This window comes from Lagenorhynchus albirostris, chromosome 7 (genome assembly GCF_949774975.1).
Source record: "Lagenorhynchus albirostris chromosome 7, mLagAlb1.1, whole genome shotgun sequence".
NCBI classification, from domain to species: domain Eukaryota; kingdom Metazoa; phylum Chordata; class Mammalia; order Artiodactyla; family Delphinidae; genus Lagenorhynchus; species Lagenorhynchus albirostris.
This window is the reverse complement of record NC_083101.1, coordinates 93,559,382-93,703,560: the sequence shown is the minus strand read 5'-3', so window position 1 is coordinate 93,703,560 and position 144,179 is coordinate 93,559,382. Positions and strand designations below refer to the sequence as shown.

The window sequence follows — 144,179 nt, the reverse complement described above, 5'->3', positions numbered from 1 at the left end:
GAAAATACGATGACCCAAAACCTATGGATGCAGCAAAAGCAGTTCTAAGAGGGAAGTTTATAGCAATACAATCCTACCTCAAGAAACAATAAACATCTCAAATAAACAACCTAACATTACAACTAAAGCAATTAGAGAAAGAAGAACAATAAACCCAAAGTTTGCAAAGGAAAGAAATCATAAAGATCAGATCAGAAATAAATGAAAAAGAAATGAAGGAAACAATAGCAAAAATCAGTAATACTAAAAGTTGGTTCTTTGAGAAGATAAAAAAATTCATAAACCATTAGCCAGACACATCAAGAAAAAAAGGGAGAAGACTCAAATCAATAGAATTAGAAATGAAAAAGAAGTAACAACTGACACTGCAGAAATACAAAGGATCATGAGAGATTACTACAAGCAACTATATGCCAATAAAATGGACAACCTGGAAGAAATGGACAAATTCTTAGAAAAGCACAACCTTCCAAGACTGAACCAGGAAGAAATAGAAAATATAAACAGACCAATCACAAGCACTGAAATTGAGACTCTGATTGATTAAAAAATCTTCCAACAAACAAAAGCTCAGGACCAGATGGTTTCACCGGTGAATTCTATCAAACATTTAGAGAAGAGCTAACACCTATCTTCTCAAACTCTTCCAAAACATAATGGAGGGAGGAACACTCTTAAATTCTTTCTATGAGGCTACCATCACCCTGATACTAAAACCAGACAAATATGTCACAAAGAAAGAAAACTACAGGCCAATATCACTGATGAATATAGATGCAAAAATCCTCAACAAAATACTAGCAAACAGAATCCAAGAGCACATTAAAAGATCATACACCATGATCAATTGGGGTTTATCCCAGGAATGCAAGGATTCTTCAGTATACACAAATCAATCAGTATGATACACCATATTAAAAAATTGAGGGAGAAAACCATATGATCATCTCAATACATGCAGAAAGAGCTTTTGACAAAATTCAACACCCATTTATGATAAAAACCCACCAGAAAGTAGACATAGGGAACTTACCTTAACATAATAAAGGTCATATATGACAAACCCTCAGCCAATATCATTCTCAATGGTGAAAAATTGATACCATTTCCTCTAATATAAGGAATGAGACAAGGTTGTCCACTCTCACCACTATTATTCAACATAGTTTTGGAAGTTTTAGCCACAGCAATCAGAGAAGAAAGAGAAATAAATGGAATCCAAAACGGAAAAGAAAAAGTAAAGTTGTCACTGTTTGCAGATGACATGATACTATACATAGAGGATCCTAAAGATGCTACCAGAAAACTACTAGCGCTAATCAACAAATCTGGTAAAGTATCAGGATACAATATTAATGCACAGAAATCTCTTGCATGCTTATACACTAATGATGATAAATCTGAAAGTGAAATTAAGGAAACACTCCCATTTACCATTGCAACAAAAATAATAAAATACCTAGGAATAAACCTACCTAAGGAGACAAAAGACCTGTATGCAGAAAACTATAAAACACTGATGAAAGAAATTAAAGATGATACAAACAGATGGAGAGATATACCATGTTCTTGGATTGGAAGAATCAACATTGTGAAAACGACTATACTATGCAAAGCAATCTACAGGTTCCATGCAATCCCTATCAAACTACCAATGGCATTTTTCACAGAACTACAACGAAAAATTTTACAATTTGTATGGAAACATAAAAGACCCTGAATAGCCAAAGCAGTCTTGAGAAAGAAAAATGGACTTGGAGGAATCAGGCTCCCAGACTTCAGACTATACTACAAAGCTGTAATCAAGACAGTATACTCCAGGCACAAAAACAGAAGTATAGATCAATGGAACAGGATAGAAAGCCCACAGATAAACCCACGTACATATGGTCACCTTGTTTTTGATAAAGGAGGCAATAATATACAGTGGAGAAAAGGCAGCCTCTTCAATAAGTGGTGCTGGGAATACTGGACAGCTACATGTAAAAGAATGAAATTAGAGCACTTCCTAACACCATACACAAAAATAAACTCAAAATGGATTAAAGACCTAAATCTAAGGCCAGACACTGTAAAAGTCTTAGAGGAAAATATAGGCAGAACACTCTATGACATAAATCACAGCAAGATCCTTTTGACTCACTTCCTAGAGAAATGGAAATAAAAACAAAAATAAACAAACGGGACCTAATGAAACTTAAAAGCTTTTGCACAGCAAAGGAAAGACAACCCTCACAATGGGAGAAAATATTTGCAAACGAAGCAACTGACAAAGGATTAATCTCCAAAATATACAAGCAGCTCATGCAGCTCAATATCAAAAAAACCAAACAACCCATTCCAAAATTGGGTAGAAGACCTAAATAGACATTTCTCCAAAGAAGATATACAGATTGCCAACAAACACATGAAAGAATGCTCAACATCACTAATCATCAGAGAAATGCAAATCAAAGCTACAATGAGGTATCACCTCACACCAGTCAGAATGGCCATCATCAAAATATCTACAAACAGTTAATGCTGGAGAGGGTGTGGAGAAAAGGGAACCCTCCTTCACTGTTGGTGGGAATATAAATTGTTACAGCCACTATGGAGAACAATATGGAGGTCCCAAAAAAAACTAAAAATAGAACTACCATACACCCCAGCAATCCCACTACAGGGAATATACCCTTTTAAAAGCATAATTCAAAGAGAGTCATGTACCACAATGTTCATTGCAGCTCTATTTACAATAGCCGGGACATGCAAGCAACCTAAGTGTCCATTGACAGATGAATGGATAAAGAAGATGTGGCACATATATACAATTGTATATTACTCGGCCATAAAAAGAAACAAAATTGAGTTACTTGTAGTGAGATGGATGGACCTAGGGTCTGTCATACAGAGTCAAGTAAGTCAGAAAGAGAAAAACAAACACTGTATGCTAACACATATATATGGAATCTAAAATATATAAATATACATATATATATATATATATATATATATATATATGGTTCTGAAGAACCTAGGGACAGGACGGGAATAAAGATGCAGACCTACTAGAGAATGGACTTGAGGATATGGGGAGGGGGAAGCATAAGCTGGGCCAAAGTGAGAGAATGGCATGGACATATATACACTACTAAATGTAAAACAGATAGCTAGTTGGAAGCAGTCACATAGCACAGCGAGATCAGCTCGGTGCTTTGTGACCACCTAGAGGGGTGGGATACGGAGGGTGGAAGGGAGACGCAAGAAAGAGGAATTATGGGGATATATGTACATGTATAGCTAATTCACTCTGTTGTAAAGCAGAAACTAACACACCATTGTAAAGCAATCATACTCCAATGAAGATGTTAAAATAAATAAAACAATCTAATGTTAAAAAATAATACATTTTTTTCAATCTAATATTTTCAAAATATTATCATTTAATATATAATCAACATAACTTACTGATGAGATTGTTTTCATTTTTTTTCTTACTAAATCTTCAAAATCAGTATGTGTTTTAAAATTACAGCACATGTCAATTAGGACTAGGCACATTTCAAAGCTAAATAGCCACATGCAGTTAGTGGTAACTTATTGGTCATCACAGTCTAGAATATTAAACAGTTGTAAATACTAAAGCAAGTTGCTACAGCACCTATGTGAGTTTTGAAAGTGATGTAGCCATCATGCTAGCCCATTTTTCACCTCTAGGGTCTAAGAGATGTAAAAGGCTGGCAGGGAAGGAGTAACTTATCAGAAAATTGTCACTCTGCTGCTCTACACTTGCCATGAGGGTGGGGAGGGTTGTCCCCATTCACCCTTCACTTCAAACAAGGTGAAAGGGGCTTCAAGAGAGAGATTGAACTGCCCCTCCTGGAACTTGAGAGTCACAAGACCTGCTTTCTGAGCCTCATCTGCAAAAAGCCTAAAGGTGAGAGATTGTGTTGATACTGTCCTGCCTCATGGAAGGATAAAAATACAACTTTTGGGGCTTCCCTGGTGGCGCAGTGGTTGGGAGTCCGCCTGCCGATGCAGGGGATGCAGGTTCGTTCCCCGGCCCGGGAAGATCCCATATGCCGTGGAGCAGCTGGGCCGCTGAGCCTGCACGTCTGGAGCCTGTGCTCCGCAACGGGAGAGGCCGCCAACAGTGAGAGGCCCGCGTATCGCAAAAAAAAAAAAAAAAAAAAAAAAAAATACAACTTTTGGAAGCAAGTTGCTGTTTCACTGATTTGAAGACTGACCAGTCAGGAGGAGGTAGTACAAAAACAAGATGTTCCACTCACACCTGTCCCAACTCCCTGCAATTTCCTAGTCTGAAATAATCCAAGGGTGTCAAAGAAGATAATTTTTAAATGTAATGATAGTTGAAGTTTTGATTATTACATTGGGCTGACCAATAGAAGTACTGGGATGAGATTGTTCTTATGAATAAAATGTGCCAGAAAGCCATGACACTTGTTCATCCAAGAAACTGGCTACCTGAAGGGAGTTTCACTTCTTGTCCCTCTGCCCATTTTTAAATCAGATCATTTCTTCTTTTGTTACTGAGTTGTGTGAGTTCTTTATATATTTTAGACTTGAACCCATTATCATATATATCATTTGCAAATATGCTGTCATTCAGTAGGTTGCCTTTACATATCCTTGATCATTTCCTTCACTGTGCAAAAGCCTTTTAGTTTGATGAACTCCCATTTGTTTATTTTTGTTTTTGTTGCCCTAGCCCGAGGAGACAGATCCAAAAAATATTGTCATGACCAATGTCAGAGTGTACCACCTACATATTCTTCTAGAAATTTTATGGTTTCAGGCCTGACATTTAAGTCTTTGAAATATTTTGAGTTTATTTTTGTATATAGTGCAAGGAAGTGGTCCAGTTTCATTCTTTCCCATGTAACTGTCCAGTTTTCTCAACACCATTTATTGAAGAGACTGTATTTTCCCCAGTATACTCTTGGCTCCTTTGTAACAAATTGACCATATAAGTGTGGGTTTATTTCTGGGCTTTCTATTCAGTTTCATTGCTCTATGTGTCTGTTTTTCTTCCAGTTCAATACAGTTTTGATTACTATACCTTTGCAGTATAGTTTGAAATCAGGGAGCACAATACCTTCTCTTTTTTTTCTTAAGATTACTTTGGCTATTCAGGGCATTTTGTTGTTCTATACAAATTTTAGGATTATTTGTTCACATTCTGTGAAAAATGCCCTTAGTATTTTGATAGAGATTACACTGAAATGGTAGATTGCTTTGGGCAGTACGGTCATTTTAAAATACTAATTCTTATTCATAAGCACAACATATCTTTTAATTTATTTGTGACATCTTCAATTTCTTTAATCAATGTCTAATAATTTTCAATATAAAGATCTTTCATCTTCTGGTTAAATTTATTCTAGGTATTTTTTTCTTTTAGATGCAATTGTAAATGGGATTGTTTTCTTAATTTCCTTTTCCCAAAGTTTGTTATTAGTGTAGAGAAATGCAAAATATTTCTTTTTGTTGATTTTGTATCTTGCAACTTTGCTGAATTTATATTAGCTCTAATTTTGGTGGAGTCTTTAGTGTTTTCTATATATGTAGTATCACGTCATCCTCAAACAGTGACAATTTTACTTCTTCCTTTCCAGTTTGTATTTTTTAAATCTCTTTTTCTTGTCTGATTGCTGTAGCTGAATATTATACTATGCTGAATAAAAGTAGCAATAGGGGGTAAGCTTTTCTTTTTCCTGGTCTTAGAGGAAATGTTTTCAGCTTTCACCATTATAAGTATGACGTTAGCTGTGTTTTTTGTCATATATAGCCTTTATTATGTTTAGTTATGTTCCCTCTATCCCCTCTTTGTTGAGAGTTTTATCATAAATTGATGTTGAATTTTGTCAGATGTTTTTTCTTCATTTATTGAGATAATATAGTTTTTTTTTAATTACTATATTTTTTAAAATTATTATTATTATTATTTTTATTTTGGCTGTGCTGGGTCTTCGTTTCTGTGCGAGGGCTTTCTCTAGTTGTGGCAAGCGGGGGCCACTCTTCATCGCGATGCGCGGGCCTCTCACTATCGCGGCCTCTCTTGTTGCGGAGCACAGGCTCCAGACGCGCAGGCTCAGTAGTTGTGGCTCACGGGCTTAGTTGCTCCGCGGCATGTGGGATCCTCCCAGACCAGGGCTCGAACCCGTGTCCCCTGCATTAGCAGGCAGATTCTCTGCCACTGAGCCACCAGGGAAGCCCGAGATAATATAGTTTTTATCCTTTGTTTTGTTAATATGGAGTATCATGCATTTGTGAATATTTAACCATCTTTACATTACCTGGAATAAATCTCACTTAATCATGGTGTATGATCCTTTTAATGTATTGTGAAATTTGGTTTGCTAATATTTTCTTGAGAATTTTTGCATTTATGTTCATGAGAGATATTATCCTGTAATTTTCTTTTCCTGTAATGTCTTCAGCTGGTTTTGGTAACAGGATAATGCTAACCTTGTAGAATGATTTTCAAAGCAGTCCATCCCCTTCCATTTTTTGGAATAGTTTGAGAAGAATAGGTGTTAACCCTTCTTTAAATGTTTGGTAAAGTTTACCTGTGAAGCTGTTGAGTCCTGGACTTTTGTTTGTTGGAAATTTTTGATTACTGATTCAATTTCATTGCTCTGTTCAGGTTTTCTATTTCTTCTTGATTCAGTGTTGAAAGATTGTGTGTTCCTAGGAATTTATACTTTTCTTAGGTTGTCCAGTTTTTAGTGTATACATATTTGAAGTGATCTCTTGTGATTCCTGGTATTTCTGTGCATCAGTTTTAGTTTCTTCTCTTTTATTTCTGACTTGATTAATTTGAGCTTTCCTTTTTCTTGATGAGTCTGGCTAAATTTTTATCAATTTTGACATTTTTATTTTGTGTATTGCTTAACTAAATATTTTTGAGATATATGGTTTGACTACTTTGTCTCATAACCTTTATACTAGATTTATAGGTGGTTGATACACTACCTTTACTATGTGTTTGCCTTTATGAGTGAGTTTTTTCTTTCATAATTTCCTTGTTTCTAGTTATGACCTTTTCTTTTCCATTAAAACAAGTTCCTTTAACATTTCTTGTAAGGCTGTTTTAGTGGTGATGAACTGTTTAGTTTTTACTTGTCTGAGGAAACTTTTTATTTCTCCTTCAAATCTGAATGATAACCTTGCTAGGCAGAGTATTCTTGGTTGCAAAGTTGTTTTTTTTTTTGTTTTTTTTTTTTTTCCTTTCAGCACTTTGAAAACATCATGTCAGCCACTTCTGGTCTGTAAACTTTCTGCTGAAAAATCAGCAGTAGTCTTCTGGGGACTCTCATGTGGTTAACTAGCTTTTTTTTTTTTCTTCTTGCTGCTTTTAAGATTCTATCTTTACATTTTTAAAATTAATTTTTATTGGAGTATAGTTGATTTACAATGTTGTGTTAGTTTCTCCTGCACAGCAAAGTGAATCAGATATACATATGCATATATCCATTCTTTTTTAGATTCTATTCCTGTATAGGTCATTACAGAGTATTGAGTAGGCTTCCCTGTGCTATACGATAGGTTTTTATTAGTTATCTATTTTATATATAGTGTGTGTATATGTCATTTTCAATCTCCCAATTTATTCCTCCCCCCTTCCCCCTTGGTAACCAAAAATTTGTTTTCTAAATCTGTAAGTCTATTTCTGTTTTGCAAATAGGTTCATTTATACCATTTTCCTTAGATTCCACATATTAGTGATTTATGATATTTGTCTTTCTCTGTCTGACTTACTTCACTCAGTATGACAATATCTAGGTCCATCCATGTTGCTGCAAATGGCATTATTTTTTATGGCTGGGTAATATTCCATTGTATATATATACCACATCTTCTTTATCCATTCCTCTGTCGATGGACATTTAGGTTGCTTCCATGTCTGGGCTATTGTAAGTAGTTCTGCAATGAACATTGGGGTACATGCATCTTTTCAAATTATGGTTTTCTCTGGGTACATGCCCAGGAGTGGGATTGCAGGATCATATGTTAGCTCTATTTGTAGTTTTTTAAGGAACCTCCATACTGTTCTCCATAGCGGCTGTACCAATTTACATTCCCACTAACAGTGTAGTAGTGTTCCCTTTTCTCCATACTATCTCCAGCATTTATTGCTGGTAGGTTTATTTTTTTTAATGATGGCCATTCTGACAAGTGTGAGGTGATACTTCATTGTAGTTTTTATTTGCATTTCTCTAATAATGGGCAATATCAAGCATCTTTTCATCTGCCTCTTATTCATCTGTGTATCTGTATGTCTTCTTTGGAGAAATGTCTATTTATATCTTCCACCCATTTTTTGATTGGGTTATTTGTTTTTTTTTTTTATATTGAGCTGCATGAACAGCTTGTATATTTTTGGAGATTAAGCCCTTGTCAGTTGCATCTTTTGCAAATATTTTCTCCCATTCTGTAGGTTGTCTTTTCATTTTGTTTATGGTTTCCTTTGCTGTGCAAAAGCTTGTAAGTTCCTGATCTTAGAGGAAATGTTTTCAGTTTTTCACCATTGAGAATAATGTTTGCTATGGGTTTGTTGTATATGACCTTTATTATGTTGAGGTATACTCCCTCTATGCCCACTTTCTGCAGAGGTTTTATCATAAATGGTGCTGAATTTTATTAAAAGCTTTTTCTGAATCTATTGAGATTATCATATGGCTTTTATTCTTCAATTTGTTAATGTGGTGTATCACACTGATTGATTTACATATCTTGAATCCTTGTACCCCTGGGATAAATCTCACTTGATCATGGTGTATGATCTTTTTAAAGTGTTGTTGCATTCGGTTTGCTAGTATTTTTTGAGCATTTTTATGTCTATGTTCATCAGTGATATTGGCCTGTAATATTCTTTTATTGTGATATCTTTGTCTGGTTTTGGTGTCAGGGCGATGGTAGCCTCATAGAATGATTTTGGGAGTGTTTCTTCCTCTGCAATTTTTTGGAATGGTTTGAGAAGGATAGATGTTGACTATTCTCAAAATATTTGATAGAATTCTCCTGTGAAGCCATTTAGTCCTGGATTTTTGTTTGTTGGAAGTTTTTTAATCACAGTTTCAATTTCAGTATTTGTGATTGGTCTGTTCATATTTTCTATTTCTTCCTACTTCAACCTTGGAAGGTTGTGCCTTTCTAAGAATTTGTCCATTTCTTCTAAGATGTCCATTTTATTAGCATATAGTTGCTTGTAGTCGTCTCTTACAATCTTTGGTTTTTCTGTGGTGTCAGTTGTAACTTCTCCTTTTTCATTTCTGATTTTATTGATTTAAGTCCTCTCCCTTTTTTTCTTGATGAATCTGGCTAAAGGTTTATTAATTTTGTTTATCTTCTCAAAGAACCAGCTTTTAGTTTCATTGATCTTTGCTATTGTTTTCTTCTCTATTTCATTTATTTCTGCTCTGATCTTTATGATTTCTTTCCTTCTACTAACTTTAGGTTCTGTTTATTTTTATTTCTCTATTTGCTTTTAGAGTAAGGTTAGGTTATTTATTCTATCTTTATCTTTAACTCCTAAGATTTTAATTATAATGTGTCTCAGTGTGGGTCTCTTTGGGTTTATCTTATTTGGTACTCTGTGCCTTCTGGACTTGAATGTCTCTTTCCTTAGGTTAGGGAAATTTTCAGCCATTATCTCTTCAAAAAGAGTTTCTGTCCCTTTCTCTCTCTCTTTTCCTTCTCAGACCCCTATAACGTGAATATTATTATGCTTGATGTTTCCCCAGAGAGCCCTTAAGCTATCCTCATTTTTTATATTCTTTTTTTCTTTTCTGCTTGGGTGATTTTTAATACCCTGTGTTCCAGATTGCTGTTCCCATCTTCTGTAATCTGCTGTTGATTCCCTTTAGCATATTTTTCATTTCAGTTATTGGGTTCTTCAGTTACGATTACTTCTTTTTATATTTTCTGTCTCCTTGTCAAAGTTCTCATTGAATTATTTATTCTTTTCCTGAGTTGAGCATCTTTATGACTATTGAAGTCTTTATCTGGTAAATTGCTTATTTCTGTTTCATTTAGGTTTTTTTTTTGCAGGGTTTGATCTTGTTTTTTTTCATTTGGAAGGTGTTCCTTTGTTGCCTCATTTTGCCTAATTCTCTGCATATGTTTCTGTGTATTAGGTATATCAGCTATATCTTCTGATCTTGAAAGAGTGACCTATGTAGGTGTCCTGTGGGGCCCAGTGAAAAAATCACTCCTTGTCAATAGTGTTTTAGGGGTATCCCTTGTGTGGGCTGCCTGTGCCTTCCTGCTGTACTTGGATTGCAATTGCTGCAGGCACACTAGTGGGTGGAGCTGGCTGCTGGTGGGAAGACACCCTAGTGGGAAGGGCTGGTTCCCAGCTGGTTCCCTGGCTATCCACAGACCTGGTTGCAACTGCTCTGAGCATGCTGATATGCAGTTCTAGCCCCTAGTATGACTGGCTGCAAGGCCTAGCTGCTATTGTTGTGGGTGTGTTGGTGTGTACGGATTGCCTTCAGGAGCAGGAGCTGCTTTGGGGGGTATGTTGGTGCTGGCTGAGTCTGCCTGCTAGGCGGAGAGGGGCTGGCCACCTGGAGCAGGAGCCATTTTGGAGGGTAGCTGATGCTGGACAAGGCTGCCTACCAAGAGGTGTGGGGTTGAAACTGCATTGGAGGGGCCAACTGGGGTGGGTGAGTTAGGCTGGGTGAGTTCTCAGGGGGACACTTGGGCAGGGCTCATGGCGTTATGTAGGTTGATTGAGAGTGAGAGAAATATCACCTGCCCATGCCAGGCCACCTAGTTGAAGGGAAAGTAAAAAATAAATAAATATACAAATGTCTCTTGCTAGTTCTTCCATACCCAGAGAAAGTTCTATCAGATTCCTGCCCCTTCAGTACCCACCTTAATATTAGTCAATGTATCACCTTCTCAAATGACTCAGGTGTTTTTCAACTGTTGCTTCTGCCCTGGGACATGGAGTGAGTAAGTTTGTGTGTGAGTCCTTCAAGAGTAGAGACTTGGTTTCCCACAGCACTCTGACTCTCCCAGATGTAAGCCTCACTGGTTTTCAAAGTCAGACATTATGGGGACTCATCTTCCCAGTGCGGGGTCCCTGGACTGGGAGCCCAATGTGGGGCTCAGATCCCTCACTCCTCAGGGAAACTCTGCACTTGTAAGTTGTCACATCGAGGGTATGGGTTGTGACTATACTGCATCTATGTCCCTCCTACCCATCTCAATGTGGTTTTTCCTTTGTATCCTTAGTTGTAGAAAATCTGTTCTGCTAGTCTTCAGGTTGTTCTCAGAGGCAGTTGGTTTCTATGGAGCTGTAGTTTTGGTATGTCCATAGAAGAGGGTAAGCTCAAGATTTTCCTGCTCTGCCACCTTGAACTGTAGTCCACAATACAATACTGTAGTCCATGGAATACAGTACTGTAGTCCACAGAATTTTATAAAGACAGTCAACATTTTCCCTGAAAATATAACATTTGGGTGTTACTAAGAAAAGGAGTAAATGTTAGCCTTTGTGGGAGGAGGGATAGGAGGAAGCAAAAAATTAGAGGGAGAAATAGCATGAGCTGTGAAAGAAGATTTTGGAGGTGGAAAATAATTAAAATACACACTTTTGGAGATAGAAGGGATTTTGGTAATTGTTTGAGAACCTTTTATTCCTCCGATGAAAAAATTTGGTCCAATGATTGCAGTATGTCTCATGATTACTCATGATTAGTAGTGGGCCCATTAGAAAACCAATGAGTCTTGACTTCTAATTCAGAGATTTTTTTTTCCAGTTAAGGGAAGCTGTAAATTTTTCCCAAAGAAGTGTCTTTCATTGGCTACCATATTTTTCTTTGGTTATTCAAAGCCATGTCAAAGCTATACGTTCTATGAGACTTTGGCTCTTTTTCCCTTTCTGTCTCACTGCACTGGTTGGGGAAGATTGTATTTTTCAAAGACAGACTCAACAACATTCTGTTATGAACTGAATGTGTCCCCTTAAAGTTCATATTTTGAAGTCCTAAACCCCAGTGTGGCTGTTGTTTGAGATGTGGCCTGTAAGAAAGTAATTAAGATTAATGAGGTAGTAAGGGTGGGGCCCACTTTCAATGGGATTAGTGTCCTTATAAAAGAGACACCTGAGAACTCTCTCTTCATGCACACATATTGAAGAAAGGCCATGTGAGGACACAGAGAGAAGGCAGCCATCTGCAAGCCAAAAGGAGAGTATTTGCCAGAAATTAAATCATCCAGAACCTTGATCTTGGACTTCCAACCTCCAGAACTGTGAGAAATAAATTCTAGCTGTTTAAGTCAACCAATCTGTGGGCTTTTGTTATGGCAGCTCAAGCAGACTGATATACGTCACATCCCACAATATTTTATATGTTGCAACCTTCCCATTTCCTCATTAAAGTGGGGCGTAATTGTCTCCCCCTGAAGCTGAGTGGCCTTAGGAACTTGCTTGTAACCAATAGAATTTGGTAGTGAGAAGGTACCAGAGACATTTGCAGTTATGTGCTGTGAGATTCCTGAGGCCTGGTCAGAAAAGGCCATGCACTTCGGACTGTTCTCTCAAAACACTGGCTCTTCAGATGCTTCCTCTTGAAGTGCTGTGTTTCAGAACCCAGCCTCCATGCTGTGAGAAACCCAAGCCACATGTTGAGACCATGTGTGGGCACAAGGGCAGAGAGCCCCAGCTGAGTTCAGTCAATATGGGAGCCAGATGGGCCCAGATGCTTCCAGCTCACAGCCAGTCAAGCCACCCCCAGTGCTTCAGATCCTCCCAGCTGAAGCCCCAGAGCTGTGAGCTCTAGAAAAATGTCTGAATTTCTAACTATAGAATCTGTGAGCATAGTAAAATAGATGATTTAAGTCAGTAAGTTTGGGGTGGTTTTTCTGTGCAGCCATGGATAGTTGGAACATGAAATTTCTTGCGGTAAAATGTCCTTAGTGGTGGTTGTCTGACTAGCCCTGTTAATTCTACTCCTTATGACGTGTGAGATTCAGGAAGAGCCAAGATGAACATGGGAGAGAAATCTTCCCATGGGTAAGCTAATGACAACTTTTGAAATAGTCCATAATCTTTCTTACTTATACTCCTTTGCCCAACTTTATACTTGATGATGAAAGATTCGGAATTGCTGACTTTAACTACAAGTGCTTGTGAGCTTCTGACATTTGGTTATTTATATTCAAGACTAGTTCAATTGTCCTAGCCATATTGAAAGTTGAAACTGTCAAAATGATCAAAGTGCTCCTTGCTAGGTTAAACCAGCCCAAGTTGTCATTGTCACCAGACAGAAATCAGAGTGCCTACTCGGGCATGAACACATAAGGTAAAACAAGGGTAGATTTGGTCTCCCATTAGAAAAAGATAACCTGGGCTCAGAAACACTTTTACAACTAACTCTTTGCCTGTTAATAAGTTGATTACAGTATAGTTAATTGCCCAGACTGGAAAGGTGGCACTATTCATAATTACACTGGAACAATAGATATGCATCCTGTATCATTGTATTTATGAAAAATTCTACAAAATGCAAATTTTCCTGGTGACTGAAAGCACTAGTGACAGTGACTGAAAGTATATTAGTGTTTGCGTGGGGTTGGGGAGGGGGAATTACAAGGGGAACAAAGAGACTTTTGAGGGTGATGCTTGTGTTCATTATCTTGATGTGGTGATGGTTACACAGGTGTATACATATGTCAAAACTTTCCAGCTGTACACTTTAAATATATGCAATTATTGTATGCCAATTTTCTCCATAAAGCTGTTTGAAAAAAATCTCCGTCATAGCCAAGATCGTTGAACTTTTTGCTAGTTTTATTTGTAAAGGAAATAAAAGTACTGCAGAAATATTCCTACCGCTCATCCCTCCCCTCTTACTCCCTCTCCCTTTGTCATTTTCACAAAGCAACCCCTGTCAAGATGTCAGTGTATTTCCCGTGCAAGGTTTTATACATTATCTCTGAGTGTGTACATTAAATTGATTTTCTTTCATGAGTTCAAAATATTTGCATAAATATTATCATATTGGGAAAAGTACCTATTTGTGATTATTGATTATTGATTGTGATTATTGAGAGGGGAAAAGAAACTCTCCTTTTCCATCTTCTTTTCAGGCCTAGTGTACAAGCTGCCAGCCTTGTATTGCTTTACATGCACACTTTGCTTATGATCACTATTTCTTAAATGCCATGTATTCTCTTTTGTTGGATTCTTTTCATGTTTGTTTTTCTACAGTGTGTTCTCAAAGAATCTTATTTTATGAAAGGTACTTTGGTAGGAAGTAGCATTTCCAATCCTTCTTTGCATGTCTAAAAGTGTCTTTTTTATTTTGTGCTCATGTTTGATGGATAGCTTGGCTGGGAATAGAATTTTAACTTAAAAATCATTTTCCCGAGAAAATTCAAGCATTGCTCCATCATATTCTAAAAAACTAGTGTTATTGATGAAAACTCTTCTGCCAATCTTGATCTTCTTTCATTGTAGTTCATACACCTTTTGCTTTTAGAAGATTTTACTATCTTTGTTTTATTCTTAATTTTCTGAAATTGCTCTTATTTTTCTCTCATATTTCTCATCTCTTTGTACTTCATCAATTTTTTTCTTTCAATCAGTTCTATTAAACTGTTTTATTCAGATAGCATGTTTTAATTCCATGAATTGATTATATTTTCTGATTTTTTTTCTGTCTGAACAGTAATCCATTCTTAGATTATGGATGTAATTTCTTCTCCTCTTACTTGATTAGAGATTTAAAAATATCTCTTTTTTCTCTGGATTATCTTTCTTTGTTTCCTCTGGGGTCAGTTCTGCTTGGCAAATCCTGCCTTGCTCCACCTTTTTTCGTTCTTTTCCCCCTTTGATTTTTTTTCTTGAACTATGTATTTATAAATAAATCATAGGTTTGATTAATTTAGACAGTTCACAAGAATTTACTCTAATGTTACTCATTTATGACCTCTCCCCAGAATTTGAGGACTTCTTGCAAGTCTGAATATAAGTGAAGTATGTCACCTGGCAGGTTTCTTTAAGGATATAAATAATGATGAGGGAAAATTGGCAGACATTCTCAAGCCTAAAATGTCAAAGGAAAAGAACCCTATCCTAGGCAACTATTATTTTAGGAGCCCTAACCCCACCTACTCAAGTATTTCTGCCTTCACTCTGGGAGTAAATATAGGTTCTGGGAAAGAAAGTTGGGAAAAGCCTACCATGACCCCTACCTTATTCTCAGCATTGCTATAAATTTATTCTACTTTATATATATCAATCTCAGGAGTACAACCCATGTAAACCACATACATTAAAATCTGTTATTGGGTCTACTTTGAGGTGAACCCAAACTAAGTTAATCTCCTGAGTTCAACACTTAATCCCAGAATCTGAAGATTTTCTTTCTTTGATTCATCAAGTATGTGCTTGTAAAGATTTTACCCACAACTTTGTATTTTTACAGGAAAATAGATGTAGACTTTAGTGCTGCCAGAACCATTATTATCTATTTTGTGACACTTTTTTAATGTAGACATTTTTACTTAGTGTGAATTACAATCTTCCTTCTTAATCCTCCATGTACTAATCCTAAACCTTCCCTCCACAGCAGATCCAGAAGAAATAATTCCATAGCCTAATAGAGTCCAATTACCTTCGACTTCTGGACAGCTCTGGTTTTTGTGGAAGTTTTTCCCTCTATCCTCCGAAAACTACCTAATGAAATGGCATACAGCATTCGCTCTATCCATCAAATTAGTCATTAATGAATGACTGAACATCTATTTGATGCCAGGCAGTTTAGGAGATATAAAAAAATCTATAATCACAGTGCATATTGTCACAAAGTTTACAGTCTAATGATAAATACACACAAAGAATAATTATGATTTGTGAGATAAAGGCTATGAGAGAAGAGTACAGTGTGCCATGACAGCTCATGGGAGGACACTGGTCCCAGTCTACAGCAACTGGGAGAGTTCCTGAAAGTAAGTGATACTATTCTGAACCTTAAAGGGTGGGAAATAGAGTTTTGCTAGTCAAAGGGACCAGGTGTTTCAATCAGAGGGAAGAGCATTTCTGAAATATCCCATCTCATCTGCTAGATCCATGATTTTCAATAATTTTTTTAAAGGGGGCAGAACACTTTCTTAAAGGAGAATCTTCTTGGGGTACAAATTAGGTACAACCAAAATGCTCCGGGACTCTAAGAAGCAGAGCCGAGACACACCATTCAGTTCTGCCAGCTCTGACATATCACCTTCTCATCCCAGGCAGCCCCCACACAAGGGTGACACATACAGTGAATCCACAAGGGTGACCCAAGGGTGACTCATACAGTGAATCCATAGGATGCAGATATGGCTTCATAAGTTAAAGGAAATCATACCTATTACAGACAGTCACTAGATGGACCACTCTAAAATACTGTAGAAAGAACCACAATGGCTGGTACTAAAATGCCCTTTTGAAGGGGGGCTTTCCTTGATTAGTCACATGCACAGCCAATGCGGGTCAGAGAGAGAATGGGTTGGCAAGGAATAAGAAAGCAAAGATTGTCAAATTATTTTCCTTAGGAAGATGAGATTTTGAAAACGTATTTTAAATTTTATTTATTATTCCTGAAATGATGGGGACAGAGAAGTCAGAAATGGGGAAGAAAGATGACTTGTTGCATGGCTGAAATGGCAAAGAAACAATATTTTTAAGGAGAACAGTTGTGTAACATTTAGTTTTAAGTTATTTGTAAAGCATACTGGTGCCAGCAGTGGTGGCTGGAGTCTGCTCGTACTGGGTCACAAAAGCCAATTGTTAAATTGTCAGGAATTTCACAAGCTGGTCATTAAACTTAGCAATTATTCAAGGTTAAATAACAGAAACTCACAATAAGTAAAACATACTAAAAACAAAGTTAACATATACTCAAAACTTATCACTTCTTAATTATTTTATTACATTGTACACCTGGGCTCCTGAGGTTGCCTATATCTATGGCATATGTACCATATAACACTGTAAAGTATCGTGTGGTGACATAATACACAGTGATCTCTTCCTGACTGAGCCAGTGATGGCATGCTGGTAGCTTGAAGTATTTACACCACAGGATTTGGCAAATGCTTCAGATCAGGGCGTTTCTGTTTGGAGAGCAGGTTGTTAAACTTTTACCAGAGCACCAGCTAGTCAAGGGCACATTTGCCTGAAAGCAGCCACTCAGAGTCCTTGCTCTATCACTAAACAGCTGTGTGACCTGAGCATTTCCTTAATCTCCTTCTGCCTAACATTTCTCTTGTGGTTTTTTTGAGAAGTAAATGAATCAAAATGTAATTGTTATCCATTATTGGTGTTTTGTTGTTGTTGTTACTTTTATTTATATAATAATATTAATAATATGCATATCCTATATAAATGCCTGCCATCTTCCTAAACCCTCAGAAACACACAAAATCCTGGCTTTCCCCTAGCATTCATTTACCCAGTCTTCCTAGTTAAAGAACAAAGAGCTGTTAGCTGGGCATATAACCCCTATAACAAAGACAACATTCCTCCGCTTCCTTTGTTTGTTCTGAGTAACGTTTTGAAACCCTAAGTGTCATAGAACAGCTGTTTATAGCCTTCCTTAAGACTTGCCTCTGCTTTTTCAACCCTTCCACCTCTCTGCTGGGTGGATGTGGACACAATGGTAGGATCTGCAGCAGGCATTTTGAACTCTAAGGAATGCAGGCTTCATGATGAAGCAGCAATATGGAAGTTGCCTGGGTCTCCTCAGACTCCATAGAGCAGAGTTTCCACATCAACCCTTTCCTGGGAAAGAAAACTAAGTGTCTGTGCTATTAATGCCCTTCTACCTCAGAGTGTGTTCCTTGAAACAACAGATCTTGTCAGAAATTCAGAATCTCTACTTCAAGGCTGCTGATCTGTGTATTAATAAAATCTGCATTTAACACAATCATTGGGTGATTCCTTTGCACATTAAAGTTTGAGAAGTGCTGGAGTAAGTTGTTTTATTTTGGCTCTTCTTACTTTCAACTGAGTCCATCCTAACTGATTTTATTCTTGTGGGATCAAATCTGTGTAGAACAACCAATGGGAGGCATAGTGTGCATACTTGGGTCCTCAGGATGAAAAGGAACAACAAAACATGGTATGGTAAGGAAAATGGATGAGCGGCAGGAAACTGGAGCATTGTGCCACTAGCAGATAAAGTTCTTCTTGGGGAAAATGGGGAATTACTCACTTTTACTCAGATCTTGAAATAAGATTGCAGTCTTATCCACCAGTCTGTCCCAGCTGATAGCTGAGTAATAGATTTAACATCTCACTCATTTTTACTCAGCTAGCAGTTCTTCCAGGATCCAGGATCCTGGAAATCTGATTCCAAGGATTGAGCTATTGCATCTGGAACCATGTTTTGGGGCTATCAGATCAGAGTAAGTTCTTTATTCATTTCCTCTCTCCCCTCTCAAGTCTGTTATCTGGCCTTTCTTGGGTGTCTCTCACTATCTGTCTTTAATACAATTTAAATTAGTTATTCTCACCTTCATATTTTTCATTTCTACCTAACAACAAACTGTGGCCCTCTCCATCATTTCTCTCTCTTCAAGCCTTCTCAGAAATAGTAATTCTGCCATCTTGGTTGATTGTCTTGTTTTCCCCACAGTTCTTTGCTTCCTCCAGTCAGTGTGCCTATCAGCTTCCTTTATACTCTTTTTTTTTTTTTTTTGCGGCACGCAGGCCTCTCACTGTTGTGGCCTCTCTCGCTGCAGAGCACAGGCTCCGGACACGCATGCTCATGGGCCATGGCTCACGGACACAGCTGCTCCGCGGCATGTGGGATCTTCCCAGACCGGGGCATGAACCCGCGTCCCCTGCATTGGCAGGCGGACCCTCAACCACTGTGCCACCAGGGAAGCCCTCCTTTACTCTTTTGAATCCAAGGTTTCACAAGACATAAATGCCTGGGAAAGGAAAATCTCACTGGTTCCCATTAATGCTAAAGCTAGCTTGGAAAGTGTTTTAAAATGTAAGCTTTATTATTTTTTAACTATAGTGAGGCCAACAAATCAGGAGATGGAGACAACTGCCATTGAAAAGATAGTTTGTTACTTACAATTCTCAAGAGGAGGGGTCATGCCATGCAGGGCCACAGGGGGAAGCATCAGGGTCTGTCAGGAGATAGAGGGAAAAGGCAAAATGTGGGCAAGAATCTGTATTGTGATTTTCATGGAAAGGAATGGGCGAGACAGAGTAAGCATGATCAACAGATTTAAGATTGGCTAGTTTGAATAATTTCATAGGACTCTAGGGTGTAGAGGCTGTCCTGAATTGGCTGGTACCTGGCCCTGGGGTGATTAGGGCAGAGAAATATAGGCCTGGAGAGTGAAAGCGTTATATAGGAGGTATGAGCTGGATTGATTAGTTTGCATATGAGCGGCACACTCTTGAGTGAATTGTTTGCTGTATCCAGGAATTAACTAACCCTAGAAGGAGTAGTTCCTTCCCGGTCAGCAAGGTCCCAGTTGCCAGAGTATCAAGAATACAGAAAATGAGAAAATATAATAAATCCAGGAAGGCTTAGAGGAAACAATAATTTGGCCTCAAAGGAAGAAGATTTGGTTTAGAGATAGAGAATATTCTAAGTCAAGTGAAAACACAAAAGGCTGACCTTTGGGAAAGATGACAGTGAGGATGAGGAAGATGGTTCAAGACAGGAGCTGTCAGCCGCCTGCTAAGAGCTGCAGCGAAACCCTGTGCCCATATGGTAACGAAGGAAGGTGGGCAATGCTGGAGGTGTGGAGCCTGAGGCCTTCACGCCATTGCTGAGTGGCTGAAATAAACTTGGGATGGTCTAGCTCCAGGCTCAGCTTCCATGACAGAGTGAGGTGTTACTCTTGTGTAAGGCGCAGTTAGGTTTGTTCTCTGACACCTACCCTGAAAGCTTGAAATCAGTAAAATGAAAGCAGGAGGCTGGGGAGGATAACAAACAGTTTGGGACTGGTAAAATCTGACCCGAATACTAAAGGGTTGAGGGAAGAGCTATGATCATAATATTTTTAAAAGATTATTGTGGCAATCATGCATAAGAGAAGAAATAGAACAAAAGAAAACTATCCCAATAAATAAATAAATAAATAACACGAGTGGAGGAGGATCCAGACAGTGAAAATACAAAAGAATAAGGAAGTCTGAGAATGTTTCATAGCATGGCCACTGAAGTTGGTGACCCTGGGTAAGAAGGGAAACTGTTTTGGGCCCCTGTGAGCAGGACAGTGCCACGGCCTCCCAAGGAGAGTCATCAGTAGAACAGGCTCGGTGAGCAAGGGTCCCACAATCAAGCAGAGGCAGCCCAAGCCCAGGTCTCCAGGCAAGCCCACAAGCTCCTAGTTGCATATCACGTGCCACAAAAGACCATGTAAGTCTTTTACTCATGATAAATAGAAGGCAATATTTTTGACCTTTGAGAGCAAACATGTTCTTGGAGTAAAGGAAGGTTGCTAATTAATTGAGCACTGATTCTCTGCCTTCCCAGAGTGGGGATTACATCATCTACATTTTTTTACCATAATCACGTTCAATTATTGTCATTGTTTTATTCACAGTTTAAATATGAAGAAATTGAGGCTCAGAAAGTTATAGTCACACAGCTGAAAGTGGGGGAGCTGGTAGCAAAGCAACTCGGTAACCACAATACGCATTTACTGTATGACAAGCACACATGATGCTTTAAGAGGATCTGAAAGTCTCTTTTTCAATCTGGCATTAAAATCTTTACCTACTGTTTTAATGGTCTTGGGGCACCACCAGATTTAGCCAGAGACTCATTTTACTCCAGAATTTATAAATAGCACTGACAATTTTTACCAGGATCAAATATAGGACAGAACAGATAATCTCTGTAAACACAGGGATTAACTTTTTATTTTATCTTTATGGCAGGATCTGGATCAAAATTTTATGAATTTAGGGTCCTACATTTCAGAGAAGAGTTAGGAAAGAATTCAGGGGAGAGTCAGTGGGGGTTTGTGGAAGATGGTGGGAGAGATAGGGTTGTTTATGGGCAGGATGGAGCATCCATTTATTTATTTACCGTCTGTAGCCTTAAACCTTACAGACGGAGAAAGGAACCAACCCACACAGGATCAGGTCACAGAAGCTGGTTAATAGCATACCAAGCAACTCACCCATCTGTCTAGACTGAGGGTCCCCTATCACCCCGGCAAACACCATTGAGTTCTCTCTCTGTGGATCTGTGCAGGAGAGGATGAGAAAGCTGGCATCTACCTCGTCAAGACAAGTCTCTACTGAGGCTTGTTCTAGGTAAGCAGCTTACCTGGCTAGTCAAGACCAGGCAATCCTCTTTGTTCCTCTCTGTGGTGCAAGGGACCTTTTGCCTGGGCAGAAGGCACTGTGTTTTCATTGTGCGTTATTCATGAGCCCTTGCTCAAGCATCAGCCTGTGGTGAAAAACACAGGCAAACATATCCAGAGGCATCCTGTGATCCACACCCTCTGAGCATTGGCTTTGGCAACCAGTGGATGGCAACTTAAACCAAGGGCACTAGACACTGAGTGAAAACAGAAGGCAAAATGTCCTTTTATAAGGAAATATGAATCAAAGGCCCTGTTTCTAGATGAGCTGTGTGAATCAGTGTATAGACTTCAGAATATAAAATGGATGACTCTGGATAGAGATTTTTAAATATCAGCCTGCAAACATATCTCTAAGATCGTTGGCTTCAACTTTGCCTTGCTCCCTAACTTTGCAATGTTCTCATTCCTGAAGCTGCTGCCAGGCCCCACCCCCCTCACTCCCTGTCCATCCCTGGCAGGCTGCTCCAGACCTTCCCAGAGCTGGCTCCTGCCATTCCCCCAGTGATTCCAGCTGAACCGCAGCACGTGACATTGCCTGATGCTTTTGGCCAGCAAGGCCATAATAGAATTCTCTCAAACCGCTACAGGACCCTATGTTTTCCAGAACCCAGAGGAGTTTCCTGTTGCATGACCCAGATGGTTCTCGCTATCTCCTACCCAGCTTGTGGGTCAGCTCCTGCCAGGTTTAATGTATCTGAGTAAGAGCTTAATTCCCAGGTGCCTGTTATCAGATCTGCCAATTTTAGCCCTGTGTTTTCTGGGTCAGTTGGATAATGGACCTCATTTACTGGATGATCATTACCGCTTTGTTTTTGAGGGGCTATTATTAGTTTCCTAGGGCTGTCATAACAAAGAACCACAAACTGGGTGGCTTAAAACAATAGAAATTTATTGTCTCCCTGTTCTGGAGGCCAGAAGTCTCAAATAAGGCTGTCAGCAGGGCCATGAGCCCTCTGAAGACCCTAGAGGAGAATACTTTCCGCCTCTTCCAGCTTCTGGAGAGCTCCGGTGTTCCTTGGTTTGTGACTGCATCACTTCAACCTCTGCTTGTCTTCACATGGCCATCTTTTTCCTGTGTGTCTGTGTCTTCAAATCATGTGTATATGTCTGTGTATGTGTGTATACGTGTGTGTGCAGGTAAACGCATACGTGTATGTAGGTATGCGTACATGTCTCTATGTGTATGTCTGTGTGCATGTGTGTATACATGTGTATGTATGACTATGTGTACATGTGAATGTGTCTATGTGCATGTGTATATGCATATGTGTGTCTGTGCATTGTGTGTTTAGTCATAACCCTAAGTAAGACAGAGCATGGGGAGAATGTAAGCACTAGGACATAGGAAAGGTGAACCACAGGACAGCACTGCCTGCAGCCTGCCCGGAGGAGGGCGAGCCCAGCTGCAGACCACCTGGCCTCTTGCAAAGCAAAATAAAAATGGGATAAATTATTTTAGGGGGGACTTGGAGCCCCCAAGGCCTGGTCTGGAAGGAGGAGACTGAGATGCCTGAGGGCTTAAGAAAATTAGGAACCACAAGGAGCCTAAGAGAAAGGTGGTCACTGGATGTCCCATCAGTGGTCTGGCTGGAGGACTTTGAGATCAGAGACATCAAATCTCCATCTTAAGTGGTGTTTATTTAAGTGGTGTGACTGGTGCTGGTACGAGTAGAGAAATCAGGTCACTGTGCCTCCTTGGAGGGTGGCCTGATAAAATACAGGCTGCCCAGTTAAAATATGAATTTGAGATAAATAATGAATTGATTAGTATATGTCCCAAGCATTATGAGACATACCTGTACTAAGACATTTTTCAATGTCTATCTGAAATTCATGTTTAACTGGGCATCCTGTACTTTTATTTGCTAAATCTGGCCACCCTACTTGGGAGGACCCTCTGGGTTCAAGAAGACCACCAAGATGGGGTGGGAGCCAATTTCATTGGATTCTCCAGACATCTGGAGTTTTAACATATTTAGTACTAACAGGGTGAGAATGAAAGAGGGAAAGAGACAATGAACCCCACCTGATACTAGGCATTCACTAAGGAGTATCCATGGAGTCCTCACTCAGGGGAATCCTAAGTACAGGTGGGGAAATGGGCAGCTTGTTGATGGTGTGTAGGGATTAAGTAATTTGTCAGTAATTAGTAAGTGAAGTGAAGGGACCATTAGTAAGTGAATGTGAGGAAGGGACCAGGGTGTCTCTCCTAAAACCAACTTTATCTACCTATGTATCACTTTTCTCCTGGAGTTACATCAGCACCATCTATCTGCCCATCCTCCAAGTTTGCCCAGGTTGAAGCTCAGCCTAGTTCTTAGTTCCTGCCTTGCTCCTCCACCCATCAGTAATTCCCTGACCAGTGCTACAGTCATAAACAGAATGCACAGTCTCGGCCTTCACTGAGGGAGGAGTGTATATGGGGAGGGAAGCTCTAATGGGAAGGTGCAGAATTACTTGATGGGAAAGGGGCAATTAACTTTAGTGGGGTGCGACAGCAAAATGGAAGTATTTTCTCAAAACTCGACATTTAAGCTGAGCATCAAAATTGAATAGGAGTTGCTTGAGCAAAAGCCTGGGAGAAAGGGATTGGGGGAGTCCCAGGTATAAGGAACAGCAGGTACTAAGGCCTGGAGGTGGGGAAGTCATGGTGTATTCCAAGAGCAGGAAGACCACCCCCACAGCTGAGAGAAGGAGGAGGGTGAGGGGTTGGAATGAGCCTGAGCAACGGGCAGAGGCTCAGGACTGAGGTTGCTGAAGCCATATTTATCTAACTGGAACCTAGTCCACCAGTTTCTCTGGTTGCCTTTCTGGAGCCTCTGCATTTGCCCAGCCCCCAGCTGCTCAGTGTCCTCTTCCAGGGCCATCTGCTTGGGTCTCCCTGCAGACCTCTGCGGGCAGGGGCATGATGCTCCCAAACGGTTGGAGGCTCCTGGATTAGGCCTTGTGACAGGGTCCCTTGTCATCCCCTGCTGTTCTGTCCTGATCCAGCAAGTGGGTTTCTATCCCACCTGGCCCACTGTCTCCTACAGTTTCTAATATGACCTCATTCACTGCTTCATGCCTTATGCCTACATCAGACTCTACATTCCACCCCTCAAAGGCCCACAGAATACCTGCTGATTTTGTATATTTCAGGGCAGAGAAGGAAAGAAATATAAAGAAAACTCCTGTCTTGTTCCATGTGATTCCTGGAAAAGCAGTCTTTCTAAAGTGGGAGGATGGGACCTCAGCCTACCTGGGTGCTTTTGGAAAGTCATTGCTCTGGTAGCTGATGGCAGGATGGGCGTAAATTCCAGCAATGCCATTCACTGCTTGGGTGACCCCCTACAATTATTTAGCTTCTCTGTGACTCATTTTCCCACCTATAAGATGAGGTCAACCACAGTGACCAGTGCACAAGGTCATTTGAAAATTAAGTGCAGTGACCCGTAAGGACCCTTAGCACAGTCCTGGCCTGTGGTCTTCACCCTCAGACAATGAGTAGAAACAGTGGGGCTCCTGCCAGTCACAAGCCTTGAGTGAGGATGGGAGAGGTAGAGTTGGGGCTGAGACACTCCTAATTCACTCTGTTCACCAGAGAGGAATTTGCATCCTTGAGCAGAAATCTGATGGGTGGAATGGGACAGAGGGAAGCTGGGTCTTGCAGAGAAGCACAGGAGATGATAAACGGCTTTCAAGTTAAAGAAAATGGGAATGTTGCAGAGATGTTGGATGTATGGAAACATATCCTTTGATCAAAAAAGTACAAGAATCACAAAGGTGTGAAGGAAAGCGGCAAGGAGACTGAACTCTGGATCACCAATAGTCAGTCCGTGAGGTTGCAAGCAGAAATTAAACCCTGCTCTCGGTGCCTTCCCCATGACCGACAGGTGTGTGGGGTCTCAAACCTCCCAACACTCCTGTACAAATACCACTCAGACCCATGGTGCCCTTTTGTTTCTGTGATTCACATCCAAAGTGGACCTTCTTCCTTAGGGAATACTGTCTATTGTTCACCTAGGTGTGGAGAAAGGATAGGCAACAGACCAATTTACCATGGCTTGTCCTGCTGTATTTTTCTAGAAGTGGAATTTCCAGGCTTCACTGAAGATGCAAATGTTTATTGAGACGTATTCTATGCCAGCACTTTAGCCAAGCAGCTAGGGATAAAAAGACAGATAAGAACATAGACATGGCCCTCATGCAGTTCACAGTGTAGTGAAGGAAGCAAACTTCTAAACTTATCAGGAGGAAGACCACCCCAGAAATGACCAAGAATGAGGTGCATGCAGAAAAGTTGCTTGCTCACATTTCCCCAGGACCCAGACGTGGCACGGACCTGGCAGCAGAAGTTGATGCAGTTAACTCTGATAAGGAAAGTTAAATGTTGTGTGAGGTGGAAAAATGTTTGACTCCATGATACCACTGAGCCAAATGCAGAGTCAGCAGGCAGGAGATGGTGTGCAGGCAACAATACATCCTTCTCTCTGCCAGCTGCAGCAGGACAAAGTGCACAGCAATGTCTGGCAGGAGAGGAAGAGAGAAGATGCAGGGAGGGCAGGCTGGGTGGGCCCTGCAAGGTGAGATGGGGCCACAGACCATGTCAGGGAAAGGAGCCAAATGGACACATTAGCATCTTTAGAAAGCTCCTGTCTACAGTGGTAACAATGTATAAATTTTTTTTAATGATCTAAGCCATCTTTCATCTGGCAAAAATCAGAACTTGGAAAGGGTGAAGGGACCAAACATTTTGATGAGGAAATATACAGACACAGTGTGAATGCCAGAGGCAGACAGGCTGGTGGAGCCCATGGTGAGCAAGAAAGTAATATGGGATGCAATGGTGGCCTCAAGTGGGTTGACCCTCTTATGCACTAATTGTGTCCCCCCAAGATTCATATGTTGAAGTCCTAATCTCCACTACCTCAGAATATGACAGTATTTGGAAATAGATCTTTACTGAGGTAATTAAACTAAAATGAATTCATTAGAGTGGGCCCTAATCCAACCTGACTGGTATCCTTAAAGAAGAGAAGATTAGAACACAGACATTCATGGAGGGAAGACCAAATGAGAACACAGGGAGGAGGTGGTTATCTGCAAGCCAAAGAGAGAGGTTTCTTGATCTCAGACTTTGAACCTCTAGAACTGTGAGAAAATATATTTATTTTGCTCAAGCCCCCTGGTCAGTGATATTTTGTTATGGCAGCCCTAGTTGACTAATATAGACTTTCTCCTACTTGTGTCAAAAGCTAGCATGACACCAAGTTGAGTTCATAAGAGTGTATTTTTAAGATTTTATTTTGTCTTAGATTATCACTATTTTTATTTGACTAGTAAAACAGTTGTTTTATCCTTTGTTACATAACCAATGTATGATTGATTAAATAAAAGTATATAAATATGAACTCTCAGAACATATTTCCCAGATGAAATAAATAATAAAATTCCCCTTAAGGGGTTGGAGGAGAAATAGAAACTGGTAAAATTCACTGTCATTTGAGGACATTACCTTGAACAGATCAAGCTCTCTTAACGATTGTAATCTCTTCTCCAACACAACTTAATTTGCCCTGTTGGCTTTACTAATCATACTTTAATAAATAGATTGCCCAGGACCCAGTTTCACTCATTCCTTCTCATTTCTCCTATTGAGATAGCCAGCCACAGAAACAAACACCCTAATGGAAATGTGTTTGTGTATTGGGTTTTGGTATTGGTATGTTGGAGAATTGTGCCGTCTCCCAGTTTCTTCTGCTTTGTGACATCTTTTTTTTTTTTTTTTTTTGTAGTACATGGGCCTCTCACTGTTGTGGCCTCTCCCGTTGTGGAGCACAGGCTCCGGACGCGCAGGCTCAGTGGCCATGGCTCACGGACCCAGCCGCTCTGCGGCATGTGGGAGCCTCCCGGACCGGGGCACGAACCCGCGTCCCCTGCATCAGCAGGAGGACTCTCAACCACTGCGCTACCAGGGAAGCCTTGTGACATCTGTTGAAACTCTTCCTTTGAGAAAATATAGTCCCAGTGCTGTGTGTTTTTTCTTTCCCTTGGTTTCAAAGTAAGCTTATTTAACTTCTGCTTCCAAGAAGATGGAGTAGCTATATGTTTCCCTGTTCCTCCCACCAGGTACAACTGAAAACCCTAGACATTATATAAACAACAACCTAAGAAGATTCTGAAAGGTGGAGAGAAGAAGGCAGGCCAACTAAGGACCTTGGGATGAGGGAATCAACATGGTAGTAGTTTCTGGGTTTTCTTTTTGCCTCATACAACTCCAATTTGAAGCTGAATAATATGCAGACAAAAATACCTCAACAAATTTATTCTTTTTCTAGCCAAAGGACAAGGGGACCCAGAATAGTAAGACAGAAGCTTTCAGATGAAATTCTCTCCTCTTAGCAAAATCGCACTTAAACCTGTGGCCTAACACTTACTCATGCCAGCAGCAACCAAGTGGGAAGTGTTGACTTCTGTGTCCTCCAGGCAGTAAAGAGGCATCCTAAAAGGCCCTGCATCCCATTCTTCCACAGTGTCACGAAAGCCAACTGAAATGGAAAACAAATAACATCCAAATTCTCATACCATAGTCCCCGAATTTCCAGGTTTCAATAAAAAATAACTCATTTTTAGATTTTAGATTTCAAACTAAATGAAAAAAGATAATTAATAGATCCAACACCAAGTTGTCAAATATGTTAGAATTCTCTGACAAAGACTTTAAATGTATCAACGTAAAAATGTTTCAATAAACAATTATGAACATGCTTCAAACTTATGAAACATTTGAAAGTCTAAGCAAAGAAATAGAAGATGCAAAGAAGACCCAAATGGAAATCGTAAAACTGGGAATACAATAACAATAATAAAAAATAAATGGAAAGGCAACAGCAGAATGGAGGGTACAGAGGAAAGAATCAGTGAACTGGAAAAAAGCCCAATCCAAGCAATAGAAAGAAAAAATGACTTAAAAAATGAAAAGAGACTCAGGGACCTGTGGGACTATAACAAAATATCTAATATTTGTACCATTGGAATCCTGGAAGGAGAGGACAAAGAGAGTGAAACTATAAGAGTACTCAAAGAAATAATTGCTGAAAATTTCCTGTATTTAGAAAAAAATACCATCTATAAACCTACAGGTTTCAGAATCTGAGAGAATCCTAACAGTAAAAACTCAAGGAAATCCACACCAAGACATATAATAATCAAACGTCTGAAAAATGAAAATAAAGAACATGTATTGAAAGTAGTGAAAGAGAAATGACATCTTACCTATAGGTGAAAAATAATTCTCATGACAATGGATTCTCATCAGAAACCATTAGAGACCAAAAAGAAGTGGCACAACACTTTGCAAATGCTTAAAGAAAAAAACTGTCAACCCAGAATCCTGTATCCTGTATATGAAACCCTCATATAAACTAATCCTGTAAATGATTCCTATATATATGAATAAAGAAAAAATAAAGACAATTTCAGATAAAAGAAACTAAGATAATTTGTTGCAATCAGAATTACCCTAAAAAAATGGCTAAAAGAAGTTCTATAAACAAAAAGGAAACAAACAAGAAATGAATCTTTGGCACATCAGGATAAGCAAAAATATAGGTAAATATAATAGATTGTCCCTCTCTTGAGTTTTCTAAATGTTTGACAATTTAAGCAAATTTTATACCAGTCTGATATGGTTCTAAATATATTTAAAGGAAATATTTAAGACATTCATGTTATATGAGGGGGAGAGGGTATAAGGTTTCTACACTTCACTTGAACTGGTAAAATGACAACACCAGTAGACTGATAAGAAATGTATGTATAATGTAATATCTAGAGCAATTATTTTTAAAAAAGCTATATTAAGAGATACACTCAAAACACAATTGCTAATTCAAAATAAAATCCTAAAAAATGTTTGAGTAACCCACAGAAAAACAGGAAAAAAAAAAAAACAGAGAAAGGAACAACTGAGAGAACAAACAGAAAAACTAATAAAATGGAAGATTTAAGCCCTAACATACCAATAATTACAATAAATATAAATGATTTAAACACATCAATCAAAAGATGGAAATTAATAAAGTAAATTAAAAGAGATTATTTAACTATATGCAGCCACACTTCAAATAGCTGATCTAGACATGTTGAAAATAAAAGAATAGAAAAATTTTTATCATGCAAACATTAATGAAAGCAGTAGTGGCTATATTAATATCAGATAAAGCAGACTTCAGAGCAAGGGAAATTTCCAAACACAGAGAGAGAAATTTCCAAACACATAATGATCAAATTATCAATATAGCAGTCTTAACTTTCTATACAATCAACAACAGAGGCGAAAAATATGTAAAGCAAAAACTGACAGAATTGAATGAATTCCACAATTACAGATACAAATTCAAACATCCCTCTCTCAACAATCAATAGAACTAGACAAAACAAATCAGCAAGAACATAGAAGTAAAAACTCAATAACACCATTAACCAAGAGGTCTAATCCATATTTATAGACTCCTCTACCCAACAACAGTAGAAAACATATTCTTTTCAAGTGCCCACAAGATATATACCAAGATAGCTAATATCCTGGGGCATAAAACAAATCTAAGAAAATTTAAAAGAATTTAAATCATGCAGAATATGTTCTCTGACAAAAATGAAGTCAAGCTAGAAATAAATAACAGAACAATAAGAAGTAAATCTCCAAACACAGACTAAAAACATACTTTTAAATAATCTATGGGTCAACAAAAAGTCTCAAGGAAAATAAAAATGTACTGAATTGAATGAAAATGAAAATACAACATATCAAATTTTATGGACAACAACTAAAACAACAGTGAGAGGAAAAGTTATAGCATTAAATGTATACATTAGAAAAGATAAAAAGTATCATAGTAATAATATAAGCTCCCATCTCAAGAACCTAGAAAAAGAAGAATAAAATAAACCCAAAGCAAGCAGAATGAACTGTTATGTAGCTATAGTTACAGACTGTGTGGTATTGGTGGGGGGATAGATAGATCAATGGAACAGAGAGAGAATCCAGAAATAGACCTGGGGAAATACATACAACTGATTTTTGACAAATGTGCAAAAAGAATTCAATGGAGGAAAGACAGCTTTTTCAATAAATTGTTCTGGAGCTTTTGGACATCCTTAACACAAAACATGAACCTTCACTGAATTCTTATTCCTTATATAAAACAACTCAAAATGGTTTATGAACATAAAGCTTTAAAAATATTAGTAAAAAGAAAAAGGAAAAAAATACCTTCAGGATCTAAGGCTAGGCAAAAATTTCTTAGACTTTACACCAAAACATGTTGCAGAAAAGGAAAAATTGTTAACTTGGATTTCATCAAAATTTAAAACTTTTGTTCTGCAAAAGTTTTGCAAGAGGGTAAGAAGACAAACTATAGTCTGGGAGAAAATATTTGCAAACCATGTACCTGACAAAGGGCTAATAACTAGAATATATAAAGAATTATCAACACTGAACAGTTAAAAAAAAATCCTTAGAAAATGGGCAAAAGAAATGAGACATTTCACCAAAGAAGGTATACAAGTGGCAAATAAGCATATGAAAAGATGTTCAACATTAGCTTTTGGGGAAATGTACATTAAAATCACAATAAGATATCACTACACAACTGTCAGAATGACTAAAATTTAAAAAAAAATGGTGACAGCACCAAATGTAGGTAAGGATGCAGAGAAACTGGATTACTCATACATTACTCGTGAGAATATAAAATGGAACAGAGCACAGTTTCTTAAAAAAATTATGTGACTACCTTATGACCCAGAAATTATACTTCTGGGCATTTATCCCAAAGAAATGAAGACTTAAGTTCACAGAAATACTTGTACATGAATGTTCATGCAGTTTTACCTCTAATAGTCAAAAACTGGAAAAAACTCTGATGTCCTTCAGTGGGTGAATGATTAAATAAACTGTGGTCCTTCCATACCATGGAACACAACTCAGCAACAAAGGGGAAGAGATTATTATTTTTATTTTTATTTATGTTTGGCTGTGTTGGGTCTTCGTTGTGGTGCACAGGCTTCTCACTGCAGTGGCTTCTCTTGTTGCGGAGCACGGGCTCTAGGCGCGTGGGCTTCAGTAGTTGTGGCTCGCGGGCTCTAGAGCACAGGCTCAGTAGTTGTGGCGAACGTGCTTAGTTGCTCCGCGGCATGTGGGATCTTCCCGGACCAGGGCTCGAACCAATGTCCCCTGCATTGGCAGGCAGATTCTTAACCCCTGGGCCACCAGGGAAGTCCCAGGAAGAGATTATTGATACAGTAACAACCTGGATGAATCTCCAGTGAAATATGAGTGAAAAAAGATTGAAGTCACTGTCTTTCTATAGCCCAATCTAAGAAGTGGCATCCTATCACTTTGGCTATAATCTATGGGTTAGAAGTGAATCATTAGGTCCAGCCAGCACTCAAATGGAAGGGTTTTCACAGGGGTGTGAGTTCCAGGAGGCAAGACCATTTGGGGCCACCCTGGAGGCTACCCAGCAGAGCAGGTAACCACACTTCCATGCTGAGAAAGGTCAAAGGATCTGAGTGCTTCTGGTGGAATTGATGTGATGTTTGGGGGAGAGACAGCTTGTCTGGAGATGCCTTAAGTCTCCCTAGAAGGATCACCTGTCAGGGGTCCACTTCCCTGAAGCAAGAGTTAGCAAGTACAGTGGACACCTGGCAAAACCAAGGCCTGAGGGACAGCAGCTGCCCTCTGAGAAGAGGCACCACCCTACCCTGAAAACCACAGCTGCAGAGCCCAGCAGTGGAACATTGCTGGGAGAACCACAGAAAGTGCCTCAGAGAAAATCCCAACCATACCTGTCCCAGAGGCTCCCTCAGCAGATAGAAAATAAATGCACACAACAGACTGTGTTTTCTTTCCTTCCCCAGGCTCACCCTGGAGGATCCAAAACTGCAAAGTTGGATGGAGAAAAGAGAAAAATAAAAGGATGGGAAGGGAGGAATATATGGTTCCTTCTTCAAGCAATCAGCCCACAGTGCCAGGTGGGCAGATGGAGGTGGAGGTGAAGATTGATTCCAGTCTGGGATTGGACACCTTAGGTGTGGATGAGACCCCGAGACAGTGTGCATGACTCCACCCACTCTAGGACCCTCCATTAGGTGAGAGCGAACACAGAGGTCAGGGGGCCAGCTGGATTTTCATCCAGAGGTGGGGAAAGATTATTCCCATCGTGTAAGTTTCATAGGTACCACAGAAGATGAAAATAAAATCAATTGTGATTATATCCTATAGGCAGAGTTTGAGTAATGTCCCAGTTACGATAAGGAATAGTCTGCCCCTGCTTGGCCATGCTTCACCACTGGGAATTAATAGCTGCAAAAGAATACTTTCTATTGCATAAATGTAAGCCATAGGTGTCCCTTAAACCTCCAGCAACCCTTTCTTGTAACACTGTATCCAGGTCACAAATGCACTTGCTTTGTGTGTTTCAAGTGTGGTGGTGTGTTGAAGGATGTACCTACCAGAGCATGTGAAGGGGTGCTTCCACAGCCCTTAGAGCACTGTTGGGACCAACTAAGGATAAAAATGGGGCATAAGAGTCTTCCCAGAAGGATGCCTTTCTGTGGAAACCCCTGGGATTCCAGGAAGGCCACTCCAGCCTGACACCTCTCACAGCCCTCAGAGAAGCTGGGAGGCTGCACATTAATCTACATTCACCGCTGACTCATATTAAGTGACATTCAGTTTCAGAAACAGCCAATGTGGTTACCTCTCTTGGATGTGCATTGGAATTTTTTAAACAGAGAAGTGAAGACTTTGGATCCAGACAAGCCATGAGATCTGGGTTCTGCCACCTACTGGTCCCAGGTCCTCCAGCAGCTGGCTCAATCCTGTAGCCTCCATTTTCCCAGATTTAAAACGAGGTAAAACAGCCCCCCCTCCATAGAGGTCTTATGAGGGGTGAGTGAGGTGACACAGGGAAAGCACTGTCTGTGCCTGGCTTGCAGGAGCATTTAACAGCTGCCACCTCTTAATTAAAAAGCCGGAACAGGCAAGCCAGGTTCTGCTGGCCATGCTACCCAGTTACTGACCACAAGAAAGTGGCTGCCTCTGTCCAGGAACTGACCCTGGAGAAGGGTCTCTTCTCAACTCACCCCGCTCCATGCCCAGTCCTTGAATCTTTTCCCCTGAAGCAATCCTGGGCCACCCTTGGAAACCAGAGATAACAGCTTCTGATGGAGACAAAGTCCTGCATTTTTCCCTGCTCTCAGAAGAGAGGACTTTGTCCTGGTCAGGTCAGTGCTCCCTCAGGAGGAACATGCTGATGGGAACCTAGATCTGCTTCTACCCACTACCTCCCCTCCACCAATTAAATGACATATTCATGGGGCAGTTCCTTGTCAGAAAAGAGGGAAGCCAAGTTCTAAGGCATGTGCCAGCTGCTAAAACTCACTGTGAACATTTGTTTCCAAGGATGTCGGCTAACGTCATTCTTCATCTTGATGCTGATAGGCAGTTTCTAAAAGGGACCCCAGGGCCTGCTGGCATCCAAAGCCCTGTGTCAACCCCCTCCTTGAGTGAGGGCTGGACTTAGTGACTTGCTTCTACAAAGCGATGGGATGTCACTTCCATGTTTAGGGAACAAAAGATCTTGCCTCCTGTCCCTGCATTCACTCTCTTTGCATTTTGCTAACTCACTCTGCAGGAAGCCAGCTGCCCTGATGTGATCTGCCTCACGAGAGGCCCCTTAGCCAAGAAGTGATAGCTCCAGCCAGCGAAGAACAGAGGCCTTCAATCCAACATGTGCAAAGACCAGAATTCTGCCCAGAACTATGGGAGTGAGCTTGGAAGAAGAGACTCCCATTTCACGCCAGTTTTGAGAGAACTGCAGATTCTCCAACACCCAGATTGCAGCTTCTGCGACCCTGAACCAGAACCACTCACGGAAGACACACCTGGATTCCTGACCACCAGAAATTGTAAGATAATAAAGATATGCCATTTTAAAGCCACTGAGGTTTGTTAGGCAGCAAGAGACAACTAAAACCACTGTGTTAGGTTTTTTTTTTTTTACATTTTTATTGGTGTATAATTGCTTTACAATGTTGTGTTAGTTTCTGCTTTATAACAAAGTGAATCCGTTATACATATACATATGTTCCCATATCTCTTCCCTCTTGCATCTCCCTCCCTTCCACCCTCCCCATCTCACCCCTCCAGGCTGTCACAAAGCACTGAGCTGATCTCCCTGTGCTATGCAGCTGCTTCTCACTAGCTATCGACCTTACATTTGGTAGTGTATAGATGTCCATGCCTCTCTCTCGCTTTGTCACAGCTTCCCCTTCCCCCTCCCCATATCCTCCAGTCCATGCTTTAGTAGGCCTGTGTCTTTATTCCTGTCTTACCCCTAGGTTCTTCATGACATTTTTTTCCCTTAAATTCCATATATATGTGTTAGCATATGGTATTTGTCTTTCTCTTTCTGACTTACTTCACTCGTATGACAGACTCTAGGTCTATCCACCTCATTATGAATAGCTCAATTTCGTTTCTTTTTATGGCTGAGTAATAATCCATTGTATATATGTGCCACATCTTCTTTATCCATTCCTCCAATGATGGACACTTAGGTTGTTTCTATCTCCGGGCTATTGTAAATAGAGCTGCAATTAACATTTTGGTACATGACTCTTTTTGAATTATGGTTTTCTCAGGGTATATGCCCAGTAGTGGGATTGCTGGGTCTTATGGTAGTGCTATTTTTAGTTTTTTAAGGAACCTCCATACTGTTCTCCACAGTGGCTGTATCAATTTACATTCCCACCAACAGTGCAAGAGGCTTCCCTTTTCTCCACACCCTCTCCAGCATTTATTGTTTTTAGATTTTTTGATGATGGCCATTCTGACTGGTGTGAGATGATGTCACATTGTAGTTTTGATTTGCATTTATCTAATGATTAGTGATGTTGAGTATTCTTTCATGTGTTTGTTGGCAGTCTGTATATCTTCTTTGGACAAATGTCTATTTAGGTCTTCTGCCCATTTTTGGAGTGGATTTTTTGTTTTTTTTGTTATTGAGCTGCATGAGCTGCTTATAAATTTTGGAGATTAATCCTTTGTCAGTTGCTTCATTTGCAAATATTTTCTCCCATTCTGAGGGTTGTCTTTTGGTCTTGTTTATGGTTTCCTTTGCTGTGCAAAAGCTTTGAAGTTTCATTAGGTCCCATTTGTTTATTTTTGTTTTTATTTCCATTTCTCTAGGAGGTGGGTCAAAAAGTATCTTGCTGTGATTTATTTCATAGAGTGTTCTGCCTATGTTTTCCTCTAAGAGTTTGAGAGTTTATGGCCTTACATTTAGGTCCTTAATCCATTTTGAGCTTATTTTTGTGTATGGTGTTAGGGAGTGATCTAATCTCATACTTTTACAAGTACCTATCCAGTTTTCCCAGCACCACTTATTGAAGAGGCTGTCCTTTCTCCACTGTACATTCCTGCCTCCATTATCAAAGATAAGGTGACCATATGTGCATGGATTTATCTCTGGGCTTTCTATCCTGTTCCATTGATGTATCGTTCTGTTTCTGTACCAGTACCATACTGTCTTGATTACTGTAGCTTTGTAGTATAGTCTGAAGTCAGGGAGCCTGATTCCTCCAGCTCCTTTTTTCGTTCTCAAGATTGCTTTGGCTCTTCGGGGTCTTTTGTGTTTCCATACAAATTGCGAAATTTTTTGTTCTAGTTCTGTGAAAAATGCCAGTAGTAGTTTGATACGGATTGCGTTGAATCTGTAGATTGCTTTGGGTAGTAGAGTCATTTTCACAATGTTGATTCTTCCAATCCAAGAACATGGTATATCTCTCCATCTATTTGTACCATCTTTAATTTCTTTCATCAGTATCTTAAACTTTTCTGCATACAGGTCTCCTTAGGTAGGTTTATTCCTACATATTTTATTCTTTTTGTTGCAACGGTAAATGGGAGAGTTTTCTTAATTTCACTTTCAGACTTTTCATCATTAGTGCATAGGAATGCCAGAGATTTCTTGCATTAATTTTGTATTCTGCTACTTTACCAAATTAATTGATTAGCTGTAGTACTTTTCTGGTAGCATCTTTAGGATTCTCTATGTATAGTATCATGTCACCTGCAAACAGGGACAGTTTTACTTCTTTTCCGAATTGGATTCATTTTATTTCCTTTTTTTCTCTGAATGCTGTGTCTAAAACTTCCAAAACTATGTTGAATAAGAGTGGTGAGAGTGGGCAACCTTGTCCTCTTCCTGATCTTAGTGGAAATGATTTCAGTTTTTCACCATTGAGGACAATGTTGGCTGTGAGTTTGTCATATATGGCCTTTATTAGGTTGAGAAAAGTTCCCTCTATGCCTACTTTCTGCAGGGTTTTTATCATAAATGGGTGTTGAATTTTGTTGAAAGCTTTCTCTGCATCTATTGAGATGATCATATGGTTTTTCTCCTTCAATTTGTTAATATGGTGTATCACATTGATTGATTTGCGTATATTGAAGAATCCTTGCATTCCTGGAATAAACCCCACTTGTATGTATATGATCCTTTTAATGTGCTGTTGGCTTCTGTTTGCTAGTATTTTGTTGAGGATTTTTGCATATATGTTCATCAGTGATATTGGCCTGTAGTTTTCTTTCTTTGTGACATCCTTGTCTGGTTTTGGTATCAGGGTGATGATGGCCTTGTAAAATGAGTTTGGGAGTGTTCCTCCCTCTGCTATATTTTGGAAGAGTTTGAGAAGGATAGGTGTTAGCACTTCTCTAAATGTTTGATAGAATTCACCTGTGAAGCCATCTGGTCCTGGGCTTTTGTTTGTTGAAAGATTTTTAATCACAGTTTCAATTTCAGTGCTTGTGATTGGTCTGTTCATATTTTCTATTTCTTCCTGATTCAGTCTTGGCAGGTTGTGCATTTCTAAGAATTTGTCCATTTCTTCCAGGTTGTCCATTTTATTGGCATAGAGTTGCTTGCAGTAATCTCTCATGATGTTTTGTATTTCTGCAGTGTCAGTTGTTACTTGTCCTTTTTCACTTCTAATTCTATTGATTTGAGTCTTCTCCCTGTTTTTTTTTTTTTTTTTGATGAGTCTGGCTAATGGTTTATCAATTTTGTTTATCTTCTCAAAGAACCAGCTTTTAGTTTTATTGATCTTTGCTATCATTTCCTTCATTTCTTTTTCATTTATTTCTCATCTGATTTTTATGATTTCTTTCCTTCTGCTAACTTTGGGGTTTTTTTGTTCTTCTTTCTTTAATTGCTTTAGGTGCAAGTTTAGGTTGTTTATTCGAGATGTTTCCTGTTTCTTAAGGTAGAATTATATTGCTATAAACTTCCCTCTTAGAACTGCTTTTGCTGCATCCCATAGATTTTGGGTCGTTGTGTCTCCATTGTCATTTGTTTCTAGGTATTTTTTAATTTCCTCTTTGATTTCTTCAGTGATCACTTCATTATTAAGTAGTGTATTGTTTAGCCTCCATGTGTGTATTTTTTCAGATCTTTTCCTGTAATTGATATCTAGTCTCATGACGTTGTGGTCGGAAAAGATACTTGATAAAATTTCAATTTTCTTAAATTTACCAAGGCTTGATTTGTGACCCAAGATATGATCTATCCTGGAGAATGTTCCATGAGCACTTGAGAAAAATGTGCATTCTGGGTTATTTTTGGATGGAATGTCCTATAAATATCAATTAAGTCCATCTTGTTTAATGTATCATTTAAAGCTTGTGTTTCCTTATTTATTTTCATTTTGGATGATCTGTCCATTGCTAAAAGTGGTGTGTTAAGGTCCCCTACTATGAATGTGTTACTGTCGATTTCCCCTTTTATGTCTGTTAGTATTTGCCTTATATATTGAGGTGCTTCTATGTTGGGTGCATAAATATTTACTATTGTTATACCTTCTTCTTGGATCGATCCCGTGATCATTATGTAGTGTCCTTCTTTGTCCCTTGTAATAGTCTTTATTTTAAAGTCTATTTTGTCTGAAATGAGAATTGCTACTCCAGCTTTCTTTTGTTTACCATTTGCATGAAATATCTTTTTCCATCCCCTTACTTTCAGTCTGTATGTGTCTCTAGGTCTGTATTGGATCTCTTGTAGACAGCAAATATATGGGTCTTGTTTTTGTATCCATTCAGCCAATCTGTGTCTTTTGGTGTGAGCATTTAGTCCATTTACATTTAAGGTAATTATCAATATGTATGTTCCTATTCCCATTTTCTAAATTGTTTTGGGTTTGTTATTGTAGGTCTTTTCCTTCTCTTGCTTTCTTGCCTAGAGAATTTCCTTTTACAGTTGTTGTAAAGCTGGTTTGATGGTGCTGAACTCTCTCAGCTTTTGCTTGTCTGTAAAGGTTTTAATTCCTCCATCAAATCTTAATGAGATCTTTGCTGGGTATAGTAATCTTGGTTGCAGGTTTTTCTCCTTCATCAATTTAAATATGTCCTGCCAGTCCCTTCTGTCTTGCAGAGTTTCTGCTGAAAGTTCAGCTGTTAACCTTATGGGGATCCCCTTGTGTGTTATTTGTTGTTTTTCCCTTGCTGCTTTTAATATGTTTTCTTTGTATTTAATTTTTGACAGTTTGATTAATATGTGTCTTGGCATGTTTCTCCTTGGATTTATCCTGTATGGGACTCTCTGTGCTTCCTGGACTTGATTAACTATTTCCTTTCCCATATTAGGGAAATTTTCAGCTGTAATATCTTCAAATATTTTCTCAGTCCCTTTCTTTTTCTCTTCTTCTTCTGGAACCCCTATAATTCGAATGTTGGCGCATTTAATGTTGTCCCAGAGGTCTCTGAGACTGTTCTAAGTTCTTTTCATTCTTTTTTCTTTATTCTGCTCTGCAGTATTTAGTTCCACTATTTTATCTTCCAGGTCACCTATCCGTTCTTCTGCCTCAGTTATTCTGCTATTTATCCCATCTAGAGTATTTTTAATTTCATTTATTGTGTTGTTCATCGTTGTTTGTTTCACCTTTAGTTCTTCTAGGTCCTTGTTAAATGTTTCTTGCATTTTGTCTGTTCTATTTCCAAGATTTTGGATAATCTTTACTATCATTATTCTGAATTATTTTTCAGTTAGACTGCCTATTTCCTCTTCATTTGTTAGGTCTGGTGGGTTTTTATCTTGCTCCTTCATCTGCTGTGTGTTTTTCTGTCTTCTCATTTTGCTTGTCGTACTGTGTTTAGGGTCTCCTTTTTGGAGGCTGCAGGTTCGTAGTTCCCGCTGTTTTTGATGTCTGTCCCCAGTGGCTAAGGTTTTTTCAGTGAGTTGTGTAGGCTTCCTGGTGGAGGGGACTAGTAGTGCCTGTGTTCTGGTGAATGAGGCTGGATCTTGTCTTTCTGGTGGGCAGGTCTACGTCTGGTGGTGTGTTTTGGGTGTCTGTTGACTTATTATGATTTTAGGCAGCCTCTCTGCTAATGGGTGGGGTTGTGTTCCTGTCTTTCTAGTTGTTTAGCATAGGATGTCCAGCACTGTAGCTTGCTGGTCGTTGAGTGAAGCTGGGTGCTGGTGTTGAGATGGAGATCTCTGGGAGATTTTCGCCATTTGATATTATGTGGAGCTGGGAGGTTTCTTGTGGACCATTGTCCTGAAGTTGACTCTGCCCCCTCAGAGGCACAGCACTGGCTCCTGGTTGCAGCACCAAGAGCCTTTCATCCACACTGCTAACATGGGAAAGGAAACAGTTACCAAAGTCCAAGAAGTGCAGAGAGTCCCTGCTCACAGTTCTCGGGGCTGGACGTCCAGAATCAAGTCCAGCAGATTCACTGTCCGACGAGCTCTCATCCTCATCTTCCTGTTGAGCCCTCACCTTGTTTCCTCTGTGCTGAGTCTAGTCCACCAGCTCCCAGGGCACCGCGTGCAGGTGCCTCGCAAACCGCCAGCACCTCAGACCAGGCTTCCTGGTGCAAAACTGCAGCTCCGACAGCTCGGCTCAGGGCCATGTCCTGTGTTAGGTTTTAAGCCATCCTAAAATCTTCCTCGAGTTAATCCTTCATTCCCATTGAAATACTCTCATTAGCATTAATAAATAACTCATGAGAAATTGACATGCAATTCTAATGCCTACATACCAATCATGAGTGAGTGTCTGACATTGCACCTTGGTTACAAAACGCTTACTGTTTACCTTTCATTCACAACCCATGAGGCAACCCAGTGCTTCCTTAATCTACTTTTCTACTTTATAATTTTTTTTTTAATGGGTCTAGGCTTTGAAAAAGAAATAGAGTGGCACCTCTTACAATACTGCCAACCATCAGTGAATTAGAACTAGGTGTGTTGTTCCAGTGCCGACGTGTTTACCTGCTTGTACCCACAGGACACTGTAGAGTTTCTGGGTGAATCACCCCATTGCCTTTCTCCAAAGCTTTGGGGGATGATTGAAAGTGTCCTCTGCCTTCAGGCACATGGCAGAGGGAGGCCGTTGTCTCTGGGGACAAGTCATGGTTTTTCTTTCATCATCTTCCCCAGACTTAGGTGTTCCAATTTATCCTTTTCATGAGTTTTTTTATCCCATTATTGGTTGTCATTTCTGTCACTTCCTCCTTGTTGTCACAGCACAAATGGAAGCTCACCAGTCACCGGGGATCTTTTTGTGTCTCCTGTCACCTGGGGTCCGTACTTAACAGACTTTAAATGATTAATTTTCTGTTTTCAGTCATAAAGGAGGACAAGAGAGTGCTTAGTCACCTTGTAAACCAGGGTCCAAAGATTATTTTTACAGTCATTTTTTAAAATTTGTGGTAAAATATGCATGACATAAAATTTACCATTTTAACCATTTTCAAGTCTTCAGTTTGGTGACATTAACTGCATTCACATCATTGTGGAACCATCAACCACCATCCATCTCCAGAACTTTTTCATCTTCCAAAACTGAAACTCTCTCCCCATTTAATACTAACTCCTTCCCCCAGCCCCTGGCACCCACCATTCTACTTCATGAATTTGACTATTCTGGGTCTCTCATATAAATGGAATCATACAGTCCTTTTGTGGCTGGCTTAAATCACTTAGCATATTATCCTCAAGATTCATCCATGTTGCAGCATGTGTTATTTGTATATACCATATTTTATGTATTCATCCATTAATGGGCATTTAGATTATTTCCATCTTTTGGCTAATGTAAATGATGCTATTATGATTATGGGTTATTTTCACAGACATCTTGACCAGAAATAAAATATATCTGCTCCATCTACCATTCCCAGGACATAAAGTCCCCCTTCAACCCTCATTGCTGACTGAGGAATAATAGCAACAAGGCAGAGGCCATGTGGAAGATGGACTTAATTCAACTTTTCTCTTCCTTCCTTTCTTCCTTCTTTCTGTCTACCAACCACCTATAGTCCAAGGCACTAAGCTGGGCACCGTGGTGCAGAAATAAACATGACAGCACACTGTGTCTTGTACTCCCAGGCCAGAAGGAGAACCCCACATGTACTGTGGGGCTGGTGGGCCTACGGGGTGGGGCTGAGTCCTACAGAAAATATACAGCCTGACTCAGGGCAGATCTGGGAAGACTTGGTCCAGGACCTTGACAGACAGATTTAGAAGCAATATAAGGCAGAAAACAAGAATGTGGCATTGGCACAGTACAACTTGTTCCAAGTGGCTGAAGCACCAAGAAGGTATGTAGAAAGACTGACCCAGTTAGAAAGGGAAGATGAGGCACATGAAGAATGACCTTGAAAAGAAACCTGACCAAGCATGATCAAATCATTAAAATATTTTTTACTTTATAGCAAACCTATGTTGAAGTAAATGCTGAAGCCCTAAAGATAATAGAGAAGCAGCTATGACATCACAACCCAGTTAAGTTTTAAAAAGCCATCATAACATGACAACAAATGCAGTGTGGTACCCTGAGTTGGATCCTGGAACTGAAAGAGGATATTAATAGAAAAACTGGTGAAATCCAAATAAAATCCACAGTCTAGTTAATAGTAATGTACCAATGTCAGTTTCTTCGTTTTGACAACTGTACCATTGATAATGAAAAATATTAATGATGAGGGGAAGTCAGTGAAGGGTATATGAAAATTCTAATATTTTTGTAACTTTTCTGTTAAATCTAAATTTTTTTTCAAAATAAACTTTATTAAAAAATTGAAGTCCCAGAAGTTCACAATCCTATCCTTTCACTGAATCTCTTTTCCCTTTTCCTATGCATATTCATTTTTATAACTGTAAAGAAAGATACTAAATAGACTTACTATAATCAGCAGTTTTAGTTAACATTGCTCATGCTTATGTTTCTCCATTTTGTTTCAGTCTCTTTATTTCTTGTCTCTCTCTCCCTCATCCTTTTAACACCATCATGGAACAGGTGTTACACACTTTTCAGCATGCCCTGTACCTCATATACAAATGTGTAAACACATGTATGTCAATGGCAAATGTCTGTCTTTGATGAGTTTTATCATAAAGGAATCGTAAGGTAGATGATAGATAGATAATCTGTGCATCTTCTTTCCTTACTTCACAGCATAGACATCCCTACAATTCAATAGATGTGGATCTAATTCAAAATGTTTAATAGCCAAATAACATTCCATGTAATGTATGTTGCCATTTTATCCAAACATTTTGCTTTAGGTTAACTTCTGGTTTTGTGCTGCGATATGAATCATTATACATGTTACATTAGAATGGATGTCCCGTCTTTCTTGAGGCAGGGTTTCCTAACCACCATGGTTCCAGGACTGACCCTCAGAACCCACCCTAGGGAGGGAGCAAGGCCTGACTGTTTCCTTCTGGCACATTCCCTGTGTGGCTTCGGTCTCCCGGGGTGGACAGGTTGGAGGGGCAATGCCTTACCTTATTCTTATCTCACTGGTGGTGTTTTAGCTGGACATTGGTGCCACTTAGGTGACATAAAGTATAGTCACATGGCTGTGCAAGCATCACCACCACTCATCTGCAGAACTTTTTCATCTTCCCAAACTGAAACTATGTATCCATTAAACAACAACTATCCATTGCACCTACCCCAGCCCCGGCACCGTCCTTTCTCCCCTCTATTTCTGTTTGTTTGATCTGAATCTTTATATTTGGGAGTTCCCGTGGATTCTCAGAAGATGACCCTATGTCCCTAGGACACTAGTAGAGTCAAGGACTACATGGGGCCGTCCCTACCTGTTGGGCACCGTCTCCCAAGATATGTCTCGTGGGCTCACTGCCTTGATTTCCGTCTGCTCTCAGGAGCCACGCTACTCAGCCTCTACCCTTCTGCCCTCAGAATATTCTTAGCCAGTTCCTGACTCTCAGATTTCACCAAGCCAGGGTTAGACAACAGCTCGGGAGTGCACACACCCAGTTTTCCAGGGATTCTCTCAAATCATACTGATTTGGCAGGTGCTGAGGAAAACAGCCCCTGCAAAGGCAAAGCACTCTGCCGCTTCTTCAAAGAGACTTTCCCTCACCCTCCTCACCACACTGGCCTTCCCTTCCGGCTCCATCCCAGGACACAGACAGGTTCTGATGCCTCCTTGGCAGGTTTCCCTGGAAAGTTTGCCCTCTTTTAGAAGGTATGAGCCCTCTGTTCTCAGGGCAGCCTGAAATCGGAGGAGTCTTCATGACAGTCTGCTGCACAGGGCTACACTTTCCCTTACGGATATAAAGTGAAGATTCCAAGAGTCGAGGCAGAGTGTGGGGCTGGGTGCACAGTAGGGAGGTGACAGACTCTCTCTTTGGCCAAATTTTACTCAGGATTTTCTGAGTAAAAATATTATTTTAAAAAAAATTTTTAAATTTAATTTTAAAAATTTTTTTAAAAAATAATTAAAAAAAAAATTTAAGTGAAGCCTCCACTTGGGGACTCTGCATTGTCGAATTTTGGCAAGCATTCTGAGGAGTCTGTTTAGCCATCCCTCCTCCCCATCCTCCATATCTGATCACACTCAATATCTGATCACGTTCCTCATCCTCCACCACCTCCCCCACAACCCCTTGGTGATGTCCAATCACCTTGGCCTGCCTTAAGCAGGAATCCTGTTTAGGATGGTTTAGCCAGAATCCACCCTCATCCCCAATGATTTTCGTGGTGATTTTTTTATCCACTGACCCCCATCCTCCTCTCTGACCATAAATCCCCCCTTGCCCATACTGTATTCAGAGTGGAACCTGATGTCTCTCCCGCACTAGGAAACCCCATTGCAATAGCCCTGTCAGGAATAAGATTTTATGCTTTTTTTTTTGTGTGTGTGTGTGTGTGTGTGGTATGCGGGCCTCTCACTGTTGTGACCTCTCTCGTTGCGGAGCACAGGCTCCAGACGCGCAGGCTCAGTGGCCATGGCTCACGGGCCCAGCCGCTCTGCGGCATGTGGGATCTTCCCGGACCGGGGCACGATCCCATGTCCCCTGCATCAGCAGGCGGACTCTCAACCACTGCGCCACGAGAGAAGCCCAGATTTTATGTTTTTGATGAAACATAGTTGACATACAGTACTATGTGAATCTCAGGTGTACTACAACGTGATTTGACATTTGCATAGGTTATGAGGTGGTCACCACGATAAATCTAGTAACCATCTGTCCCCATACAAAGTTATTACATATTGTTGACCATATTCCTTACACTGTGTATTGTATCCCCATGACTTATTTATCATATAACTAGAGATTGATACCTACTGTGACCAAACCCCCAAACCTCTCCCTCATGGTGACCATCTGTTTGTTCTCTGTATCTATGAGTCTCTTTCTGTTGTTTTGTTTATTTTGTATTAGATTCCACATATAAGTGAGATCATGCAGTATTTGTCTTTCTCTGGCTGACATACTTCACTTAGCATAATAGCAATTCGATCCATCAATTTTGTTGCAAAGGCAAGATTCCTTTTTTATGGCTGAATAATAGTCCATTACAACTGTGTGTGTGTGTGTGTGTGTATACACATCTCACATATTCTTTATCCATTCATCTGTTGATGGACACCTAGGTTGCTTCCATATCTTGGCTATTATAAATAATTCTGCTTTGAACATTGACAGGCATATACCTTTTCAAATTAGTGGTTTCATTTTCTTCAGGTAAAAACCCAGAAGTGAAATTGCTGGATCATATGGTAGTTCTACTCTTAATTTTTTGAGGAAACTCCACACTGTTTTCCATAGTGTCTGCATGAATTTACTTTCCCACCAAGAGTACAAAAGCATTCCCTCTTCTCCTCATCCTTGACAACACTTGTTATTTGTTGATGATAGCCTTTCTGACAGGTGTGAGGTGGTTTCTCATTGTGGTTTTCATTTGCATTTCCCTGATGATTAGCAATGTTGAGCATCTTTTCATGTGTCTGTTGGTCATCTATATGTCTTCTCTGGAAAAATGTCTGTTTAGCTCCTCTGCCCATTTTTAGATCAAATTATTTTGTTTTTTTTTTATTTTGAGTTGTATGAGTTATTTATATATTTTGGATTTTAAACTCTTATTGAATATGTCATTTACAAATAACTTCTCCCATTCAGTAGGCTGCATTTACATTCTGTTGATAGTTTCCTCTACCGGGCAAAAGTGTTTTACTTTGAAGTAGTCCTATTTATTTTTGCTTTAATTTCTCATGCCTGGCGAGACAAATTCAAAGAAATATATTGCTAAGATCAATATCAAATAGCATACTCCTTATATTTTCTTCTAGGAGATTTATGTCAGGAATTACATTTAAGTTTTTAATTGATTTTTAGTTTATTTTTGTATATAATGTGAGAAAGTAGCCTTGTTTGATTCTTTTGCATGTAGCTGTCCTTTTCTCCATTACATATTCTTGCCCCCATTGTTGTAAATTAATTGACCATGTAAGTGTGGGTTTATTTCTGGACTCTCTATTCTGTTCCATTGATCTATGTGCCTATTTTTTATGCCAGTACCACACTGTTTTGATTATTGCAGCTTTGAGTATAGTTTGAAATCCAGGTGTGTGACACTTCCAGCTTTGTTCTTCTTTCTCAAGGTTGTTTTGGCTATTTGAAGTCTTTTATTTCTGTACAAATTTTAGAATTATTTGTTATACCTCTGTGAAAAAAATGCCATGGGTATTTTGATAGGAATTGCATTGAATCTGTAGCTTGTGTTTGGTAGTATGCTCATTTTAACAATATTAATTCTTCCACTCCATGAGTATGGTAAATTTTTCTTTTTCCATGTGTCATCTTCAATCTCTTTCAACAATGTCTTATAATTTTCTGAGTTCAAGCCTTTTACCTCGTTGGTTAGATTTATTCCTAGGTATTTTTTTTCTTTTTGGTGCCATTGTAAACAATATTGTTTTCTTAATTTCTCTTTCTGATAGTTTATTGTTAGTGTATAGAAACACAACAGATTTCTATATATTAATTATGTATCCTGAAACTTTTCTGAATTCATTTATCAGTTCTCATAGTTTTTTTGGTGGCATCTTTAGAACTTTCTATATGTAGTATCATGTCATCTGCAAATAATGATAGTCTTACTTCTTTTCCAATTTAGATTCCTTTTATGTCTTTTTCTTGTCTGATTACTGTGGCTAGGAATTCCAATACTATGTAGAATAAAAGTGACAAAAGTAGGCCATCCTTGTCTTGTTCCTGATCTTAGAGGAATTGCTTTCAACTTTTCATCATCAAGTATGACATTGACTGTTTGTATGACATAGGTTTGTCACATATGGCCTTTATTATGTTAGGGTATGTTCCCTCTATATTCACTTGGTTGAGAATTTTTGTCATAAATGAATGTTGAATTTTGACAAATGCTTTTTCTGCCTCTATTGGAATGATCATATGATCATTATTTTTCAATTTGTTAGCATGGTGTATCAAGTTTTGCAGATATTGAATCATCCTTATATGATTGATTTGTAGATATTGAACCATCCTTATATCCCTAGGATAAATTCTACTTGATCATGGCATATGATCTTTTAAGGTATTGTTGAATTTTGTTGGCTGACATTTTGTTAAGAATTTTTGCATCTATGTTTATTAGGGATATTGGCCTATAATTTTCTTCTTTTTTGTGGTGCTTTCATCTGGTTTTGGTATCATGGTGAACATAGTTTAGTGGGATGAGTTCATAAGCTCTCCCTTCTCTTCAATTTTTTGGAATAGTTTGAGAAGAATAGGTGTAAACTCTTTAAATGTTTGGTAGAATTCACCTGAGACCAATCTGGTCCTAGACTTTTGTTTGTTGAGGTTTTTTTCTAGTACTGATTCAGTTTCATTACTGGCAATCCATCTGTTCATATTTTCTATTTCTTCTGATTCTGCCTTGGAATATTGTAGATTTCTAGGAATTTATCCATTTCTTCTAGGTTTTCTATTTTATTGGTATATAATTGTATTAATCTCTTATGAATCTTTGTATTTCTCTGGTGTTGGTTGCTAATTTCTCTCTTTTAATTTCTGATTTTATTGATTTGGGCCTCCTCTCTTTTTTTCTCGATGAGCTTGGCTAAAGGTTTATCAGTTTTATCTTTTCAAAGAATTAGCTCTTAGTTTCATTGATTGTTTCTGTTGTTTCTTTTGTCTCTATTTCATTTATTTTTCACTCTAATCTCCATTATTTCTTTCCTTCTACTAATTTGGGTTTTATTTATTCTTCTTTTTCTGTTTCCCTTAGATGTAAAATTAGGTTTTTATTTCAGTTTTTTCTTGTTTCCCGAGATAAGCTTGTATCACTATAAACTTCCCTCTTAGAACTGCTTTTCTGCATCCCATAGATTTCTGAATCCTTGTATTCCATTTTCATTTGTCTCCCAATATTTTTTTATTTTCTCTTTGATTTCTTTAGTGACACATTGGTTGTTTAGTAGCATATTGTTTAGTCTCCACATGTTTGTGGTTTTTTGCAGGTTTTTTTCCCTTGTAGCTGATTTCTAGTCTTATACCTTTGTGGTTGGAAAAGATGCTTGATATGATTTCAATTTCTTACATTTATTGAGACTTGTTTCATGGTCTAGCGTGGGCTAGCATGTGATCAATCCTGGAGAATGTTCCATGTGCACTGGAAAGGAATATGCATTCTGCTGCTTTTGGATGGAAAGTTCTCTCTCTCTCTCCATATATATATTGGGTTGGCCAAAAGGTTCGTTCATCATAAGATGGCTCTAATAGCACTTAGTTGTCTTTAATTTCGTTCAAAACAATTTCGTTAGATTGTATGTGACAGCTGTCATATCAGCGTGCATTTTAAAAAAATGACATCAACATTGGTGAATTTTTGTGTAGCCATTTTAATATTGAAGATGGAAGAAGAAAAGCAACATTTTTGGCATATTATGCTTTATTATTTCAAGAAGGGTAAAAACACAATTGAAATGCAAAAAAAGATTTGTGCAGTGTATGGAGAAGGTGCTGTGACTGATCGAATATGTCAAAAGTGGTTTGCAAAGTTTCGTGCTGGAGACTTCTCACTCCACGGTTGGGTAGACCAGTTGAAGTTGATAGAGATCAAACCAAGACATAAATTGAGAACAATCAATGTTATACCACACGGGAGATAGAGATAGCCAACATACTCAAAATATCCAAATCAAGTGTTGAAAATCATTTGCATCAGCTTGGTTATGTTCATCACTTTGATGTTTGGGTTCACATAAGTGAAAAAAAGTTATTGACCATATTTCTGCATGTGATTCTCTACTGAAACGTAATGGAAATATTAAGTTTTTAAAACAAATTGTGATGGGTGATAAAAAGTGAATACTGTACAATAATGTGGAACAGAAGAGATTGTGGGGCAAGCAAAATGAACCACTGTCAACCACACCAAAGGCCAGTCTTCATCCAAAGAAGGTGACGTTGTGTATATGGTGGGATTGGAAGAGAGTCCTCTATTATGAACTCCTTTTGGAAAACCAAACGATTAAATCCAACAAGTACTGCTCCCAATTAGACCAACTGAAAGCAGCACTTGATGAAAAGCATCCAGAATTAGTCATCAGAAAATGCAAAATCTTCCATCAGGATAACGCAAGACCAACATGTTTCTTTGATCACCAGGTAAAAACTGTTACAGCTTGGCTGGGAAGTTCTGATTCATCTGCCGTATTCACCAGACATTGCAACTTCGGATTTCCATTTATTTTGGTCTTTAAAAAATTCTCTTAATGGAAAAAATGTCAATTTCTTGCAAGACTGTAAAAGACACCTGGAACAATTCTTTGCTCAAAAAGATAAAAAAATTTTGAGAAGATGGAATTACGAAGTTGCCTGAAAAATGGCAGGAGGTAGTGGAACAAAAGGATGAATACGTTGTTCAATAAAGTTCTTGGTGAAAATGAAAAATGTGTTTTTTATTTTTACTTAAAAACTGAAGGCACTTTTTGGCCAACCCTCTCTATATATTCCATTTAGTCTAATGTCTTGTTTAAGGTCAATTTTTCCTTATTAATTTTCTGTCTGGATGATCAATCCATTGAAGTAATGGGGTGTTAATGTCCCCTACTATTTTTGTGTTATTGTCAATTTCCCCCTTTATATTTGTTAATATTTGCTTTAAGTATTCAAGTGCTCCTATATTGAGTGTGTATATATATTTACATGTTACAGTTATAAATTATAATAAGATATTATAATTGTTATACATTCTTGTTGGATTGACTCCTTGATCATTATGTAATGTCCTTCCTTGTCTCTTGTTACTATCTTTGTTTTAAAGCTTACTTTGCCTCGTATAAGTATTGCTACCCAGCTTTCTTTTCATTTGCATTCACATTGAATACCTTTTTTACATCCCTTCACTTTCGGTCCGTGTGTGTCTTTGTAACCAAAGTGGGTCTGCACAGACATAGAGAACAGACTTGTGGTTGCCAATAGGGCGGGGTAGGGGAAGAATGGAGTGGGAGGTTGGAGTTAGCAGATGTAAGCTATTATATATGGAAAGGATAAACAACAAGGTCCTACTGTATAGTATAGAGAACTATATTCTGTATCCTATGATAAACCGTAATGGAAAAGAAAATACATAAAAAAGAATGTATGTATATGTATAACTGAATCACTTTGCTGTACAGCAGAAATTAACACAATATTGTAAATCAACTATACTTCAATTTAAAAATGGTATGAATAAATAAATAAAGTGAATCTGTTATAGGCAGCCTATATATGGGTCTTGTTTTCTAATATACATTCAGCCATTCTATCTTTTGATTGAAGCATTTAGTCCATTTACATCACAAGTAGTTATTGATAGGTAAGTACTTACTGCTATTTTGTTTTCTAGTTGTTTTTATAGTTCTTTCTTTGTTCCTTTCTTCTCCTTTTGCTCTCTTCCCTTATGATTTGATGACTATCTTTAGTGTTATGTTTGGATTCATTTTGTGGGTATCTGTTATAGGTTTTTGGATTGTGGTGACCATAAGATTCATATGTAACTATTTATATCTATCTATTTATCTATGTATCTATCTATCTAATGATTACATTAAGTTAATGATCTTTTAAGTTTGAATACATTCTAACAACCTTGCATTTTTACTTCTCCTCCTACATTTAATGTTTTTGACATCATATTTTGATCTTTTTGTTTTGTGTATCCCTTAACTACTTCTTGTGGGGGTAGAAGATTTTACTACTTTTGTCTTTAAAAACTTCCTACTAGCTTTATAAGTGTCTGACTACTACATTTGCCGTATGTTTGTCTTTACCAATGAGATTTTCCTTTAATAGTTTTTATATTTCTAGTTTTTTTCTTTTCTGCTCAGAGAAGTTCCTTTAATATTTCTTGTAACATTGGTTTACAGTTGCTGAACTCGTTGCTTTTGCTTGTCTGTAAAGCTATCTCTCCTTCAAATATAAATGTTGGTCTTGCTGGGTAAACTATTTTTAGTCGTAAGTTTTTAACTTTCATCATTTGGAATACATCTTACCTCTCCCTATGGCCTGCAAATTTTCTGCTGAAGAGTCAGCTGGTAGTCTTATGGGAGTTCCTTTGTATATAACTAGTTGCTTTTCTCTCACTGTTTTTTAAATTTTTCTCTTTATTTAATTTTTGCAATTTTAATTATAATGTGTCTTGGTGGATCTCTTTGACTTCATCTTGTGTAGGATTCTCTGTGTTTCCTGGACCTGGATGTCCATTTCCTTTCCCAGATTAGGGAAGTTTTCAGTTATTATTTTTTCAAATATATTTCCTTCCCCTTTCTCTCTTCTCCTCTTGGAACCACTATAATGTCAATGTTAGCATGCTTGTTGTTGTCTTAGAGGTTTCTTAAACTATCTTCTTTTTTTTAATTCTTTTTTTTTTCTGTTCAGCTTAGCTATTTCCACTACTCTGTCTTCTAGTTCATAGATCCATTTCTCTGTATCATTGAATTTGCTGTTGTCCCTTCTAGTGTATTTTTATTTCAGTTATTGTATTCAGCTCTGTTTGGTTCTTCTTTACATTTTCTAACTCTGTTAAAATTCTTGCCATGTTCAATTTTTCTTCCACTGAGTTCATTAAGCATCTTTATGACAATTATCTTGAACTCTTTATCAGGTAGATGGATTATCTCCATTTTAGTTCTTTTTCTGAGATTTTGTATTGTTCCTTCTTTTGGCCAAATCCTTGTGATTATTTTTATGTATTAAGTGTGTCAGTTACATTTCCTGATCTCAGAGAAGTGGTCTCCTGTAGGAGACATCCTATGGGGCCCAGCAGCACACTCCCCTCTGTTCACCATAGCTATGTGCTCTAGGGTTGCTCCCTTTGTGGGCCTTTCTGTTGTGGTGGGGCTGACTACTGTGGGTGCCTGGTAGGCAGGGCTGTCCTGACCTGCTTGACTACCAGGTCCTGCCTCATGTGATAGCTGCTGGCCCATTGATGAGAGGGGCTGGGTCCCAGAGCAGCTGGTTTCATGGCCTGGTGGGTTCCCAGGACTGGTGCCAGTTTGCTGGTGGGCAGGGTTGGGTCAGGAAGGCTGGCTGTGGGGCCTAGGGGAGCCAAGGCTGGTGCTAACCTACTGGTGGGAGGGTCTGGGTCCCAGGTCGGCAGGCTGTGGGGTCCAGGGGGCCAGGGTCTGCTACTGGCCTGCTGGTGGATAGGTAAACCCTTAGCACTAATAAGCTAGAGAGAGGACTCCAAAGTGGTGCTCACTAGAACCAATATCTGCATGGTAGAATGAGCTCCCAAAAATGGATGCCACCAGAGTCTATGCTTCCAGGGGGAGTCCCAGTTACCTCCTGCCTCTTCAAGATATTCCCCGAGATGAGCAGGTGGGTTTGACTCAGGGTCATCTCAAATTACTGCCCATATGCTGGGTCTCAAAGTGTGTGAGATATTGCATGCATTTTTCAAAGCAGAGTCTGTTACCTACAGCCCTCCAGTTCTCCCATATGCAAGCCCTGCTTGCCTTCAAAGGCAGATGTTCTGGGGGCTCTTCTTCTTGATGCAGGACCTCTGGGCTTGGGTGTCTGATGTGAGGCTCAGACCCTTCACTCCTTGGAGAGAACATCTGCAGTTGTGATTATTCTCCTGTCACCTACCTGAGTATGTGGATTTTGATCATACTACATCTCCACCCCTCCTACCCATCTCATTGTGATTTCTTCTTTATATCTTTAGCTGTGGAAACTCTTTTCTGCTAGTGTTCAGGCTGTTCTCATTGATAGTTGCTCTGTAAATACTTGTAATTTTGATGTGCCCATGGGAGGAGGTGAGCTCAGGGTCTTCCTATTCTGCTATCTTGACCACACTTCCAGGAATAGTATTTTCTTTAACAATGTCCCAGATGTCTCTTCTCTTGAACGTGGTGGGCCAAGGGTGGGTTTCAGAGTGACTGGGCAATGCAGGGAGGGCAGGCAGGATAGTGGCTAGGAGACTGTTACAAATATCCAGGGCTTGTGGGAATTGCACACCATATTCCGGAAGATCATTGTTTAATTTTTAAATTATACTATAGTTCCTTCAGAATAATTTTCTATTTCAAGAATCAATCTGGCAATCTTGGAAAATGCTAGTTTTGAGGACATGGAAGATGAAGCCCCTGCCTGCTCTGGAAGAGACAGATAGATAGGGCAATATTGGCCCTGTGTTTTGGATTGACTTTACTGCAGGCAGAATCACTGGAAGATGTTCTGTACTAAGCCTCATTTCCGGAGGTGTTTCTAAAAACCAGTCCCTCGGTTTGGTGCATAGGTGGGTTCCCCAAACTGAATGTATCAGGCTCCTTTCAAGCACTAGGCCTGCAAGAAGGGTGAGTTAAGGCAGGTGTTTTAATTGAGAAATAATAAATGTCATTGAGGGGAAACATGTGAGCTGCACATGGCCTCTGATTCTACCAATTATCTGCTGAAGGCTGTGCTGTGCTAGCACCTGGAATCTCACACACCTGTCAGACTGTCTCTACTATAGTGCACACCCACTGAGAAGTGAGCTCAGCAGGCCCTCAACAGCCCTCATAAACTTTTAAGTAGTCTTTCCAAAAATCTCACTGACAGCTATCTTTAGCCTCATATGAAAGTAAAAATAGAAAGTGTGTGTATACATACATGTATATGTGTTTGTGTATTTGTACGTAGCTCTATCTATCTATCACTGATTTTTATTCTGCTACTTAAAGAAGCCAACTTCACCTCTCTTCATCCAGAAGCTGGCATAAAATCTCCTGTTCTACCAATTCCCACTATGATCTCAAGTCTTCAATTTTACTGGCTCCGCAAAACTGATCTTATGAAATTTAGTCACACTTTGTATATTCCTATTAATACCCCACAGGGTCAGATTATATATATATACATACAGGGGTAGAAGCATTCCATAGAGGGGAACATCCTCAGTTTTCATTTGCATATATCAGCCATAACTAAAAAAAAGCTAAAGGAGAGATAGAATTTGTGAGTGGTTTGCTCTCTCTTTAGCTGAGAGAGGCATCACGCTCCCTTCCCAACCTTTACAGATGTGGAGCACAGAGATGCTATGTGACCATCAGGGTGTCACAGGGAGAGCACATGGCCCCATGGCCAGCCTGACTTCTCTCTGCATGGCAATGTCCTGCTTCTGCTGTCTCCTGAAACCAAGGGAGGGAGAGGGGAGAATATAGAGGAAGACCTAGCCATTGTTCCCATTCATAAAGCCCACAATTAAAGTCCATGGATTGCTATCTCTGGGGCAGGAGACCTGGAACCGCCTCACCGGCACTGTGCACTCTTTGATCAGCCCTCACATCCTTCCACATGTGCTCCTGGCTCTGCTCAGACTGATTCTCAGTCATCTCACCTCTGGAATTGAACCCCATCAGCTTAGTGTGGGACAAATGCTCTGACAAATGCTCTGACATTAACAAAATCTTTTGAGTACCCTGATGTTTTAGCACATTAGTGATGCTTTCTTGCATCTCACATGTCAACTCCACCATTATTCTCATATGTGCACAAAGGACTTTAACGAAACAGCAAATTGGCTGTGAAAATTCCATCTACCTTAATGCAGGTGGGAGTTCTGAGAAGAGACAGAAAGAAAGAGCCAGAGCCAAGAACCTCACAGGGTCATCCCTTACATATAGAAAACTCGGGTGAAGGGAAAGACTGGGGGACGCAGCTGGGGCCAGGCTTCTTCAGGGAGAGGATGAAACATCTGCTTAGTGGCCTGAGGAATACATGAGCAGTCTGTGCCATTTGATGCTGGCAGCAGACAAGGAACACGTGAATTGAGACTCCTCTCTATTCTGTACATTGGAATCAGTCATCATCCTCAGGGAGTAAAGGATTTCTGGATCACAGTGGCAAACATATCAATACAGAACTCGCCTCTTGCAAAGGTGACAGAACAGAGTGCGTAGCTCTCAACTTCCTGTTGCTTCAGTGCAGGCAAAGTGGCTCTGAAGTTTTAATGCCCTGAGGATGGATCAGCAGTGCAAACAGAGCCTGCTTCTTTAAGCGGGCCTGAGGACCACACTGCTCTCATGTTACTTACAATAGACCAGAGCTCAGGTTCCAGGCAAGTCCCTCAGGGATGTGTTCACCCATTTCCCTGTGGGCGGGCAAGAGAAGTTGTGGAGGCAGAACCCGGGGATCCACTGTCACTATTTACAAAATGGTCTGATAAAAGACCTGCTTCTATATTATTTCCATATTCAGAAACTTATCTGCTTACACCCAGGAGGTATATCAGCTCACACAACTATAATCTTTACCCGTAGTAGTAAACAGAACCACCAATGTCCAGTTTGCCGTCATTTAGAACAGGACCAGCTCCCCAGCCCCAGCATTGCAGCTCGGGGCTGATTGACTTACACAGTATGTCCTAGTTTCCCTCTAGAAAAGCAGGAATAATAATGTCTGTTTTCTCCTGGGTAAAGCAACATGAGATGTGATCAACAGAAGTGTTTGTAGCTCTTCAAAAGAAAAATTATACAATGCTGCACCAGTCCTCAACCCGGTACTTAGAGACTAACTTATCTGCATCTGAAAATTCCACACAATTTAGGAGACCAAAACACCAGTCTTACTTGAGCATTTTAGATAAACTTCTACTTAAGAGCTTAAAAACAAGGTGCAAAAATTATTTTATTGGTTCCAAGACTTGAATAAGATAAGCTAATTAGGTGTGTATATGCATCTCTGTGTGTTGCATGTGAGTCTGTCTGTGCATACATATGTATGTGTGTATGCACACATGTGTATGTTTGTGCATGTATGTATGTGTTCCTGTGTGGGAATTTGTATATCTCTGTGCATGAGTGTATGTGTGTATGAATGTGTGTCTGAGTGCCTGTGTGTGTGTGTGTGTATGTGTGTATTTTCTCTAGTAGCAATCATTTCTGGTCGACTTTCCTTACCTGTCCAAGTCAAGCACTGGCTTCCAAGTCATCCTCTGAGACCTGCTAATCTGTTGACTCTAATAGATCTCTCTCTCTTCATTTTGTTTTTTAAGGATATATCTTCAGCTTTCTTCCTGTTCTTTATTAAAAATGTTTTATTGAATTATAGGTAATACAATGTTGTGTTAGTTTTGGGTGTACAGCAAAGTGATTCAGTTTATATATATATTCTTTTTCAGATTCTTTTCCATTATAGGTTATTACAAGATATTGAGTGTACTTCCCTGTTCTATACAGTAGGTTCTTGTTTTTTAGCTATCTTATATATAGTAGTGTATATATATGTTAATCCCAAACTCCTAATTTATCCCTCCCCCACCCCTTTTCCCTTTGGTAACCATAAGCTTGTTTTCTATGTCTGTGAGTCTATTTCTGTTTTGTAAATAAGTTCATTTGTATCATATTTTAGATTCCACATAAAGGTGATATCATATGATATTAGGCTTTGTCTGACTTACTTCTCTTAATATGATAATCTCTAGATCCATTCATCTTGCTGCAAATGGCATTATTTCATTCTTTTTTACAACTGAGTAATATTCCATTATATATATATATGTGTGTGTGTGTGTGTGATATCACATATATATATGTCATATCACAGCTTTATCCATTCATCTGTTCAACAACATTCATCTGAAGCAATATTTAGGTTGCTTCCGTGTCTTGGCTATTGTAAATAGTGCTGCAATGAACATTGGGGTGCATGTACCTTTTTGATTTAGAGTTTTCTTCAGATTTTTTTTTTGGTAATTTTATTTATTTCTTATACCTAAAATGTACATGAATACTTCATTTTTTCAGCTTTATTGAGGTATAATTGACAAATAAGGTTGTAAGATATTTAAAGTGTACATCCTGATGATTTGATATCTATCTACATTACTAAAGGATTCATCCTATCTAGTTAATTAACATGCCCATCATCTTACATATTTATATAATATTTTTTTCTTTTGGTGAGAACATTTAAGTTCTACTCTCTCAGCAAATTTCAATTTTACAGCAGTGTTCTCAACTAGAGTCACCATGTTATACATTGGATCCTCAGACCTTATTCATTTTATAACTGAAAGTATACCTTTTACACTTTTACTTTTAACAAATGTATGCTTTTACTAACTTCTCCCTATTCCCTCCAGCACCCAGCCCCTGGAAAACACTTTTCACTCTGTTTCTATAAACGTGACATTTTTTTAGTTTCCACATATAAAATCATACAATATTTATCTTTCTTTGTCTGGCTTATTTCACTTATTATAATTCCATCAAGTTCCATCCATGTTGTTGCAAATAACAGGATTTCTTTCTTTCTGGTAGCTGAATAATATTACATTATATATGTTTGTGTGTGTGTGTGTGTGCCTGTGCATGTGTGTATATGTGTAACATTTTCTTCATTCATTTGTTAAGGGACACTTAGGTTGTTTCCTTGTCTTGACTATTGTGAATAATGTTACACTGAACATGGTGGTGCATAAATCATTTTTTTTAAACAATAAATGCTGGAAAGGGTGTGGTGAAAAGGGAACCCCCCTGCACTGTTGATGGGAATGTAAACTGATACAACCACTATGGAAAACAGTATGGAGGTTCCTTAAAAAACTAAAAATAGAACTACCATATGACCCAGCAATCCCACTACTGGGCATATACCCTGAGAAAAGCATATATCATTTTGAGTTAGTGTTTTTGTTTCCTTTGGGTAAAAACCTAGAAGTGGGGATTGCTGGATTATGTGATAATTCTAATTTAATCTTTTGGTGAATCGCCATACTGTTTTCCATAGTGGCTGCAACAGTTTACATTCCTACCAGTAGTGCACCAAGGCTCCCTTTACATCTCAAGGAACTAGAAAAAGAAAAAAGAAATTAAGCCCAAAGTTCATAGAAGGAAGGAAATAACAAAGATGAGAGTGGAAATAAATGAAATAGAAACTAAAAAGACAATAGAAAGGATCAATGAAAATAAGAGCTGCTTTTTTGAAAAAATAAACAAAATAGACAAACTTTAGCCATTATTACCAAGAAAAGAAGATAGGACTCAAAAAAACTATAAAAATCTAGATCTCTTTTAATGCAGTTTTTTGTGCCCTATGCAAAAATACCCTTCATTATTGATGAAGTTGACCTAGTTCTGCAAAATGCTAGGACTATAGATCTTCAGTGGGAAGCTCCCCACTCCCTCGACTGTCTCTCCTGCAGGTAGCACAAGTAAGCATCCTGGGACAGAATTATTGGAAGCTTCACAAGTGATTGACTGTCCACAAATGTTGCCAGTCCACTGAGTCTGCTATAACCCCATGCCTTGCCTGCTTCATTTTTGAGTTCCAGCTATTGGAAAAAAGGGCCTTGGCTGATAAGAGCTTCTCACCCTGACCTTCAAATCTTCACTAAAGCCCAACTGGAAACACTGACCTGGACAACATGGGTGAGAGTTCTCCAATGATAATCAGATTCAAAGGCATAGGGACAATACTTTCCTTATAGGCTTATAGCACTCTAATGAGAGAAATGCAATTGTACTTGGAAACTGAGTGTTGCTCTATATCAACCAGATATATGGGATTAACTTACTAACCTTACTAACAGGTGCCATTTTGTATTGCAGAAGCAAAGTTAAACTTTTTAATTAAAGTCAACCTCGATTAAAATTGGTCGGGGGCATGGTTAGTTGAATTTTAAAGCAACTGATAAGGATTCTTCTGAAAAGACATGAAACCTACTCTTTGTTATGTACAGTTCTTGAAGATGAGCCCAATAAACCTTATTCCTTATGATTAATTAAGGGCATGTCAAATACTTCTCATAGAAGGAATTTGTTTAAAACACAAAATTTGCTCAAATGAATAAATGGCCATAGCTGACCTTCAGTAATCCACAAAATGAAAATGAGGGCTAATACAGATTACAGAACAACAGTAACCATCTTTATTCACATGATAGTTTTAAATAAAAATGTTTTAATAGCTAATATTATAAAAATTTTAGTTTCAAATATTTAGACAACTGCTTTCTTTATTTCAACCTACTTGTTTGATTTGCTCCTTAAAACTGTTACAGATGAGCATTTCAAAGGCATACAGCATGCCAGAGTGAGCAGGGACTTAAAAGTCTGAACACCTGAGTTGTGAGCCTGAAAGCTGAGTGACCATGCCACCTGTGACCTTGAGAAAACCACTTCATTTCTCTGAGAATCAGGACCTCTTCAATAAACAAAAACATTGCCCCCCCATTGAGTTTTCAGGGAGATCCAGTGAGATAAGGCATGGGAAAATATTATGTGTTGTGAATATTATTAGTTGTGATGTAATATTAATAATTACATTTTAAACATGATATATTTAACTCCCACTAAAAACATCCAGTCTTGGTGGTAAATACAGACATGTTAATGTCCCACCTTACTAGTCCTGAAATTAAAACAAAACAAAGCCTGCATTTAGCTCTGAGTAACCACCTTCACTTGGAGCACTTGACATGTTGACAACAATCAGTTTAGTGAGTTTACGGGAGGAAAAAAAAATCAGTCATGCTGTTTGGATTTACCAAGATAAAGCAGCAGGTCGCCTGTCTGAACTATACACTTTCTAGTGGGGTATTTTGATGTCACAAAGGCACAGGTCTGAAAAATGTCTTCCTTTTAAAAATTCTTAAAGATCTGCGAAATGTGTTTGTTCAATGCATAGACCTAAATCAGGAGAAATTAACTGTGGACATTATTACAACTGAATGCAATAAAAACTGAGTTGTATGATGTACAGTTGCCTGGAGGTTTTGATTCTTTTGATTACCTCCTGATGTTTTCTGTTCCTTTTTGAACTTTTGTGAATTTTTGCAGGTTTCAAAAGCTTAGGTGGGCATCAGAGGTACCACCCAGCAGTGGGATTTTAGGACGACCATGAGGAAGGACAACAAAGCAGATATGTGTGCTTTTCCAAGGATATAATATTTCCTTTTATGAAGATCCAGCAAAAGATATAAGATAGTAGCTGTTGACTAAGGAAATATGAAGAAGGGAGGGTTTTCTCTTTCACCTTCATCTACTCTTTTAACCCAGGAGTGTGAATGGTATTTCTATGTGTTGAAAATTGATTTGTCTCAGCAGTTTTATTAGTTCATGAGCTTTATACACTGTCCAAGAGGCTGGGCCTTACAAATTATGTGGGACCATGTGCTCATTTTACACATGATTAAACTGAGGCTGCAGGATCATGTGACTTAGAAACCTGAGGGCCAAAAAGGATCCAGGATCCGTTCACCACTCTTAGCCCAGCCCTGCTATGCTCTGAGTCTCTGAGTGCATAGTCAAGTTCAGTCAATACAAAGTCAGTATCTGAATTTTAATAAGACAAAAGTAAACAACACAACAAAACCCTGGAAGACCTGAGTCATATAGACTCAGAAAGGAAGTGGCAGGTGTGGTAGAAGGCCCAGGGCTTACCGTGTAACATTTGCTCTAACGCCACGCCTTCCTGGAGCAGGCCACAGAACTAAGGACCGTTGTCCCCATTCATACATTCAGAGGCTGTATCCTCCCAGCATCAGTGCCTCACCTGAAGAAGTCCAGGTGGAGATCTGGGCCGCTGACTGCTGGGCCAGCTGGAGTTCTCATGCCGTTTGCCAGGGGAGCTGCAGGGAGAATGTTGGCAGCTCTACTTAGTGCCATGGAGGGCTGGATGGACGGGCAACTTAGAACCCGCTGCCAAATGGCCCATTGCCTAGACTGACAACAACCTGTATCCCTCAGAGGAAAATAACGCCTATCTTGATTAGTTTCAAATCTGGTCTAACTGAGCAAAAAGCAACCTTCCATTGGTCCTGGGGGAGAGCTTACATGATGGAGAATTGCATAATGATTTTGGGCAACCCAGCAGTGATGTTACAGTGAGGCCCAGCAGGCCAGCATCATGGGAAAGCAGCTGGGCTGGCCAAAGCCAGAACACAACCCACAGTGCAAGGCCCCATTGTTCACTCACGATGATTTCCCTTGGCTGATGTAATCTCTTTCTTACTCTGCAGGTTTCAATGGCTCCCCCTTGTAGTTTTGTGGGTAAATGAGATAGTGGATTTCTTTGTATGAGTTAGGTTTGGATTTTTATGTTTTGGACAGGCAAGACTTTCTTTGCTCTTCTGACCAAAGAAAAGCTAGGTCTTCATCTATGAAAAGGTGTATTCCTGAAAAGCTTACAGTCAATCACATTAAAAGGAAAGATTATTTTTAATAATACTGGCTGACTCCTTACAGAGACTTGGAGTAAGTCTCCAGGAAGCTCCATTCTCAGGGAGAGAATCAGTCCTAATCATTTAGGTTACTCAGTTAGCTTTCTGTCTATTGAGTTTTCTTGAAGCAGGACATCCCCAAAACATAACACTCTGAATCAGCAGTGACCTGCTCTAGGAGCCCTGCTCAGTTGTCCAGCAGAGGGAGGGCAAATGGACCAAAGCTGCTTCCAGGAGCCAGACACATCCTCACATGGGGGAAGCCTGAGGAGGGGGAGGCCTGGGGAGGGCAAGGCCAGTTGTATGAAGCAACATGGCCTCAGCAACCCCAAACAGACTTGCAACTAAACAACACACACATTGACCGGCATGGCAGAAAGGAGATTCCTATCTCCTGTGAAAACAGGCAAACAGCCAGTCACCCTCTGAGCTTTCTATTTGCAAGATCACCATCCCAACAAGGCTAGTTGGCACTTGGTGGAAATTCTCAGCGTTCAACCCACCATAACACCAAGAATCTCACCCCTGGCTGAGGCAGGTGGTGACCCAAGGGGAAGCCAGATGCCCTGAAAGGGGAGAGAATGCACTTGGACTCCTCACTTCAGAGGAGTGCCACTGGGTTTACTCCCTCCAGAGGTTTTCATTGTTATTAAAAGAAAATAATGATTAAACATAAAAATAAAAACAAAGCCTGCAGCACCTCAGCTGTTCGTATAGACATGCAGTGTTAGTAACCTAGAACAATTTACCCTGTGGTTCTTTCATTCTGTGGGCATTTAACAAATATTTACTACATGCCGTGGAGACAGAGATAAAAAGATGTGGTGTCCTTCCGCTGAGGAGTGTGCAGTATAATGAGAAGAAAGACATTGAAAAATTTCAACACAATGTCAATGTGCTGTAATAAACACAAGGACAACAGGAATGCAGGGAGGGCAAGGGTGTCAGGAGAACTGCACAGGGGATGTGAGAGGGGACATGGTCTTGGGAAGACAAAAGGGGTCCCAGGAGCAGTAATGCTGGGAGCACACAGGGTTGCTCAGGAAACCATGGGCCTGGCATGTTTCAGAACTAAGGCATAAAGGTGGCTGGGAGGTGGGAAGGTGCAAAAGGCAAGCAGATGTGGGTCCTGACGATGGAGTTTATGCAAGGGCTTTGAGCAGGCAATGCCAACACCATGCCAACCAGAACCCTCTGGTCCAGGGCTGGAAGGGGCGCAGGCAGCTACAGGGGAGGCAGAGTGCCCAGAAAAGAGGTTATTCTGAACAGGAAGGAAAGGTTTGGACCAGGGCCCTCATTCTGTCTAGAACTGCCCTGATCGCCAGACAGGGTACAAGAGACACAACTGTAATTGTACATTTTCTAGAAGCCACATTTAAAATGTAAAAAGAAACATGTGGAATTAATTTTTATGACAAAAGTCGTTTTAGCCAATATAGCCAGAATAGTATCCTTTCAACATGTAATCAGGACCAAAAGAAACCCATTAATTAATTACTTTTCATTATTTTTGCTATACTAAGTCTTCAAAACTTGGTATGTATTTTACTCATACAGCACATCTCTATTGGCACCGACCATATTTCAAGTGCTTAGTAACCACATGCTACTGGTGGCAGATTTGTGGGCCAGTTCTGGACTCTCCAACGTGAGTCAGAGATTCCCTATTTGGGCCATAATTGCTCTGAGTGCCATACTTGCTAATACTTCTTTCTCAAAAGATAGATCAAAATGAAACAGTTTCCACTGCCAAAAGGCATATAGCACTCCAAGACTTCCACTGCAAGCCACAGGACTAGGTGGATGGGAAAAGTCATCTTAGAATAAGTACACACTCCATAATTCTCTTTGATTTCCAAAGCTTGAGGGGGAGAGGGTGCCTAGGACAATTTGCGTTTTAATAAACACTGCCCCTTTCAAGATGATTCTCAACATCCTTAACAAATGCCTCCCAATAACAATAATTAACATCAGAAGGTGCTGTGCCAGCATTCACTAATGAATGCCCTCTCAGGCAGACCCTGTTTTGATTGACTTAAAGCAAAGTTTTTAAGTAACTCAACTGGCATGGGGCCATACAGGGAGTTGGGTTTATGTAACTTGTTTCCCAGAAAGAAAGCAGCTTAAGGAACTCATATCTGGCCACAAGTGGGATTGGTATTAGAAGCAGGACTAGAGCACAGGATATCTTTGGCCAAGTTTTCGGTACTTAAGATCTCAGGAGGGGCACTTAGGTGTCCTTTTTAAAAGTGCTAAGCAGGCAGTGGGGACACTAGCAGCCTCACATGGATGTATTGGCTCTGCCACATCAGCTTCCTTGTCCCATGACTAATGCTCCACCCAGCCCTGGACACGTAAGTTTAGTTGAGGATTTGGCCATATCCAAGGGGTTCCTCCTCCCCTCAAGTCTTGCAGAATTTCTATCCATAGCTCCATAAGGTCCTTGCCTCCTTTCCAATACTCAGTTTTGACGACAGTGTAGTGGGATTGCATGCATACGACAACCTTCTTACCCATGCTACCATGGCCCTGCAGTAACTTTGGAAATAACAGTCGTGAGAGAAGCTTAGTCATGTTGACTTAACACATATGTGCTAAGCACTGAACCAAATGCTTTGTGTGAATGAGCTCAGTAAGTCTTCTCTACAACCCCATGAAGTCCACGTCCTCAATATTTTCATCATACAGAAATGGAAACCAAGGAAGATGAGTAACTTGCTCTGGTAGTTCAGTAAAACTTGCTAAAGCTGGCTGATTCCAGGGGAGGATCTTTAGATTACCAGACTATTACTAGCCTCCTTCATTTAGCTGTGGTAAGTCTCCTGTCTTGTATTGTTATGGGAAACATACACTGTGGCAGGCAGAATTCTAAAATGACCCTCAAGATTCCCACTCATTCATATGCACTTCCTGAATAATTCCCTCCTTGTAAGTGAGGGCAGAGCCTCTTAATATCATGGGGCAACATTCTCATGATTAGATTTCCGGTCAGTTGACTTTCAGTTAGTCAAAAGGGAAATTATTCAGGTGGACCTGACTTAAACAGGTGAGCCTGAAAAAGGCTGGGCCCATCCTGAAAGAAGAGAGATTCTGAGTATAAGAGAACCTATAGAAGGGACCACATGGAAAGGGTCTGAGGACATCCTGTAGGAGCTGAAAACACCCCCAGCTGACAGCCAGCAAGAGAACAGAGACCTCAGTCCTACAACCACAAGGATCTGGATTCTTCCAACAGCCACATGAGCATGAAAGGGGATCCTGAGCTCCAGAAGGAACACAGACCAGGTGACAACTTGAGAGCAGCCTTGGGAGACCCTGAACAGATGATCCAACCTGCATTCCTGACCTATGGAAACTGAGATAAATATGTTTTTTTAAAAAATTATTTTATATTGGAGTATAGTTGATTAACAATGTTGTGTTAGTTTCAGGTGTATAGCAAAGTGATTTGGTTATACATATACATATATCTATTCTTTTTTCAAGTTCTTTTCCCATTTAGGTTATTACGGAATATTGAGCAGTTGTTTTAAGCCTCTAGGTTTTTCTTTCCTTGTCTTGTATTACCTAGGACTTCCAGTACAATATTGACAATGAGTGGTGAGAGGGTTCATCCTTGCCTTTTTCCTGATCTTAGCAGGAAGGATTGAAGGTTCTCACCATTAAGCATGATGTTAGGTGTAGGTTTTCTGTAGATGACAAGGAAGTTTCCCCTTTATTGCTATTTTGCTGAGAGTTTTTAGTATGGATGGGTGCTGGATTTTGTCATCTGCTTTTTCTTCATCTACTGATATGATTATGTGATTTTTCTTCTTTAGCCTGTTGATGCAATGGATTACATTAATTGATTTTCAGCTGTTGAAACAGATTTGCACACATGGGATAAATTTCAGTTGGTCATGGTGTATATACCTCATACATCTCCTTATATTGGATACAATTTGCTAACATTTGTAGAAAATTTTTGCATCTATGTTCATGAGAGATAATGGTCTGTGGTTTTGTTGTAATGTCTGGTTTTGGTATTGGAGTAATGCTAGTCCCAAAGAATGAATTAGGACATATTACTTCTCCTTCTATCTTCTGAAAGAGATGATAGAGAATTGGTATAATTTATTCCTTAAATATTTAGTAGAACTCACACGTAAATTCATCTGGACCTGGTTCTCTCTGTTTAGGAAGGTTATTAACTGTAGATTCAATTTCTTTAATAGATATATATTATAAATATATAAATTGTCTATTTCTTCATATGTAAGTTTTGTGAAATTGTATCCTTCAAGGAATTTGTCCATTTTATCAAGGCTATCCAATTTGTGGGCATAGAGTTACTCATAGTATTCTTTTATTATCCTTTCAAAACCCATGGCATCTTAATGATTTTTGATAATTGTAATTTATATCCTCTGTCTTTTTTCTTAGTTAGCCTTATTAATTTCATGGATATTTTCAAAGAGCCATCCTTTGATTTTGTTGATTTTCTCTACTGATTTCCTATTTTCAATTTCATTGATTTCTCCTCCCATTTTTGTTATTTCTTTTATTCTGCTTACTTTGAATTTAATTTGCTCTTTTTCTTGTTTCCTAAAGTGGAAGCTTAGGTTGTTAATTTTAGAACTTCTTTTCTAATATATGCCTTCAATGCTATAAATTTCCCCATAGGCACTGCTTTTGCTACTTCCCATAAGTTTTGATAAGTTGTATTTTTATTTTCATTTTGTCAAAATATTTTTAAATTCCTCTTGAGTTTGTTTGATCCATGTGTTATTTAGAAGTATGCTGTTTAGTCTCAACATATTATTAGATTTTCCAGCTATTTTTCTGTTATTAATTTCTAGTTTAATGCCATTGTGGTCTGAGAATATAAATTGTATGATTTCTATTCATTTAAATTTGTTAAGGCATGTTTTATGGTCCAGACTGTGGTCTTTCTTGGTGAATGTTCCATGTAAGCTTGAGACAAATGTGTATTCTGCTGCTATGGGATGATGTAACTGATATCTGCTTGCTGTATTAATCCCATTATGTAATGCCCCTCTTTATCTCTGACAACTTTCCTTGCTCTGCAGTCTGCTCTGTCTGAAATTAATACAGTCACTGACACTTTCTTTTGATCAGTGTTAGTGTGATATCTCTTCCTCAATTCCTTTACTTTTAATCCGTATGTGTCTTTATCTTTAAAGTGAACTTCTTATAGACAAGGTATAGTTAGACCATGTATTTTTATCCACTCTGACAATCTCTCTTTTAATGGAGCATTTTGATTATTGAAATTCAGTGTTATTATGGATATAGTTGGATTAATATTTACCATATTTATTACTATTATCTATTTGTTGCCCCTGTTCTTTGTTCCTATTTTTGTCTTCCACTCTTTTTCTTCCTTTTATGGTTTTAATTGAGTATCTTATATATTCCATTTTCTCTCCTTTCTTAGCATATCAGTTACACTTTTTTTTAACTTCTTTTAGTGGTTGCTCTAGAGTTTGCAGTATATTTTTACAACTAATCCAAGTCCAGTTTCACTTCACTTCATGGGTAATGTGAGTATCTTATAACCACAAAATAATCTTAATTTCTTCTTCTTGTACTTAGTATCATTGCTGTCAGCCATTTCACTTATATATAAGCATACATAAGCATATATATATTTATAATATACATAATCAAATAAATTATTGCTATAATCATCTTGAACAAACTGTCATCTGTTTGTTAACAAACTTTTATCCATGAAGAATAAGAAAAATAAAAGTTTTTATTTAACCTTTACATATTCCTTCTTTGATGTTCTTCCCTTCTTTATGTAGGTCTGAGTTTCTGATCTAAATATTTTCCTTTTCTCTAAAGAACTTCTTTAAACATTTCTTGCAAGGCAGGTCTACTGGTAACAAATTCCCTCAATTTTTGTTTGTTTGAGAAAGTCTTTATTTCTCCTTAACTTTTGAAGAATAATTTCACCGGGTACAGAATTCTAGATGATTTTTTTCTCCCAACACTTTAGATATTTTATGCCACTCTTTTCTTCCATGCATGTTTTCTGAGAAGTAAGATGTTATTCTTATATTTGCTCCTCAATAAGTGTAGCACTTTCCCCCCTCTGGCTTCTTTCAGGATATTTTTCCTGTAGTCTGAAAATAATACACTAAGGTATAGTGGGGGTTTTTTTTGGCATTTATCCTGATTGGTGTTTTCTGAGCTTCCTGTATCTGTGGTTTAGTGACTGACATTAATATTGGGAAATTCTCAGTCATTGCTTCAAATAATTCTTCTATTCTTTTCCCTTTCTTCTACTTCGAGTGTTCCCATTACATGTATGTTCCAACTTTTGTAGTTATCCCGAAGTTCTTGTTCAGTAATTTTCAGTCATTTTTTTCTCTTTACTTTTTTGGTTTTGGAAGTTTCTATTGACTTATTTTCAAGTGCAGACATTTTTTTCCTCAGCTGTGTCCAGTCTCTTAATAGATCCATCAAAGATATTCTTCATTTCTGTTACAGTGTTTTTGAGCTCTGCATTTATTATTGATTCCTTCTAAGAATTTCCATGTCTCTGCTTTCAAAGTAATTTTTTGGATGAATAATTTTAGATTCACAGAAAAGTTTCAAAGAGAAACACCCTATTTTGTTTGTCAAAACTAAGATTTATGCATTACCATTAACTACTGCCCAGACTGTGTTCAGTCTCTGTTCAGTATTCCTATTAATGTCCTTTTCTGTTCCAAGTTCCAAGACAGAGCACCACATCACATTTAGTCATCATATCTCCTTACATCTGTGTTTGTTTCTTACCCATTCTTTATCTCTCACAACCTTGACAACTTTGAGAAGGTACTGGTCATATATTTTGTAGAATGGCCTTCAGGTGGGGTTTGTCTGATGTTTTTCTCATGACTAGACTAGTTTATGGGTTTGAGGAAAGAATATCACAGGGGTGAGTTGTCCTCCTCACCTCATCATATCAGGGGGTGCATGACACCCATGTAATATCCCTGTTTATCTTAATCTCCATCATTTTCTTAGGGTATTTATAGAAAAGTTTTGTGCTAGATCAATTTTTAAAAATTCTGTGATCACATTCTCCTTTCTATGATTTTGGTGTCACTACAATTATTATGACTGTTAAACTCATGAATCTAATTTCACCACTTGTCATTCCTATAAGGAACACATTTAAAATAGGACCATGAAATGTACATAATCAACTGATCCACCAGTTGACTTTGGAGCTCAGCCCCACAGTATGGTACGTAGATTTGGGATAAATTGATACTACTAATGGGAATGGCTAGCCAGACCTTGAATGAGATGTAGTTGCAATAAGGGTACTCAGTGTTTGAGTTTCCACAGTGCACCCACTGTGGCTACAGGGCTAGTGGACAGCCTGGTCTATGCATGAGCTGTCAGCAGTTAGCATTCCCTCAGCATATCTGACTATAGGTTTTACCCTTGATATAAGTTAGAAAAACACAGTGTTTGTCCCCAGTGAAACCCATATCTGCCATTTCTTGGCTCTTTTTTCTCATCTAAGAAACTTCTTACATTTTAACCTCCTGTCACCCAGAACGGCTGGGCTTTCTCCCCCCTTTGCCGAATAAACAGTGCCTAATATTAATCATTTACTCAGTATCAACTGAAATCAGGTTTATCTCTCACAAAGCCACATCTTAAACTGGAAAGTTAGACAATTTCAAGTATCACAAAGCAGATGGGCATTTTAGGGGAACGAAGAGTCTTCTGGCTGACCTGTAGTCATCACTACCTTGGATGATACTGGAAGCTAACGTGTAAGAAGTTGACAAGGCTAGTGGAGAGCTCTGACCTCTCTTGGGCCCTTGCATCTCTTGCAGATGTCTCCTAGCATGCTACCAGGGGCTCAGGGACCCCGTGACCCTGCCCAGCACACTGCATGGAATGGCACAAAACGCAAGATAACATTGGTCTCCTGCACTCATAGACCTCACCTGCTATTCAGTTTCGCCTTTTGCCACTGTGACTTGCTGGCCATGAACTCTCAATGACCCCAATCCTGGTCTTCAGGGGCCCCCTGATCTGCCTAGTCACAGGCTTCCTGAGCAACTCAGTGACTGGCCCATGCCAAGATCCATCTTAATTATCCCTTCGGAGTCAGTGCAAAGCCTGGATGAGAAGCAATGTGCTTGGTTTGTTAGCCTAGTAGTACCTGCTCTTCCTTATTTTCTCTCTACTGTGCTGGTCAACAATGGCTGATGAGTCTTCCCCAGGTCAATGTGGCCAGGGGACTGCACCCTTGTGTGGGTATCTTGCCCTACCGTTGGTTACACACAAGCTAACATATGTGCCACCCTTTGCAGGGCTCAGAAGGTTGGAACCATGCACTTGAACTGTGTGGTCCAATTACAATTTATGGGGCTTATGTTTAAAAAGTCCTTTGACTTGGTTAGATTTGAGAATTTAGTAGGTTAAATGAATTTTTTGATGGTTTCAACCATCCTTGGTACTTCACCAAAATATGCCTTTGGCATTTTAATCCTCCCAATAAATTTGTCTTATTATTCAGTTATTGAAAAAAGAAAATTATATACTTGGTTCTCAGAAGTATTACTAAAATGCTATTACACAGGGTCGGAAGAAGTCACTTTATTTTATGGAGAGGGAAAAAGGGCGTAGCTAAATTAAAAGTTTTCTTGTTTCAGCACAGAGCATAGGTAATGTAGAATTAAACAGGAACACAAAGAGCTACTTTTGCACCTGTGTTCACAGCAACCTTATTCATAATAACCAAAGGTAGAAGTACCTCGAGTGTCCGTCTATAGCTGGATAGATAAACACAATGTGGTCCATCCACCTAATAGAATATTATTCAGTATTAGAAAAAGGGGAAATTCTGGTACATGCTACAACATAGAATAACCTTGAGGACATTATGCTAAGTGAAATAAGTCAGTCACAAGAGGACAAATACCTTATAAGTCCATTTATATGAGGTCCCTAATGTAGTCAGATTCACAGAGACAGAAAGCAGAAGGGTGGTTGCCAGGGGCTGGGGGAGGGGGGATGAGGAGTTAGTGTTTACTGGGTCCGGAGTTTCAGCTTTGCAAGATGAAAAAATTCTGTAGATGGATGGTGGTGATGGTTGCACAACAATGTGAATGTACTTAAGGCCATTGAACTGTACACTTAAAAAATGGTTAAAATGGTAAATTTTATGTATAATTTACTACCATAATTTTGAAGTAAATTATTTTTAAAAATTAAACACAGAAAAAATAATGGAGAATTAAAACAATTACCAGAAAGTGTAGCAATTCATCTAATAAACTGAGAAGACCCCCAGCTTAGAAGATAATCAGACCAGGAGCCCACTCCCTCAGGCCATGGCTGCAGCCCAGAGCCAGTCTGGGTGACAGAGTTTAAAGCCTGGTTTGTCCGTCAGGGAGATGTGTCTAGACACAGCAACGGCTCAGCTAACCCACCAAGAGTTCCCATGATCTCTGCACCTAGTTCAGAACCTCTGTGTGTACAAAACCATGAGGGGCCTTTAGTGGTGAGATCGTTGTGTGCTCACAAGGCCAAATACAGGCTCAGTTCCATGTAGTTGGCCTCAAAGGCACAGAAGCCCCCAGCAAAAGAGCTGAGGATGAATTCCTTGGGTGTTTATCATTTGAAAATTCACACACCCTGTTCTCCCTGTCCCTCGTGCACGGCTTTCCAGCAGTTACCATTCTGTGAGCTCATGGTCCCCAGGGGAGAGGCTACCACTGGGGCCAGCCCAGCCCTGGTGGCTGAGCAAAGGTCTTCAGGGGCACTTGTGGGCCCAGCGTGGGCACCAGCAGCAACAGGTACCCTGTGAGAGGCATGTGCTGGGTTTCCTCACTAGCTGCTTCCCAAAACTCTTTCTTTAAAGATATTATAGAAAGATAGATAGATATATCTATATATATAAATATTTTATATATATTTTTTATATTTTATAAATATATATATATATATATATATATATATATATATTTGTTCCACTGCATTTGTTTAATTCTAATAAGAAAACTTTAAAAACTCACTAGCACTCAAGTCTTTCTTCCACTTGCACTGGAGTCACATTTCTGAGCTCACAGTACTTGATAAAGACCTCGAGCATTCAGGCCCCCTAGTATTGACTCTAGGAGCTTTTGGCATACAGGCAGAAGTAAAACACAGTTGTGAATTGCAGGATATGGAAGATGTGGGATCTCAAAATCACTTGTTTCATTTACAAACTGCTCTTACATTTTGGATCCCCAAATGCCTTCTTCTGACTTCTGTTCATAAATATGGGACCAGGGAAACCCCAAATCAGGATGCATGCCTGAGAGTAGTCCCCTCGCAGGGTCGGATGCTTCCTTTTCAAGTCTGCCAGATGCACATAGAACTGATTTGTCCTCTTAGCAGACACTGAATCATGGGGTATCATTTAGTGAGGAGAAAATTATGACCGGGTGCTATCACAAAGTTAAGTGATTATGAAATTCATGGGATGTGTTTCAAGGACCCAGTGAGGGAGAATTTGCAAAAACAGGATGGCCAAGGAAAGCAGTGGAATCTACCTCTGGATGTTTATAACTAGAAGAGTGAAATTGACTCTCACCTGCCCCACCCCTCCCCTCCCCTCACTTTCCTAGACCACTGGAAGCGTACAGGGAAGAAAAACAGAATATTCTAGGTTGATCTAGATAGTTCCTTGAGGGAAAGATGCAGGTTCTCAGTAAAAGAAACGTTAACAGACTGTAGACCATATTTTTCCCACCCACCTTTCCCTTTAAAAAGCATACATTTCTGAATCAGCCCTGGGTTCAAACCCTGCTGAGCAGCTGGGCAGTTTGGACAAGTTATTTACACTTTCTGGACCTCTGTTTCCTCACCTATTAACTCAAGATAATATAGGATGAACTTGAGATTTGGAAATAAGGAAAGTGCCTGACAAATGAGATATACTCAAATCATTTTTCTGATTCAGCTAATTTTTACTGAATTATTTAATTCAGTATCTACTTTGCACCTGGCTTTATGCTTGGCACTTTCACACCATCATCTTCTGAGGTTAAAGAGTCCCAAAAACATAAAGAAAAAAAAGGGAGCTATGTCTGTACCAAGAAAACTAGGAGATGATTAAAAATGCCCTTAGTAAACAAATTACAGTCCTTGTAGTTTTTTGCTCATTTGTTTTGTTCTGGTTTGTTTTCGTCAACATAACACTGCATGATGACTATGAATGAATGTGCTGCCCAACTGCCTCTCAGCCCGCAGACCCGTTGTTACTGTGGCAGGATTCACGTCAGGCTTCTATTCTGCTTCCCGCTCACTCACAGCTTGAAGTGTGGATGCTGCCGTAACAGTCCTGGGCAGCCCATGCAGACCCTTCCATCCCAGGCAACTCTGCTCATCTTTCAGTTAATCAAAAGGGCGAGGCCAGCATTTTGGACAGTATATCAGGTGTCAACCACTGCCACCTAGATTCTGTTTTTCTGACTGATGTTAGCACCCACCTTCCTCTTTTCAGACTTCGGACTGTCTTCTGGGCTTGGGTTCACTAGCAGGTCTAGATCAGATGGTGTCTCTAGGTCTCTCCCATCTTTGCTTTCCGCCTGGGCACAGATACCCACCCTGTGGCATGCTGGGGTGTGAGACCCAGGCCACATGCAAGGTGGCCCCCCATAGTCGGTGCCCACCCAAGGATAGCAGCCCCATCACCCCCTCCCAGAGGGCTCAGATCCCCTCATCAGTGTGAGCCGACACGCTTTGATCGCCCTAAGAGATGTTTTTAAGCGCACACAGATATAAGATACTAATGTTGGAACTCCAGGCACCTCGGGAGTCTAATGACAAGGATATCTGATGGAAAGAGGGCTGTGTCAAGGCTTTTAAGACCATTCTATATGAGCTGTCAACTCCTTAGAAAGAAATCTCAATAGACACCCAAAGGATTACAGACTCCTTCTCTACTCTTGGCCTTTTTGGTCAGAAAGGACAGCAGAGTCTATGTCTGAAATGCCCCCCACCAGAGCTTTCTGGGTACTGACACCCTCATCTGCTGCCACAGCAGCTACTAGCCTCACCACAGGTTCCCTGCACACTTTCAGCTTCTTTGAACATGTCTCTAAACACAGCACTGGCCATGCCCTTCTCCTCTCCTCCAAAGTCCTTCCATGGCTCCACTGTCTCAGAGTCCAGACTTCTTAGTGGAAGAAACCAGGCCTTCAAGGATTGACTTCTGCTTGTGTCTGCAGCTCTCCTTTCCTCTGCAGCCAACTGGACCACCAGCTCCATTGTGAGAAACCACAGTGCTTCCCAAACACACCATGCTCTGGTCCATGTGTTTGTACAAGCCCTTCCATGGGCTTGGGACATCCTGACCCCTCCTGGCCCTTCACCCATCAGACTCCTCTTGGCTTGGAGACTTAACCCAGCTGCCCCTCCAAAGGAAGCCTAAGGGACACCACAAGTCCTTCTCCCGGTGCTCCCAGTGCAAATTTCCATCTCAGCCTTTATCATCATTCACATATTAAATGGAGGTTCCCTGATAAGACCTTGAGCTCCATGGGGACAGAAGTATGAGCTTTCATCTTTGTTTGAGCATAGCATAATACTGGCACATAAGACATATTGACTGAGTAAAAGAAGGAGGGAAGGAAGGAAGGGGGAGGGAGGAAGAGAGGAAAAGAGGAATGGGGAGGAGGTATAGGGATAAAAGGAGAAATGGCAGATAGCATATGGATGGATAAAAGATGAATTTGGTACCTGAAGCTATAGTTGACAAATTTCCATTGTTAATAATAGGTTTTGGAGCCATTCTTTTTGCACATGTTCTAAACACAATGTTTGAAACCTGTCTAATTCTCCAATTCTCATCTAGGTACAAATCAAGACAAGGAAATCTACAAGGAAAATCTACCAGTTCAGTTGCTGGTCCAATTTAACAAATTAGTCCCAAATTCTAGAATGGAACACAGATATCTTTAGTATTATCTTAGAACAACTTATGGTTGGTAGTTTTGACTATTGAACTTGGTTTCTTAAATGAAGTGATGCTGACCTGCACAGGTGTCTTCCAGATAATCACACCCTCACTGAGAATATGTTCAGAAAAGAAAGGGAAAATTAGTGGCTTGTGCTCAAAGATTAAGCAAATTAACGCTACTTTGAAGATCAGGCCACATCTGTGAAAAATTTTGGCAGTGCTGGTGTTCGTCCAGGAGAACAACCGCCTAATGTGCTGTGGGTTTATCTTTTGTGTAGCAATGCTGCCCCAGAATGAGTAGTCCTAATGGGTCAGCTGCATGACATTGCAAAATATGTTACCTGTGACCATGAAGTGGGAAATATGGTTCCCACAGCAGTGGACTCTGCTCTCTTGTTTCTGCTAAAACCCAGGTCTCGAATTTAAGGTACCAGAGTGAGAATGTGTGAGCCGACTTTTCTTATTTGACACTTCATCTTGGCAGTCAAGAAGGTTAACTTGGCAACTTTGATCAATAAAATCCTTTTGGGGCCAAAATAGAGGCTTCATCTTCCTCCTCTTATTTAGCCAGAGGGTGTAATTGTTGAAATGAACTGCAACAGGAGGGCCATGAGAAGGGGGAAATGTGGATTTGAAGCAGGGAGGAGGAATGGAGGGCTGTATGAGGGCTGTTTGAAAAGCACAATGAAGGGTATTTTCCAAATCTTAATCTTGCTTTAAGAGGCGAAGGGACAGTGTCCTGATGCCCCACCTCTCTTTTCCTCACTCTGAGCCCAGCTCCTGCCACCCTATTTCTGTCTGGTCCCTGGTCCTGTGGCCCATATGGCAGCACCATGCCCAGCTACCATTCACTCAACTCCCCATCAGGATAGAAGAAGGTAGTGAGTGAGGCAAGGCATCACCCACTCAAGGCAGAATCTTCTAGAATCTTCTAGGCTCAAATGAGTAAAGTGGTTAAGGAAAAAAGCAATATCACTGGGAGAGAGGTCTCCAGATGGGAATTTATTTCCCTCTGTTCCCTTAACTCCCATGGATTAAGTAAGTGGCCATATTACACAACTTATCACTGGAACAGCCTTGTTCCAAACATGGAGAGGTCAGACATGTGAACCCAGGAGATTCATGTGGTCAGCTTTTACCCAAAGGATTTTCACAAGCCCCCAGTACTAGATTGAAATAGAAATATAATCTGTCAAAGTTATATGAATCCAAAGGGAAAGGCAGCAGCCTAGGTCTCTGTCATGGGCCTCAACAGGCGACACCATATCAGCTTGTCTGAACACAGTGTACTGTCCTCATGGTGACATGAAAGATCCCCTACCGATTTTGGCCCAGGCCTCACCAAGAACATGAAAGGACTGGTACCCACAACAAGAAGAAAAATGAATAAACATGAATCAAAGGTGATCAACAATGCCAGGCACACAGCAAGTGATCACTAAATGGGGAACCTATTATTAGAGTTATTGTAATTATCATTAGTAATCCAGGCACCACATGGAGAAGTATGCTTGTTTATGTATTGGGCTCCCATAACAAAATAACATAGAATGGGTGGCTAAAACAACAGAAATTTATTTGTTTTTTCTGGAGGCTGGAAGGTAGGTTCCATTCTGAGGCCTCTTCCTTTGGCTTGTAGGCAACTGTCACTTCACTGTGAGTTCCCATGACCACATTTTTGTGTGCATGGAGAGAGCTCTCCAGGAGCTCTTCTTATATGGACATAAATCCTGTTGGATCAGGAGCCGCCCCCCTGCCCACAATTACTGTTTAATCTTAATTTAAGATTTAATCTTAATTAATTACTTATTTAATCTTAATTTAATCTTAATTACTTCTATTTAATCTTAATTACTTTTATAAAGATTCCATCTCCAGATTCAGTTGCAATGGGAGTTGGCTTCATCATATCAGTGGGGGCACACAAACATTCATTCCATACATGTAGGCACAGTCCAGGAGCACTAATCCAAGATTTTCTGATGATGGGCATCTTTGTCTATATGGTGATGTGTCATTCATGGCTTATCCCTGGGACTGAAGACCAACTAAGCATGCATTGTTAAAGAAAATCTGTCTTGTTCAGTAAAATCTTGGATACAATGGGGTTCTGTGAAGGCTATCAACTGGATTTTGATTCCAGAACCATCTTTTAAACTTGTAAAAAAATATTAGGGAAAAATATGTGGGGAAAAATCTTTAGATGAACTCATGGGGCCCCTTTGGAGATCCAGATCACAAAGCATGTTTGTGGACATGACACTCAGGTCTCGTTCTACCTGTAGGTGCCCTTGGGAGAGGGGGCATCTGGAGGACTGTCTGCCCACACATCCCAGCATTGAGCTCTTGTGACACTCAGTACCTTGTCATCCAAGCCTCATGTCCCCCACTCATTCAGTGTAACTAGAAATCTCCCAGACAAGACAGAGCTGAATGAGATCTGCACTGGCTCTTTCTATAAATGTATCTTCAGGTTCTTATGTCTGTCTTCTTGAAAACATTTCACTCTTGCTTCTTGTTTATTTCCAGCAAGATTGTGTTTTTCTGGGAGTGAATGCCCAGAAACATTCTGTACTTTGTGTTTTGTTGTGATTGTTTGTTTTGTAAGTATAGCTCTCCTCAGCCTTAGCACACAGAGACCTCAAATGTGGAACTCCCTGCATGTCAGCCACTGTGAGTTCCCTAAGCATGAGGAAGGGAGAAACTCACTCAATTTCCCTCCTGACGTGGGCCCTGCAGGCAGGTTTAGATAGCTCTAGTGCCAGCAGGAAGCACAGCTGGGAGCACGTGATACCAAGTGCTTCACCTTCAAGTCAGAATCCTTGACAGAAGAGTAACAGGACCACTTAGACCTTTCTGGAAATAATGTCCTTGGAGGAGATCCAGGAAGGACTCACAGTATATTCTACCACACAGTGTGTTCTCAGGTCATGAGATGTTTATTCCGATCAGGTAGCTTTGTATGTTCTTAGAGGCTATTTCCACAACCTGATTAGGCCCTCAAGGAGCAACTTTTTTCTTCTTCCAAAGTATTTTTGTCTCCAGATTACTCTGGGCCTTATTTTGATCCCACACGCCCACCATGACAGCCTGCTTTGTTGTCCTTCCCCATGGTCGTCCTAAAATCCCACTGCTGGGTGGCACATCTGATGCCCACCTAAGCTGCTGAAACCTGCAAAAATTCACAAAAATGCAAAATGAAACAGAAAACATCAGGAGGTAATGAAAAGAATCAACACCTCCAGACAATTGTACATCATACAGCTCAGTTTTTATTACATTTATTTGACTAATGTCCACACTTAATTTCTGCTGATTTAGGTCTATGCCTTGAATAGACACATTATTGCAATTCTTTGAGAATTTTTAAGAGAAGCCTGCTGTTGATTTTCTTAAGCACTCACCAGATAACTGTGAATAACCTGACTGAATATGTTGCCAAGGAACAAACAAGAAACATGCCTAAAATAGAGGCTCTGGCAAAGGTCTGGGGCAGCGTGTACTGGTGAGAGGGGAGAGCTCACTTCTCAGAGGTGACTAACACCAAAGAGACAGCCGGTCCTGCCGCCTGGTGTGACGCAGTCACATTTCTCCTTTCCTGTGCAGAGAGCTCCAGTAGGCATATAATTTAACAAAAAATCTTTTAATTCTGATTTTGGCAAGGAAAGAGAAACAAATTGCTAGAGCTGCCAACTTGTGAGGCAGGATGCACTCGGGCATGTTTATGTAACGTTGGGATTCTTTGAGTCACATGGGACGTGAAAAACAGCCATGCTGTGCACTGCAGTGAGAATAACCTGAACAGCCCACACCAGGCGGGGTGCAAAGTTGCTGATGCAGCAGCACTTGCAAAATAAGAAAGAACACAGCTGTCACTGTGAGAGGTGCCCTGAGGTCAGCAACAGTGTCTCCCAGGACTGATTGTGAGACTTGGGGAAAGCGCCATAAGAAACCCCTTGGAAATGAAACCAAATTATCCTCATCACCCAGCATTAGCAAATGTATTTGGCCACAGATTCTCTCCTTTTATTTTCTAAAACTCCTATGACGTCTTCTAAACTACAGTCCCAGAGTACATACGTGGGAATTCTAGCTTTGTACCCTTGGAATCCTAATACAAGAGTCAAGTTCTCACTGAGAAGGAACCCTGAGTTCTGAGTTCATCTGTGATTCTTTAAAAATGTAATTTGGGCTTCCCTGGTGGTGCGGTGGTTGAGAGTTCGCCTGCCGATGCAGGGGACACGGGTTCGTGCCCCGCTCTGGGAAGATCCCACATGCCGCGGAGCGGCTGGGCCCGTGAGCCATGGCCGCTGAGCCTGCACGTCTGGAGCCTGTGCTCCGCAATGGGAGAGGCCACAACAGTGAGAGGCCCACATACCGTTAAAAAAAAAAGTAATTTAACTCCTTTAAAAAGGAAAGAACTTAACACTTGAGGTTTACTTTGTTAGAGGGTGACAGTAGCACTTAGAAATGTGCATATTCCCCCACATATATTTTGATGTGGATGAAACAGGTCCTGTCCAGAGCAAGCCTTGTATTAGACACTAACCATTCCAGCAGCTGGTCTGACCCTCTGGGAGGCAGGTGCCAGGATGGCATGCAGCACATTCCCCTGCACAGAGCCACAAACAATCCAGAAGGGCAGCCATCCACCCCAGCTCTCTGATGACACAGCTCTGGAGGCAATTCTGGGGAGGTTCCTGTACTAGTCACTGACTCCCCAATATCCCATGGAGAGTTGTCATTTTGTTGACCCTCTACACCCATTCCAGCCCCAAATGACTGGTTTAATCATGGATACCCAGTCTTCTTGTTGGTTACTGGTTGAGGAATGGACGTATGACCCAATTCTATCTGGTCGGATTGGAGAGATGTTCCCTTAGGGATATTTGTGGGTAGGATTTATGGCTTCTGTGGAGTTCCCTGGAAAAGAACCCAGAGATGGAGTTTTGCATGCATGTGATTTATTGAGGAATATTCTTGGGAGCAACAACTATAAGAAAGTGAAGGATGCAGGACTGGGATGAAAGAAAAGTTCACTCAGGGAATGGTCTGCATGAAGACCTCTGCCAACTCAGTGGTCATTGTGGGACTGAGATGACCCCTCAGAAATCATCCCAAAAGGAAGTCAAGGACTGAGGCATTCTCCTCCTGCATCTGGTCCCACACGGTCACCACCTGCTATGAGACACCTTTCCTAGAAGAATGCAGCTTTTAGCCATCAGCAACGGGACCGCCAGCAGCCAGGGGAAGGAGCACCTGAGTCCTGAAGGGGTTGTCTGGGCACCACACTGCCGTCTATTACAGTGTATCCCTGCACAGCTCAGAGTCGCCAGCTTCGTGTCGTGAGTTCACTCCATGAGGAGCAGCTCCTCCAGTATTTTGCTTTGTCTTATTCACAGGGAAACACCAAAGAAAATTGGTGGAAGGGACCACAGCCCCAGCCACTGCAGCTTGTCTCCAGGCCATAATCAGTATGTATCATCTCCGTCCCCCACTATCCATCCTAGCTTCTGCTTAATCTGGGCCATCACCTCTGCTGGTCCAGGGGTCACACCTCATGTGCTGACCCAGACCCTCCTCCTTGAGGGTCCAAGCTTCTGATAACCAATCCCTTCTCAGACTATGGTTGCAACAGTGTCTGTCTATTTACCATCGAAGTCAGGCAATTACCAACTGGACCACCTGGGTGTACACATCTTGTTCTCACCATGTGAAGCATCCCTGCCTCTCAGACAATCAGGGTCAATGACCCTGCCAGAATGCCAACTCTTCATCTTGCCTCCTAGTCTCTTGGCACGAAGAAGTCAAAGTGACTGGACAATAAGCAAAGCTTAAGTTTACTAGGATCCTTGCTATGATCTCTAGTGAAAGCATCCCTTCTGGGAATAAGATCCCTAGATTCACAGAACCTAAAAGTGCTGAGCAGAGAAACACAAACTATTCCCCAAGTGGGAGTGATGGTAAGCAGGTACATACCTATTTCCACCCACTGGTTCCCAGACTTGTATTCCCAAGCACCATATTGGGGACCCAATACCATAAAATGATCATGCATCCTAGAAGATGGTACCTATCCCTGCAGAGTATGTTTCCAAGTTAGCACTACTGCTGGGCCTTCTCAAATTTTTTTTAATGATCCCATCAGGCCATAGGCTTCTGGTTGATATGGTAAGCATTAAGATCAGAGGATCCCATGTCCATATGCCCACTGCCACCATACCCCTTTTACTGCAAAGTGGATCCCTTTGTCTTAAAAGATGTAGGGCAATATTATCTGTAAGTCATCAGAGGCTGAGGCTTTACAAACAGAAAGGTCAAACCCTTAACTAGAATTTAAATCAATTTTAGTCAAGAAAAATTCCTTCCCTTTTTGGGTGGAAGGGATCCAATGTAATCAACTCACCACTAAATTCCTGTTTAGCATATTGAGGGCTGCAGTGTTTTCAAGTATCAGGTTGGTGTTTTGGCAGTGACAGAAGCTAGGTCAGCCTTGGTTAGTGGAAGACAATTCCATGAGGCTCATGCAGGAGCTCATTCCCACCACCACTGCTACTCTCCCTATGCACCCAGTATGCCAATACCAGGGTGGTCCATATCAGAGACTGGCTGATGCCAACTGGCCAATCCTCTGTCTAACTTGTCATTTATGCCCTTTATGTGACAAGTGCTCTTTGCTGGGTGTCAGCGCACGACTGAGTTTTTCCACACTTTATGACCACACCCACAGATCTGTACACTTGTCTACCCTCCAGACCTCCTCGTGCCCAGTCTTTGAAGCATTCTTTTGATGCTCCTCATCAAAAGCCAAGTCATACAAAATGGCTCATGATTCCATATATATTCTTATAAGCTATTTCTTTCTCTTCACAGGTAAACTTCCAAGGAAACTACTCAAAATTCTGACCCCTGGGAGAATTGCCAATCACTACTATATCCCTGGGCTACCTCTGATGATGTTGTAGAGTAGTAGCAGTCCATTCTGGGCTTGAATCCACAAACCAATCTATTGGTTTCTATTCATGAATCAAATCTTCTTCCTCCATCAGCTGAATCTCCCACTTGTGGTAGGCAGGAGCTGAGGGAGAGGTGTGAGTACAGCAGTTGGAGTATCATGGAGACCTGCAATGCATCTTCATGTTGCTTACTTAGCTCTCCATTCAAGGCTGTGTCCATTTCCAGAAACTCCACCTTCATCTCATGGTGGAATGCTGTTTGGCCCACCCAACCACTGATGTGGTGAATAGGACAGAACCAAGTAGGCAGTGCTGACCACATGATAAGACACTCCACATCTACCAGAGCCATGCAACATCTTAGGAGGTGGTTTTTCAATGGCATATCATTCTCTGCAGTAAATGGCATGATCTTGCTCCAGGACCCTAGGAGGTTTATTCCTTTCTCGCCACAAGATGTCTTTTCCCACCACAAATACACCTACATGGAGAGTTGTGTGGCACAAGCTCCAGGCCATTTGTGCCTCATCTTGGACCTGCTGCAGAGCTCTTTCCTGCTTTGGAACTCACTCAAAACTGGCAGCCTTTTGTGTCACTCAGTGTGTGGGTTAGAAATCATTCCCATATATGGCATACGCTTCCACCAGAATCCCTTGAGGACTACCAGACATTGTGCTTCCTTCTTAGTGCTGTAAAGTTCAAGAATCAATGATTTGTCTACTTTAAAGAGATATCTTGGCATATCCCAGTCTTTCAGAACCCTAAATATCTCACTCTGTGGTGAGCCTCTGAATCCTCACCAGGTTTATTTCCTCTTCTGTGGCACATGTGTCTCGCCAAGGTTTCCAGCATATTTGTCACTTCTTGCTCATTCAGGCTGGTTAACAGGATGGTACTAATATAGTAGATCAGTGCAAGGTCACAGAATGTTTTGTTGATCTTAGTCCCTCTAGACCAGGGGTCCCCAACCCCCCCAACCCCGGGCCGCACAGCAGGAGGTGAGCAATGGATGAGCAAGCAAAATTTCATCTGCTGCTCCCCATTGCTCACATTACCACCTGAACCATACCCCCACCTCATCTGTGGGAAAATTGTCTTCCACAAAACCGGTCCCTGGTGCCAAAAAGGTTGGGGACTGCTGCTCTAGACTGTATTATGACTGAGGGAGGGAAAGCTAACACAGCCACGGGGCAACATTGTTTATGTGTCCTATTGTTCACCCCACTTGAATGAAAATCACTTCTGATCTTACTTCGTAATAGGAACGGAAAAGAATGCATTCATCAGAACAATGGCTGCGTACTCTGTACCTGAGTCCATTTTAATCTGCTCTATAAAAGATACTAAATTTGGCACAGGAGTTTCAACTAAGGCTATTATTTGGTAGAGCTGGGGATGTTCCCCTGGCATCCTCCAGGAGTCATCTGATGTTTGCAGGGCACAGATTGGTGAATTAATGAGGATGTGATGGTGATCACCACTTTTGCACCCTCTAGATCCTTCAGGGTGGCATCTGTCATTCTCCCCAGGATGCAATATTATTTAAATTTACTATCTTTATCAAAATAGGGGGTGATTCTACTTGGCCTTCCCCAACATGATAGGTCTTATACCACAGGCCAAGGACCTAATATGCTAATTCTGCCAACCGTCCATTTCAAAATTATACCTTCAGGGGTTTGTGAAATGCCTACCAAATGGATTTGCCAACCCAGTGGACCCACTGTGAGACTGACTTGGGGCAGGAGTTCATTTATTTATCAGATATTCCTACTCTGATAGGAAGGTCATGAAGATGCTTCAGATTTTGGTTATTCAACTCAGGTACTGGGTCCAAAAGTCTTTAAAATGGCAAGAAGGTCTTCTCTTTTCCCCAGAGGAGAGTTAACTGAATAAATTATCACAAATCACTTTTGGGGAAGGATTAGCACAGGGGTCAGCAAACTTTTTCTGTAAATGTCTAGAGTGTACATATTTTTGGCTTTTCAGGACATGTGATCTCTGCTGCAACTATTCACCTCTGCTGTCATAGCACAAAACAGACATAGGCAATATGTCAATGACGGGGAGTGGCTGTGTTCTACTGTTATTTACAAAAACAGTCAGTGAGCTGGATTTGGCCCACAAGCAATGTTTTCCCGACCCCATAGCTCTCTGCTGGCCCAGCCCCCTGGCTGCCATTCCAACCTCATTGTTCATTATGATAATTGCACCCACCTTGACTTTGGTAATTCAGCATCTCCACCTGGCTTCTGTTATTTCTGAATCCTGTCATTTCCATTACTATCAGAGAGCTCAGTTCTGTAACAGCATCTGCTCTCCTGAGCCCCAGCTGACAAAAAAACCCCCAAAACAGCAGTCTTTAAAATGTCATCTCTGAGCTCTTCAATGATGCCCTTTTCACAGGGCATTTCTTACTGCTTTTGAAAAGGAAGTTCTTTCCAGACTCTTCCATGGATCACATTCGGCAGGTGGCATTCCCAGCCTTACTTATATCCACTCCAGTATATGACTTCTCTCAGCCTCTTGGTCTCTTCTTCCACTTCCTGCCAAGGCAGGGCTGGCATTTTCACATCTCTTAGTGTGGGCACTTTTTCAATCTTCCAAGAGAACTCTGACAGAAGTGTAGCATCATATCCCAGAGCCCTCTGACAGGGAGTTAGATCCTGGATCAGGGAGATTATTTCTATAACAATAAACTCTTCTTACCCAACATTGTGTTCCCCCTTCCTGAGCCAACACTCTCAGGATCTACCCACTATATACTCTTTGTGTCCTGACATTACATGTTGGTGAGATTCCCCCAGGTCCTGCAGCTCACGATCTCTCTCGTCCTTTGCAGCCAGTACTTCCCAAGCCACATGACATTGTGACTTGACCCTTCATTATTTGCCTGGTGGCTGGGAGGGTAGGAGGACTAGGCACTGGTTATGAGATGTTTTATGGTTCATATCCCAGGAAAGGGATATGCCCTTGTGCAAGGAAGCCTCCTTCAGACAAGTGCAATTCCTGGGGAGGGACTCAGCAGTGAGACACCATCAGCCAGTACTCCTGGAGACTGGAGAGTAAAATCTTCATCCCAAAAGGAAGTGTTTGGATGGCATACCCCAGTGTCCACTCCAGATTCCTCACTCTTTAGAGGAAGGTACAGCAAGAAATGGTCCCTATCTTCCTCTGGAAATTGCTGTGTCTGGGTATTGTGCCTAGAATGACATGACCTGCATCGTCCCCATGAAGAAAGCTGCTGAGGGCAAAGCTGAGGATGTCAGAGACAGAGAAAACCTGAGCCCTGCAATTCTGTTGAGCTGCCCCAGCAACATTGCTGGAGCTGGAAACCCTCTTGTTTAAATCAGTTTGAATTGGTTTTCTCTTTCTTAAAGAGGCTAGCATTGTGACTGCTATACCCAGTTTCAAAATTGAATTTACAGAAAGTTCAAGTGATAGATGGAGGAAATGGAAGAGAGAATAGGCAGGATTGATTGAATTTTTTTTTTTGACTATGGTCTTGCACTTTGAAAAAAAAAAGACTATAATGAAATAGGGAACAATATTGTTGAAATATATTAATGTTCTTTTCTTTTTTGCGTCTCTTTGTACTGATCTCACTTTACTCTGCCATAGACATTTATTTGCTTCAGGGAATGAATATGAAAAGGGAGAGTGATTCAATATTGGACTCTAACATCCAGAAAAGAATTTTCAAATCCACAGCAAGACATTCATTCTGAAAGCCAAGGATTTTCTTTTTTCTTTTTTTTTTTAAGTTTCCATTAAGAGCCAGACCTGGGCAATGTGACATTCAAGTTTAGCATTAGCCAGGGCTGGAGAAAGAAGGAATTGATATAAAGTAAAATCTATTTTTTTCAGGTCTTCATGGAGAGAAATGAGACAGAAAGAGAGAGAGAGAGAAAAGGGAAGTGGGCAGAGAGACAGATGTGTCCCATCATTTCTCCCGAGGTGCTCAGGGATCTGAGGGGGGCACGGTAGGTGGATGAAAGGGAAAGTCAAATCAAAGACACATTCCCCAGTTGGAAGACCAGGCCCTGCTCACTCATCTGTGCGCTGGTGCAGAAATGAAATAACCTAAATGTAGTGAGATGAATGAGCCCAAAGTAGTATCCCCGCCTCCACATATGTGTCCCCTAAGGGACCCAGATATTCCCATGTGCTCTGGAGAAGAGATACAGCTGGCCTCAGGAGGTTATGAGCCATAGACCCTAGTGATCAGCCAGACATGTTCAATGATGCCAAGGCCTGGGGACCAACAAAAAAGACTGGAGCCAAGGACTCCAATGGGAGATGTGGACACAACACCCCAGGAAGACAGATGAAACCAGAGTTCACTGACAAGTCACATAAAAGAGAAACCAGATGGATTTCAAGGACATCAGATCTAATGCTCTGTCTCTCCTCAAAAACCTATTCCCCACTGTGAGACTGGAGAGAGGAACAAAAAAGAGGAAATCTGGAAGGTGAAACAGTTTTTAAAAGAGTCTCTACTATCATCAAAATGATGCAATTTAAATCTCAAGTGGCAGTGATGTTTTAAACTGGCATTGTACTGTCTGAGTGCAGGAGACTTGGGCAGCACCCTGCTCATATCCCCTCAGGCTGTATCCACACCTTACAGACATCCTTTCCAGCAGGAGCCCACCATGAACACATAGGATCAAGTGGGAAGTGCCAGAAAACCTACAGGAGCAGCCCTCATCAGGGACTGTCAGGAATCAGCATGTTAATACTCCAGCTCCTCCTTCAGATTGGCGTAGTTCTTAGCACACATCTTATACAGGCACGCTAATCTCCCCAGTGGGGCTAAGCTCTAGTCCCCATGATGGTCAAAGTGCTTATAATACACATCTCACCGGCTGCCTGCCCTTCTCAGCTTCTTGGGATTCCCCCTCTCATATAAACTACTTGCATTCACATTCTTTTTCTGAGTTTTCCTTTTGGGAACCTAGGCTAAGATGATTGAAACCTATCTCCCCTTTACCTATTGAGATGCGAGCCTATGAGGACCATTAGATCTGCTATTAAAAAAAGAAGCTATATTGGCTTTACACACCCAAGACAACGAGAATAAATTTTCACAGTATTTTCATAATGGCCATACTTAAAGCATTTTTTTTGTATTGTGGAAGCATCATTCATTTAGGAAACAAAGGTTGATTTAGATAAAATTAGGCGCAAGGAATAATGTAGGCCAATTTGGAATGTTCTGTAGTAACATGAAATTAGAAGACACAAAAATCTCATGACTATATTCAATCTTCTCCCCATCGCTGTCTTCTGACTTAATCATTCAAGCTCACTTCCTCTTGCTTTTCCTGTTCACCTCTGGTAAAGATTCCAACAAGATATTCAATCTTAAAACCCCAAAACAAAGTAAAAAGAAAAGTAAAAGTATGGAAGGTCATTAATTAATACTGCAATCATGCCATACACAGTCATTTATCAAAGATCTATCCTGTAAAGAAGATGTGGCACATATATACAATGGAATATTACTCAGCCATAAAAAGAAACAAAATTGAGCTATTTGTAATGAGGTGGATAGACCTAGAGTCTGTCATACAGAGTGAAGTAAGTCAGAAAGAAAAAGACAAATACCGTATGCTAACACATATATATGGAATTTAAGAAAAAAATGTCATGAAGAACCTAGGGGTAAGACAGGAATAAAGACACAGACCTACCGGAGAATGGACTTGAGGATATGGGGAGGGGGAAGGGTGAGCTGTGACAGGGCGAGAGAGAGGCATGGACATATATACACTAACAAACGTAAGGTAGATAGCTAGTGGGAAGCAGCCGCATGGCACAGGGATATTGGCTCGGTGCTTTGTGACCGCCTGGAGGGGTGGGATAGGGAGGGTGGGAGGGAGGGAGACGCAAGAGGGAGGAGATATGGGAACATATGTATATGTATAACTGATTCACTTTGTTATAAAGCAGAAACTAACACACCATTGTAAAGCAATTATACCCCAATAAAGATGTTAAAAAAAAAAAAGAAAAAAAAGATCTATCCTGTGACAAATTCTCTGTGGTGAGTGAATGAATAAATGAAAACGTAAATGGTAGGATCTCTCCTCTCTGGACTCACACCTTTAGATAGATGTAAACATTAACTGTAAATCAATTCAATGTGACAGGTGCTTTAATAGGTGGCCCACAGCAGAGAGAGAGACCTTCCCCTCAGAATTTAAAGGTTTGTTAAGGAAGAGGAGACTTCATTCAGCTATTTCCAAAATTTCATTGCAGATAATCATCCCAAACTCAGTGACCTATGACAATAGGCATTTATTTTTCTCACTCACAGGTAAGTAGACAATGGTTTGCTGGCTTTGGTTCAAGGCTATGGCTTCAGTCCAGGTCTGTTCTGTTTCTCATGCTCAGTGAAGCACCTCTCACTGTGAAAAAAGAGTACAGTACCCAAAAGAGCATACAGAAACCTGCAGTGCCTCTTCAGGCATCAGAGCTGGCAGAGTGTCACTGCTGCCCACATTTCACCGGTCCCAGCACATGCATGGCAAATCCTAAAGTCCCTGAGATAGGAATGTGAACTCCACACCAAAGGTGGAAGGTGGTCTGGATATCTGTGTGCAATAATCCAATCTATCCCAAGGAGTGAAGAAGGGAAAGAACATTCCAGACAGAGACAACAATGAAATGCAATTACCCTAAAATGTCCAGGTCAGTTGCTTAGTAAGCTCATGGGTATCTATAAATCAGCAAGGCTCAGTTATCCTTTAGCCTACTGCAAACCAATGGCCACCACATCAGTAGACCCTGAAAGACTCTCATGTAGCTACAAAGGTCACCTAGAAAGTCATAGTAGCAGAAATAGGGGCTCATCCCTACTGTCCTGCCAACTTAACAATGGGAATTTGTATGTCAGACCTTAAGAAACTCAGTATTTTCATAGAAGGCCACTGTGATACAATAAAAAATATATATACAGGTGGTTGTTATCCTGGTTCCTGGAACACAGCTCCTAAAACACTTGGAATCTCCAGGGTGATAAGAGTGATGACATAACTGGGGCCCCTGGATAGCTTCAGGATGGGGGCTATTTTCCAGAAAGACCAAGGCATAATCAGAGGGTTAGAACTTTTAACTCCAACCCCTGACTCTGCTCCAGGGAGGGTAGATTGAGATCAATCACCAACGGTTGAAGATTTAATCAGTGCTGCCTAAATAATGAAATTTCCATAAAACCCCCTGAACAATTGGATTCAGGGAGCTTCCAAGTTAGTTAACACATTGAGGTGCTGAGAAGGCATGGGTGCCCTGTGCTCCTTCCCCATGCCCTGCCCTACAATCTCTTCCATCTGGCTGTTCCTGAATTATATTCTTTATAATAAATTAATAATAGTAAGTAAAACACTTTCCTGAGTTCCGGGAGCTGTTCTAGCAAATTATTAAACTGGAGAAGGGGGTCATAGGAACCCTCAATTTATAGCCATTGGTCAGTACAGGTGATAACTTGGGACTTGCAATTGGCATCTGATGGGGAGCAGCCTTATTGGGCTGAGCGGTTAACCTGTGGGAACTGCACTAATTCCAGGTAGTTAGTGTCATAATTGAATTGAATTGTTGGACACCTAGTTGTGTCCATAGAGAATTGGATTTGCTTGGTGTGAGTGAGGAAAAGAACCTACACATTGTGGTGTCAGAAGTGTGAGTAAAAACAACTCAGAGCCACTTTATGAAGGTGAAGACTTATGAATGGGGCCTAGGAGAGAAGTGGGTGCAGCCAAACAGAGGGAGTTTATGATGAAGACAGCTCATGGCAGATGACCTTCTTGTTTTCCTGCACCAGCCAATGAAATGCCACCAGCCAAGCAGCCAAATCCTGGATATGGAACACAATCAGAGGCACATTAGCCAGAAGAGCAGACTTGAAAACTTTCAGTGAATGGGGCACTTTCTCCAGAATTGTCTTAGGATCTGACATTTCAGCTTACTGGCCCCTACCTCTGTGCCCCTGCAGCCACCAGCCACCTCACAGGAGGGAAAAGGCTGAAGATTGAAAGTCGCCACATGCTGGGCCTTTATATCTCAGTAGGAGCTTGTCTGTGACAGTGCTGGGAGCCCAGATGGCCTGATGGCTACTCCAGAGGATCTGGGATTTGTCCAATCCTTCCTTTAGCTTTGGGCCCTCTTGCTGTGTTTTATCAGGCTTTCTCCCTCATGTTTCCTCATTCCAGGCTTGCATTTTTCCCACCCCCTCTAGAGTGAAGCCTCAACGGGACCACCGGCCTGGCTTCCAATATGCATTTTTGTCCTTGGAGCCACTTCCTGGATTGCCCTTCATCCACCTGATCTTTATCCCCCTATCCCACTCTGCCGACTCCACCCCAGACTCCCAGCCTGCAGCTCACAACTCTCCATCCTCCTGGAAGCCTGTAGACGTAGGTTATTAATAGTGGTCACCAAAGGTGTTTCTTTAATCATCTTCCTTCTGGAAGGACTGCCCACCTCAGCCTTCAGAGCAGAAAGCATGTTTTTTAGTTTGTATTCTTTTAATTTGTTTAATTTGTTTAATTTGTTTAATTTAGTTTAATTTGTCCCCCCTTTAATAATTATAAAATTTCACGTCTTTATTTTTTAAACTTTTATTGGAGTATAGTTGATTTACAATGTTGTGTTAGTTTCAGCTGTACAACAAAGTGAATCAGTTATACATATACATATATTCACTCTTTTTTAGATTTTTCTCCCATATAGGCCATTACAGAGTGTTGAGTAGAATTCCCTGTGCTATACAGTAAGTCCTTATTAGTTATCTATTTTATATATAGTAGTGTGTATAAGTCAATCCCAATCTCCCAATTTATCCCTCCCCTCGTTTCCCCTCTGGTCTTTCAAAAATTATTTTTGAAACTTTTAAAGTTAATCAAATACCATGATTGAAAACAAACTAACTTATGCCTGCAACTTACTCTGAAATTTAACAACAAATAAGACAGATTGATGAATGGATAGTGGAACAGTGAGAGGATAAAGCAGACACTGTAGAGCAAAATGTTGTTTTAGGGTGCAGGAAAATGGGTCCTCACTGTAAGTATCCAAAGGATGCTTCTGGAATCTGAAAGGAAAGGATCTTTATGGAGGGAAGATTGGCTCCTAGGGGTTCTCCACAGCCGGAAAGCATCGTGATACGGGGAGTTCTCCATCCTGACCGAGGTGGTGATTGCCGACCACAGGAATCATGTTACCTGGCCTGGGAGTGCTTGTCCAGGGAAAAATGGTAGGACCAGAAACCCAGAAACCAGTGTGGGAGGGTCAGCAGGGCCCGGCCTCCGAAGGGTCAGAGCATAAATCCCCATGGAACAGGAGAGACAAAGGGGAGGCTGCTCTGTTAGCTCCAGGGTGATGTCATTAGCAGCAGGAGGTAGAGAAACAGCTACTGGATCCACCAAAGCCCCCCGTCAAACATCAAAGCCTCACACTAGTCAGAACAACTGCAAACCCCTGGCCGCCAGTGGGTGCTCAGGACATGTGAGCAGCCTGTATGGGCCTTCCCTGCCCCCAATGAGGGACTGCAGATGGCTTACAAGCACAGCATTTCCAGTGTGAATAAGATACAAATAAACAACATAAACACAGCTGAAGCAAAACAAGGGCAGGATGTGGGGGTAGAGGAGGAATGAAGGCAGTATTTAAAACTTCAGAAGCACCAGGACACCTATTACAAACTCAGGTTCCGTGGGAAATGGAATTCCAGTGCCCAGACCCATCATTCTAAAACCCGAGAACCACTCCACTGGTAAAGAAACCAGGAATTTACTCAGCTATATGATCTTAGTGTAGACTTTGAATCTTCTGAAATGATTTGGAAGTTTGTGTTTACATTCACTTTTATTTTCTAGTTACAGAATTTAAATGATCATCTGATTATCAAAAACCCCAGGACACAAAACCTGCTAACATTTAACACCATTGTTCACCTTTCTGCAAAGCTATAGGAAAATGGAACCATGATCAGATGATATCAGATTTGAAATTAACAATAGCTACTAAATACTTACAAAGGGCCAGTGTCTAGGCTAAGCCTGCACAGTGAACGATCTCATTAGTCCTAGAGGCAGGCATTATAACCACTGACATTTTATAGATGAGAAAGCAAATCCTTGGAGATGAATTTCCCCAAGGTAATGCAACTGGTCAACTACAAAATTAATTCCCAGGCAGTCTGGCTCTAAAGTACTGACAGTAGGTGTAACGATCAAACATCCATCTCAGCCTCATTGCAGGAGAGAGTTTCCAGATGCAGAAACACTCCAGGATCTCAGAGGAAGCTCCACTGCTCTTCAGTCTGAAGCGAAAAAGGCAAGGTGAACCACTGTCAAAGAAAATTTTTCTCCTCTATTCTGATTTGTGTTGTATCTGCACAGTTCTTTGAATAAAATGGCTTTATTGATTTTATAGCAGCTGGCATATTTTTAACATTTCTTAAAAATCATCTATAAGGAAAGGCTTATTTCCAGAACAACTCATTCAAAGAAATATCAAAGTTGCAGCTCTGCCAAACGCTGGCAGCATGACTCTGGGTAAGCTGCTCAGGTTTGCTGTTCCTTTTTGTATTGTTTATATTATTATTATTATACCAATGCTATAAGGGAAATCATATCACTTCATTTTATGAAGCATATAAAACCCAAAAAACAAACTATCTTTTTAAAATGGGAGGATAAATATAGACAGACCCCTTTAAATAAAAAGCATACATATAAGATTCCTACCAAAAGAAAAAGAAGATCAAATTATGTAGCTCATTATAAGAGTAATCCCTGGAGATTAAGTCAGAGATATATATATATATATATATATATATATATAACAGAAACACAAGATTAAGAAATGTATTAATATAATGTCCCACATCAATAAGTAAAATGATATATTGATATGATAAATTCTGAAAAAAATTAATACTCAATCCTACATTTTTAAAAAAATGAGTAAATTATGACTCTAGGAATCCTCCCTTAACAATAACAGCAAAAATTAGCTCAAACCCACAGTTTATCCATTTGTTCCATAAACATATTAAGCTCCAGGTATTGTTGTGGGTGCTTATGATACATCAGTGAGAAAAACAAAGATCTCAGCCCTGTGGAGATTGCATTCCAACTATAAGGAGAGTCAAGGGGAACAGATGATAAATAATAAGCATAATATGTACATAAATTACATAGTATCCATATTAGTTATCTATTGCTATGCAAAAACCACCCTCAAACTGGGTGGCTTAAAAAAGCAACCACTCATGATTTATTGGGTCAGCTAGGCTCAGTTGGGCACTTCTTCTGCTCCACACACCAACACTGGTACCATGAGTGTCTGGGAACTCCTGGAACCGGATGTCCAAGGTGGCCCACTCTCATGGCTGCAGGTGGATGTAAGCTGGAAGTCAGGAGCTCAGCTGGGGCTGTCGAGTAGAGGCATATAGGGGGCCTTTGCATGAGATTGGAGCTTCCCAGGGAAAGGAGGCTGAGTTCCAGTGGGGATCATCTCTCAGCAAATTTTCCATGAGGAAGGAAGCCAAAGCTGCCAGTTCTCTTCAAGGCTTAGCCTGAACGTTGCATAGCATCACTTCTCCCATACTTTATTGGTCAAAGAACTCACAGACCTAAACCAGATTCAAGAGGTAGAGAAACGGGATGCCTCTGGATAGGACAGATGACACCTATGGGATAAGTTGGTGGTGCTATGGAGAAAAGTGAAAAGAAAGCATAGTCAGAGGAATCAAGATGGAGAGGTGGTTTTAAATAAGGTAGAGTAGGTCCCATTGAGAGGCAATATTTGAGTAAAGACAGGAGGCAGGAATCTAGGAAAGGCAGGGCCCTTGTTATATTCTGGAGGTAGAGATGAAAGGAGTTATCGTTTATTGGCTGGGGATGGGGGTGGTGAGAGGGAAAGCCTCCAGAAGGATGCAGCTGCCATCAACAAGAAGCAGATGGCAGAAGACAGAGGAGGTGCGTGTTGGTCTGGCAACGAGACCCAGTGTTCAGCCTTGGCCATGTAGATAGGCACCAAAGGGAGATGACCAGAGTCATCTGCAGGCCTGAAGTGGAGTCAGGCTGCAACTGTAGAGCAGGAGTCTAAGCCATGAAGCTGGTGAACTCACCATGGGAGTTCAGGTTCCACACCCACCCCCTGTAAGGAGGGCCAACAAGAAGTTCAGTGGAGCTTGCTCTCTGAAAACCGGGCCCCAAGGCCCCTCCCAGTCTATGACCCCCACCAGGCCACTGGTCATCAGTGGCCTTGCATCCACAGGGTGCTCCAGCCAAGCCTTCCAGCTGCCCATGGGGTGGATAGAGTTGTCACTGTCCATCTCATGGATCCTGCTGCCTTTCCCGTCTCCATCTCACAAAATATGGGAGGATGCTGAGGGCAACCACTTTTTTCTTGTGGAATCCTGGAAGCTTTTGAGCTCCAAGGGGAAGGGTGGCCTCCAGGGGGAAGGGACCCTTCTGTGACCCCAGTCCAGAGACATGGGTTTTCTCCTCAGTTCCCTGAGAAACAGATACTCTTCCCAGGCAAGCATGAAGGTTTGATTTGTTTCTAGTTTACTCTGATAAAAACAGATTCTTCAAGCACTTGGTTTCACCAAGAGACCTCACCAAGGGCCTCACCCCTGCTGCTTGTGAAACACCCAGCCAAGCCGTCTTCTCTTTTCTCATTTTGTTTTTTGTTATGATATCCACTCTATTATACATTTTTAAAATTTTTATTTTATACTGGAATATAGTTGATTTACAATGTTGTGTTAGTTTCACATGTACAGCAAAGTGATTCAGTTATGCATATACATGTATTTATCTGTTCTTTTTCAGATTCTTTTCCCATATAGGTTATTACAGAGTACTGAATAGAGTTCCCTGTGCTGTACAGTAGGTTCTTGTTGATTATCTCTCTTTTTCTGACCCTGGCTGTCACCACAACTCAGCCAGGAGGTTTGTCATGATCCCTAAGTCTCTCCCCTGAGAGGAGTTAACACACCAAAATATGTAGAATCATCATTTTAGGTTGGGATAATACATATATCAATTATGCATATTCTTAGTTACTTTCCTGTTTTCCCATGAATTTGTGGCATTTTTACATTTGAAGAAAGAAAACATATATTTCTGCATCATCCAACTGGCATAAATAGCCCCTTGTCAAAAGCCCCAGGAACAAGAAAGCCTGGGTCACAAACAACATACGAGGCTTTGTGGGAGAATCTGAGCTTTGAGTAGGTAGAAATATTACAAAATGCTGCTTTTTTGCTATTAAAACTTCCTTCTTGACTTAAATAGCAGGATGAGTAGCACCCAAATGAAATTTTTCTTCAACAGAAGTTTCTCCCAGAATAGAAACTGCCCACAATATTTTTCTTGGGAATAGATGTGTATGGCAATGTTCACCATTGACATTTTTAAGCTAACACACTCTGTTATGCAAAGTTGAGTAGAAAAAGCAAGATTCCATTTGCCACTTTTTTTTTACATCTTTATTGGAATATAATTGCTTTACAATGGTGTGTTAGTTTCTGCTTTATAACAAAGTGAATCAGTTATACATGCCACTTTCATTGTTACCCAAACTCTGCCAACTGGGGTAAACATACATTCACTAGTCAAATGCATTCAACACTTGTATTCTTAGTGTGTACATTCCTGAAATGCCAGCAGCTCACACGCTGGCCTGGTTGGCTTAGCATTTTGGTCTCAAAGCTGAGGCAAGTGGCCCAAATCCTTTTCTTATCCTTCTCTGTGGCACTTGAGGCCCACAGCAAAAGGAAAATTCTGGTAGTGTTCTTTAGGTGAGGATAAGATTTCAAATGTACCAATCTCCCCAGAGGGCCACCGTTCCACAGATGAAAAACAGCCAAACAAAAATTAAGCAGCTGGCCCCCCTGTAAATCCAGGTTCTGGGGTTTGGGTCTTAAAACAGAGCACCTGTTGAAAGTAAGCAGGTGTTATGGGATGGCAGCTGTGAGATGCTGTTATGTAGCCGGCTTGTATCAACAAACTCAGGGGGTCTTGTCAGTCTGACATGTGAAGATAGAGTGATAAATGAATTTTGTTACAGCTCCTGCCACCCCAACAGAGAGAAACGGGAAGAATTTAACAGGGTCACTGCAAGCAGTAAGGAAAAACATTCATTTGCCTGGGTCAGCCAGACTCTTGGTTGTCTTTCTGCTGGGTTTCTATGGTAACGATGTTCATTGTAAGTGCAGAATGGTAACTAATTCAATCTCTGGACCACATCCCCATCAGAGGCTGAGAGTCCACCCTTCCCACTTTCCTTTGGCATCAGTGATCACAAGGAAAGGAATGTGCCCTGGAATGAAATAGCTAAGTATTTAGGCACTTGGCCTTTGTAGTCCCTCCCAGAGAGAAGCATGTAAAGCGAGGGGCTCTGGGGGGCAGGATAGGGGAGGCGAGGAGGTTGGTATTGGACCCAAACCAATGGTAATAACCCAGATGTTCAGCTTGTCTTGGGATACAGAGTAATTATTTTTATCCTTTCCACCATTGTTGGAATTTTGGTTAGATTAATTTCCTAATAAAAAGTTTTACTAAAGAATTTCTTTTATAACAGAATCTTGGAACCACTTCTGTGCATGTTCCAAACAAACACAGGGCAGTTTTGCAAAGACAGACCATGAATCTCTGTGAAGGATACAAGCGTGTATTATCAGTGTCTCATCTGTTACTTGAATGCAGACACAGAAAACCCTGCAAAGTAGCCCTGGGGTCAGAAGGAACCACTAGGCACGACCCTGCAGAAAACGATCCTGACTGCGGCCCCCCAGGTTCACAGCTAATGCAAAACACCTAATGACACACTGATATCCACATGGCAGGGCTTCACTCTGCTGCCTGGGACCCTCCAGACAGGGCCCATTCCTTTGGCTTCTACATTGTCAGAAACGTGTCACCTGGAGCAAGTGACAGGGCAGCCTCGTCGTTCTTACACGGGCCTATCATCATTATTGTTACTCTTATTTCATTAATATTAACACTAAAAGGGTTCTGACTTTTTATAATAATTAAATTGTTCCTTCTTCCCTGTGTATCTTTAGCTCCATATAGGAAAATGAGATATTTTATCATGTTTTTAAGCCTCTATTTGAGTTACTTTGGTAAAGTCAAACTCAAGTAAAACTCAGAAGATCACACTGTCAGAATGTCCAGGGGAAAAGGTGTTCTGCACCAGCATCGCAGGGGTAGAATAACCTGGGGATTGCACCCAACCCTCTTCTGACATAACCCGTGGTTGGCCCACGGCCTCTGGTGATAACAGGGAACTGTGACAAGCAGGAGGATTATGAGATGAAGGGTGTATTTGTTGCAATGTTTGATCTTCGAAGGTCAGGCTGTGCGTATGAGGAGGCAGAGGTCAAGCTAATATTTCTGGCGTTTTTCTTGCCGGTTCTGAGCAAGCATGTTCCAAGAAGCTGGTTTGTTATTTTGGCCAGTGACTGTTTATCATGATGCATTTGGGGGTCAGGTTTTTGGTTGCAGGGAGTCCTAACAGTCCCTGATATTTACATAAATAAGCCTTCAAATATTGACTAAAGGTGTAATGTGGGAAAGTGAATTTCAACCCACTGGGGTTGAAAGACAAAAAATAGTAATTATGAGGACATAAAGTTGAGGCAAATGCAGTTCATACTCTGTGACAATCCTTTGAATCCACACGTAAGAATTTGCCATCTGGATTTTTCTTCCATGCCAAATACTTAAAGTTCCAAAAGCCAGATAAAATGTTTAGAGATGACCTATAAATTCTAACACAGTTTAATTCTTCTAATACATCCTTTAACCACAAATCAAGTAAGAAATTACTTTTTTCTGCAAAGAGATAAATTAAGAACCACCATTTACCCTTCATTATTTTTACAGAAGTTCTCATGTTGAGTGATTAAAGAAAATTAATGTAGACATAACCTCTAGGTCACCATGTGTCTATAGGAGGAACTCCATAAAAAACAGTTCCCTTCTCTTGCTTTTAAAAACCAAACCAAGCTAAACAAAAGATCTGACCAAATCGATGGTGAAACAGAAAATTACTCACCTGTAGAATTGCAGATGAAATAAACCAGCCAAAAAAATAATTCAAAGAAAGTGACTTGTAAATATTGTGGCCTATTAGAACACCAACATGTTATTCACCTCACCTTCAAAAAATGTTGAAACAACACTATCTTTCTCTTTACAGGAACCCTGAAAAGCTGGCAATACAGATACAATCCCTTTTACAGGAACAGTCAGGAAAAGGGAAACTGCCTTATTTAAGTTTACACGTGGCTTAAAATAGATCCATAATCCCTGACACTGTCCAGTCGGCCGGCACACCTCTGCCACCACCTTTCTGCTGAGTGACCAGTACTGGGATGTCACCGATGGACCATGCACCAGGCAGGACCTCCTGAGGGCACATTGCCCACCCAAGTTGGTGTTGCCAATGTTCTTCCCTTGGAGATCTAACAGAATTCCTTGATCTGATTCTTATTTGATTTTCCAGTGGCTCATAGCCCCTTCTCAATCATTTTTGGTTTCTGGGCAGGACAGCAGGAATGTTTTCCCAGCCCCCAAACACAGCTGTCCCAGCCAGGCCTAGAAAGCGAAAGCTTGCTCCTGAGAACTACTGCTTGCCTTACAGGAAGGAGCCGGTGGTTTCCTTGAGCCCAGAGCCCTTTACTGGAAAGCAGCTACAGACGCCAGTGTGTCTCCGGTGCACTCTTCCTCGGGCCCTTCCCCTGGGTAGGACCAGAAACACAGGCAGCCCACGGGGAGCTGCTGCTCCCACCCCCAGCCTGCTCCCGTGCACATTCTAGAAGAAGGCCTGCTTTCAGGCAGGGCAGTCTATTCTCAGATTTGCTAGGTCAGAAACCCAGCCAGACCCATGCTTGGTAATTCTGCAGGGAGGGAGGCACAGGGCAACTCTAAGCTGATTCTGCTTCTGAGATGCCCGCTCTGGCTCTGCCCCAGCAGCGGCAGGGTGCCTTTTGAAAGGGGAGCACTGGGACCAGTTCTATTAGGTAGCACCCCATCAGGCATCCCAGGGCCCCTCATTCAAAGAAGCCACCTAGGCACAGCCTGGCAAGGCTCCAAAGCCCCTGGACAAACTGGTTACCACAGCAGGTCCCTGCAGCAAAACCTTCTGCCAACTCAGATTAAATAGAGACAGTGTACTTATATAATGAGTGTGCGTGTATGTCTGTGTATATACATACATACATATATACATACATACCTATATACACATATATAAGTATACATAATAGACACATAAATATAACCATATATTTATATGTATGAATGTATGTACAATTAGCAATTTAACTATTGTTATCTATACCACAAGTACAGAAAGCTGTATAAAGCAAACATGAAGGCTAATAAAGTATTTTTATTTTTTTAATCACCTGGGTTTTTTTGTTTTGAATTTTAGAATTTTATTATTTTTTATACAGCAGGTTCTTATTACTTATCTATTTTATACATATTAGTGTATATACGTCAATCCCAATCTCCCAATTCATCCCCCCCACCCAGCCGCTTTTCCCCCTTGGTGTCCATACGTTTGTTCTCTACATCTGTGTCTCAATTTCTCCCCTGCAAACCAATTCATCTGTACCATTTTTCTAGGTTCCACAAATATGCGTTAATATACAATATTTATTTTTCTCTTTCTGACTTACTTCACTCTGCATGGCAGTCTCTAGATCCATCCACATCTCTACAAAAGGCCCAATTTCATTCCTTTTTATGGCTGAGTAATATTCCCTTGTATATATATGTACCACATCTTCTTTATCCATTCGTCGGTCGATGGGCATTTAGGTTGCTTCCATGACCTGGCTATTGTAAGTAGTGCTGCAATGAACATTGGGGTGCATGTGTCTTTTTGAATTATGGTTTTCTCTGGGTATATGCCCAGTAGTGGGATTGCTGGGTCATATGGTAATTCTATTTTTAGTATTTTAAGGAACCTCCATACTGTTCTCCATAGTGGCTGTATCAATTTGCATTCCCACCAACAGTGCAAGAGGGTTCCCTTTTCTCCACATCTTCTCCAGCATTTGTTGTTTGTAGATTTTCTGATGAAGCCCATTCTAACTGATGTGAGGTGATACCTCATTGCAGTTTTGAATTGCATTTCTCTAATAATTAGTGATGTTGAGCAGCTTTTCATGTGCTTCTTGGCCATCTGTATGTCTTCTTTGGAGAAATGTCTATTTAGGTCTTCTGCCCATTTTTGGATTGGATTCTTTGCTTTTTTAATATTGAGCTGCATGAGCTGTTTATATATTTTGCAGATTAATCCTTTGTCTGTTGATTCATTTGTAAATATTTTCTCTCATTCTGAGGGTTGTCTTTTTGTCTTGTTTGTAGTTTCCTTTGTTGTGCAAAAGCTTTTAAGTTTCATTAAGTCCCATTTGTTTATTATTGTTTTTATTTCTATTACTCTAGGAGGTGGATCAGAAAAGATCTTGTTGTGACTTATGTCAAAGATTGTTCTTCCTATGTTTTCCTCTAAGAGTTTTATAGTGTCCAGTCTTACATTTAGGTCTCTAATGCATTTTGAGTTTTTTTTGTGTGTATGGTGTTAGGGAGTGTTCTAATTTCATTCTTTTACATGTTGCTGTCCAGTCTTCCCAACACCATTTATTGAAGAGACTCTCTTTTCTCCATTGTATATCCTTGCCTGCTTTGTCATGGATTAGTTGATCATAGGTGCATGGGTTTATCTCTGTGCTTCCTATCCTGTTCCATTGATCTATATTTCTGTCTTTGTGCCAGTACCATATTGTGTTGATTACTGTAGCTTTGTAGTATAGTCTGAAGTCAGGGAGTCTGATTCCTCCAGTTCCGTTTTTCTCTCTCAAGACTGCTTTGGCTATTCAGGGTCTTTTCTGTCTCCATACAAATTAAAAAAAAAATGTTCTACTTCTGTAAAAAATGCCATTGGTAATTTGATAAGGATTGCATTGAATCTGTAGATTGCTTTGGGTAATATAGTCATTTTCGCAATATTGATTCTTCTAATCCAAGAACATAGTATATCTCTCCATCTGTGTTATGATCTTTAATTTCTTTTAACAATGTCTTATAGTTTTCTGCATACAGGTCTTTTGTCTCCCTAGGTAGGTTTATTCCTAGGTATTTTATTCCTTTTCTTGCAATGGTAAATGGGAGTGTTTCCTTAATTTCTCTTTCAGATTTTTCATCATTAGTATATATACTAATCTCTTGCATATACAAATGCAAGAGATTTCTGTGCATTAATTTTGTATCCTGCAACTTTACCAAATTCATTGATTAGCTCTAGTAGTTTTCTGGTGGCATCTTTAGGATTCTCTAAACATCTTTATTGGAGTATAATTGCTTTACAGTGGTGTGTTAGTTTCTGCTTTATAACAAAGTGAATCAGTTATACATACACATATGTTCTCATATCTCTTCCCTCTTGCATCTCCCTCCCTCCCACCCTCCCTATCCCACCCCTCTAGGTGGTCACAAACCACCTAGCTGATCTGTTGGAAGATTTTTAATCACAGTTTCAATTGCATTACTTGTGATTAGACTGTTCATATTCTCCATTTCTTCCTGGTTCAGTCTTGGAAGGTTATATCTTTCTAAGAATTTGTCCATTTCTTCCAGGTTGTCCATTTTACTGGCATAGAGTTGTTTGTAATAGTCTCTTAGGATGCTTTGTATTTCTGTGGTGTCTGTTGTAATTTCTCCTTTTTCGTTTATAATTTTATTGATTTGAGTCCTGTCCCTCTTTTTCTTGATGAGTCTGGCTAACAGTTTATCAATTTTGATCTTCTCAAAGCACCAGCTTTTAGTTTTATTGATCTTTGCTATTGTTTTTTTTGTTTCTATTCCATTTATTTCCCCTCTGATCTTTATGATTTCTTTCCTTCTCCTAACTTTGGGTTTTGTTTGTTCTTATTTCTCTAGTTCCTTTAGGTGTAAGGTTAGAATGTTTGGTTGAGATTTTTCTTGTTTCTTGATGTAGGCTTTTATTGATATAAAATTCCCTCTTAGAACTTCTTTTGCTGCATCCCATAGGTTTTGGACCATCGTGTTTTTGTTGTAATTTGTCTCTAGGTATTTGTTGATTTCCTCATTGATTTCTTCAGTGATCTCTTGGTTATTTAGTAACGTATTGTTTAGCCTCCATGTGTTTGTGTTTTTTATGTTTTTTTCCCTGTAATTGATTTCTAATCTCATAGCATTGTGGTCAGAAAAGATGCTTGATATGATTTCAATTTTCTTAAATTTACTGAGGGTTGATTTGTGACCCAAGATGTGATCTATCCTGAAGAAAGCTCCATGTATACTTGAGAAGAAAGTGTAATCTGCTGTTTTGGGATGGAATGTTATATATATATATATATATATATATATATATATATATATATATATATATATATATATATATATATAAATTAAATCTATCTAGTCTATTGTGTCATTTAAAGCTTGTGTTTCCTTATTTATTTTCATTTTGGATAATCTGTCCATTGGTGTAAGTGAGTTGTTAAAGTCTCCCACTATTGTTGTGTTACTGTTGATTTCCTCTTTTATAGCTGTTAGCAGTTGCCTTATTTATTGAGCTGCTTCTATGTTGGGTGCATATATATTTATTATTGTTATATATTCTTATTGGATTGGTCCCTTGATCATTATGTAGTGTCTTTCCTTGTGTCTTGTAACATTCTTTATTTTAAAGTTTATTTTATCTGATATGAGGATTGCTGCTCCAGATTTCTTTTGATTTCCATTTGCATGGAATATCTTTTTCCATTCCTTCACTTTCAGTCTGTATGTGTCCCTAAGTCTGAAGTGGGTATCTTGTAGACTGTGTATATATGGGTCTTGTTTTTGTATCCATTCAGCAAGCCTGTGTCTTTTGGTTGGAGCATTTAATCCATTCACATTTAAGGTAATTATCTATATGTATGTTCTTATTACCAAGCGATTTTCTTAATTGTTATGCATTTGTTTTTGTAGGTCCTTTTCTTCTCTGTGTTTCCCACTTAGAGAAGTTCCTTTAGCATTTTTTGTAGAGCTGGTTTGGTGGTGCTGAATTCTCTTAGCTTTTGCTTGTCTGTAAAGTTTTGATTTCTCTGTCAAATCAGAATGAGATCCTTGCCCAGTAGAGTAATCTTGGTTGTAGGTTCTTGCCTTTCATCATTTTAAATACATCATGCCACTCCCTTTTGGGTTGTAGAGTTTCTGCTGAGAAATCAGCTGTTAACCTTATGCGAGTTCCCTTGTATGTTATTTATTGTTTTTCCCTTGTTGCTTTCAATAATTTTTCTTTGTCTTTAATTTTTGTCAGTTTGATTACTATGTGTCTTGGTGTGTTTCTCCTTGGGTTTATCCTGCCTGGGACTCTCTGCACTTCCTGGACTTGGGTGGTTATTTCCTTTCCCTTGTTAGGAAAGTTTGCAACCATAATCTCTTCAAATATTTTCTCAGGGCCTTTCTCTCTCTCTTCTCCTTCTGAGACCTCTGTAATGAGAATGTTGTTGTGTTTAATGTTGTCCCAGAGGTCTCTTAGGCCTTTGTTTCTTTTCATTCTTTTTTCTTTATTCTGTTCTGTGGCAGTGAATTCCACCATTCTGTCTTCCAGGTCACTTTTCTGTTCTTCTGCCTCAGTTATTCTGCTATTGATTCCTTCTAGTATAATTTTCATTTCAGTTTTTGTATTGTTCACCTCTGTTTGTTTGTTCTTTAATTCTTCTAGGTGTTTGTTCTATAATTCTTTTAGGTCTTTGTTAAACACTTCTTGCATCTTCTTGATTTTTGCCTCCATTCTTTTTCCGAGGTCCTGGATCACCTTCCCTATCATTATTCTGAATTCTTTTTCTGGAAGGTTTCCTATCTCTACTTCATTTACTTGTTTTTCTGGGGTTTTATCTTGTTCCTTCATCTGGTACATAGTCGTCTGCCTTTTCATCTTGTCTGTCTTTCTGTGAATGTGGTTTTTGTTCCACAGGCTGCAAGATTGTAGTTCTTCTTGCTTCTGTTCTCTGCCCTCTGGTGGATGAGGCTATCTAAGAGGCTTGTGCAAGTTTCCTGATGGGAGTGACTGGTGGTGGGTAGAGCTGGGTGTTGTTCTGTTGGGCAGAGCTCAGTAAAACTTTAGTCTGCTTGTCTGCTGATGGGTGGGGCTGGGTTCCCTCCCTGTTGGTTGTTTGGCCTGAGGTGACCCAACACTGGAGCCTACCCAGCTCTTTGGTGGGACTAATGGCAGACTCTGGGAGGACTCATGCCAAGGGGTACTTCCCAGAACTTCTGCTGCCAGTGTCCTTGTCCTCATGTTGAGCCACAGCCACACCCCGCCTCTGCAGGAGACCCTCCAACATTAGCATGTAGGTCTGTTTCAGTCTCCTATGGAGTCACTGCTCCTTCCCCTGGGTCCTGATGCACACACTACTTTACGCGCACCCTCCAAGATGGGAATCTCTGTTTCCCACAGTCCTGTCGGAGTCCTGCAATCAAATCCCACTAGCCTCCAGAGTCTGATTCTCCAGGAATTCCTCTTCCCATTGCTAGACCCCCAGGTTGGGAAGGCTGACATGGGGCTCATAACTTTCACTCCAGTGGGTGGACTTCTATGGTATGTGTTCTCCAGTTTGTGAGTCTCCCACCCAAAGACAGTGGCTTCTCCTTTGTCTTTGGATGTGGGGTATCTTTTTTGGTGAGTTCCAATGTCTTCCTGTTGATGATTGTTCAGCAGTTAGTTGTGATTCCGTTGCTCTCGCAAGAGCGAGTGAGCACATGTCCTTCTACCCTGACATCTTGAACCAATCTCCCTAATGAAGTATAGTAAGACAAACACGCTATAACCACCGCCTATGACTTGTGATAGACCCTTCCCAGATAATCCATGGGCCCACCCCCCAAATCACATCCCCTTCCCTTCTACAGGACTCATGAGGCTGAGTTTTATGGTCATCACTTCTCTATTTTTCTTTTTAGTATTATTACCCAGGTACATTTCTACACCATGAAATTTGGTTGCCAGCTTCCACATGAGATATAGGTATTCATATACATGTATGTGTCTGTGTGCGAGTACACATACAGATGTCTGAACATGTTTAGAAAATAATTAAGGTTTCCCCTCTCACCATCATGTCAGTGCACTGCACCTTTTAATGCCATTAATGGGATAAACAATAAACAAGTATTAGATGTTAATACCACAGTTTTAAAAAATGAAACTGCACGTGAGACCTCAAGTATAAGCCCCAGAGACCAATTCCTCCAGTAAATACTAAGCCACACCCAAAGCCACTAGGATCCTCATGTATGCCCCCCAACACTCTTTTGCAAATTTCACCTAAGGGGACCCCAGTGAAATAGTCTTCATCTCCAAAAAGCCTCTCATTTTCCTTAGGACAGAGGCCAGTGTCAGGGTGGAGGGGAGCTCACCATACTACACAGCATGGCCGGCCAGGGAGACCCTGTGGCAGCTTGGGCTGGCTTGTGTCCATTTGTTGGAGCTGATTGCCAAATGTTCATGAATTTGGGGACCAGCTGCTAGGCATGGCTATTATTAAAAATTTTAATGTATACACTGATCATTAAATAAATGATATTAAAATCCAAGGTAATAATTACTGGTAGCTCATCCCCTCTATTTCACCATGCTGTATCATCTGTGATCTTCAGGTCATGTGTGTCTGTGGCATCTGTCTGGTGGAAAGACTTTATAATGGTGACTCTTTCATACTTTGTTCCAACTCTGTGTTTGGTGACATTATGCTGGTAGCTGGAACTCTGGCATGGCGGAGGGAACTGGTAAATGCTACAAACTAAGAACCCATCTCTCTCTCTCTCTCTCTCTCTCTCACACACACACACACACACACACACACACACACACACAGAGTCCCAGTTTGTCTTCCCAAGCCCCCAAATATTAAGAACTGGACACCAAGCATCTTCCAAGGTAGCCTTCCCGATGTGAGACCTTGAGTGGCTTCCCATGTTAGTGCCTCACCCACCACTCCAGAGAGGAGAAGGTACAGGCAGGCCTAGAGCCTGAGGCAGGACTAGTGGAGGCCAAGATGTGACCAGACCTAAGCAAGGGCTGGTGGGGGGCTGAGGACCCCTCTGAGAGAGCCAGCTGCTCATCCTCAGGGTCTCTCAGGCAGGCAGCAGGGCCTCAAAGTCCTCTCGGGCACTCCCTGCCCTTTGCAACATCAGTCTCCCCCGGAAATAAGGGTGGGCCTGCCCAGCCACCAGCCATGCAGCCCCCTCAGTCACACTGGTAACAAAGGGGTTCTACCTTGTGCTGGGGTTAAAATCAGGAAACTGTCTCCTGCTTATCAGGCTTCTGATCTCTTCTGGATATAGTGCTGTGGTATAATAAGAAATAAAATTAAGAGAGGGGCTCAATATTGAGTTATGTGACAATGCCTGATGATTTAATCAATCTTGTCCATGTGATAAAACCTCCATAAAAGCCCCTAAACTAAAGGGTTCAGCAAGCTCAGGGTTAGAGAACACATTGATGTGCTGGGAGGGGGGTGTGCCTGGACAGGGCATGGAGGATCCACGCCACCACCCACCCACACCTGCCCTATGCATCTCTTCCATGGGGCTGTTCCTAAGTTTTTCCTTACAATGAACAAGTAATAGTAAGAAAAGCACTTTCCTGAATTTTGAGAGTAGTCCCTGTGAATTATTGAACCTGAGTAGTGTTTTGGGAGCCTCCAAATTTATAGCTGGCAGATTAGAAGTGTGAGTGATTCCTGGGACTTATGTCCAGCATCTGAAGTGAGCACAGTCTTATGGCTCTGAGCCCTCAGACTGTAGAGCCTGTGTTAACTCTAATTAGTGTCAGAATTGAATTGAATCATTGGACACACAGTTGGTGTCAGAGAATTGAGAACTGTTGTTTGGAACAACACCAAACAAGCACAAAGGCAGAGAAAGTGCTGTGTCCTCTCTGAGAATGCCAGTGTTCCTTGTCATTCTCTAAGCCTGTTTCCAAGGGAGTGCACAGTACCTACTGCTTGACTTTGGAAGGCGGTCTTGCCTACCCCATCATTACAGGGCTCAGCCATGTCCAGAAAGCTGTATCCCACCTCTTCCAGCTTCTCACATGTGCTCCACCCACATCTCCAAGTCCCCAGGTCCAGAGCCTCTTCTGATGGTGCCCTGTGCCCCAGCCTTCGCACACCTCCTGCTGCGTCTCCCTGGCAGCCCTCCCTTCCATTTCTGTGCTGGGGCAATTTACTGCAAATTCATCCTGACCACAAGCATGGGCAGCAAGGGGACAGGCCTGGAGCAGAAATGAAACCCCAAGCCTGAAGTTGATCTGCCAAGGAGGTTGCATCTACAGGGAAGTAAACAGGAGCAGATTCCAGCCAGCTCCAATGAAAGAGAATGGAGAGATGGCTTACCCCCTCCCCTCTCCCTGAGCAAAATCACTCAGTGTTCCTTTGAAGAGCCCAAGGTCACATCCAAAGTGCTTCTAGTTATCAGTGTGTAACTCCCATTCCCAGCCCTTGGCAGGGACCTCAGTTTGTGTGGGAAGGGGGAAGAGACAGAGTAAATCAAAGGGTTTGAGGGGAAGGAGAATTGTAACAACATAAAAGCAAGATTCGAGCCAGCATGATCTAGGGTAGAGGCTAAACTTGGCTATTAACTAACTGTGTGAACATAAGCAAGTCACTTACTTGATTTCACAGATTCTCCTTAGAATAGAGGCAACATAAAATCCTTATTTTGAGGATAAAGTGAGGAGACCCCAAGAGAGACCCTTGTAAATGTGATAACACACGATGACAGGAAAGGCAAGATCAGCAGGGGAAGGCTGAGGCCACCCAATACCCAGGGCCACCCCAGACCCACAGGACTCCAGCTGGCCCTGCCCTCCTCGTGGTGACCCCAGGGGTAGCCAAAGATGCCAGTCTGAAGCAGTGGCCAGAGGGAGCTGGGAGAGGAAACTGGAAATGAAACAGAACAAAAAATTGAAAACAACACAAATAGAGAAGAAAGACGTGAGATTACAGAGGCATCTTGTGTTCACTAAAGTGATGAGACTTCAGCCAAAGAGAAGGGGATACAGCCCAGTGATACTGAGACCTGGTGTCAGACGCCTGACCATCTGTAGAGCGGGGATAAAATACACATTTAAAATGTGTTTTCAGGCTTGCCTGGTGGCGCAGTGGTTGAGAGTCTGCCTGCCGATGCAGGGGACATGGGATCGTGCCCCGGTCCGGGAAGATCCCACATGCCGCGGAGCGGCTGGGCCCGTGAGCCATGGCCGCTGAGCCTGCGTGTCCGGAGCCTGTGCTCCGCAGTGGGAGAGGCCACGACAGTGAGAGGCCTGCGTACCGCAAAAAAAAAAAAAAAAAAGTGTTTTCTCCCCCATCAGCTAGTCCCTTACACAGGGAAGGCAGGCTTGAAGACATGTTTTCAATCTCTTTCAGTTCAAGAGAATGAAAGTTTTTGTTTTGACAAACAGAAAGAGGGCAAAATAGTCCCTGGAACTCACAATCATCTAGTATCTGAAAATGTCAGAAACAGCTTGTTTTTGTCTGAAATGACATAGCTGGCCCTACAGGTCTGTCCTCCTGTATGTTCCGTTCCTTTCACTCTGGGAACAAAACAAATGGTGTGATCAATAGTTGACAGTTTTCTGCAGAGCATTCTGTGTGCTGGGTACAAACAGAGTGGCTCTCACAACTCACCCCAGGTTCTCTATAATTGATTCTGGACAACTGGAAACATGTTCAAGGGCATGCTGATTTCATCAAGGTTTTCTCACAACCAAGCAGCATGTGTGAGACAAACATTCAGAAAACAGACCCCAGGGAAGGCTGAAGAGGGCCAGAGAGCACCCCAAAGGTGCTACAGGTGGGGGGCTCGGGGATGCCACTGCTGAGTCAGGCGGCACTGGGCAGGATCCCAAAGTGTGCATCCCTTAGAAATCAGATGCAGACAACATATGTAACAATGAAGGTAGGTTTCACAATATAGTGATGTCGCTCTCTAAATAAAGATGTGGTTCTCCAACTGAGGTACACAACCAACCCTCTGGGGTGGTGGTTAAAATGCAGATTCCAATGCCCCTCCCCCAGAGGTGACTCTGGATTGGGACCACACTCAATTAATTCTTACCTCTCCCACTGACTAGCTTGTTACTTTTTCACCTTTGTGTGCCTGAGGTTACCTAAGTTAGGGGCCTCATCTAGATCCCGGGAATACTAATGGCTTTTTTATTAACTTTTAAGGGGCTGTAATAGTTCAGCGATGTAGTATCATGTGTCTGGCACACAGAAAGTGCTCAGAATACATTGCTTTTGATAATATGATAAGGCATCATGTGCTTCTCAGATTCCATGGAATTCTTTGTTCTAAGTATCCATCCTTCTCCATTGTCACCCTGGTTCTTGGATCGGTCCAATACACAGACTCGGCGAAGGAATCTTGTTGAATCAGTGTCCTTGCAGGTTCTGTCTCTTAGCAACAGCCCAGGCTTTTGCTCCTCCTCCAGTCACAGCTGAGTGACCGAGACCTAACCTGCCCTTTGCCTGCAGGCCACAGCCAGGGGTGTGTTCTAGAATGGGACAACAGGGGCCCCTCTTCAATACAGTTATTTAATTGAGCCTGTATTTGCAAACGACCCTTTTCACCCTCACTGAGTCAAACAGGAAAGGCATTTGTAAAATGACATTAGGAAGCATGCATCTCAGGAAGGGCCTGAGGACCACATGGGCTAGCTCTGAGCCATGACTGTACAGGTGGCACAGGTGGCTCAAGTATGGGATGGAAGGCTCCCCTCTGGCCTCTGCCACTACTTCCCTTCAAAGCTGCATGCCTCCCTGCAGCCTACCAGAGGGCAGGTACAGAGGATCCTTGCTCATGGCACCTGGTCTTCCAAAGCCTGGTCGGTGGACCAGGCGTATCGGGGGGAGCCTGCCCCTCATTGCAGGCAGCCATGAAACTAGCTTCCAGCTCCCTTGGAGTCAGGGGTCCTGAGGTCCCTGGGAATTCTGAGCATGGACAGAGTGTGGAATGCATCCAACGTCCCAAGGCAGAATGGCACGGGAGCATTGGGGAGGCACTCAATATCTGGTGTCTCCTCAGTCCCATCTCATCCCTGCTGTGTCCCCTCCCAGGGAGAGAGTTTAGCACCCATCCAGGGGCACAAGTCGTTGCCCCTGAGCCCTCTCAGATGCTGATCACAACCATCTCTCACAGGGCAAGTAGCTGTATGAGCCCAGGTTGGGCAAGTAGCTGGGAAAGCCCTGAAGGCCTTGGGAAGCAGCTGACACATCCTAATGCCCCTCCCCCTTTCTGCAGAACTACTGCTCTCCCCACTCTGCCTAGCACAGTGTCACTGTTCTCTTTACCAGATGAACCACTGCTAAGCAGCTCCTAACTATAGCTGCAATCTTCTCTCTCCTGAGCAGAAAATTCCACAAGGATATTCTGTGTCTTACAGCCCTCCATCTGAGACTCCATATCAGTCAGGGTAGGAGCCCTGTTCATGCCTCCTGTTTCCCCAAGTCAGCCACTGTGGTCATGGACAGAGGCACTGGGCAGCCTTCCCAGCCCCAGGGCCCAACCCCAGCTCCCTTCTCTGCCCATGTGGGGTCAGGCCACCTTGACTGGCAGCTCTGCAGGAACCGCGTATGGTGTGAGGGTGGCACCCCCAAGAAAAACAGCAACAGGATGCTGTTGCTAGAGGTGCTGATACCACACACACACGTAAGCACTCACTCACACACATTCACACACACACATACACCTGCAGTCACACTCACTCTGATACACGCACACAATACACAGTTATACACATGAACTCACACACATATACACCGATAGTCACACAAGCACACATGTTTACATACACACACCCTCATACATACATATGCCCTCACACACGTTTACACAGATGGTTGCACAAATACATGTATACACACATACAGACTCCTATACAATCACACACAACCTACCCTCACAGATACACACACACACATACACACTGACACATATACACTTGTGCACACACTCTTATGCTCACACATGCTCACACACTTACACACTCATACACACTCACCCTCTGATATCTCCCAGATGCAGGTCCTCGTGGTAGCACTTGTGACTAGAAGTGGGGGAAGGAGGGCCACAGACTGGTACCCAGCCCATCAGGATGATGGAGGTTCCCCATATTTCTAAGAAACAGAAACAGAACCAGAGAGGAGGGATGGGTCCCACCTGCTTTGTCTCAGGAGATAAGAAGAGGCACACAAGGGACTATTGAAAATCCCAGTTGGAAGACAGCAGGAGTTGGGGGTCGAGGCCCAACTCTGAGGTCAGCTTGGTCTAAGTGTGGATGAAGCAGCCACAAGGGCTCGTTTTCTGCAGGGGGATTTTTTCTTCCCCATGGGGCAGGGCGTGAATGTGAATCATTAATTGAGGAAGCGGCCCCTGGAGGGGCAGGGGATTGAAGACAGACTAGGGGATGGGAAGAAAACAGGGAGCAGCAGGCTTGTTAAATTTTCAGGGTTTTGCAAGCCAGTTGTTAAGGTCAGCTATTATTAAAAATTGTGATATCAACATGCAATTACATAAACTGTATCAAAACAAAGGCACTGCTAACACGCCTGGCTCCCTATTTTAGCACGTTTTCCTATCAGCCAGCTCCCGAGGCTGCCGATCCCCTAGGGTGACGCAGACACAGCTGCCGCCTCCAATTCAGCCAGGGTGGGAGCATTTGCATTGTGGAAACCAGCAAAGGTTACGAATGCAGATACTTGTGCTTTTCTGGAGAGCCAGGTATTAAGGCTTTATCAGTACATGCCTGGTTGGACTGTTCATTATTGAGTAGGTTACCTGGGGAACCCTCTGGAGAACCCTCTAAAACACCTGCCTCTGAGTCATTCCAACCCAAGCAATTGTCCACCGGATCCTGTCACTCATTGGTTAAAGCCAGTTCCCAGGATATGGGGGGGCCATTGCTAATTCCAGGGCACTTCCAGCCCTCTTCTTGCAGGGGCTCAGCTCCCCAGCATCCAGAGAAAGTCAAGCCTGAGATAGGGGCTGTGAGCAGGGCACCGACAGCTTCCGCTCTCTCTCAATGCTCCTTTTTATCCTTTCTGCATTCCTCCTTCTACCTGACATCGTAAACATGTACGATGTGCCTACTCATAAGTCACCCAGGTCCACTCACCTCTTAACTCATACCTTGCAACAGCCTGGTCGGCTGGCCTGGCTGCCTCCCGGCCCGGCTGATTCCAGCACAGCCCTTTTCATGGAGGGAAATGTGTGCCCTGTGGTCCCAGGAAAGGAAGACATCACATTGTGTAGGTGGGATGGGAAGAATCAGGCTCTGGATCAACCGAGTGGTTTATAGATCACAGTAGACCTGAGCGCAGAAAAGCCAGTTCTTTCTACTACTTTCCATCCTTTCATGCTATAATGCTCTACAGCTCAGCATGCTCCAGGGACTCTGCCTTTGAACACACTCCTGTAGTCAGTAGACAGCAGACACCACGAGGAAAGACTGTGTGGGAAGAGGAGGGGGGGACATTCCTGGCAGCTCCTGGCCCTTCGCAGCCCATCCTGCCTCTTCTCACATCATCTCAGGACCTGGGGACCCAGCCGTCGACTAAGTCTGACAACTCAGACTCAGTTAGTAGAGATCGAGTGTGTGCTCTTTGAATGTATTTCTCCCTCATCCAAAAGCATGAGTTTCAGATAATTTCCTGACTCATCCATGACTTCCCTTGCAATCTTCCAGTGTACTGTGTTAGCGAGCCTATTCAGTTGACTAATTTCCTTTTTTGTGAAGAAATACAGTACCCTGAAAAGAAATAAAAGGATGAAGTGGTTGACTCAGAATGACCCCACTTGGGCTTTCTTTCAGTGTGACCGTAGGTAGCACTTAGAGAAAATAAAGCCGTTGGACATCTTTGTATTTGTATTTCAGACTTGAGTTCTCAGCTCTCCAGGCAGGGGAATGAGTCACAATGACAAATTAATCACATGTGAATGCCTAAAACCCAACTCCCAATTCAAAAACACAAGCTGCCGTGAAACTATCATTATGTGCTGCAAACCCAAACAAGCCCGAACTCCATAACCTGTTCCCTGGGCAGGTGCGAGTGCCAGGCAAAAAGTGCCAGGGAGCTAGCCTGTCAGAATGTGACCTCTGTGAGTCACACATACCCGGGCCCCAGACAATCCTCATGACTGTAACAGCGGCGACAACAGAGCCTGTCTCTGTGGTTCTCTTGCTCTACCACACGCAACATGCATTAAATCACTGTTGCTGATCAGGCCTCTATAGGGGTGGAGGTGAATGTCTCCATGGCCATTTTACAGGTAGGAAAACAGAGGGAGAGTAATCTGAGCATCGATCATTGATTGTGTTAGAATGATTAGAAATTGGGACTGGTACACCCCATGCCTAGACTCAGCAGTAGTTCAAAATATGTGGGGAGTAAAACTTGTTACTCAATTTCATGTGAGAAGCCAGTGCTTGATTTGTATAAGGACTGTCATACATGTATTACTCCCATCAAACTCCTTTTCATCCCTGACTTCAGATTGCAAGAGGTCAGATATCTGTTTACGAGCTATGTCTACCTTTTTTTATATAACTGTGATATAGTGAAATCTACAATAAACTTTACTTACTTAAAAGACAAACAATCAGTAGCATAAGTTGTCTTTTCATTGAGACCATTTTTCTCATAAGTCATGCTATTGCTGTCAAATATATTAAGGTATTGTCTATACATCCATCTGGCAGGTTCTGATTTCCTTCTTTCTTCCACATCAAGATCAAAACTCTTCCATTTTAAACCTTTTTGTTTTTCCACTTTACCTTCCATTCTCTGTGCATGGTAGCAACCATCCTGATGAGCCAAATATCAGAAGCTTTCACCACATTTCCTGGGCATAACAGGAAGCCCAGAGATATGCATGATATTTCCCTGCTGAATTTCTTACAAATCAGCTTAGTGGCACTTGAAATTCATTTCTCATTGATTTAGAAAAATAATGTGATATTTCCTGCACTTGAGTACAGTGGAGCATAACAGCTAGTATTAGATTGAACTCCATAAAACAGAAGTCATATGTCAGCAGCTTAAAGAAGATAGGGATTATTTTTATCCTGCAGAAGCAAATTTAAAGAAGCAGTCCCAGGCTCCTTCTAAAGTTCCAATTCACCATCCTTGGTAAGTGACTTCCAACTTCAAGGCTACCTCCTGGTCCAATATGACGGCTGGAGTGTAGTCATCATGTCTGCATTCCAAGCAGGAAGAAGGATAAAGGTGAAAGGGCCAGAAGGAGTATGCCAGTCACTCTTCCTTCCTTTAAGGTGCTTTCCTGGAAGCCCCACCCATCATCTCCTGCTTAAATCTCAGTGTCTAGAATTCAGGCACAGCCACACCAACTTACAGTGGAGGCTGAGAAATTTGTATTTTATAGCTGGACTTATTGTTATTCCCAGGAAAAAAAGGGTTCTGTGGCTAAGGAAGAAAAGAGAGGTGAGTATTGACTGGGTAAATTGTAATCTGCCACATAAAGTAAAATTAATGATTAATATGTATACCTACCCTCAAATTTTTGCTTACAATTTCTTAGATACCTGAAAGTCTATTTTCCTCAGATTCAAAACTCCTGACTTAGAGACTGATAGTTCTTCATTACCTTTCTTGTATTGTTATTTCAAAACCCCTTCATTACGGTGGTATTATAAAAAATAATCATAATATTTACTTAGCAGTTGACTGGTGGAACTGACAAACAACTCTTCTAAAATATCCCCAGGACTCTATGTGCTTCTCAGTAAAATGAAGTTGCATTTAACTAGCACAGAGCCAGCCACAGAGGACAAGATCAAGACATATTTTGTACCAAATACATAAAAGAAGCTATTTTTCATTCCTAACATTCTTCAAAAGGGTGTGCTGCTCTTCTACTTAAACCATAATAGGAGTAAAATTTTGATCCACAAATAGAATAGAATAGGAAGAGAAAAAGAAGAAAGGTTTTGATGAAGCATTTGGATGAGTTTTTTTTTTTTTTTTTGCGGCACGCGGGCCTCTCACTGTTGTGGCCTCTCCTGTTGCGGAGCACAGGCTCCAGACGCACAGGCCCAGCGGCCATGGCTCACAGGACCAGCCGCTCCGTGGCATGTGGGATCCTCCTGGACTGGGGCACGAACCCGTGTCCCCTGCATCGGCAGGCGGATTCTCAACCACTGCGCCACCAGGGAAGCCCCTTGGATGAGATTTTGAAGCGAAAACAAGAGAGAAGAAAAGGGTGACAGAGGATGCTTTTGCCCAAATGAATTTTTGGAAGTGAAGTTAATTTAGCTGTCACAGATGTAGTACAAGGGGAAATAGGAACTAATTTATTATGCCCCTGAGGGGGAAGGGAGGACGTGGGAGAACCTTCAGGCAGGATGCCTATGGAAACCAGAAGGTGGTGTGAACCACCAGGAAGACTTGGCTGCCCTCCCAGGTGAGAGGGCAGCATTAGGGCAGGAGAAAGGAAAAGTCACAATCTCCTCCCAAGTGCAGAAAGGAAGAACCAAGATGTGTTTATATCTGACCAAATGACTTTTGTTAATATATACCTTTTGCATTAATTTTCAGGCATCTCATCTACTTTTGAAAATTTCCAAATAGATTGAGGGTAGTGATATTCCTGCCCATTGGGCAATCCTCTCTCTACTCACAAAAGAGTGACAATAGCTTCCTTGTCATTGGGGCCATGAGAGGCATTTCCTACCCATGCCCCATCACCATCAGATCTTTCAGTGAGAGCCATCTGTGAGAAAGCATGGGCATCTATTCCCATGCCAAACACAAGCAGGTGTTTGTGGGGAGACTGAAGCCTCGCCATGGAGAGACACCATCAGCTCTCATCCCACTAAGCCCTTCGCCTGAACCCACACTTCCTCTTCCCTTGTCAGGAGATATTTTGACTATGAAAGTGTGTTTTGGGATCTATGATCCTTGTCCCACTGTCTCCTTCTAAGTCTTTTTGTTGGGATAACTCTCTACTCTGATGGAAACACTTTATTATCATCAGCACAAAATAAGAAAGCAGAAGCATGATTATATCAAGACTAAACAGGAACATCTAAAAAAAATGCTGAAGGGTCAGGAAGGACAAACTTCAGCTTGCCCTCATTGTAAAAAGAACAGATTGAAATTCACAGTCAGACACAGGGTGGAAAGGGTTACCTGGAGCACCCTCATCCCTAAATTTTGCTGGACCCCCTGAACAAAAGTACAAATGGAGGCCCATGTATAATAGTTTAAATATTTTAAAGTTATCAATTAAGCTTACAAACTGTTGAATAGAATATGCTCTATTCTTCCACCTTGACAAATATACCTCCATAATGACTTGGAAGGCCAGACTGGAATCTAGACTTCTCTTTTTCCTTGGAGACATTGACGTGAGAAGACCCAGCTTCTAGCCCTAGAGTACGATCATGGCCCTCCTTTCCCCTTGGCTGGCTCTGTCCCCCACCCTTAGGGCCTCCCATACACGTCTACACAGACTCACACCCATACTCTGTCCACCCCCTCCAGCATCCCTTGACCACCTTTAGGTCTGGGCTAGAGACCCTGGTGGTGAGGTTCACTCTCAGGAGGATGATGTAGGGTGGGACCTGGGAGCAGGCTGAGGTCTGTTGGGGGCAGGAAGAATACTCTAGAAGGTGATGCAGCCTCTGGGCAGTCTTGTACCCTTGGCTCAGTGGACCTCTCATCCCATGGGGAGGACCCAGAGCAAAGGTTTTTCTTGCCCAGGTAAGGTGTGGTAGAGCCCTGCCAGATAGAAGAATTGCAAGAAAGTCTGTGGATAGTTCCCTGAACTGTAGTACATGCAAAAAGCAAGTTCGGTAAGCTCACATATATTACCAAGGGTTGGGGGAATCCAGGAAAACCTCCATAAAAGCAATTTAGTTACGTCTTAAAGGATGGGTAGACATGAGAAGGAAGACAGAGTCTCCCAGGCAAGATAGTATTTGAGCAGTCTGTTCAGAATAGGCAAGGTCAGAAAGGAACTCAAAGTTTGGAGTACAAGATGGTAAAGAAAGGATGGAAAAGGTGCCTTGATTGCTCGACTAGGAGAGTGTTATGAGCTGAACCCTGCCCGCCCGCCAAAATATACATTGAAGTCCTAATCCCCAATACGTCAGAACATGACCTTACTTGAAATTAGGGTCTTTGCCAATGTAATCAATTTAAGATGAGGCCATTAGGATGGGCCCTAATTCAACATTACTGATGTCCTTATACAAAAGGTAAATTTAGGCACAGAGACAGACACACACAGAAAGAGAAGTCTATGAGATACTGAAAGCAGAGATCAGGGTGATGCTGCTAAAACCAAAGAACAACAAAATTCACCAGCAAACCACCAGGAGCTGGGAGAGAGGCCTGGAAAGGATTTTCCCTCACAGCCTCAGAAAAACCAAAGCTGCTGACAACTTGATCTTGGACTTCCAGCTTCCATAACAGTAAACCTCTGTTATTTAAGCCACACAGTCTGTGGTTACAGAGCCTGAGCAAACTCAGAGGGGGAGTTTGCCTATGTTCTGCAGAGGGTGGAGAGCCATGGAATATTTTGGAGCCAAGACGTAACATGATCAAAGCAATGTTATCGGAAGATTAATGTAGCAGGTGTGAAACGTGGCAGGTGATAGAAGGAGCATGACTAGTGTTCGCAATGGCGTTCGGCTGCTCTCTTAGCAGCCAGCTGTGGGCAGGTTCTTCAGTCCTTGCAGGCTGATGAATGTGCATGCCAGCCGTGGACAGCATGGTTCCCGTCTGCTTGTTGTTCTCTATCACGACTGTAAGCTCCCTAGGACTGGCAGAGCTGGCATTAATGATTTGTACAGCAAGATGAGAAGGGCTCACCTCACCCAGGCAAGACAGCCATCCATCTGCTCAGCCTATACATCATCCTCTCCGTGGATTTGGTGATAAGGAGTGGTCCAAACCCACCCATTAAGCCAGCCACTGAAGAGGGTCCCATAACTTCAGTGGGGGTTCCCATGACTTTAATGGCACAGAATCTGGGGCTACTTTATTGCAAGGTTAGTGAAATGAGAACAGACATAGGGAAGAGGAGGGGCCCATCCACAATCATATTTTACCTGAATTTGCATGGTCACAGGCTTACCACAAGGGCTTAATTTAACTTGTCTCCATCCAATAACCAAATTACTTGTGTTGACTCTAGGCTCCTATGGGAAAGTCAATTTTGTTCTCTGTCCTCACACGAGCTTGGACCTACCAGAGACTTCAAGAGAGGAGGGTACCTAAGGGCAGATGGTAGTGTAAGGAGAGAGTTTGCAGTGTTCTCTAAAAGATAGGAGATCAATTTCACAGCAAAAGCAACATTAACATTTGTGGCCTCCTCCCTTAAAAGCCCCCTGACCTCTTTGACTGTCTTATGCATCTGACACAGCAGAGATTAGGCTATGCCATGACAATGCACAACTGAAAATCTCAGTGCTTGGAACATTCAAGGTTTAGTTTCAGCCTATTGACATAGATAGCTCAGAGCAGCAAGGCTCTCTGCTCATCTCTGATGCTCAGAGGCCAGGCCCCTGGGGCAGCTACCAACTTAAAAGCTGTCCAGTACCACATGGAAGGTCAAAGAGCTCTGTGAGGCCTTGAATTGAAAAACAAATATTTAGCATGGAGGTGATGTGTTTCACTCAGCTTCTAACTCATGGCCCACCTAGACCTAATGAAGCCAGAAGAAAGGGCTGTTCTATTCTTGGATATGGAGTTGAGGACAGCAAGGCTTGTTGGTCAGCATTGGTAACTATCACATCCCCATAATCCTACAACTCAGTGTTATCCTCCCATTTCACAGATAAGCCTCAGAGAAGCTGCATGACTTGCCCAAGCTTACATAGTGAAGATTGGAACTCAAGCTAATGGATTCCAAAGATTATGTCTTTTCACTCTCATTTGCCTGTTTAGCATTCTCCCTTTCCCTGTCTCAATCTCTCCCTCTCTCCCACCATCACACACACACACACACACACACACACACACACACACTTCATACACATATCTCTTCACCTCTACCTCCTTTTATTTTTCAGCTTTTAAAAAATGAGTGCTTGGTACAAACAGGATTCCTGAGCTAAAGATAGCCCTCATTCAACTGGAGGTCGTTCTGCACTCAGATGTTCATCTTTACAAATTGAAACCGAACGCAAAATACTCAGAACTCAGTTCAAAGTGCTGTCAACATAAGAATAAATAAAAAGACTAATTTTTGCCCCGTGTCTACGACTGCCATTATTTTGCATAACATCAAAATATTTAAGAGGGAAAGTAGGAAAAAGCTTAACTCTTGTAAGAATTCACTCCACAAACAGTGAGAATTTGGAGATTTGTTCTTTGCCTTTGGAATTTAAAGGGCAATGTTCTCATTCCGTACATCACTGTGGTATTCCAGCGATGTATCAAAGCTAAGGCTTCCGTAGACGTGAGCAGCTTTAATTGCAAGGATTTCAACTGTTTTAACAAATAGTTACAGATGATAAAAATGCCAGCTGGGCTATGAGATACTAGTAGCGTTTGTGCTTTAATGTGTAAAACTATTATAGCTCTATCGTCAAGGCACCAAAAGCAATGAGGGAGGATGACTCAGAAAATAAATATTCTGAATAATCCTGACATCAGAGACAGCTGACAGGAAAATGTCTTTGATTACAGGAGACACTTTGGGAAAGTATCAGTTGTTGTCAACTCTTGCCAGAATTGCAAGTGACCTTGAAAAGACCAATTTTGGTGGAGCTGTGTGAGGGGAAAGAAAATTGCAGTGAGTTGATGAGAGAAAGTGTCTTATGAAGTGGGGCTGTGAAATGACAAGGAGAATTGGAGAAACAATGAAAGGAATGTGGTATTGAGAAAGGAGTTTTTTTGAATGGGTAACATTAGACCTTCTATTTTACCACTTCAAGTGAAATGTGGAAGCCTCACTCCCATTTAGATCCTTTTACGTTCTCTGTTTTTATCTTTGTCATGAGTATCATATGGTGTTATAATGTTTGCTTCACTCATCAAATACAATTTTAAAAACTCATGAGATCATGAACATGAGACCTGTCTCCATTTATTTAACGTTGTTTAATAGAATTTTCTGGTTGTCTCCATAAAGTTCTTGCATATTTTTGCTAGATTTATTTTTCATTGTCACACTAAATGACATTTTTAAGTATATTTTATAATCATTTGTAGCTGAATATTAAAGGTAGATGATTTCTGGGTATTCATTTGTATCTAGCATCCTTGCTGAGCCGTCTTATAAAAGTTATAAAAATGTGTCTCCAGATAGACTCTCTTCAGTTCATTTGTAATCACATCATCCATGAAAAGTGAGAGTTTTATATTTTTTTCTTTCCAATCCTATATTCTGATCTATTCTTCCTGTCTTAATGAACTGAATAGAACCTCCAGGACCATAACAAATAAAAGCAATGATAATGGACATTCTTGTCTTATTTATGATTTTAAAGGGACTGTTGTTGGTATTTCACCCTTAAGTATATTTCCTAGAGATTTCTGATAGACACACTTTATCAAGTTAAGGAAGTTCCCTTCTACTCTTAGTTTGGCAAGATTCATCATAAATGAATGTTGAATTATATAGAAAAGAAGGGGAAAAACTCATGAGCAAAAGTACAGTCTAGTTTGTGTGCCCATATTTCTGCTCTTTCCACTTTTCCTTCCACCATCCTGATGCTCCAAGACTCTTTCTTTCAGCGTCTCCTTTCTGTTTGAAGAAATTTTCAGGGTGTGTCCTCTAGAGACAAATTCTTTCAGGTCTCTTTTATGATTAGGAAAAGGTCTTTATTTTTCTCTTCATTCCTAAAGGATAGTTTTGTTGGATTTAGACTTCACAGTTGACAGTTCTTTTCTCTCAACCCTTGAAAAATATTGTGGCTCATCCTTCTGGCCTCCATGGTTTCTGATGAGAAACCCACTGTCATTTGAATCAGTGTTACCCTATAGGGAATGTGTCATTTTTCTGTGTGTGTGTGTGTGTGTTTAGATTTTAGAAGTTTAATTATGATGTGCCTTGGCATGGGCTTCTTTGTGCTTATCCTATTTAGGATTTGTTCAGCTTCATGAATCTATAGGTTTGTGTCTTTTGCCAAATGTTGGGTGTTTTAAGCCACTATTTCTTAGAGTATCCTTTCACTTTCATGCTCTCCTCTCCTTCTTAGACTCCAATAATATGAATGTTGGATCTTTGTTATGTAGTCCTACAGGTCATTGAGGCTCTGTTCTTTTTTTCTCAAATTATTTTTTTTTCTGTTGTTCAGATGGGGTAAATTCTATTGATCTGTTTTCAAGCCAGTTGCCTGCACACTGGTAAACTGCTGATGAAAGAAACTAAATAAGATTGATTCATAGGATTAATGTCTATTTGGGGTCTGTAGCCATGATTTAAAATGAAACCAGTAAGTCCAGTTGAATAACAGTTTTTACATCAAGGTCTGCTTGGACACAGATGGGAAGAAGAATGATATTTAAGTTGAAGCAGATTAGGGTTTTGGCAGGTAACTGTAATGAGGGACAGGATATCAAGAGAGTTGATTGTAATAAAAACTCATGGAGGGAGGTGAAGAGATCATTGAATGGATAGTCTTGGTGGAGGTCAACTGTTTTGCAACTAAAAAAATAGGAGTCATTGTTCATGTTTTGGGATGCTCAGAGTTAAGATTTTATATAATGGTTAGCATACCTTTCAGGATATGATGGAGGATTGACTGGCTGAAGTGAGGGAGAGGAGAAAGTAGATGAAGGTGAAAAAGTAACAGAAGGGTGATATATGGTGATGTATGGGCCATCCAGAAGATGATCTATTTATCGTCCAAACAAAACACTTTTGAGGAAACTCTTGAGAGGTGTCAATACTAATTATTCAAGAACAGTAGGTCTAAATTGAGGCTGTTCCAGAGAAACCGAGATATATGACCACCTTAGTCACCCATAAGGTTGGTGACCCTACTGTGAATGGTCACTGGAATACAGTAAGGTACAAAGCTGTGGCTGGGTCTCATGTCTTCAATGACTAGGGAGATAGTGGCAGTAAGCAATATTAAAGGGTGGCAGAGACAGATGGAGTACATCCTTAAGAATCAAGGAGTTTTGGTTAGGAAGGAGGGAAAGGAAAGTTTGGGAGAAGCAATAAGAAGGAAGAGGAATCAACTCTACTTCCTGGTCTTAAGGGAGGCAGTACATGAGGAAAAAAACAGCATCATCTTGAGATGTCTGTAGTGAGGATGGTGTACCTGGAAGACGGGCAGATGTCCAAAGGTGAGAGCAAAGGTCAACGGAGAGCTTGAGGGCACAGGGTCCAGCACACAGTGTGATGAGAGAGGAGGATGTACCATAGGGTCACATTGGCTCTTGCAAGGGCGTTAGGGAGGGGGAGGTAAAGGATCCTTAGACATTGGATCTTTGGACAGCTATCAGTGATAAAAGCAAACAGGGATAAAGCATGATGGGCAAAAGAGAGGATCAATCCATTTGAAAGCTGAGCTTGATCATAAGGCCCCTCATTACAACTCATGACACTGAGGAGGGAGGGGTAAGGGCAGGGCAGGGGTGGGGAGGTGAAGTTCCCACCGCAAGAGCCAGTGGTGGTGTGAAGACTTCAGATGGTGTGTGCAAAAATAATCCTTGCCTTGTTAGTGCTGTCTCTTGACCTGGCATTTCCCTTTACATTCTAAAGAAATGTTTCACTTCCCATTTTACCCTCTGAACTTATTTTGCTCTACATTTAAATGAGCTATTGTGTAAAACATATCCTCCTTTTCCTCAAGCTTCATTTTCCTAGAATTTGGACATTTAAGAATCATGTTATAACAATTGAACCAAAAAACAATATTTAAATAAGCCTACTGGATGACAATTGTCTGGTTTACTCAATAATCAATAAGCGTTCTGTGAAACCTTTACATTACTCTCAGGCATAAGACCACTATGGAGAAATTAGGAAATGGGAAAGTGTTGATTAAAAAGAATTTAGCATCTTGGCCTGCATAATAAAAAGGAATATTGATGTTCTCCATCTTAGTGCGTTTTCCCAAGAGAAATCAGAAATTCTCTTACTGGTTAAAGGTAAAAATTCCCAAATCAAGTTTAAAGGGCTAATAAACAGGAAGCTAAGTTCTGCTGGTCCATATAACGTGAACAGGACGTAGTGGGTGGTTTGAAAGAAGGGGGTTCAGTTTCCAGGAAGTGAATGTAAAATCCTTATCACTGATGTTCAGCCTATGTGGATGGCAGCCTCTCGTGCAGTGGTCACAAATGAACTTAGTTTATGACCCCATGTTGGTCTCAAAATGAATTATCTTCTAGCTGCTGATCCTTCTGGGTCACTGAGAAGAGTTATTAATAGATAGCTTCCAATACTTCATCAGACTGTTTTTGCTCACACCACATCTGACACCAAATGTGTGAGGTTTTTTTCACACCAACAATCAGTTTTTAGTCTCCAGTCCCCCACTGGGTGTGGTAAAATTCAATTGAATTCTGATACTAACTACCCAGACTTAGCCTAGATCCCACAGGTGTAAGAGCCCACTCAGTCCTACAGGACTGTCCTCACTTCAGATGCCTGTCACAAGTATTGGATACCCCCATGTACGCACACTTCTGTCCAACTTGACTGCAATGTCAGGCGTTCCCAAAACTGCTCTCCCTTCAGGTTTGGTGATTGGCTAGAGTGGTTCACAGAACTCAGGAAAATAGTCTATTAGAAAGCGTACAACTCAGGAACAGCCGGGTGAAGAGATGTGTGTGACAAGGTATGGGGGAAGGGAGGCAGAGCTCCTATACCCTCTCTGGGTGTACCACCCTCCCAGCACTTCCACACTTTCACCAACCCAGGAGCTCCCCCAACCCCATCATATAGGGGGTTTAATGGAGGTTTCATTACATAGGCATGATTTGTTAAGTCATTGGCCATTGATGATTAACTCAATCTCCACCTTCTTTACTTTCTCTGGAGGGAGGCCAGGGATTGGGACTGAAAGTTCCAACCCACTAATCAAGGCTTGATCTTTCTGGAGAAGAGCCCTCATTTTTAAAGCTATCTTGAGGTCCCCAGCCACCAGTCTCCTCATTAACAAATAAGACACTCATCACTCTGGAGAGTCCAAGGGTTTTAGGAACCATGTGCCAGGAAGCAGAGGTAACAACCAAATATGTATTTCTTATTAGGCCACAATTTCCTAAACCCTGAGTGTTCTTCTGCTAAGTATGTTTAAAAAAATTCAGAGAAATTGGAAAATGTGAAGAGTTAAATTTAAAAAGTTACTTTGGGAATTCCCTGGCAGTCTAGTGGTTAAGACTCTGCACTTCCACTGCAGGGGCCACGGGTTCATTACCTAGTTGAGGAACTAAGATACCACAAGCCACACAGTGTGGCCAAAAAGTAAATAAATAAATAAAAATAGAAAAAAAAAATTTAAGTTATTTTGTCCAACTTTTATTTTTCTTTATGTTTATTTCATTTGAAAGACCCTCCATTATTGTTTTCACTTCCAGTCAACTCCAGGATGCAAATTGTTGAGATTGGTTTAGCCCATTCAGTAAGAATCTCTATAGTATTTATTATTTATTTTTATTTTTATTTTTATTTTTTTGCAGTATGCGGGCCTCTCACTGTTGTGGCCTCTCCCGTTGTGGAGCACAGGCTCCGGACGAGCAGGCTCAGCGGCCATGGCTCACGGGCCCAGCCGCTCCGCGGCATGCGGGGTCTTCCCAGACCGGGGCACAAACCCGTGTCCTCTGCATCAGCAGGCGGACTCTCAACCACTGCGCCACCAGGGAAGCCCTCTATTTTTAAAATACATGAGTTACAAAATTAGTTGCCAACTTTTAAGAGCCAGAAAAATCTCATATTTAAAATATCCCAACATCTTTTTTCTCTTGGAAAGCTGTATAATTTTACAACTCTGTGCTTCCCATTCACAGAAGGCATGGACTCTCCTTGTCACCAGAGGCCTGCCAGTGCCTCATACCTCCTATCCCTGATCAGTCTTACTAATTTCTGTTGACAGATTGTCCCTGTAGACAGCTGAGTCAGTGACTACAGCTTGCAGATAACACTCATCCCTCCAAATGATTCAGTGAGTCTAACATATGTACCATTTTCATTCTAAAGTGCATGAGTGAGGTGGCAATCCCTAAAGGTGACTAATATCTTGAGTACCTACTCCAACATCCACCTGTACCAAGGAGGTCCCAGGCCCTGGGGATGCAGAAGTGAAATATACAGCCCCTACCCTTACTGTTTGCTGGAGAATAAACCCAACTTCTTTGTGGTCTCTGATTCTCAGTGTCTACCTGGGGCCCAATTTTAATGACCACATGAAATCTCATAGCCTGCATATCTAATTTCCAGGGTTCCCCTCTTTATCATATAATCTAGCTACACTTTTCTTTATTCTGATTTTTATCTACTTACAGCTCTATTTCTATTGTATTTTATCTATACAACCCCTTTGCATAAGAAGGCAGGATATGAATAAATAAAATGTAAATAGACAATTCTAACATAGCCTGATAGCTGTCATGATAAATGTACAACCAGAGTGATTTCAGAATGCTGGGGACGTGAACTGAACTTAGGCTGGGGATGAGGAAATGATATCCTAAAGGATTTGACTTACATGAAAAGCTACATCTAAAGTGCCAGATCTTGATGAGAACTGTTGTGTTTCAGTAGCTGCAAGCACTTCTGTGTGGGTGATTGATAGAGTCGAGGTGTGCAAGTGGCAGAACTTGAGTCTGGAGAGGTGGGCAGAGGTCTGATCACAATGTCTTCGTTAGAGAATTTAGAGGTTTTCTAAGACCAAGAGGAGCCATGGAAAAATGCTAAGTAGAAGAGGGGCATCAGCAGATCTGCTTCTTGAAAATTCCTTGGTATGAAAGGCAAAAGGAAGGAAGTCATTTGGAAAAAGAGAGAAATTGATCAGCTCTTGCAAAATCACTTCCAAATTCATGTCATACTTCCACTCCAGGTAATGATGAGCTGCTTAATTGGGACCAGTATCCACCCCACCCCAAGGAAGATACCCTGGGACCCTTGGGCATGCACACCAAGGGAGGGGCACGGAGTGTGTCTGCAGGGAGGTCACTATGATCAGCTCAAAACTAGGACCCTCCAAGTGTCCACCAAGTGAACAACGGGGAAAAGTGCTCCATATGTATGTCGTGGAGCACTGCACAGCACTGAACATGACCAACAACATGGATGAACCTCAAACTCATATTGGTAAATGAAAAAGTAAAATAAAATAAAAATCACAGAATAGAAGGGTACACACAGCTCACCCACAGGCAAGTCACACTCCACAGCTTAGAGATGTAGGTATTTGTGATAAAACTGGGGAGAAAAGCAAAGAGTGTTTCCCCTAACATGAGCTTAGTGGTTACCCCACAAGGAAGTAGGAAGGAGGACATGGATGTTATCCCAAAGAGACAATTCAGGGGCTTCTGGAATTCTAGAATGTTCTTTTCCTTGACCCAAATACTGGTTACATGGCTTTTTAAAAATATACTGTATATTTGAGTTTTATGCTATTTTCTTGTGTGTTGTATTTCACAGTTATTGTAAATGGTTTCTAAACATGGGTGGAGGCATGAACTAAGGTAATGATTTACGAGGTAGAACTTGAGGGTTGGACAATTGATGGAAGGGGGAAACCAGGAGCAGGTAGCATCCAGGATGATCCTTAGATATCAGGTGAGATGTGACACCACTCGCCAACATGGGTTCCAGAAGGAACAGATCTAGTGGGCTTGGAAGAGAGGAGATAACTTAAATTTTAGACTCATTTAAATGAAGATGCTCAGATCCACCAATAAAATGGATATTGGGCTAGGGCTCAAAATAAAAATATAGTTTGGAGTTTCCTATTCTAGAATCATCAGCATCAGCAATTAACTTAGGATGTCAAGTAATGCAAATGTGTAAGATTTTGTGTGTGTGCGTGTGTGTGTGTAGATTAAGCAGAAAATAAAATAGGCCTTTGGACATCTTCTTGAATCTAAACTTCTAGTTTTAGTGAAATGGTGGGTATGGAAGCCTTGTATCAGAGCTAGAAATAAATGATAAAAATGAAATAAGAAAGTGAAGCAGGTTGGCTTCTTTTGAAGAAGGTTTATAAAGGGAAAAAGGGAGCTCAGTTGTTCTCCATGGAGAGGCTTGTACTTACAGGGGGATTTCTTCCCTCGTGTCTGTTTGTCACTATGGTGGGTCCTCTTTCTATGAAGCAGAGGAGGTACTGACACAGCAATGTCTGTAAAAAGAGATGGGATACAGCACTCAACTGCTGGAACCTGTTTGGAATAGGAAGAGAAATATCCTCCCACAGCGAAGGGAAGGACAGCCAGCCATGAAATGGTGGATGCAAGGCAGGAAATGGAATCCAGAAGTTTTCTGGTTTATTTTAGACTGCTATAAAAGCCCAGAACTTAGACATTCCAGGAGGTAAAGTAAGTGACTTAAATGACCTCTCTCGATTTTACTCCCAATCTCAGGTCTGTGAGCTTCCAGCATTACAATTTATTCAGAATTTATGCTTTGTAAGGGGACCAAGTATCTGGGGGAAGAAACAGTACAGCATCAACTGACCTCTTAACCAGTGTTTCTGTAATTCAGCTTAAGATTTGCAAAAAGCCACAGTTTGGTCAAAGAGCAAATATCCCTTGTAAAAGGCAGCAAGGTTCATGTTAAAAGATGAAACACTAAAGGAATGCCCAGAATTATACCTTCTTCTCTTCTTTTTTTTAAAAAAAGTGGTCATGGTTCCAAGTTTTCCCTTGAAGACTATCCTCTGGTTAGTATTTGGAACATACAGAAAAGGAATAGATAACCTGATGAGACTACAGAAAAAGAAAATAGTTGCTTACTACTGTCTTATAACCACTGCTGTGCCAAACCCGTTAGATAATGTGAGTTGTAGTCACACAGCTTATCTACCTTTCAACTCTGACTGGGACAAAAAATAAAATTCTGTTGTATCAACATTGCTACAGGTGCTAGAATTCCTCTCAGAAAATATGAGCAAGCATACCTTGGAACAAATTTCTTATAACCTGCCATTTAATGTTACCAAAAGCACCTTGCAATATTTGATTGGCCTCAGATGAAGTGTGTTGCAAATAGGATACATAAATTTAACTATTAAAATCTCTATTGGATTTGGGGCTAATATTTCATTGATCATCTGCCATGATTTGGAAAAACAAAAATAAAACACTATAGTTCCAAATACAATTTAAAAGCCAAAATGGATCACATTTTCAAAAAGCATATCCGCTGGTAGAATTAAAGGTAATTTTAACTTTCTTCTTTATGCCCTTCTTTATTATTTGATTTTATTTTACAACACTCATGTTTTACATGTATAATGCAAAGAAAGAAAATGAAACAGCTACAATAGACATGCTCTCGATTGCCTTCCAGTCAACCAGTCTTGGAGATAAACTACACTGATGCTCCAAAATGACCACACACTTGTGTTCTAACCATCTGGGATGTTGACATGCATCCAAATTGTTGGGCTCACACACACACATGGATTTAAGCAGCTAAATGGTTTGCTTAGTGTGAAGAATATCAGTGCAGAGGTATAATGGATGCCAGGGAGAGCCATAGTCACAGAGAGAACCTCCTGCCAGCTGATGACACCAGATGAGTTGGCAGTAAAGACAAAGTCACGCTAAAAGCCCTGATGATCCTAGGATGATATTTCCAGGATATGCCAGCTGCCTTTCAAACATCTGGCTGGGGAATAGAGAACACATATGTCACCGGAGATCATGTATGAACACATACAACTTATATCTGTAAAGGACTATTCTAAGAGCGTTCACAGTCTGGCCACGTTTCCACATCAACACCCCATAAGCCCTCATTTTAGCCCTTACCGTGAGTCAGCTGTGTTTTTGCCAAGCCTGTTTATGCCCGTTCTATTTGTTATCTTTATTAATTCAAATAAGCCAATCATAATGATAATATCAGTTGAGAGCTTACTGTGTGCCAAGCATAGCAAAACTCATTTAACTCTCTTAACAATTCAATCATTAAAATACTATTATTTTACTAATAGTAAAATATACTAGTAGAGGGATAATTTAGGAGTTTGGGATTAGCAGATACAAACTGTTATATATAAAATAAACAACTGTATAACACAGGGAACTATACTCGATGTCTTGTAGTAACCTATAATGAAAAAGAATATATATATATATGTATAACTGAATCACTGTGCTGTACACCAGAATCTAGCACAACATTGTAAATCAACTATACTTCAATTTTTTTTAATGTAAAAGATTAACATCAAAGAGATGACATGTCATGTTGATAGTATGTATCCTTGGTGTGATGTGATGAGACTATCTCTTTTCCTCTGTGGTTTTCTATCCCCAAAACCATAATTCAAGTCTAATTATGAAAAAAAGATCAGACAAGTCGAAATTGAGGGATATTCTCCCAAATACCTGATCACTACTCTTCAAAACTGTTAAGTCATAAAAAAACAAGTTGAAAGCCTGAGAAACTGCCACAGCCTATAGGAGCCTAAGAAAATATGCTGACCAAATGTAAGGTGGTAACTTGGATGGGATCCTGGAACAGAAAAAGAACATTTGGTATAAACAAATAGAATTGGAAAAATGTACGGACTTGGGTAAATAATAATATATCAATATTGGTTTGAGTATTGTGACAAATGTACCATAATAATGTGAGATGTTAATAAAAGCAGACACTTGAGTATGGGGCATACTGGAACCCTCTGTACTATCCTCAAAATTGTTCTGTAAATCTAAAACTATTCTAAAATTAAAAGTTTATTTTAAAAATACTATTATTACTTCAATTTTTTTCAAAAGTAGTACAGATAGATTCAGCCCAAATTCTAGTTTAGAACCCAAGCGGTCTGGTTTTGAGTTTTCTCACTTAAACACCAGCAAGAAAGGAGTCAAAACAGTTGACATGTGATGCATTTTTCTTTCAGTTACTGTGGGTGGAAGTGTGTTCCTAGAGGAAAGATAATAAAGCAAAACTCTGGACTTTCAGGTAAACACTCTCCAGACAGTCCCTGACTTATAATGTTTCCAACTACAATTTTTCAGCTTTACAAGTGATAAGCATTCATTAGAAACCTTATTTTGAATTATGAATTTTTATCTTTTCCAGGACTAGCGATATGCAGGAAAATACTCTCCAGTGATGCTGAGCGGTGACAGCCAGCACAGCTCCCAGTCAGCCATGCGATCACAAGCGGAAACAATGAATCCACTCGCAACCATTCTGTACCCAGACTTCCATTGTTTTTCACTTTCAGTACAGTGTTCAATAAATCACATGAGCTATTCAACACTTTGTTATTAAATAGGCTTTGTGGTGGATGATTTTGCCCAATAGTAGGCTAATGTGTTCTGAGCACATTGAAGGTAGATGAGGCTAAGCTTGGTTGCTCGGTAGGTTAGGAGTATTAAATGCATCTTCCACTTATGATATTTTCAACTTACAATGGGTCTATCAGGATGTAACCCCATCATAAGTGGAGAAAGATAATATTTGTATGGAGGAAAATCCCTGTGGATGGACCACTTTGAGCAAGATGTCCGTGGATTACAATTGCCTGCCTGTGTAAACAATTTACATTTATGAAGCATGCTGCCTGGGAGATGTCACATAGGTATCTGACTCAAGACCATCGGATGGAGTTGGGTTGTATCGACGAACCCTGCTATGTGCCCTCTGTTTTACTTCTCAGCAGTTTCCTGCTATTTATCTTAGTCTTCTTCCCGTGCAGTTTAACAGTTTAGGAAACGCTGTACTTCGCCATACACTGTGCCTTCCCACACTGCTGCCTCCTCAAACCTCGACTGCCTTCACAGTCCTGACGTCCAATGCTTATGTCTCAAGTCTGTGAGATTTCTAAACTCTCTGCTGGTTTCTCCCATGCCATACCAAGAGTTGGAAGATGCTCCAGGGTAACAAGCAGTGGAAAATTGCCTCACTTAACTGCATTTGTCTTCTGGCCAGGATTTTGGCCCTAGAATATGGTTCACTTGAGGTGCCTTCCTGACTCTCCCATGCATTCAACAGACTTACATTTTATCTGGTTTTTCAGTGGTTCTTAGCAAGAACACTGGTGTACTCCAAACTATCCCATTGTATCCAGGAGTTGAACTTCTATGTTTCAATTTTGAAAAGAAAAGAAATGCTTTATAACTACTGTGATATTTCTATACTCATTATTAAGTTCCATACATGCAAAGATATTTAATTTCAATTTCAGATTTTTGCTGGTAAAGGGGTGTTATTCGTGTTTTGAAAAACTGATGTTACTTTATTGCCCCCAAAAGTAGATAATTACTGTAAGAAGTCCAAGATTGGTGGGGCTAAAAGGGACTTGGAAAATTGAATAAAATCTTCTATTTTCAAGATAAGAAATTAGGGCCCCCAAAAGAAATATAGCTGTAGCAAGGACTAGAACGTTTCTTTTACTTCTCTAGTTTTTACTTTGTTTCTCTCTCTTCATATCTTATGACTTAAAACATTTGAAAAAATATTTCATGCGGATAATAGATAGTTTGTGATATAGCTTAGAGAAAAGGGAAGAAATACAAGTGCAAGGTCCCCACACTTCTTGGCTGTTGTCCACATGCTCTTATCAAAGCAGATTTTTTCTGGTCAAGAAGAGCTGCCACTGAGCCCACCAGCCCAGTGACAGCTGCTTAAACAAGAGAGCAGGTTAGGGGAAATTAAAGGTGCTGAAGCAGGCCTGCATTCTGCAGCTGTTGAAAGCGGCAGCAAGAGGAGGGCTCCGTTCCATAAAAAAAAAACACATTGTCAAATACACTGAGTAGGCTCGGTCTACCAAGCACACTAGACTCAGGGATACTGACCAAGCTTTCAGGATCAAAGAAACTGAAAAGAAAAGCATTATCTTCATTTTTTTCTCTCTTATCTCCTACATCGAATCCACCTGTAATCCCCATTGATTTAACTCCAAAATATATGTCAAAGTCATCATGTTTCCCTAATCCCACAACTGCCACCCCAGGTCTAGCTTCCTTTATCTCATGCTTGAACTACTGCAGCAGCCACCTTCATGGCCTTCCTACTTCCTGTCCTGTTCCCCTTTAAACTATTCTTCTCTCGCAAGTGGCCACTTTACAATTTTTTTTATGTAACTGTGGTCGTGCCACATCCTGGCTTAAAACCTTCAAAGGTTTCCGTTTGCACATAAATTCCAAAATCCCACCTGGGCTCATCCAGTTCTCTCCATTCTCATCTCCTGTCACCTTCCCTCCAGCTCACCGTATACCTGCCCTAGCTGCCTCCTCACTGTGCCATCTCACACCAAACTCTTTTCTGCTACGGGGCACTTTCTAATGATAAGCCTCCTTTTGCCCCAGTTCACTCATTTGCAGGTCTGGCTCTGAATCCCAGCGGTCTCAGCTTAACCATCAATTTCTCATACATGCCATCCTGACCTTTATAGTTGGCCCCTCCCTTGGTCTCTATCATTGACTTGGCTTGTTTTTTCATAACCTGTTTAACAATTTTATTCATTTCCTTTGTTTTCTGTCTGAGCCATTCAATCCTGTGCTCCATGAAAGCAATCTCATTTCCATTTTATCTCGGCCTGTGTAACCAGCAGCTGATGGGATTGCCTGGCAGACTCTAAGAACTTAGTAAAGGAATGCATATATGGATAAATAAATTCATGAATATACAGAGAATATGTTCTTCATTTCCTGAGTTAAACGGACTGGGTAGAAGTTTTCTTCCAGAAATACTGTTCAAGGTGGAAACAACCCAAGTGTCCATCAATGGATGGGTGGATGAACAAAATGTGGTGTATGCATGCAATGGAATACTATTCAGCCTTAAAAAGAAATGTTACAACATAGATGAACCTTGAGGAAATTATACTAAAGAAAATAAGCCAGTAAGAAAAAGACAAATACTATATGATTCCACTAATATGAGGTCCCTAGAGTAGTCAAATTCCTAGGGACAGAAAGTAGAATGGTGGTTTCTAGGGACTGTGGGGCAGTAATGGTGAGTTAGTATTTAATGGAGACAGAGTTTCAGTTTTACAAGATGAAAAGGTTCTGGAGATGGATGGTGGTGATGGTCGTAAAACAGTGTGAATGTACTTAACACTGAACTCTACATTTAAAATTTTTATGTTATATGTATTTTACTATAATTAAAAATAAAAATTTATAAAGTACTGAATGGGATAGGAAGATACATTCTATATATGATATGTTTGTACAAATAAAGATAAAGACATTGATCTCATTTCCTGGAGAGGAGTAGGGGAAATATTCCACTTTTTTTTATAGCTGTCTGTATTGTCGGACTGATTACAATTTTTTTACATTACTTTTGTAGTAAGGAAAATTTTCAGAAAGAGTTCTAAAAAGAAGCAGCAATTTGACCTAAATCCTTCCTTAAAGCTCGCTGTGAATGAGGAGAGCAGACAAATCTTCAGGGAAATCTGACAGGGCTTACATGAAGCGCTGGGTACCTCTTCCTGACACTGTTATAGGATCATATACATAGGGTTCTTGTTGTTTTAAAAAAGTCCTCAATGTGGGGGGCGGGGAAGGAGAGGAGGGATAAATTAGGAGTTTGGGATTAACATATACACACTATTATATATAAAATAGATAACCAACAAGGACCTACTGTATAGCACAGTGAACTATACTCAACATTTTGTAATAACCTATTGTATAATGGAAAAAATCTGAAAAAGAATAGATATAGATATATATGCATAAATGAATGCTGTACACCTGAATGTGACATGATGTCGTAAATCAACTATACTTCAATTTTTTTTAAGTATTATGTTTGTATCCCCCCACAAACAAAGTCCTCACTGAAGCCACAGATCCCATGAGTAAGTGGGAGACCCACAGAGGGAGTGAAAATGTAGGAGTTTAAACATGTTCCTTTAACCCCCTCACCAACAGAACTCCTCAAAACTAATTTTTCATAACGGGAGCATCTCACAACTCTGAATGAGATTCCTTGGCCGAAAAATGCCTATTTTGACCATATATTACAAGAGACCCTCTAATAAAGAAGAGGGACAACTCATCCCTGAAGCACCTGCACAAGACCATTGGGTGTCAGTCCCCATTCTGAAAAGTCACCCTGAGCAAGAATTTTGGCTGCAGACTATTTTTGCCCCACTTCCTGATTAGAACCCAACGTCCATGAAAGATGCACAGACGGCACTCCACCAAATGAATGAATCTCATTCCTCCAGAGAGCAATGTTACCTCAAATGCAGAGGCTCTAGAACAAACGGACAGTGGGATTTTTCAGCCTGCCAGATGAGTTTATAAGTGTATTTCCTTGACCAGCAGTTGGCAAATGCACATCCCACACTACCGTTTCAAAGGCAGTTTCAGGATGTGTGGATTCTCCTGTTAAACCACTAGATGCAATCCGTGTACAGGCTGTTGCCTGCCTGCACGTAGCTCCAACGCAGAGATGACAGCTGTGGGTCTGCCTGAGGCAGCACTCACCTCGTGATTAGGGAGAAAGATTCCCAAACTGGCAGGCGTCCATCTCGTTTACCAGAGGGTGTCACTTTTGATAGTGTGTGGGGTGGCAGTGGGGCTCTGAATTAACCAGGGACAAGCGGTATAAACTGGGACACTCCAAGGCAGAGTGGCCTATATGGTCATTTTAATGTATGTGGTTGCATCATTTTCTACATGAAAGAGAGAGAGACAGAGAGAGAGAGAGAATGAGAGAGAAAGCTAAAGTAACATAAGCTGAAGTAAGTAGCTTGTGCTACCAAACCACATGTACCAAGTAAGGATGCTAGGGAAAGGGTGTGCTTCTGTATGGATAATTATTAAGATCTTCTAAGAAATCTGGTAGTATAAAATAATTACTGTCTATCATAAGAAATGTGGTAAAAGAGAAAATAAATTAAATCAGAGGATTAGATCCATGCAGTACTCATGAAGTACAGATTTGGTGGAAACAATTTGTTTTGAAAATGACAAAAGAACAATTTGTAAAATTTAGTCAAATAAAAGCAATTTGGAGTCTGAACTTTGAACCAGCAATTGTTTTATATAATTAGGTAAAATTAGAAATTTTAAGTATTTTTTTTATTCACAGATTTTTAGGTCCTCAGGCATCTGTTCATTCGTAAATCAATATTGAGAATTTGATTTTTTTCAAGAAATGTGTTTGATTTTGTCCATTTTCAAGATAGATTGTATTTTATTTATTTTTTCTACAAAGTTTTTGTTTATGAAATTTAAAATATAATATTAATGAGTACAATTTTTTCCAGTTTTATTGAGATATAATTGACATAAAGTATTATGTTAGTTTAAGGTGTACAAACTAACAATTTGATATATGTATACATTGCAAAGTGATTACCACAATAAGTTTGGTTTACATATAGTATCTCACATACTTACATTTCTTTCTTGTGATGAGAAATTTTAAGATCTACTGTCTTAGCAATTTTCAAATATACAATACAATATCATTAACTATAGTCATTGTACTGTATGTTACATCCCCAGAACTTATCTTTTCATAAATAATGATGGAAGTTTGTATCTTTTGACTACCTTCACCCATTTCCCCCATCCTCCACACCCTGCATCTGGCAACCACCAATCTGTTCTCTGTTTCTAAGAGTCCATTCTTTTTAGATTCCACATATAAGTGAGGTCATACAATTTTTCAGTATTTGTCTTTCTCTGTCTGGTTTATTTTATTAAACACAATGCCCTCCAGGTTCACACATGGCAGGATTTCCTTCTTTCTCATAGCTAAATAATGTTCTATTGTATACACATACCACATTTTCTTTATCCATTCTTCCATGGATGGACACTTAGGTTGTTTCTATGTCTTGGCTCTTGTGAATAATGCTACAGTTAACATGGAGGGGCTGATATCTCTTTGAGATAGTGATTTTGTTTCCTTTGTATAAATACCCAGAAGTAGAATTGCTGGATCTTATGGTAGTTATATCTTCAATTTTTTGAGGACCCCACCCCCGGCATACTGTTTTCCACAGTGGCTACCCCAGTTTACTTCCCAACCAACAGTGAAAAAGGAATCCCTTTTTTCCACCTCCTTGCCAACACTTGTTATCTCTTGTCTTTTTGATGATAGCCATTCTAACAGATGTGAGGTAATATCTCAATGTGGTTTTGATTTACGTTTCTCTGATGATCAGTGATGTTGAGCACCTTTTCCTTTACCAGTTGGCCATTTGTAAGTCTTCTTTGGAAAAATGTCTATTCAGTACTTCTGACCACTTTTAAATTGGATTATTTTTATTTTGGTATTGAGTTTTATGAGTTTTTTATACATTTTGCATATTAACCCCTTATCAAATAGATGGTTTGGAAATATTTTCTCCAATTTCAAAGGTTGCCTTTTCATTCTGTTGATTTTTTTTTTCCTGTCAGATGCTTTTTAGTTTGATTTATCTCACTTATTCATTTTGCTTTTGTTGTTTTTGGTGTCAAGTCCAAAAAAATAATTGCCAAGATTGGATGTCAAGGAGCTTACCCCACTATGTTTTCTTCTCGGAGTTTTATGGTTTCAGTTTTATGATTTCAAGTTTATTTTTGTGTAAGTTATAAGATAAGGGGTCTAGTTTTATTCTTCTGCTTGTGGCTGTCCAGTTTTGCAAGCATGAGTTATTAAAAAGACTGTCCTTTTCCCATTATATATCTTTGGCTCCTATGTCAAAAATTAATTGACCATATAAGCAAGGATATTTTTTCTGGGCTCTAGTTTGTTTCATTGATCTATGTGTCTGTTTTTATGTCACTGTCATACTGTTTTGATTACTATAGCTTTGTAATATAACTTGAAATCAGGAAATGTGGTGTCTCCAGCTTTGTTCTTCTTTCTCAAGATTGCTTTTGCAATTCTGAATCTTCTGTGGTTTCCTACAAATTTTAAGATTATTTTTCATGTTTCTGTGAAAAATGTCACTAGAATTTTGATAGGGATTGTATTCAATCTGTAGATTGCTTTGTTTAGTATGGACACCTTATCAATATTAAGTATTCCAACCCATGACCATGAGTATCTGCTCCAATCTTTGGTATTTCCTACATTCTTCTAACATTGGGCTTAGCTTGTTCTTTTTCTATACCTTGAGGTATGTCTGGTTTATTTGAGCTCTTTCATTTTTCTTAATGTAGGTGTTTATTCCTATGCAATTCCTTCATATAACTGCTTTTGCTGCATCACTTAAGTTATGGTATGTTGTATCTCTATTTTTATTCACATGAAGTTTTGGTTTTGTTTTTTTCTTAATTTATCTTCTGGTTTCTTCTTTGATCCATTGGTTATTCAATAACTTGTTTAATCTCTACATATTTGTAAATTTTATGGTCTTCTTGAATTGAATTTTAGTTTTATAGCATTGTGGTCAGAAAGGACGCCTGATACGATTTCAATTTTCTTAAATTTATAAAGACTTGTTTTGTGGCCTAACATATACTCTATTCTGGAGAATGTTGAATATGCACTTGCTAATAATGTGTATTCTGCTGATATTGGATGGAATGTTCTGTAAAAGTTAAGTCCATCTGGTCTAACGTGTAGTTTAACTCCAATGTCTATTGATTTTATGTCTGGATGATCTATCTAATCTTGAAAATGGTGTATTGAAGTCTCCTAATATTATTGTATTGCTATCTGTTTCTCCTTTCAGGTCTGTTAATATTTGCTTTATATATTGAGGTGCTCTTATGGTAGATGCCTATATATTTACAAATGTTATATCATTTTATTGACCTGACCCCTTTATCATCATGCAATGACCTTTTCTGTCTCTTATTAAAGTCCTTGGTTTAAAGTCTATTTTGTCTGATATAAGTATACATATAAGGCAGGCAAGCTATGCCTGCCTTCCTCAGGTTTCCATTTTCATGGAATATCTTTTCCATCCCTTCAATTTCTGCCTGGGTAGTCTTAAAGCTTAAATGAGTCTCTTGTAGGCAGCATATAGTTGGGTCTTGGTTTTCTTGTTCATTCAACCACCCTAGGTCTTTTGATTAGAGAATATAGTCCATTACATGTAAAGTAATTATTGATAAGTATGGACTTATTATTGACATTTGTTCATTGTTTTATGGCTGCTTTGTAATTCCTTTGCTCCGTTCTTCTGTTTATCTCTTCCTTTGTGATTTAATGATTTTCTGTAGTGGTTATGTTAGATAACTTTATCTTTTGTGTAGCTACTATGTGTTTTTTCCTGTGGTTACCACAGGGCTTATATAAAACATCTTATAGTTAATAATAGTCTATTTTAAGCTGACAACAATTTAAGTTCAAACACATACTAAAGGCATCAATTTTTATTCTCTTCCAACATGTTTTACATTTTTGATGCTACTATTTACATCTTTTTTAATTTGTATATCCATTAATAAATTATTGTAGTTATATTTACTTTTATTAATTTTACCTTTTAACTGTCCTACTATACCCACCACCATTCTGAATTTAACTATATATTTACCTTTATCAGTAAGGTTTATACTTTCTTGCATTTTCCTGTTACTAATTAGCATGCTTTTATTACAGCTGGATTAAATCCCTTTAACATTCCTTGTAAGGTCAGTCCTGTGGTGATTAACTTTTTCTGCTTTTGTTTGTCTGGAAAATTCTTATCTCTCCTCCAATTCTGAAGAACAACTTTTCTGGGTAGAGTATTCTTGGTCAGCAGTATTTTTTTTCCTCTTTCAGCACTTTGAATATGTCATGCCACTCCCTTCTGGCCTGCAAAGTTCTGCTGAAAAATCTTCTGATTGTCTTATGGGGTTCCCTTGAATGTAATAAGTTGTTTTTCTTTGCTGCTTTTAAGATTCTCTCCTTGTCTTTAACTATTGACTATGTGCTTCCTAGATCTGGATGTCTGTTTCTTTCCCAAAGTTAAGGAAGTTTTCAGCCTCTATTTCTTTAAATAAACTTTCTGCCTCTCTCTTTCTCTCTTCTTCTGAGATCCCTATAATGAATACATTGGTATAGAAAATGATGTCCCTTAAGTCCCTTAAGCTATCTTCATTCTTGAATTATTTTTTTTCTTTTTGCTCCCATGATTGGATGAATTCCATCGCCTTGTCTTTGAGTTTGCTGATTGTTTCTTCTGCATGACTTAGTCTGCCATTGAACCTCTCTAATTGAATTTTTCAGTTCAGTTACTGTATTATTCAGTTATGTGATTTGTGTTTGATACTTTCTTATATTTTCTATTTTTTTGTTGAAATTCTTATTTTGTTCATGCATTGGTCTTCTGACCTCAGTAAGCATCTTTAAGACCATTATTTTGGACTTTTTATCAGATAAATCATTTATCTTTATTTCATTAAGGTTTATTTCTGGAGTTTTTCTTGTTTTTTTTAATTTGAAACATATTTCTCTGCTTCTTCTTTTTTTCTTTATTCTCTGTATTGGCTTCTGTGCATTAGCTAAAATATCTACTTCCGTTAGTCTAGATGGAGTTACCTTGTGTAGAACATTAATCTTATCATTCATCCCAATCCTCCTCTTGGTTGGCAAACTTTTGTGATTGTCCAAGTAGCAATCTCTTTTTCTCATTGGCTCCCAGTAGTTTAGAGTGTGCTCCATTTCAATGAATTTTGTTTTGTTTTCTTTCCCCTCATTTTCCCATTGTGTAAGAGCTGGTCAGCTAGTTTCTGGATTTCTTTCAGAGGAAATTGTTTCATGTGTAACTGTAGATTTGATACCAGAGGAGGTGAGTTCAGGAGTTTCCTATGTTGCCATTGTGAAAATTAATAATCAGAAACCTCATTTAAAATGGAGTTGGGAGGTGAGAAGGAGGAGCTCTCATGCCCTACTATTTCATATCAACTGCAGACCCAATATTAAGAGATGAACCTCATATCTCCAACAGAAAGGAAGTTACTGCTGTACTACCCAGCAGAAGGAAGGAAGGTAGGTTTTCTTCTTGCCTGGAAACAGCCCAGCCAATGAGACACTGTCACAACTCAGACAAGGAAAAGCCGCTATACTTCAAACTCTCAGTTTCCTCCAATGGACTCTCTCATTACAATAGCACTCACAACTCCCCATTCTCCTCTATAAATGAACGTTCCTCTCCTTCATTCTCTAAACTTGCCTAGGATTTGTCATTGATTGCATATTCTAAATTGCAATTCTTTACTGTTCCCAAATAAACCCAATTTGCTGATAAAATAAACTAGCTGTTCTATTGTTTTAGGCCAACATCATCTTGGACTGGAAAACTGATTGTATTTTAAAAAGCTCCGTCAGTAGTTATATTTGCTTTTCCTTTCTACTATTGTTTGTTTGTGACTTTCCCCTTTGTAAGTCCCATCTTGCTAGAGTTTGGCCCAGTGAGGTTTTCAGCAATAATCTTTCATATTTCCTTCCTCCCACTTTTCCTAGATTTGCTCAGTTGTTCTTTTTCTGATTTTCTCAGTTAAATTTTGGCCTGGTAATTTTCCACCTTTCTATTTTTGCTATGCATCTCTTATAAATACAACTTTAGTTGCACCCCATATGCTCTGACATAGTAGCATTTTCAGTGTTATTCAGTTCTAAATATTTTTCTCTCTTTGGTTACTGCATTGCATTTCTAGTTTTATTGTAATAAACTCTATATCTGAGAATGTAGACTTAATGATGTCAAATTTTGGTATCTGTGGAGACTTCTGCTTGTTTCCTGTGTGCTGGAAGGAAGACATATTCTTTAAGAGTTCAGCCTATCACTCTTACTTAGTCCTAGCCTTTTCCTTTGGCATTGTGCTATTTTCCCACTCAGATGCCTCATCAGAACCAAGCATTTTAGTGATATCCCTGGCCCACTGGGCAGAGGTTTTCACTTCCCATCACTGAGATGGCAGCCCTACATTGCCCTGTGTTTAGGGGGATGTGTCTCCCCTTACTAGACAATGTGGCTCTCTCCTTCCTTGAAGTCTTTGCTTAGATGGACCCATACCCAACCCTATGTCCTAGAGCATCTGCTCTAGTTTTCCACTCTAGCTCTGAGTTCCCTTTCTACTTCTAGAACTAGGATCTTAAACATGTTTTTTTAAAGCCTTACATTTTACCCACCTCTTGCTACATTTACAATGGGAAGAAAGAAAGCCCATGTGAGTTCCACATGCCCTATTCTCCTGGAAACCAAAGTCCTAATGATCAACTTCCTCTGCCTGTCTGCTTGAGATTTCAATGAGTTTGATAATATCTCCTTACTGGGAACAGAATTTCCAAATTATTGATGCTTTTGATAGATGAAGAGAAAAGAAACAATCATAATGTGTGTGTGTGTGTGTTTGTGTGTATGAGAGACAGAGAGAGAGAGACACTAAATCCCAATATGTGTCTAGGGAGAAGGAACACTGGAGACATAGAATAACGAGGCTTAATTCTGTATCCCTCTCTCTTTTTTAAACAGTTTTAATGATACATAATTGACATACCATAAAGTTTACCCATTTAAAATATACGGTTCAAAGAGTTTTAGTATATTTACAAAGCTGTACAACAATCGCCACAGTCTAATTTTAGAACATTTTCATCATCCCCAAAATAAACCTTGTACCCATTAGGAGTCCCTCCCTCTAATTCCCTACTTGTGCCCACCTCTCAGCCTCTGACAACCACTAATCCACTTTCTGTCTCTATAAATTTGCCTAGTCTTGACAACCATGTAAATGGATTCATACAATAAGTGACTTTTGGGACTGGCTTTCTGGCTATAATAAATAATTTTCTATTAATATTCATTCACAGCCTCTTGTGTGAATGTATGTTTTCATTTCTGTTGCATATACATTTAGAAGTGGAATTACTGGGTCATATAGTAACTGTTTAACATTTGAAGGGTCTGCCACACTGGTAGACTCATACACTGCTGGTGGGAATTATAAAAGGATGCAGCTGCTTTAGAAAACAGTCTGGTAATTTCTCAAATGATTAAACACAGAGTTACTACAAGACCCAGCAATTCCACTCTTCTGTCTATACACAAAAGAAATGAAAAATATGTCCACACAAAAACTTGTACATTAATTTTTATAGCAGCATTATTCATAACAGCTGAAAAGTGCAAATAACTCAAATACCCATTAGCTGATAATAGATAAATAAAATGTGTTATATCCACACAACAGATTATTTGGCATAAAAAGAAATGAAGTACTGATGAATAAGGACAAATCTTGAAAACATTATGCTAAGTGAAAGAAGCCACACATGAAGGACCACATATTGTGTGATTCCACTTATGTGAAATCTCCAAAATTGGCAAATTTATAGAGACAGGAAGTAGATTAATAATTGCCTATGACCGGGCAGGGGTTGTAAATGAGAGGTGAGGACTGAGGGGAACAGGGTTTCATTTTGAGTTAATGCAAATGTCCTAAAATTAATTGCAGTGATGGATGCCCAGCTGTGAGTATACTAAAAGCCATTGAATTGCACACTTTAAATAGGTGAATTTATGATGTGTGAATTATATCTCAAAACCACAGTTATAAACAAAGAACTTTGGGGGCGGGGGGGCTGAGAGCTAAGGCTTGGTCTTCGGTCGGATGCCGGGAGAGGACTGGGGTTGGCGGCATGAACACAGCCTGCAGGGGGTTAGTGTGCCACGGCTACCCGGGAGGGAGTCCGGGAAAAAGTCTGGACCTGCCGAAGAGGCAAGAGACTTTTTTTTCCCTCTTTGTTTCCTGGTATGCGAGGAGAGGGGATTAAGAGCCCTGCTTAAAGGAGCTCCAGAGACTGGCGTGAGGCATGACTAACAGCGTGGACACCAGAGACGGGCATGAGACGCTAAGGCTGCTGCTGCTGCCACCAAGAAGCCTGTGTGCGAGCACAGGTCACTATCCACACCTCCCCTCCCGGGACCTTCTGCAGCCCACCACTGCGAGGGTCCCGGGATCCACGGACAACTTCCCCGGGAGAACGGCGCACCTGAGGCTTCTGCAACGTCCCGCTGGCCTCTGCCGCCGCAGGCTCGCCCCGAACTCCATGCCCCTCCCTCCCCCTGGCCTGAGTGAGCCAGAGCCCCCACATCAGCGGCTCCTTTAACCCCGTCCTGTCTGAGTGAAGAACGGATGCCCTCAGGCGACCTACGTGCAGAGGCAGGGCCAAATCCAAAGCTGAGCCCCGGGAGCTCTGTGAACAGAGAAGAGAAAGGGAAATCTCTCCCAGCAGCCTTAGAAGCAGCGGATTAAAGCTCCACAATCAACTTGATGTACCCTGCATCTGTGGAATACATGAATAGGCAACGAATCATCCCAAATTGAAGAGGTGGACTTTGGGAGCAATATTTATTATTTTTTCCCCTTTTCCTCTTTTTGTGAGTCTGTGTGTGTATGCTTCTGTGTGAGATTTTGTCTGCATAGCTTTGCTTTCACCATTTGTCCTAGGGTTCTGTAAGTTCGTTTTAGTTTTTCACCTTAAAATTTCTTTTTCTTAATAATTACTTTTCTATTTTAATAACTTTATTTTATTTTACCTTACTTTATTTTATCCTCTTTCTTTCTTTCTTTCTTTCTTTTTCTTTTTTTCTACCTTTTCTCCCTTTTATTCTGAGCCATGTGGATGAAAGGCTCTTGGTACTGCAGCCAGGAGTCAATGCTGTGCCTCTGAGGTGGGAGAGCCAACTTCAGGACAATGGTCCAAAAGAGACCTCGCAGCTCCACGTAATACCAAACGGCAAAAATCTCACAGAGATCTCCATCTCAACACCAACACCCAGCTTCACTCAATAACCAGCAAGCTAGAGTGCTGGACACCCTATGCCAAACAACTAGCAAGACAGGAACACAACCCCACCCATTAGCAGAGAGGCTGCCTAAAATCATAATAAGGCCACAGACACCCCAAAACACACCACCAGTCATGGACTTGCCCAGCAGAAAGACAAAATCCAGCCACATCAGCCGGAGCACAGGCATTAGTCCCCTCCACCAGGAAGCCTGCACAGCCCACTGAACCAACTTTAGCCACTGGGGACAGACACCAAAAACAATGGGAACTACGAACCTGCAGCCTGCAAAAAGGAGACCCCAAACACGGTAAGATAAGCAAAATGAGAAGACAGAAAAACACACAGCAGATGAAGGAGCAAGGTAAAAACCCACCAGACCTAACAAATGAAGAGGAGATAGGCAGTCTACCTGAAAAAGAATTCAGAATAATGATAGTAAATATGATCCAAAATCTTGGAAATAGAATAAAGAGAATGCAAGAAACATTTAACAAGGACCTAGAAGAACTAAAGAGGAAACAAGCAACAATGAACAACAAAAGAAATGAAATTAAAAATACTCTAGAAGAGATCAATAGCAGAATAACTGAAGCAGAAGAACGGATACCTGACCTGGAAGATAAAATAGTGGAAATAACTACTGCAGAGCAGAATAAAGAAAAAAGAATGAAAAGAACTTAGAACAGTCTCAGAGACTTCTGGGACAACATTAAATGCACCAACATTCGAATTATAGGGCTCCCAGAAGAAGAAGAGAAAAAGAAAGGGAATGGGAAAATATTTGAAGAGATTATAGTTGAAAACTTCTCTAATATGGGAAAAGAAATAGTTAATCAAGTCCAGGAAGCACAGAGAGTCCCATACAGGATAAATCCAAGGAGAAACAAGCCAAGACATATTAATCAAACTGTCAAAAATTAAATACAAAGAAAACATATTAAAAGCAGCAAGGGAAAAATAACACAAAAGGGAATCCCCATAAGGTTAAC

General features: G+C 40.6%; 1 long non-coding RNA gene across 1 annotated transcript; it reads left to right on the top strand.

Moving 5' to 3' along the window:
- The first annotated feature begins 33,969 nt into the window (after window positions 1–33,969).
- On the top strand, window positions 33,970–129,745 carry LOC132522998 (uncharacterized). The gene is made up of 3 exons (XR_009541401.1): window positions 33,970–34,305; window positions 129,397–129,458; window positions 129,579–129,745. It is a non-coding gene; the product is annotated as an uncharacterized LOC132522998 (long non-coding RNA).
- The last annotated feature ends 14,434 nt before the right edge of the window (window positions 129,746–144,179 follow it).